The 144,179-nt window shown below is 36.7% G+C and overlaps 1 protein-coding gene and 1 long non-coding RNA gene across 2 annotated transcripts; one reads left to right on the top strand and one right to left on the bottom strand.

The window, feature by feature from the left end:
- Positions 1-45,359: 45,359 nt before the first annotated feature.
- On the bottom strand, positions 45,360-103,462 carry LOC128639039 (uncharacterized). Its single transcript, XR_008399137.1, has 3 exons — positions 103,416-103,462; positions 85,416-85,546; positions 45,360-45,397 (listed from the first exon to the last, which is right to left on the bottom strand). It is a non-coding gene; the product is annotated as an uncharacterized LOC128639039 (long non-coding RNA).
- Positions 103,463-103,484: 22 nt separating this feature from the next.
- LOC128639033 (gastrula zinc finger protein XlCGF8.2DB-like) lies at positions 103,485-114,866 on the top strand. The gene is made up of 2 exons (XM_053691176.1): positions 103,485-103,674; positions 112,326-114,866. The coding sequence occupies exon 2, from the start codon at positions 112,376-112,378 to the stop codon at positions 113,531-113,533; it is 1,158 nt and encodes a 385-aa protein (XP_053547151.1). The 5' UTR covers positions 103,485-103,674; positions 112,326-112,375; the 3' UTR covers positions 113,534-114,866.
- Positions 114,867-144,179: the final 29,313 nt, after the last annotated feature.

Here is a 144,179-nt window from a genome sequence, read left to right as displayed (position 1 = left end):
ACTGTGTTGACTGGTCCTATAAAGCCATTAAATAAGAGATATATATTTAACCCTTTTTGGTTGCAAGCTCATAGTGCTGTGTTTAAAGGGGCATGAAATGTAAAAAAAATTTATTTAATGATTTAGACAATCATAAACAACTTTCCAATGTATTTCTATTATTTAATTTACTTCTTTCTCTTGGTGTTTGTTCAATTCAATTCTCATAATATGTTATTCTGGTAGAATAAATGGGTGGTATGTTAGAATATATTTAGCATTACTGACGCCATTTTGTCTTTAGGCATCCATTTAGTCAAGAATGGTTTATTATAGTTTATTATAACAGCTTATTATGTTGTGCGAAATATGCTGATGTTAGGAATACTTGTATATTAAGAATGGCCTTGTGAATGTCCCTGGCGATGCGCCTGGATGCCCGGTTATCTCTATAAGTTGTCCAACGGCCTTGCTTTATGCTGGGCGATGCACCCAGTTATACTTATATCTAACATTCCCCGCGTATGAGAAATACTCCTAATAAGCTTCTTTTGTTTCTAAGCAATACTGTGTAAGATGATGTAGCTATATGAGTACGTCATTGTTTAACCCAATATGCTGTAACCACTGCCTATAAAAGTATTGTGCACCTTATAATAAACAGAACAGTGATTAGACCTTTCTTGCTACGTGTCTGATTTCTGTTCCCGAGATATCTCGTCAGGTAACCCATTCAGTTCCAGGTTTAGTTGTAGAATACTGTAAGTGCTAACTGACCCCCCCCCCCCCCCCTGAAAATAACACCTAGCAGTGTTCTGTTAAAAAAGCATACCTAGGTAGACTAAGGAGCAAAAATTCCCTACTGGCAGAGAGCTGTTGATTGGTGGCTGCACATATATTCCTCTTGCCATTGGCTCACCCGATGTGTTCAGCTAGCTCCCTGTAGTGCATTGCTACCCTTCAACAAAGGATAACAAGTGAATGAATCAAATTTGATAACAGAATTGGAAAGTTGCTACCAGGTCTTTCAGAGAAGAACTTTCCCAAAATACCAGAGAATTTTTAGCATTTTTGCTATCACTCTATTAATAGAGTAGAGCTTTTTTTTTTTTTTTATTTACTTGTAAAAACTATATATATTTCTTTTTAAGTAGACAACCCAAGGTACTGATCTAGGCCTATTTTGGTATATTTCATGCCACCATTTTACCGCCAAATTCAATCATATTAAAAAAAAAATTTAACTTTTTTACAAATTTGGGGTTTCTAACTGACATTTACATACCGCTTGTGCAATCATGACACAAATTATTGTAAAAGTTTCTCATGGATCCCCTTTATTCAGAAATAGCAGACACACATGGCTGGTTTTGCCATTGCTTTTTGGTAATTAAAATGCTGCTAATTGCAGCTGCGAACTACACTTCTATTATTACCGGCAGAGAAGGAGTTAATCAGGTAGTTTTTAAGGTTAACTCTAGTATAGAGATTAACCCCACATGACACCTCCCACCCCTTCATCCCTACCTGACCCCTCCCAAACCCCTCCCAAACAGTTTTCTTCCCTCCCTCACCCCCACTGGTCACCACCTTCTTTGGGTACTGGCAGACAGTCTGCCTGTATGCAGTTTAGTTTTTATTATTATTCTTTTATATATATATATATATATATATATATATATATATATATATATATATATATATATTTATTTATTTTTATTATTATTTTTTTCTGCAGTGTAGTGATCCTCCTAAGCCCTCTCACCTCCCTGTTTTCCCCAAATAGCTCTCTAACCCTCCCACTAATTGTGGGCATCTATATTACTGGCAGCTCTCTGCCAGTAACTATAAATAATAATATATATATTTTTAAAATGTTCTGTAGTGTAGTTCCCCCCCCCCCCCTCCGGCTCTCCACCACCCCCTTTTATTTTGTAGAGTAGTTCCCCATCCCTCCCTCTCCCTTTATTTCTTCTACAGTGTAGGGCCCATCCCACTCTTTCCCCTTTTCTTCCGCTGCTGGACCACCCACCCGCCTCCCAGTCTCCCTCCCGCGGGCACCAGCAGATGATTGTTACAGACAGTGACAAACACAGTGTCACCGTCTGTAACGATCAGGCATCTACCTTGATATGGAACCGGAGCACCGATCTGCACGCAGATTCATGGAGCTCAGGAAATTCAGCTCTCGGCTGTAACTTTACAGTAGAAACTGCTGGAGCTTCCTGCAGCTCGGACATTTATTTACGTAATGCAGTACAATAGGCAAAGTACCACATTACTTATATATACTTCTTATTTGGTTAAGGGGTTAAAATTGTGCAGTCTAACTGAATCATGAAAAAATGTGGGTTTTGTGGTACTTCTCTTTAATTTGGCTTTTTTTTAGTAAAGTGTGTGAGAAATAAAATGTTAAACCAATTAGTAGCTCTTGATACCTCTCCTGATACTAGTAGTAAAAATTGAGCAAAGGAAGCACACTTTAATAGTTTGTACTCCAGTCCAGAGGGCAACCGAGCACCATATAAATAAGAGGTGATGTAATTTAATGACATTTGGGGGTGCCAGGTTTAACTTGCTGGGCTCTGTACAGTTTGTTATGGGTAATTGTGGCTATTTTGACAGAGGCTCTAGTAGGACCTGAAATGTTGGTAGATATTCTTTATTGTTAAACATTAAAGAAGCATTATGAAAGCTGTGCTGGAGCTTTCCTTGCATATTTACTCACTGACAATCAGCCTACAGCATGATACAAACCAATATCTGGTACTACAGCTCACACAAGCCACTGCTGCCAAATCACTACTGAGTATGTCTTATTTATTTCATCACAGCGGTTTGCTTCTAATGAGCATACTTGCAGTGTTCCAAAATAAGGTGCATTTCAAGAAACCACTGGCGTTTTTTTTGTTTTTTTTTTTACACAAAAAAGCACCTACTTGACTACAAAATCAACCTGAATGCCAAATTGCATTGATTGGTACAGCTTTCTTTTTTCTAGTAGGTTAGGCTAGTCCTTGAACATTTTCTCAACACTCCAAAAATATTCTGTCCGTTTACTCAAATTTTCATATTTTCCAGTCACCAAGGGAACTCTCAAAACTTGCTGATTTCTAAAAAAAATGTTCATCCAATCTAATGTTTCAGGCATCTGTAAAACTAAGTTTAAAGGGATAGTAAACACCAAAATGTTTATTGTTTAAAAAGATAGATAATCCCTTTATTTACCATACCCCAGTTTTGCATAACCAACACAGTTATAGAAATATAATTTTTACCTCTGTAATTACCTTCTTTCTAAGCTTCTGCAGACTGCCTCCTTATCTCAGATCTTTTGACAGACTTGCATTTCAGGCAATTAGTGCAGACTTAAATAACTTCACGTGCATGAGCACAGTGTTATCTATAAGAAACACATGAACTAACGCCCTCTAGATTTGAAAAACTGTGAAATGCAGAGGCGGCCTTCAAGGGCTTAGAAATTAGCATATGAGCCTACCTAGGTTTAGCTTTTAACTAAGAATAACAAAAGAACAAAGCAAATTTGATGATAAAAGTAAATTAGAACCTTGTTTAAAATTACATGCCCTGTCTGAATCATGAAAGTTTAATTTGGACTTTACTATTCCTTTAACATGAATGGTCCAGTAAACTTTAACTAAAGCTGCACTACCATGATTTCAACCATAATGTATCATTTTTGAACAATACGGTTTAGCCTGTTACATAACCAGATCATTTAGTTCTTTGTGTTGTGCCGCTTATCCCATTCTATACCTATCTTAAATATATTGGCTGATTTGTGAAGGCAACTAGAGGCTTTAACAGCGAACGCTTATTTTGCTGTAGAGTGGCCTTATGCTTTCTGCTGGAGTCAGGAGGTAACCTAAACTCACATTTAATAAGTTAGCAGAAAAGGAAATCATTTTGGAATGAAAAAAAACAAAATTAAGATTTTTATGTAACATAATTACTGGGAATAAAAATGGGAAATGCCTCAATACAAGTAATAGAATGTTTTTTTTTGGGGGGGTTGATTGAGAATATAAACAATGTATCTATAGATCGTCCTACTTATATCAAGACAGGGGAGGATTCCCCAGTCTAAAAAAGCTATTTAGTACTAAAAGAGACAGTATAAGTTAAAAAAAGTGGTAGATGTTAAGATGTTGGGTGCAGAGAAAGGCCCCTAGTTATCAATGTCTGTTGGACCTGATCCGACAGTGCGGATCAGGTCCGACAGACATCGCTGAATACGGCGAACAATACGCTCGCCGTATTCAGCATTGCACTAGCAGCTCACAAGAGCTGCTGGTGCAACGCCGCCCCCTGCAGACTCGCAGCCAATGGGCCGCCAACAGGGGGGTGTCAATCAACCCGATCGTACTCGATCGGGTTGATTTCCGGCGATGTCTGTCCGCCTGCTCAGAGCAGGCGGACAGGTTATGGAGCAGCGGTCTTTGTGACCGCTGCTTCACAACTGCTGTTTCTGGCGAGCCTGCAGGCTCGCCAGAAACACGGGGCATCAAGCTCCATTCGGAGCTTGATACATATGCCCCATTGTGTGGACACATTTATTTTTAATTATACCTAAAAGGCTGCAAAGTTAAAGCAACTATTTGCAGCAAGAAAATAGTTTCATAAATGGCTTTTATTTAATCTAGTCCATTGTCTAGAACTAGATAAGGTCTCTCCCCACAGCACTGATAAAAACCAACTTCCTCATTGCTGTTCATTTTTATAATTTTCTTTTATTTAAAAGCATAGGCAAAGAACCCTTACTTTTTGGGTATTCATGCAAAATGTGGAATTATAAAAATTTTGCGTTACTAAAATTAACCTGTAAAAAAAAAAATATCAATAAAAATATTCTTGCTTTTGTTTTTAATGATTCAGATAGAGCATGCAATTTTTAGCGACTTTTGAAAAATTGATAATAGGAGTAAATTAGAAAGTCGCTTAAAATTGCATGCTCTATCTGAATCATGAAAATGTGGGTTTAGATCCCTTTAAATTAAATATATGTAATCCACTTCTTTCTGAAATGACATGTCAGCGTAATGAGATATGATTTTATGTGTGCGTGGGGGGTTTAGAGAAAATCGGGGGGCATCTGAAACACGTCTGTAGGGGCTTTACAGTAACGCAGTTAAATCATTATACTCCCTTAGCAAGCAGATACTGGCACTTATGCAAGCCAAAATAATAAAAAAGGAAAAACATTGACAATGTGAAAAATTCATTGCTAGGAGAAATGATACAATTATGCTATATTAAAATGGGGACATTTTAATCACCACTAATGCCATTAAATGTTAGCATAAGAAATGAGCCACTTCACAACTTCAATAGACATTATGTTTAGAATCTAATAATCAGAGTTCTAGAAAGGTGAATACTAAGTAACCCACTGGTTTTAGTGACTTCATTTTTTAATATTGCACCTAATTACAGTTACGTTTAAATCATTATAGATACATTTTCTCTATGTACCCAATAATGAATATTCTTTTGTGGAAAGGTAGCTTAAAGGGACATTATACACTAGATTTTTCCTAGCATAAATGTTTTGTAGATGATTCATTTATATAGCCCATCTGGGGTGTTTTTGTAAAAATGTATAGTTTTGCTTTATTTTTAAATAACATTGTGCTTATTTTCAGACTCCTAACCAAACCCCAAAGTTTTAGATGTATACTGACTTCAGACTGCTTCTGTTTATATAATGGGTCTTTTCATATGCAGGGGAGGAGGGGGTTCTGCTATCAGCCCCTTTCAGTGGGTGTCCCAGCCTAACCATGCTAAATTGGAAGCTTCTAAGTGAGTTTTTTAAAGGTTTGATACTGGATTTTTATATCAGTACCTGTGCATATTTTTCTTTATAGTAGTGTCTGTTATATTCAGTTATATGAAAATTGGTGTATAGTGTCCCTTTAACGTTTTTTTCCTTGAATTTGATAATAAAATGCATAAAAATGATAAGGTAAACGTTTGTTGTTTTTTTTTTTTAAACAAACCAAAGCAATGACATACAGTACATCTAGTTTATTGTTTAATTAGTTGTCTATCTAAAGTTTTCTTACCATTTTTGAAACACACAAACAAAAAACTATAGAGCCGTAATGACAGGACTGCACATTTTTCTCACCAATTATTTTTCAGGATTTGTATTAAATCTAGAACCAAGTCCTTTTGAAACTTATGATAGAAAAATTTGGAACTCCAAGTCCCTTCAATAGGGATTATATGATCATTTGTTAAAGGGACAGTTTACCCAAAACGTTTTTCTCCTTTAATTTGTTCCTAACGATCCATTTGTTTTGTATTACATTGTTTACAAATAGCTCCTTAGCCTTTATATTGGCATTTGAAATAGCTGATTTAGCCTGTAGTATCCCTACCTATACTGAATGTTTCTATACCTAGGTATAGGCTATTGAATAACTGTGTAAACACAGCCAGCAGAAGAAATTATACTCACAGTGGGAAGTGGAAGAGATAAAGCTTTAAAAGGTTTGTTTTCAATTGTTCTTTCTAACTATTGTACAGAGTTAAGAAAGGTAAGCATTTGTGTGATAAGATAACTAGATCTGATCTGTCTGCAAGCTTAGCCTATTCTGATGGGTTGTGGTTTCAAAGAGCAAATGCAGATATTTATTTTGCAAAAAGAAGCATAGATGAGCAATTCTCATACATTTACACACTACATCTGGTGTAACAAGTCATGGGGAACACATTCAGGGAAAAACAATTTTACAGTAAACTGTCCCTTTAAAACAGTTTTACTCTATCAGTAAGTTTTCCACAGTAGACATAGCAACTTCAACGTGGCAACATATAAAATACAGGTGCGTAATTAATATGAACCATTAATTTGGGATGTTTTTACTATTTACCACTTGATGAGCACAGACATAACGATTGATAATGAACACGTTACTTCATTTTAATTATATAATTACCTCCAACAACTTTTTATTAAAATTATTAAAAGCATATAGTAAATAGGCTTTCTTAAAAGTAATATCCTGTTATGTTTTATGTTTATTGCCAATGAGGAGACTATAATTCCAGAAAAATCTCAAATTCATAATTGTTGGACAGTTTTCTCTGAATGACAGACAGCCCCTTTACATATGCAAAAACTGTATTATTGTGTCATGTTTGGGGGCTGTTCAGGTTGGAGCCAGGTGTGGTGCTTTTAGGTTCAGAAACAAAACAGCCTCTTTTATCTTAGAAGAATTTTGCCTAGGAATAATTATGCAGAAGAACAAAAACCTTTATTGTAGGTAAAGTAAGAACAGACTAATACCAAACAAAGGCAAGGTTCAATGCCACAGGAAACTTCAGATACTTGGAATAGCAATGTAACAGGATACTTTAGGTACTTGTGATAGGAATGCCACAGGATACACCGGTACTTAGGATAGCAATGTAACAGGATATACAGGAACTTGTGATAGGAATGTAACAGGATACACAGGAACTTGTGATAGGAATGTAACAGGATACACAGGAACTTGTGATAGGAATGCCACAGGATACACCGGTTCTTAGGATAGCAATGTAACAGGATACACAGGAACTTGTGATAGGAATGTAACAGGATACACAGGAACTTGTGATAGGAATGTAACAGGATACACAGGAACTTGTGATAGGAATGCCACAGGATACACCGGTTCTTAGGATAGCAATGTAACAGGATACACAGGAACTTGTGATAGGAATGTAACAGGATACACAGGAACTTGTGATAGGAATGTAACAGGATACACAGGAACTTGTGATAGGAATGCCACAGGATACACCGGTTCTTAGGATAGCAATGTAACAGGATACACAGGAACTTGTGATAGGAATGTAACAGGATACACAGGAACTTGTGATAGGAATGTAACAGGATACACAGGAACTTGTGATAGGAATGCCACAGGATACACCGGTTCTTAGGATAGCAATGTAACAGGATACACAGGAACTTGTGATAGGAATGTAACAGGATACACAGGAACTTGTGATAGGAATGTAACAGGATACACAGGAACTTGTGATAGGAATGTAACAGGATACACAGGAACTTGTGATAGGAATGCCACAGGATACACCGGTTCTTAGGATAGCAATGTAACAGGATACACAGGAACTTAGCATAGCAATGTAACAGGATACACAGGAACTTGGGATAGCAATGTAACAGGATATACAGGAACTTGGGATAGCAATGTAACAGGATACACAGGTACTTGTGATAGGAATGCAACAGGATACACAGGTACTTGTGATAGGAATGCCACAGGATACACCGGTACTTAGGATAGCAATGTAACAGGATACACAGGAACTTGGGATAGCAATGTAACAGGATACACAGGAACTTGTGATAGCAATGTAACAGGATACACTGGAACTTGGAATAGTAATGTAACAGTATACACAGGTACTTGGGATAGCAATGCCACAGGATACACAGGAACTTGGGATAGCAAGTTGCAGGTACACAAACTTTGAATAAAAGATAACTGATTGCTTGTAAAACAGGTTGCAGAGTACACAGACTTGAACTAAAAGTTCACAGTACTGACTGGCTTGTATACCAGGTTACAGAGTACACAGACTTGGAAAAGCAGATAACCGTACTGATTGGTTTGTATATCAGGTTGCTGAGTACACAGACTTGAAATGCAGCTTACAAGTCTCACAGATTTCGAGAGGCTCCCAGAACAGACAGACTGGATACAGAGAAATCCATATAATGCCAGAGCACTTGCATGGAAGAACGGACAGCCCAATTAAAGAGAGAAGCCAGACAGGTGCAAGCAACCAGCAATAAAAAAAGGATGAGCCCTCTAGTGGTCATGTAAGAAGCTGCAGCAGAGGAAATGAAAGGGACGGATACCATCAAGGAAAGGATGTGATAATAGAAAACAAGAAATCAGGAGTGCTGAGCATAATGCTGGGAATGGATATTACGTGAACAACACTTAAAAGATGATACGTGGGAAAAGGAGTTTGTGCTTCATTATGATTCCAAACAAAAGAGTACAGAAGAAATAAATTTATACAAAATATACATTATCATTATTCACGCAAGTGAGAGGCCCATTCCCTTATTCCGATTGTCAGAAATACATCGGATCTTGGATGAGATATATCAGTGATATTCTGTTGTTGTGCTTTTTTTAATGGTCATATCAAGCTGACAAGTCTACTGTACTATTTCTGGATCTGAAGACAATTATTTACATACAGCTGCCTAATAGCATCTTATTGGCTACTAGTTATCCTGCTTATTCACTATCAAGGCACATGTGATACGTACTTTTAGAGATTTGCAGATTCAATTTGGCTTACCACATTCCCACATTATGTGGATAATTAAATTCAATCATGCCTATGGCCTAGGTCTAAAAATAATATTTATAAAATGACCTCACTGGCCAAAAGTGGAATGACCTCAATTCCTGCAACATATACACTACTGCTGGAGAGCACTGACAATCTCACAGTACAACATATACACTACTGCTGGAGAGCACTGACAATCTCACAGTACAACATATACACTACTGCTGGAGAGCACTGACAATCTCACAGTACAACATATACACTACTGCTGGAGAGCACTGACAATCTCACAGTACAACATATACACTACTGCTGGAGAGCACTGACAATCTCACAGTACATTATATCTGTGGCGTCATTTTAGAAGGACGGTCACTGTGGTTTTGATTAGTGGTGCTATGATTACTGTTGCAATTATGTTTCAATGAGCTTTTAGTTGGTCATCGACTTCCTGTATCCTTTTCCAGCTTTGAGAATTCTCACAATTAGATTTTTCAATTACTCTGGCAATTCTTTTCCCTGTGCATATAAATAAAGATAGTAAAGATATATATAACAGTGATGTAAAATCAAAACATAAAAAAGGGTTATATAAAAAATGATACCATACAACACCGTGCACTATGTTCTGAAAAAAGTTTTTTCTGAGAAGATCTTCTTAGTACCTTAGAGGGATAGGAAAGTCAAAATTAAACTTGCATGATTCTGATAGAGCATTTAATTTTAAGACACTTTTAAATTCACTTTTATTTTCAATTGTGCTTTGTTCTCTTGGTATCACTTGTTGAAAAAGAACACGCACATATCCTACACTAGTGGGAGCTGCTGCTAATTGGTGCCTGTACACATTTGTCTTTTGTGCTTGGCTGACTAGATGTGTTCATCTTGCTGCCAGTAGTGCAATGCTGTTCCTTTAGTAAAGCATAACAAGAGAACAAAGCAAATTTGATAATAGAATTAAATTGGAAAGTTGTTTAAAATTGTATGTTCTATCCAAAGCAAGAAATACATTTTTGGGGTTTCCTGTCCCTTTAAATAGAGTGGAAAGAAACTTTCATAGTGTTAAAACATTTTTTAAATATCCTTTTAAGAACAGTTGGAGAATTATTCACATGTTTTAGAGCAACTATAGCTCTAAGTGATGCGCTCAATACAAATAGATCCAAATCTGTGATATTTGCAGGGGGTTCCAATATTTATTTAATTAACAATAAATATACAGGTAAGTTAAAAAAGCAAAGTCCTTGCTCAATTAAATCCAAATATAGCAATCATAAACAGTCACTCTGGGGTCCCAGCGGCTTCTTTGAAAAAACACCTTTAGACCACTTTCCCTTAAGAGCTGTGTCAACTAAGCTGTAAAAAGGTCTGATCATGCATATAGGTGTTTCAATGAGCCTGCCCCTCCTCCTTGTGACATGTAGTGCTGTGCCTCTGAAACTCCGACGTACGTTTCACCATTCATATTTTTCAAAGATGATGTTCTGTGTTGTTAAATGTTCTGTTAAACTTTCTCCTTCTTCATTATTGGATCTTCAAGAAAGCTCATCTGTAACTCATAAAACTAAATTGTACATTAGATTTTTCTTTGCATAAATGTTTTGTAGATGATACATTTATATAGCCCATAAAGTTTTTTGTTTTTTTTGTAAAAATGTATAGTTTTGGGGGGCGTGATAAGCCGCCAAATATGAAGCTCTGCAGATTATAGATAGTCTGCCGGTTATCTTTCATCATGCTCATCATCTCTTTATTAAGACATCTTACCTCAAATTAGGAAAATCTTCTGAATCAGATGATACCAAAAAAGTGCAACTTACCGTACTATAAACCTCTTAATCCATAACAGTGGCGGATCTCAAATGGCAGTAAATCTAAATCTAAAACCAAAAACAGCCCCCCCCCGGTCAGCCAGGTTAAGCAGGTCTAACTCGCTCTAGGTCTGTTACTTAATCGGGTGCTATTCAGGTCAATAGGCAACAGCTCACATTACTGCTTGGTGAGTGTGAATCTAATAAGGTGGTAGTGAGAAAGATGAGGCGCTGGAGAATTGACCCTGCTAGACTAATGTATTCCCCTCTAAGAAAACAGTGGTTGATATGTAGTGAATGTAGTCCAGCGCTAGATTAGCACGTGTAGAGTATTTAGTTAAATTCTATAATTCGAATATATTGTATTTTGTGATTGGATAAATGTTTAATGTATGTACTGCAATGTTGTTATTATATATTTATTGTAGGTAATCCTAAATATTTATCAACATTCAGTTAATAAAAAGATATAAACAGGTATATACAACTGCTATATATAAACTTGTTGTCTAATGTGAACTTCTTATCTATATATATAAAAACTAATAAAACATTTGTATAATTAGACAGAAATTTAATAACTTGTTAAAAGCATACATAAAATAAAAAGGGACGTCTCCCTTATAACATCGATTTCATCAGAGAAAACAATTGAATAACTGTAGTATATATTTCCGCTATTTGATAATCAGGTACCTGTTATATAGTGTAACAAATGATAATGTCCAGAAATTAGATTAAAAAAACTTAAAGATCCAAACGAGATGACCTCCCCGCTATTGTGGCGTGTGTGTGTTCCCGGTCCGTTAGTGAGAGACTGGTATTTAAAAAGATGTCATGTGACTTTTCCTACGTCACACTTGTGATCGTAGCTGTTTCAATATAGTTGTAATGTAACCAGTGATCCTTGATATTCTGTCAAGTGCTTATTATGTTGCAATTTTTTTAAACTTTAATCTGTATGTGTATAAGAAGGTGTATTCCCCTATTCCGTGTGTAATTAGGGAGTCTTGGGGGAGATTGCAACTTACGCTGGTCTCTTGGCACACCTGATTTCTCTTTTAGTGTGGTCTTTGCGGTCACATTCAGTGACTTGGATGTTAAACTTTGCGGTCACGTGCAGTGACTATAATGCAATCCTCGCAGTGTGGACTTGGCGGTCACTTGTAGTGGTGGGAATTGAACTCGTGACCTTTAGGGTAAGAGAGGGAGATCTTAACCATTAGGCTATGTGTATCTCACTTTCTGTGTTAGCTTAGTGGACTTGGCGGTCACTTGTAGTGACTGTAATGAGGTCTTTGCGGTCACGGAGGTGACTAGTGGTGGGGTCTTTGCGGTCACAAGTGGTGACTAGGAGTAGAATCTTTAGCGGACATCAGTGATGTTATACAGCAAGGTCTTTGCAGTCACAGATTGTGACTTGCATGTATTAACTTGCGGTTGTATCTTTGCGGTCACAGATTGTGACTTAAAAGTGGTCTTTGCGGTCACTAACAGTGGTGACTTAGAGGAAATCTTTGCGGTCACTAGTAGTGACTAACAGAATGATCTGTATCGTTGGAGATCAAAGTAAAACTTGGCAATCTCTCTGTGCAACTTAGTAGAGCTGATTAGAAACAAATGCAGGTTGTAACAACGTCCAGCTGCAATGTTGCAGGAGGTAATCAGCAAAGGAAGTCTTGTAGTAGTTTTCTTTCCTTTCTTGGCAATTATAACAGCAATCAAAATAAAAACATAAAGTGCAGAGTGACAACAGTGTCAAGGTCAACGCGTTTCGCCCTTAGGCTTTATCAAGACATGTTTGTCTGTGTCACCTGAGTCTATATATAGGGCTTAACTGGTTTGGATTGGCTATTCTATGTAATTTAATTAAAGGTGGAAAGTATAGATATATGGAAATTCAATATAAAGGTGGAATTATATAGTTGTGTGTGTCTACAAGAAGCTTATTGTTCTTCATTTGTTTTTGTTCTTTGTGTTGTAATAAATGAAAGAGAATGAATAGATCCTAGAAAGGTTCTTGTAAGAATGCAATAAACATTATTTAGAGAGTTCTAAATATATCTATATAATGTATAATGTATGTATTTGTATTGATTTTGATGTGCTTATAGTTGCTTGAATATTGAGCATATGTTAATTTTTAAATATATAAAACAAATAGAAATTATAAGTAAAGATTTTTTTAAAATAAAAAAGTTATGACTTAGTGAGTAATTATTAAAAAAAAATAATAATAATAATAATAATAAAAAAAAATTTAAAACTGTTTTCAGTATTCCCTTTTGTGATTGAACTCATGACCTTTTGGTAATTGAGCCAAGGGTATTATCCACTAAACCACATCTACCTCAACATTGTATATAGTAAAATACATGTATTAGTGAAAGTATATGTATATAAACACACATATATGTTTATATACATTTATATTTACAATATGGTTTTGTTTGTATAAATGAAGACCATAGAGAAAGAAGTGATGATATTCATAAGAGACTAAAATCTATATAGATAGTTTTTAGTGGTAGTAAAGGATGTTTAGTAGCATTTACCTGAACCAACAAAGGAATGTGGTGGGAATTGAACTCATGACCTTTAGGGTTAGAGAGAGAGATCTTAACCATTAGGCTATGTGTATCTCACTTTCTGTGTTAGCATAGAATGGAGGTATTTATATATATTAGTATGATGTAAAATTATTATAAGAAAGGGGAAATATCTAGCTCTGAATTTAATCCAGTTGGAAATAGTGTGTCCATATTGTAGATCATTTTTGCTTCTAACTTCAATAATTGATTTTCTAAATTTCCCCCTCTCCAATTAAGTTTTATCTTGGCTAGACCCCAGAATTTAAAATGTTTGAGATTGTTATTGTGAATGTCCCTAAAATGAGAATAGAGATGTGTGTCAAGAGTGCCTCTATCAATGCATGACAGATGTTCCCTAATTCTATCGCGGAGGGTTCTTGTCGTTTCACCTATATAGTACTTTTTACATGAACATTCAATTATGTATATAATTCCTTTGTCTTGACATCTGATTGTTTCATCAATTCTGTATTTAAAGTTATTCACTTCTATTTCTTTTAGTTTGCTGCTGTATTTACAGGATCGGCATCCAAAGCATGGAAAGAAGCCTTTTATTTTATTTCCTTCTAAGCTTATATCTTGATTTCTTGCTTTTAGTGGTTTCAATTCGCTTGGCGCTAGTTTATTTTTTAAATTTTTTGCTCTTCTGTATATGATTTTTGGAAATTGTGTTACTTTATCCCCTATTATGGGATCCGTCTGTACTATGTGCCAGTGTTTTTTAAGTATTTTGTTTATTAATTTGTTATTGCAGTTGTAATCCGTAATAAATGACACATTTACCTCATTCTTTGTATCACCATGGCCCCTACTTTGTTTATTTCTATAAGATAGTAGATCTTTGCGGTCTATTTTATCTACCTCTTCCCTTGCTTGGTGTATTATTTTATCCTCATACCCTCTTTCTTTAAATTTATTTTCTAAGATTGTTATTTGTCTTTCATAGTCTAATTGTTTTGAACAATTCCTTTTAATACGCAGATATTGACCTTTGGGTATGTTATTTTTCCACCTTTCTAGGTGGCAGCTTTTGTAGTGTATGAAATTATTAGCGTCTACTTCTTTGAAATGGGTAGACGTATTTAATTGGTTATCAATAATTTCTATATCTAGATCTAGGAAGACAATTTTTTGTTTACTGAAAGTATATGTAAAGTTAATATTCATATCATTATTGTTCATGTCATTGATTAACATTTCTAATTCTGACAGTTCCCCTTTCCATATAAAAATAACATCGTCTATGTACCTCTTGTAGAGTACAAGATTTGCACCCAGCTCATGCCTAGGGAAGAAAGATTCTTCCCAATATCCCATAAAGAGATTGGCATAGCTGGGTGCAAATCTTGTACCCATAGCTGTCCCAGTCCTTTGTCTATAGAACTTGCCCTCAAAAGAGAAATAATTTTGTTCAAGTATAAATCTGATACCATTTAATATGAACTCTTGTTGTTCTTTCTTTAGAGTGGTATCTTTATCAAGATATTTTCTAACAGATTCTATGCCCAATTCATGATTAATTATCGTATATAAGGAGGTCACATCACATGTTACAAGAGTGTAGTTGTGTTCCCATTTAATATTATTTAAAATTTGAAGTATTTCTGTAGTATCTTTGAGGTATGAAGGTAATTCTTTAACATATGTTTGGAGATATCCGTCTATATATTTTGATAAGTTAGAGGTTAGGGAGTCAATACCTGATATTATTGGTCTACCTGGGGGATTGGTGGAATTTTTATGTACCTTAGGTAGGTAATAGAACACAGGGATTTTAGTTATTTTTGGTAGCAGGAAGCCATATTCTTTATCATTTAGTATATCTTTATCTTTAGCTTCATCGATTAATTTCATGAATTTAAGTGAGTACTTCTTTGTAGGATCAAGTTTTAGTATTTCATATGTGTTGGTATCACCCAATAGTCGATGTGCTTCTTCTGTGTATTGGGATCTGTTCATTATTACCACTCCTCCCCCCTTGTCTGCAGGTTTTATGATTATGTTAGGGTCTGACTGTAAATTTTTTAAAGTTTTTCTTTCTGTGAATGTTAAATTGTTAGATCTATTTTTTGTATTTGCTTTTTTAATGTCTCTTTGTACCAATCTCTCAAACATTTCTAACTTTCTCCCTTTCTCATTCACCGGATAAAAGGTGGACTTAGGTTTTAAGTTAGTGTTTAAATGTGGTTGATGTTGGGGTTGAATTGATAGATTGTGTTTGCCAATTTCTTTCTATTGGATTCTTGAGGAAATACCTCTTAAGTGTAAGTTTTCTAACAAATTGACTCACATTGATGTGAGTATTAAATTTGTTCATTGTAGCTGAGGGGGCAAAGCTTAAACCAAAGTTGAGGACTCTTTTTTCTTCCTCTGTTAAAACTTTATTACTTATATTAAAGATTCCATTAGTAGGTGTTATTTGACTCTCTTTGTGTCCCTTTCTCTTTCGCCCTCCTCTAGACCCTCTCTGTTTCTTTTTCTTTCCCTTTGTGGTGGGCCTATATTGTACTCTGTATCTTTTGAAGTCCCTGGTGTCGGATGGCGTAACTCTAAAAAATCACTCTCATTTGTCTGGTTCTCATTTTTATATGTATCTGTATTTAATGGTTCAAATCGATTTGATGTTCTAATTCTCCATTCGTTATTTTGTTGATCATATGAGTTATAGTGTCTAGGTATTTCCCACTCATCATCTCTTCTATCATAATATTGTCTTTGTCTGTCTGAATGTGATCTTCTATAATTTGTCCTTTCTCTAAGTTTTGTATTTTCTTTTGGTTTTATATTCTCTCTTGTGTTTTGTATTTCAGTGTTAGGGTTCTCATCTATGTGTATTGGCTCTGTGTCTGAATAATCATCCTTATCCCTGTTTAGTTTTCTCCATTTTACCTCTTGTAATTCATTGTTTAGACTAATTAGTTTAGCCATGATTTCCCTTTGTCTATTTTTATATTCTTGGTGTTCTTTTTTATCAATCAATTTATTTTTTAACAGTGCAATATTTTTCTCAATTAATTCTAGTGATTCCTCACGTGATTTTTTAAAAATATTTAAAAAAGTGAGTGATGCTGTTTCAAGTGCCCCCTCCCATTCTTTTCTTAAACTATCCCTTAGTTCAAAAGTGCAATTCTTTTTTTTTAGTCTCAAACTTCTCGGTATTATTTTCATATTTATATATTTTTCTAGGAAACTAAGTTCAGTCTTTTGTTTTAGTTCGCTAGTTAAATTTTTTTCTAGTTCACCCATGATTGTGTTTAGGTCATAATATTCAGTGTGTGTGTTATGACTTTCTTTTTCAGTTATTTCTTTAAGTGTTTTATCCCTCCACATAAAAATATCATCTTCCATTCTGAAGCTGCCTCAAACTCTAGTGTAATGGAACACTTGAGAGGATAGGAGATTAAACTGGTAGTGAGAAAGATGAGGCGCTGGAGAATTGACCCTGCTAGACTAATGTATTCCCCTCTAAGAAAACAGTGGTTGATATGTAGTGAATGTAGTCCAGCGCTAGATTAGCACGGGTAGAGTATTTAGTTAAATTCTATAATTCGAATATATTGTATTTTGTGATTGGATAAATGTTTAATGTATGTACTGCAATGTTGTTATATATTTATTGTAGGTAATCCTAAATATTTATCAACATTCAGTTAATAAAAAGATATAAACAGGTATATACAACTGATATATATAAACTTGTTGTCTAATGTGAACTTCTTATCTATATATATAAAAACTAATAAAACATTTGTATAATTAGACAGAAATTTAATAACTTGTTAAAAGCATACATAAAATAAAAAGGGACGTCTCCCTTATAACATCGATTTCATCAGAGAAAACAATTGAATAACTGTAGTATATATTTCCGCTATTTGATAATCAGGTACCTGTTATATAGTGTAACAAATGATAATGTCCAGAAATTAGATTAAAAAAACTTAAAGATCCAAACGAGATGACCTCCCCGCTATTGTGGCGGGTGTGTGTTCCCGGTCCGTTAGTGAGAGACTGGTATTTAAAAAGATGTCATGTGACTTTTCCTACGTCACACTTGTGATCGTAGCTGTTTCAATATAGTTGTAATGTAACCAGTGATCCTTGATATTCTGTCAAGTGCTTATTATGTTGCAATTTTTTTAAACTTTAATCTGTATGTGTATCAGAAGGTGTATTCCCCTATTCCGTGTGTAATTAGGGAGTCTTGGGGGAGATTGCAACTTACGCTGGTCTCTTGGCACACCTGATTTCTCTTTTAGTGTGGTCTTTGCGGTCACATTCAGTGACATGGATGTTAAACTTTGCGGTCACGTGCAGTGACTATAATGCAATCCTCGCAGTGTGGACTGGGCGGTCACTTGTAGTGGTGGGAATTGAACTCGTGACCTTTAGGGTAAGAGAGGGAGATCTTAACCATTAGGCTATGTGTATCTCACTTTCTGTGTTAGCTTAGTGGACTTGGCGGTCACTTGTAGTGACTGTAATGAGGTCTTTGCGGTCACGGAGGTGACTAGTGGTGGGGTCTTTGCGGTCACAAGTGGTGACTAGGAGTAGAATCTTTAGCGGACATCAGTGATGTTATACAGCAAGGTCTTTGCAGTCACAGATTGTGACTTGCATGTATTAACTTGCGGTTGTATCTTTGCGGTCACAGATTGTGACTTAAAAGTGGTCTTTGCGGTCACTAACAGTGGTGACTTAGAGGAAATCTTTGCGGTCACTAGTAGTGACTAACAGAATGATCTGTATCGTTGGAGATCAAAGTAAAACTTGGCAATCTCTCTGTGCAACTTAGTAGAGCTGATTAGAAACAAATGCAGGTTGTAACAACGTCCAGCTGCAATGTTGCAGGAGGTAATCAGCAAAGGAAGTCTTGTAGTAGTTTTCTTTCCTTTCTTGGCAATTATAACAGCAATCAAAATAAAAACATAAAGTGCAGAGTGACAACAGTGTCAAGGTCAACGCGTTTCGCCCTTAGGCTTTATCAAGACATGTTTGTCTGTGTCACCTGAGTCTATATATAGGGCTTAACTGGTTTGGATTGGCTATTCTATGTAATTTAATTAAAGGTGGAAAGTATAGATATATGGAAATTCAATATAAAGGTGGAATTATATAGTTGTGTGTGTCTACAAGAAGCTTATTGTTCTTCATTTGTTTTTGTTCTTTGTGTTGTAATAAATGAAAGAGAATGAATAGATCCTAGAAAGGTTCTTGTAAGAATGCAATAAACATTATTTAGAGAGTTCTAAATATATCTATATAATGTATAATGTATGTATTTGTATTGATTTTGATGTGCTTATAGTTGCTTGAATATTGAGCATATGTTAATTTTTAAATATATAAAACAAATAGAAATTATAAGTAAAGATTTTTTTAAAATAAAAAAGTTATGACTTAGTGAGTAATTATTCAAAAAAAAAAATAATAATAATAATAAAAAAAATTTTAAAACTGTTTTCAGTATTCCCTTTTGTGATTGAACTCATGACCTTTTGGTAATTGAGCCAAGGGTATTATCCACTAAACCACATCTACCTCAACATTGTATATAGTAAAATACATGTATTAGTGAAAGTATATGTATATAAACACACATATATGTTTATATACATTTATATTTACAATATGGTTTTGTTTGTATAAATGAAGACCATAGAGAAAGAAGTGATGATATTCATAAGAGACTAAAATCTATATAGATAGTTTTTAGTGGTAGTAAAGGATGTTTAGTAGCATTTACCTGAACCAACAAAGGAATGTGGTGGGAATTGAACTCATGACCTTTAGGGTTAGAGAGAGAGATCTTAACCATTAGGCTATGTGTATCTCACTTTCTGTGTTAGCATAGAATGGAGGTATTTATATATATATTAGTATGATGTAAAATTATTATAAGAAAGGGGAAATATCTAGCTCTGAATTTAATCCAGTTGGAAATAGTGTGTCCATATTGTAGATCATTTTTGCTTCTAACTTCAATAATTGATTTTCTAAATTTCCCCCTCTCCAATTAAGTTTTATCTTGGCTAGACCCCAGAATTTAAAATGTTTGAGATTGTTATTGTGAATGTCCCTAAAATGAGAATAGAGATGTGTGTCAAGAGTGCCTCTATCAATGCATGACAGATGTTCCCTAATTCTATCGCGGAGGGTTCTTGTCGTTTCACCTATATAGTACTTTTTACATGAACATTCAATTATGTATATAATTCCTTTGTCTTGACATCTGATTGTTTCATCAATTCTGTATTTAAAGTTATTCACTTCTATTTCTTTTAGTTTGCTGCTGTATTTACAGGATCGGCATCCAAAGCATGGAAAGAAGCCTTTTATTTTATTTCCTTCTAAGCTTATATCTTGATTTCTTGCTTTTAGTGGTTTCAATTCGCTTGGCGCTAGTTTATTTTTTAAATTTTTTGCTCTTCTGTATATGATTTTTGGAAATTGTGTTACTTTATCCCCTATTATGGGATCCGTCTGTACTATGTGCCAGTGTTTTTTAAGTATTTTGTTTATTAATTTGTTATTGCAGTTGTAATCCGTAATAAATGACACATTTACCTCATTCTTTGTATCACCATGGCCCCTACTTTGTTTATTTCTATAAGATAGTAGATCTTTGCGGTCTATTTTATCTACCTCTTCCCTTGCTTGGTGTATTATTTTATCCTCATACCCTCTTTCTTTAAATTTATTTTCTAAGATTGTTATTTGTCTTTCATAGTCTAATTGTTTTGAACAATTCCTTTTAATACGCAGATATTGACCTTTGGGTATGTTATTTTTCCACCTTTCTAGGTGGCAGCTTTTGTAGTGTATGAAATTATTAGCGTCTACTTCTTTGAAATGGGTAGACGTATTTAATTGGTTATCAATAATTTCTATATCTAGATCTAGGAAGACAATTTTTTGTTTACTGAAAGTATATGTAAAGTTAATATTCATATCATTATTGTTCATGTCATTGATTAACATTTCTAATTCTGACAGTTCCCCTTTCCATATAAAAATAACATCGTCTATGTACCTCTTGTAGAGTACAAGATTTGCACCCAGCTCATGCCTAGGGAAGAAAGATTCTTCCCAATATCCCATAAAGAGATTGGCATAGCTGGGTGCAAATCTTGTACCCATAGCTGTCCCAGTCCTTTGTCTATAGAACTTGCCCTCAAAAGAGAAATAATTTTGTTCAAGTATAAATCTGATACCATTTAATATGAACTCTTGTTGTTCTTTCTTTAGAGTGGTATCTTTATCAAGATATTTTCTAACAGATTCTATGCCCAATTCATGATTAATTATCGTATATAAGGAGGTCACATCACATGTTACAAGAGTGTAGTTGTGTTCCCATTTAATATTATTTAAAATTTGAAGTATTTCTGTAGTATCTTTGAGGTATGAAGGTAATTCTTTAACATATGTTTGGAGATATCCGTCTATATATTTTGATAAGTTAGAGGTTAGGGAGTCAATACCTGATATTATTGGTCTACCTGGGGGATTGGTGGAATTTTTATGTACCTTAGGTAGGTAATAGAACACAGGGATTTTAGTTATTTTTGGTAGCAGGAAGCCATATTCTTTATCATTTAGTATATCTTTATCTTTAGCTTCATCGATTAATTTCATGAATTTAAGTGAGTACTTCTTTGTAGGATCAAGTTTTAGTATTTCATATGTGTTGGTATCACCCAATAGTCGATGTGCTTCTTCTGTGTATTGGGATCTGTTCATTATTACCACTCCTCCCCCCTTGTCTGCAGGTTTTATGATTATGTTAGGGTCTGACTGTAAATTTTTTAAAGTTTTTCTTTCTGTGAATGTTAAATTGTTAGATCTATTTTTTGTATTTGCTTTTTTAATGTCTCTTTGTACCAATCTCTCAAACATTTCTAAGTTTCTCCCTTTCTCATTCACCGGATAAAAGGTTGACTTAGGTTTTAAGTTAGTGTTTAAATGTGGTTGATGTTGGGGTTGAATTGATAGATTGTGTTTGCCAATTTCTTTCTATTGGATTCTTGAGGAAATACCTCTTAAGTGTAAGTTTTCTAACAAATTGACTCACATTGATGTGAGTATTAAATTTGTTCATTGTAGCTGAGGGGGCAAAGCTTAAACCAAAGTTGAGGACTCTTTTTTCTTCCTCTGTTAAAACTTTATTACTTATATTAAAGATTCCATTAGTAGGTGTTATTTGACTCTCTTTGTGTCCCTTTCTCTTTCGCCCTCCTCTAGACCCTCTCTGTTTCTTTTTCTTTCCCTTTGTGGTGGGCCTATATTGTACTCTGTATCTTTTGAAGTCCCTGGTGTCGGATGGCGTAACTCTAAAAAATCACTCTCATTTGTCTGGTTCTCATTTTTATATGTATCTGTATTTAATGGTTCAAATCGATTTGATGTTCTAATTCTCCATTCGTTATTTTGTTGATCATATGAGTTATAGTGTCTAGGTCTTTCCCACTCATCATCTCTTCTATCATAATATTGTCTTTGTCTGTCTGAATGTGATCTTCTATAATTTGTCCTTTCTCTAAGTTTTGTATTTTCTTTTGGTTTTATATTCTCTCTTGTGTTTTGTATTTCAGTGTTAGGGTTCTCATCTATGTGTATTGGCTCTGTGTCTGAATAATCATCCTTATCCCTGTTTAGTTTTCTCCATTTTACCTCTTGTAATTCATTGTTTAGACTAATTAGTTTAGCCATGATTTCCCTTTGTCTATTTTTATATTCTTGGTGTTATTTTTTATCAATCAATTTATTTTTTAACAGTGCAATATTTTTCTCAATTAATTCTAGTGATTCCTCACGTGATTTTTTAAAAATATTTAAAAAAGTGAGTGATGCTGTTTCAAGTGCCCCCTCCCATTCTTTTCTTAAACTATCCCTTAGTTCAAAAGTGCAATTCTTTTTTTTTTAGTCTCAAACCTCTCGGTATTATTTTCATATTTATATATTTTTCTAGGAAACTAAGTTCAGTCTTTTGTTTTAGTTCGCTAGTTAAATTTTTTTCTAGTTCACCCATGATTGTGTTTAGGTCATAATATTCAGTGTGTGTGTTATGACTTTCTTTTTCAGTTATTTCTTTAAGTGTTTTATCCCTCCACATAAAAATATCATCTTCCATTCTGAAGCTGCCTCAAACTCTAGTGTAATGGAACACTTGAGAGGATAGGAGATTAAACTGGTAGTGAGAAAGATGAGGCGCTGGAGAATTGACCCTGCTAGACTAATGTATTCCCCTCTAAGAAAACAGTGGTTGATATGTAGTGAATGTAGTCCAGCGCTAGATTAGCACGGGTAGAGTATTTAGTTAAATTCTATAATTCGAATATATTGTATTTTGTGATTGGATAAATGTTTAATGTATGTACTGCAATGTTGTTATATATTTATTGTAGGTAATCCTAAATATTTATCAACATTCAGTTAATAAAAAGATATAAACAGGTATATACAACTGATATATATAAACTTGTTGTCTAATGTGAACTTCTTATCTATATATATAAAAACTAATAAAACATTTGTATAATTAGACAGAAATTTAATAACTTGTTAAAAGCATACATAAAATAAAAAGGGACGTCTCCCTTATAACATCGATTTCATCAGAGAAAACAATTGAATAACTGTAGTATATATTTCCGCTATTTGATAATCAGGTACCTGTTATATAGTGTAACAAATGATAATGTCCAGAAATTAGATTAAAAAAACTTAAAGATCCAAACGAGATGACCTCCCCGCTATTGTGGCGGGTGTGTGTTCCCGGTCCGTTAGTGAGAGACTGGTATTTAAAAAGATGTCATGTGACTTTTCCTACGTCACACTTGTGATCGTAGCTGTTTCAATATAGTTGTAATGTAACCAGTGATCCTTGATATTCTGTCAAGTGCTTATTATGTTGCAATTTTTTTAAACTTTAATCTGTATGTGTATCAGAAGGTGTATTCCCCTATTCCGTGTGTAATTAGGGAGTCTTGGGGGAGATTGCAACTTACGCTGGTCTCTTGGCACACCTGATTTCTCTTTTAGTGGGGTCTTTGCGGTCACATTCAGTGACTTGGATGTTAAACTTTGCGGTCACGTGCAGTGACTATAATGCAATCCTCGCAGTGTGGACTTGGCGGTCACTTGTAGTGGTGGGAATTGAACTCGTGACCTTTAGGGTAAGAGAGGGAGATCTTAACCATTAGGCTATGTGTATCTCACTTTCTGTGTTAGCTTAGTGGACTTGGCGGTCACTTGTAGTGACTGTAATGAGGTCTTTGCGGTCACGGAGGTGACTAGTGGTGGGGTCTTTGCGGTCACAAGTGGTGACTAGGAGTAGAATCTTTAGCGGACATCAGTGATGTTATACAGCAAGGTCTTTGCAGTCACAGATTGTGACTTGCATGTATTAACTTGCAGTTGTATCTTTGCGGTCACAGATTGTGACTTAAAAGTGGTCTTTGCGGTCACTAACAGTGGTGACTTAGAGGAAATCTTTGCGGTCACTAGTAGTGACTAACAGAATGATCTGTATCGTTGGAGATCAAAGTAAAACTTGGCAATCTCTCTGTGCAACTTAGTAGAGCTGATTAGAAACAAATGCAGGTTGTAACAACGTCCAGCTGCAATGTTGCAGGAGGTAATCAGCAAAGGAAGTCTTGTAGTAGTTTTCTTTCCTTTCTTGGCAATTATAACAGCAATCAAAATAAAAACATAAAGTGCAGAGTGACAACAGTGTCAAGGTCAACGCGTTTCACCCTTAGGCTTTATCAAGACATGTTTGTCTGTGTCACCTGAGTCTATATATAGGGCTTAACTGGTTTGGATTGGCTATTCTATGTAATTTAATTAAAGGTGGAAAGTATAGATATATGGAAATTCAATATAAAGGTGGAATTATATAGTTGTGTGTGTCTACAAGAAGCTTATTGTTCTTCATTTGTTTTTGTTCTTTGTGTTGTAATAAATGAAAGAGAATGAATAGATCCTAGAAAGGTTCTTGTAAGAATGCAATAAACATTATTTAGAGAGTTCTAAATATATCTATATAATGTATAATGTATGTATTTGTATTGATTTTGATGTGCTTATAGTTGCTTGAATATTGAGCATATGTTAATTTTTAAATATATAAAACAAATAGAAATTATAAGTAAAGATTTTTTTAAAATAAAAAAGTTATGACTTAGTGAGTAATTTTTCAAAAAAAAATAAAAATAATAATAATAAAAAAAAAATTTAAAACTGTTTTCAGTATTCCCTTTTGTGATTGAACTCATGACCTTTTGGTAATTGAGCCGAGGGTATTATCCACTAAACCACATCTACCTCAACATTGTATATAGTAAAATACATGTATTAGTGAAAGTATATGTATATACACACACATATATGTTTATATACATTTATATTTACAATATGGTTTTGTTTGTATAAATGAAGACCATAGAGAAAGAAGTGATGATATTCATAAGAGACTAAAATCTATATAGATAGTTTTTAGTGGTAGCAAAGGATGTTTAGTAGCATTTACCTGAACCAACAAAGGAATGTGGTGGGAATTGAACTCATGACCTTTAGGGTTAGAGAGAGAGAGATCTTAACCATTAGGCTATGTGTATCTCACTTTCTGTGTTAGCATAGAATGGAGGTATTTATATATATTAGTATGATGTAAAATTATTATAAGAAAGGGGAAATATCTAGCTCTGAATTTAATCCAGTTGGAAATAGTGTGTCCATATTGTAGATCATTTTTGCTTCTAACTTCAATAATTGATTTTCTAAATTTCCCCCTCTCCAATTAAGTTTTATCTTGGCTAGACCCCAGAATTTAAAATGTTTGAGATTGTTATTGTGAATGTCCCTAAAATGAGAATAGAGATGTGTGTCAAGAGTGCCTCTATCAATGCATGACAGATGTTCCCTAATTCTATCGCGGAGGGTTCTTGTCGTTTCACCTATATAGTACTTTTTACATGAACATTCAATTATGTATATAATTCCTTTGTCTTGACATCTGATTGTTTCATCAATTCTGTATTTAAAGTTATTCACTTCTATTTCTTTTAGTTTGCTGCTGTATTTACAGGATCGGCATCCAAAGCATGGAAAGAAGCCTTTTATTTTATTTCCTTCTAAGCTTATATCTTGATTTCTTGTTTTTAGTGGTTTCAATTCGCTTGGCGCTAGTTTATTTTTTAAATTTTTTGCTCTTCTGTATATGATTTTTGGAAATTGTGTTACTTTATCCCCTATTATGGGATCCGTCTATACTATGTGCCAGTGTTTTTTAAGTATTTTGTTTATTAATTTGTTATTGCAGTTGTAATCCGTAATAAATGACACATTTACCTCATTCTTTGTATCACCATGGCCCCTACTTTGTTTATTTCTATAAGATAGTAGATCTTTGCGGTCTATTTTATCTACCTCTTCCCTTGCTTGGTGTATTATTTTATCCTCATACCCTCTTTCTTTAAATTTATTTTCTAAGATTGTTATTTGTCTTTCATAGTCTAATTGTTTTGAACAATTCCTTTTAATACGCAGATATTGACCTTTGGGTATGTTATTTTTCCACCTTTCTAGGTGGCAGCTTTTGTAGTGTATGAAATTATTAGCGTCTACTTCTTTGAAATGGGTAGACGTATTTAATTGGTTATCAATATTTTCTATATCTAGATCTAGGAAGACAATTTTTTGTTTACTGAAAGTATATGTAAAGTTAATATTCATATCATTATTGTTCATGTCATTGATTAACATTTCTAATTCTGACAGTTCCCCTTTCCATATAAAAATAACATCGTCTATGTACCTCTTGTAGAGTACAAGATTTGCACCCAGCTCATGCCTAGGGAAGAAAGATTCTTCCCAATATCCCATAAAGAGATTGGCATAGCTGGGTGCAAATCTTGTACCCATAGCTGTCCCAGTCCTTTGTCTATAGAACTTGCCCTCAAAAGAGAAATAATTTTGTTCAAGTATAAATCTGATACCATTTAATATGAACTCTTGTTGTTCTTTCTTTAGAGTGGTATCTTTATCAAGATATTTTCTAACAGATTCTATGCCCAATTCATGATTAATTATCGTATATAAGGAGGTCACATCACATGTTACAAGAGTGTAGTTGTGTTCCCATTTAATATTATTTAAAATTTGAAGTATTTCTGTAGTATCTTTGAGGTATGAAGGTAATTCTTTAACATATGTTTGGAGATATCCGTCTATATATTTTGATAAGTTAGAGGTTAGGGAGTCAATACCTGATATTATTGGTCTACCTGGGGGATTGGTGGAATTTTTATGTACCTTAGGTAGGTAATAGAACACAGGGATTTTAGTTATTTTTGGTAGCAGGAAGCCATATTCTTTATCATTTAGTATATCTTTATCTTTAGCTTCATCGATTAATTTCATGAATTTAAGTGAGTACTTCTTTGTAGGATCAAGTTTTAGTATTTCATATGTGTTGGTATCACCCAATAGTCGATGTGCTTCTTCTGTGTATTGGGATCTGTTCATTATTACCACTCCTCCCCCCTTGTCTGCAGGTTTTATGATTATGTTAGGGTCTGACTGTAAATTTTTTAAAGTTTTTCTTTCTGTGAATGTTAAATTGTTAGATCTATTTTTTGTATTTGCTTTTTTAATGTCTCTTTGTACCAATCTCTCAAACATTTCTAAGTTTCTCCCTTTCTCATTCACCGGATAAAAGGTTGACTTAGGTTTTAAGTTAGAGTGTTTAAATGTGGTTGATGTTGGGTTTGAATTGATAGATTGTGTTTGCCAATTTCTTTCTATTGGATTCTTGAGGAAATACCTCTTAAGTGTAAGTTTTCTAACAAATTGACTCACATTGATGTGAGTATTAAATTTGTTCATTGTAGCTGAGGGGGCAAAGCTTAAACCTAAGTTGAGGACTCTTTTTTCTTCCTCTGTTAAAACTTTATTACTTATATTAAAGATTCCATTAGTAGGTGTTATTTGACTCTCTTTGTGTCCCTTTCTCTTTCGCCCTCCTCTAGACCCTCTCTGTTTCTTTTTCTTTCCCTTTGTGGTGGGCCTATATTGTACTCTGTATCTTTTGAAGTCCCTGGTGTCGGATGGCGTAACTCTAAAAAATCACTCTCATTTATCTGGTTCTCATTTTTATATGTATCTGTATTTAATGGTTCAAATCGATTTGATGTTCTAATTCTCCATTCGTTATTTTGTTGATCATATGAGTTATAGTGTCTAGGTCTTTCCCACTCATCATCTCTTCTATCATAATATTGTCTTTGTCTGTCTGAATGTGATCTTTCGTTATATCTTCTATCCCATTGTTCCCAAGAGTTGTATCTGTTATAGTTTCTATATTCAGATCTATCTTGGGTTTGTTTGTAATATTGGTCATTTTGTGATATATTTCTATTTTGTCCAAATTGTCTGTCTCTGGTATGGTTGTATTGTGATCTTATTTGATTGGGTCTGTTATATGTTCTCGAATTATAGTGTATATTAGATGAATATTGATCATCATATCTATTTCTGGACCGATGATTAGGTCTATAATTTGTCCTTTCTCTAAGTTTTGTATTTTCTTTTGGTTTTATATTCTCTCTTGTGTTTTGTATTTCAGTGTTAGGGTTCTCATCTATGTGTATTGGCTCTGTGTCTGAATAATCATCCTTATCCCTGTTTAGTTTTCTCCATTTTACCTCTTGTAATTCATTGTTTAGACTAATTAGTTTAGCCATGATTTCCCTTTGTCTATTTTTATATTCTTGGTGTTCTTTTTTATCAATCAATTTATTTTTTAACAGTGCAATGTTTTTCTCAATTAATTCTAGTGATTCCTCACGTGATTTTTTTAAAATATTTAAAAAAGTGAGTGATGCTGTTTCAAGTGCCCCCTCCCATTCTTTTCTTAAACTATCCCTTAGTTCAAAAGTGCAATTCTTTTTTTTTAGTCTCAAACCTCTCGGTATTATTTTCATATTTATATATTTTTCTAGGAAACTAAGTTCAGTCTTTTGTTTTAGTTCGCTAGTTAAATTTTTTTCTAGTTCACCCATGATTGTGTTTAGGTCATAATATTCAGTGTGTGTGTTATGACTTTCTTTTTCAGTTATTTCTTTAAGTGTTTTATCCCTCCACATAAAAATATCATCTTCCATTCTGAAGCTGCCTCAAACTCTAGTATAATGGAACACTTGAGAGGATAGGAGATTAAACTGGTAGTGAGAAAGATGAGGCGCTGGAGAATTGACCCTGCTAGACTAATGTATTCCCCTCTAAGAAAACAGTGGTTGATATGTAGTGAATGTAGTCCAGCGCTAGATTAGCACGGGTAGAGTATTTAGTTAAATTCTATAATTCGAATATATTGTATTTTGTGATTGGATAAATGTTTAATGTATGTACTGCAATGTTGTTATTATATATTTATTGTAGGTAATCCTAAATATTTATCAACATTCAGTTAATAAAAAGATATAAACAGGTATATACAACTGATATATATAAACTTGTTGTCTAATGTGAACTTCTTATCTATATATATAAAAACTAATAAAACATTTGTATAATTAGACAGAAATTTAATAACTTGTTAAAAGCATACATAAAATAAAAAGGGACGTCTCCCTTATAACATCGATTTCATCAGAGAAAACAATTGAATAACTGTAGTATATATTTCCGCTATTTGATAATCAGGTACCTGTTATATAGTGTAACAAATGATAATGTCCAGAAATTAGATTAAAAAAACTTAAAGATCCAAACGAGATGACCTCCCCGCTATTGTGGCGGGTGTGTGTTCCCGGTCCGTTAGTGAGAGACTGGTATTTAAAAATATGTCATGTGACTTTTCCTATGTCACACTTGTGATCGTAGCTGTTTCAATATAGTTGTAATGTAACCAGTGATCCTTGATATTCTGTCAAGTGCTTATTATGTTGCAATTTTTTTAAACTTTAATCTGTATGTGTATCAGAAGGTGTATTCCCCTATTCCGTGTGTAATTAGGGAGTCTTGGGGGAGATTGCAACTTACGCTGGTCTCTTGGCACACCTGATTTCTCTTTTAGTGTGGTCTTTGCGGTCACATTCAGTGACTTGGATGTTAAACTTTGCGGTCACGTGCAGTGACTATAATGCAATCCTCGCAGTGTGGACTTGGCGGTCACTTGTAGTGGTGGGAATTGAACTCGTGACCTTTAGGGTAAGAGAGGGAGATCTTAACCATTAGGCTATGTGTATCTCACTTTCTGTGTTAGCTTAGTGGACTTGGCGGTCACTTGTAGTGACTGTAATGAGGTCTTTGCGGTCACGGAGGTGACTAGTGGTGGGGTCTTTGCGGTCACAAGTGGTGACTAGGAGTAGAATCTTTAGCGGACATCAGTGATGTTAAACAGCAAGGTCTTTGCAGTCACAGATTGTGACATGCATGTATTAACTTGCGGTTGTATCTTTGCGGTCACAGATTGTGACTTAAAAGTGGTCTTTGCGGTCACTAAAAGTGGTGACTTAGCGGAAATCTTTGCGGTCACTAGTAGTGACTAACAGAATGATCTGTATCGTTGGAGATCAAAGTAAAACTTGGCAATCTCTCTGTGCAACTTAGTAGAGCTGATTAGAAACAAATGCAGGTTGTAACAACGTCCAGCTGCAATGTTGCAGGAGGTAATCAGCAAAGGAAGTCTTGTAGTAGTTTTCTTTCCTTTCTTGGCAATTATAACAGCAATCAAAATAAAAACATAAAGTGCAGAGTGACAACAGTGTCAAGGTCAACGCGTTTCGCCCTTAGGCTTTATCAAGACATGTTTGTCTGTGTCACCTGAGTCTATATATAGGGCTTAACTGGTTTGGATTGGCTATTCTATGTAATTTAATTAAAGATGAAACAATCAGATGTCAAGACAAAGGAATTATATACATAATTGAATGTTCATGTAAAAAGTACTATATAGGTGAAACGACAAGAACCCTCCGCGATAGAATTAGGGAACATCTGTCATGCATTGATAGAGGCACTCTTGACACACATCTCTATTCTCATTTTAGGGACATTCACAATAACAATCTCAAACATTTTAAATTCTGGGGTCTAGCCAAGATAAAACTTAATTGGAGAGGGGGAAATTTAGAAAATCAATTATTGAAGTTAGAAGCAAAAATGATCTACAATATGGACACACTATTTCCAACTGGATTAAATTCAGAGCTAGATATTTCCCCTTTCTTATAATAATTTTACATCATACTAATATATATAAATACCTCCATTCTATGCTCACACAGAAAGTGAGATACACATAGCCTAATGGTTAAGATCTCTCTCTCTCTAACCCTAAAGGTCATGAGTTCAATTCCCACCACATTCCTTTGTTGGTTCAGGTAAATGCTACTAAACATCCTTTACTACCACTAAAACTATCTATATAGATTTTAGTCTCTTATGAATATCATCACTTCTTTCTCTATGGTCTTCATTTATACAAACAAAACCATATTGTAAATATAAATGTATATAAACATATATGTGTGTATATACATATACTTTCACTAATACATGTATTTTACTATATACAATGTTGAGGTAGATGTGGTTTAGTTGATAATACCCTCGGCTCAATTACCAAAAGGTCATGAGTTCAATCACAAAAGGGAATACTGAAAACAGTTTTAAATTTTTTTTTATTATTATTATTTTATTTTTTTTTTGTTTTGAAAAATTACTCACTAAGTCATAACTTTTTTATTTTAAAAAAATCTTTACTTATAATTTCTATTTGTTTTATATATTTAAAAATTAACATATGCTCAATATTCAAGCAACTATAAGCACATCAAAATCAATACAAATACATACATTATACATTATATAGATATATTTAGAACTCTCTAAATAATGTTTATTGCATTCTTACAAGAACCTTTCTAGGATCTATTCATTCTCTTTCATTTATTACAACACAAAGAACAAAAACAAATGAAGAACAATAAGCTTCTTGTAGACACACACAACTATATAATTCCACCTTTATATTGAATTTCCATATATCTATACTTTCCACCTTTAATTAAATTACATAGAATAGCCAATCCAAACCAGTTAAGCCCTATATATAGACTCAGGTGACACAGACAAACATGTCTTGATAAAGCCTAAGGGCAAAATGCGTTGACCTTGACACTGTTGTCACTCTGCACTTTATGTTTTTATTTTGATTGCTGTTATAATTGCCAAGAAAGGAAAGAAAACTACTACAAGACTTCCTTTGCTGATTACCTCCTGCAACATTGCAGCTGGACGTTGTTACAACCTGCATTTGTTTCTAATCAGCTCTACTAAGTTGCACAGAGAGATTGCCAAGTTTTACTTTGATCTCCAACGATACAGATCATTCTGTTAGTCACTACTAGTGACCGCAAAGATTTCCTCTAAGTCACCACTGTTAGTGACCGCAAAGACCACTTTTAAGTCACAATCTGTGACCGCAAAGATACAACCGCAAGTTAATACATGCAAGTCACAATCTGTGACTGCAAAGACCTTGCTGTATAACATCACTGATGTCCGCTAAAGATTCTACTTCTAGTCACCACTTGTGACCGCAAAGACCCCACCACTAGTCACCTCCGTGACCGCAAAGACCTCATTACAGTCACTACAAGTGACCGCCAAGTCCACTAAGCTAACACAGAAAGTGAGATACACATAGCCTAATGGTTAAGATCTCCCTCTCTTACCCTAAAGGTCATGAGTTCAATTCCCACCACTACAAGTGACCGCCAAGTCCACACTGCGAGGATTGCATTATAGTCACTGCACGTGACCGCAAAGTTTAACATCCAAGTCACTGAATGTGACCGCAAAGACCACACTAAAAGAGAAATCAGGTGTGCCAAGAGACCAGCGTAAGTTGCAATCTCCCCCAAGACTCCCTAATTACACACGGAATAGGGGAATACACCTTCTGATACACATACAGATTAAAGTTTAAAAAAATTGCAACATAATAAGCACTTGACAGAATATCAAGGATCACTGGTTACATTACAACTATATTGAAACAGCTACGATCACAAGTGTGACGTAGGAAAAGTCACATGACATCTTTTTAAATACCAGTCTCTCACTAACGGACCGGGAACACACACCCGCCACAATAGCGGGGAGGTCATCTCGTTTGGATCTTTAAGTTTTTTTAATCTAATTTCTGGACATTATCATTTGTTACACTATATAACAGGTACCTGATTATCAAATAGCGGAAATATATACTACAGTTATTCAATTGTTTTCTCTGATGAAATCGATGTTATAAGGGAGACGTCCCTTTTTATTTTATGTATGCTTTTAACAAGTTATTAAATTTCTGTCTAATTATACAAATATTTTATTAGTTTTTATATATATAGATAAGAAGTTCACATTAGACAACAAGTTTATATATATCAGTTGTATATACCTGTTTATATCTTTTTATTAACTGAATGTTGATAAATATTTAGGATTACCTACAATAAATATATAATAACAACATTGCAGTACATACATTAAACATTTATCCAATCACAAAATACAATATATTCGAATTATAGAATTTAACTAAATACTCTACCCGTGCTAATCTAGCGCTGGACTACATTCACTACATATCAACCACTGTTTTCTTAGAGGGGAATACATTAGTCTAGCAGGGTCAATTCTCCAGCGCCTCATCTTTCTCACTACCAGTTTAATCTCCTATCCTCTCAAGTGTTCCATTACACTAGAGTTTGAGGCAGCTTCAGAATGGAAGATGATATTTTTATGTGGAGGGATAAAACACTTAAAGAAATAACTGAAAAAGAAAGTCATAACACACACACTGAATATTATGACCTAAACACAATCATGGGTGAACTAGAAAAAAATTTAACTAGCGAACTAAAACAAAAGACTGAACTTAGTTTCCTAGAAAAATATATAAATATGAAAATAATACCGAGAGGTTTGAGACTAAAAAAAAAGAATTGCACTTTTGAACTAAGGGATAGTTTAAGAAAAGAATGGGAGGGGGCACTTGAAACAGCATCACTCACTTTTTTAAATATTTTAAAAAAATCACGTGAGGAATCACTAGAATTAATTGAGAAAAATATTGCACTGTTAAAAAATAAATTGATTGATAAAAAAGAACACCAAGAATATAAAAATAGACAAAGGGAAATCATGGCTAAACTAATTAGTCTAAACAATGAATTACAAGAGGTAAAATGGAGAAAACTAAACAGGGATAAGGATGATTATTCAGACACAGAGCCAATACACATAGATGAGAACCCTAACACTGAAATACAAAACACAAGAGAGAATATAAAACCAAAAGAAAATACAAAACTTAGAGAAAGGACAAATTATAGACCTAATCATCGGTCCAGAAATAGATATGATGATCAATATTCATCTAATATACACTATAATTCGAGAACATATAACAGACCCAATCAAATAAGATCACAATACAACCATACCAGAGACAGACAATTTGGACAAAATAGAAATATATCACAAAATGACCAATATTACAAACAAACCCAAGATAGATCTGAATATAGAAACTATAACAGATACAACTCTTGGGAACAATGGGATAGAAGATATAACGAAAGATCACATTCAGACAGACAAAGACAATATTATGATAGAAGAGATGATGAGTGGGAAAGACCTAGACACTATAACTCATATGATCAACAAAATAACGAATGGAGAATAAGAACATCAAATCGATTTGAACCATTAAATACAGATACATATAAAAATGAGAACCAGACAAATGAGAGTGATTTTTTAGAGTTACGCCATCCGACACCAGGGACTTCAAAAGATACAGAGTACAATATAGGCCCACCACAAAGGGAAAGAAAAAGAAACAGAGAGGGTCTAGAGGAGGGCGAAAGAGAAAGGGACACAAAGAGAGTCAAATAACACCTACTAATGGAATCTTTAATATAAGTAATAAAGTTTTAACAGAGGAAGAAAAAAGAGTCCTCAACTTAGGTTTAAGCTTTGCCCCCTCAGCTACAATGAACAAATTTAATACTCACATCAATGTGAGTCAATTTGTTAGAAAACTTACACTTAAGAGGTATTTCCTCAAGAATCCAATAGAAAGAAATTGGCAAACACAATCTATCAATTCAAACCCAACATCAACCACATTTAAACACTCTAACTTAAAACCTAAGTCAACCTTTTATCCGGTGAATGAGAAAGGGAGAAACTTAGAAATGTTTGAGAGATTGGTACAAAGAGACATTAAAAAAGCAAATACAAAAAATAGATCTAACAATTTAACATTCACAGAAAGAAAAACTTTAAAAAATTTACAGTCAGACCCTAACATAATCATAAAACCTGCAGACAAGGGGGAAGGAGTGGTAATAATGAACAGATCCCAATACACAGAAGAAGCACATCGACTATTGGGTGATACCAACACATATGAAATACTAAAACTTGATCCTACAAAGAAGTACTCACTTAAATTCATGAAATTAATCGATGAAGCTAAAGATAAAGATATACTAAATGATAAAGAATATGGCTTCCTGCTACCAAAAATAACTAAAATCCCTGTGTTCTATTACCTACCTAAGGTACATAAAAATTCCACCAATCCCCCAGGTAGACCAATAATATCAGGTATTGACTCCCTAACCTCTAACTTATCAAAATATATAGACGGATATCTCCAAACATATGTTAAAGAATTACCTTCATACCTCAAAGATACTACAGAAATACTTCAAATTTTAAATAATATTAAATGGGAACACAACTACACTCTTGTAACATGTGATGTGACCTCCTTATATACGATAATTAATCATGAATTGGGCATAGAATCTGTTAGAAAATATCTTGATAAAGATACCACTCTAAAGAAAGAACAACAAGAGTTCATATTAAATGGTATCAGATTTATACTTGAACAAAATTATTTCTCTTTTGAGGGCAAGTTCTATAGACAAAGGACTGGGACAGCTATGGGTACAAGATTTGCACCCAGCTATGCCAATCTCTTTATGGGATATTGGGAAGAATCTTTCTTCCCTAGGCATGAGCTGGGTGCAAATCTTGTACTCTACAAGAGGTACATAGACGATGTTATTTTTATATGGAAAGGGGAACTGTCAGAATTAGAAATGTTAATCAATGACATGAACAATAATGATATGAATATTAACTTTACATATACTTTCAGTAAACAAAAAATTGTCTTCCTAGATCTAGATATAGAAATTATTGATAACCAATTAAATACGTCTACCCATTTCAAAGAAGTAGACGCTAATAATTTCATACACTACAAAAGCTGCCACCTAGAAAGGTGGAAAAATAACATACCCAAAGGTCAATATCTGCGTATTAAAAGGAATTGTTCAAAACAATTAGACTATGAAAGACAAATAACAATCTTAGAAAATAAATTTAAAGAAAGAGGGTATGAGGATAAAATAATACACCAAGCAAGGGAAGAGGTAGATAAAATAGACCGCAAAGATCTACTATCTTATAGAAATAAACAAAGTAGGGGCCATGGTGATACAAAGAATGAGGTAAATGTGTCATTTATTACGGATTACAACTGCAATAACAAATTAATAAACAAAATACTTAAAAAACACTGGCACATAGTACAGACGGATCCCATAATAGGGGATAAAGTAACACAATTTCCAAAAATCATATACAGAAGAGCAAAAAATTTAAAAAATAAACTAGCGCCAAGCGAATTGAAACCACTAAAAACAAGAAATCAAGATATAAGCTTAGAAGGAAATAAAATAAAAGGCTTCTTTCCATGCTTTGGATGCCGATCCTGTAAATACAGCAGCAAACTAAAAGAAATAGAAGTGAATAACTTTAAATACAGAATTGATGAAACAATCAGATGTCAAGACAAAGGAATTATATACATAATTGAATGTTCATGTAAAAAGTACTATATAGGTGAAACGACAAGAACCCTCCGCGATAGAATTAGGGAACATCTGTCATGCATTGATAGAGGCACTCTTGACACACATCTCTATTCTCATTTTAGGGACATTCACAATAACAATCTCAAACATTTTAAATTCTGGGGTCTAGCCAAGATAAAACTTAATTGGAGAGGGGGAAATTTAGAAAATCAATTATTGAAGTTAGAAGCAAAAATGATCTACAATATGGACACACTATTTCCAACTGGATTAAATTCAGAGCTAGATATTTCCCCTTTCTTATAATAATTTTACATCATACTAATATATATAAATACCTCCATTCTATGCTAACACAGAAAGTGAGATACACATAGCCTAATGGTTAAGATCTCTCTCTCTAACCCTAAAGGTCATGAGTTCAATTCCCACCACATTCCTTTGTTGGTTCAGGTAAATGCTACTAAACATCCTTTACTACCACTAAAAACTATCTATATAGATTTTAGTCTCTTATGAATATCATCACTTCTTTCTCTATGGTCTTCATTTATACAAACAAAACCATATTGTAAATATAAATGTATATAAACATATATGTGTGTGTATATACATATACTTTCACTAATACATGTATTTTACTATATACAATGTTGAGGTAGATGTGGTTTAGTGGATAATACCCTCGGCTCAATTACCAAAAGGTCATGAGTTCAATCACAAAAGGGAATACTGAAAACAGTTTAAAAAATTTTTTTTATTATTATTATTTTTTTTTTTTTTTTAAATTACTCACTAAGTCATAACTTTTTTATTTTAAAAAAATCTTTACTTATAATTTCTATTTGTTTTATATATTTAAAAATTAACATATGCTCAATATTCAAGCAACTATAAGCACATCAAAATCAATACAAATACATACATTATACATTATATAGATATATTTAGAACTCTCTAAATAATGTTTATTGCATTCTTACAAGAACCTTTCTAGGATCTATTCATTCTCTTTCATTTATTACAACACAAAGAACAAAAACAAATGAAGAACAATAAGCTTCTTGTAGACACACACAACTATATAATTCCACCTTTATATTGAATTTCCATATATCTATACTTTCCACCTTTAATTAAATTACATAGAATAGCCAATCCAAACCAGTTAAGCCCTATATATAGACTCAGGTGACACAGACAAACATGTCTTGATAAAGACTAAGGGCGAAACGCGTTGACCTTGACACTGTTGTCACTCTGCACTTTATGTTTTTATTTTGATTGCTGTTATAATTGCCAAGAAAGGAAAGAAAACTACTACAAGACTTCCTTTGCTGATTACCTCCTGCAACATTGCAGCTGGACGTTGTTACAACCTGCATTTGTTTCTAATCAGCTCTACTAAGTTGCACAGAGAGATTGCCAAGTTTTACTTTGATCTCCAACGATACAGATCATTCTGTTAGTCACTACTAGTGACCGCAAAGATTTCCTCTAAGTCACCACTGTTAGTGACCGCAAAGACCACTTTTAAGTCACAATCTGTGACCGCAAAGATACAACCGCAAGTTAATACATGCAAGTCACAATCTGTGACTGCAAAGACCTTGCTGTATAACATCACTGATGTCCGCTAAAGATTCTACTCCTAGTCACCACTTGTGACCGCAAAGACCCCACCACTAGTCACCTCCGTGACCGCAAAGACCTCATTACAGTCACTACAAGTGACCGCCAAGTCCACTAAGCTAACACAGAAAGTGAGATACACATAGCCTAATGGTTAAGATCTCCCTCTCTTACCCTAAAGGTCACGAGTTCAATTCCCACCACTACAAGTGACCGCCAAGTCCACACTGCGAGGATTGCATTATAGTCACTGCACGTGACCGCAAAGTTTAACATCCAAGTCACTGAATGTGACAGCAAAGACCCCACTAAAAGAGAAATCAGGTGTGCCAAGAGACCAGCGTAAGTTGCAATCTCCCCCAAGACTCCCTAATTACACATGGAATAGGGGAATACACCTTCTGATACACATACAGATTAAAGTTTAAAAAAATTGCAACATAATAAGCACTTGACAGAATATCAAGGATCACTGGTTACATTACAACTATATTGAAACAGCTACGATCACAAGTGTGACGTAGGAAAAGTCACATGACATATTTTTAAATACCAGTCTCTCACTAACGGACCGGGAACACACACCCGCCACAATAGCGGGGAGGCCATGGAGACGGTGGAAGCTTGGGAGCGCACAATGCAGAACGCAATCTCGCAATTCTACCTGCAGCTGGAAAGGGACCTCAGCTATTTACTCCTCACAACTACGGCTCACTATGCTGCCTTCGCTTAACTCTAACATAATATGGAGGGACCCTACAGTCTGGAGAGATTAGCACTTGGGGTAGTGATCTTGGACTGTTACAGAACAAGAGGCCTTTCTACACGCTGGAGACCAAGAGCTTTACTGTCCCAAGAGACCCATACATCAAGGGATTTTTCCTGAAGCACAATAATCTTGGACCTAGCACAAGCTTTATACAACAGATAGCCACCATAGCAAAATACATCAGATTAGGGATTGGATAAACACAATAAGAGACACAAGTTTTCTACCATCTAGTCTTATGCTAGATAGTCACTCGACGCTAAATTCAAAATGAGACTCTCATAATATCATGCCAAAGGTTTTTCTTTACTCATATATCTTAATCCTACTCTTTATCTACTTTACAGTTTTTTGGTTCTTTATTTTTATATACATGTTTGATTAATCAAGTTGCGACTATTGTCGTTTATCTCTATAATAGGCTCCTATTTTAACATAAAAATACTGCTAAGACAAGACTAAGTTTACTATATTCTTCTAGCTATTCATGCTACAACTAATATTGACTCCTAGGCAAAATATATATACTGCAAGCTAAATATATGAACGTTTTAAAAAAGTTTGTTTTTTATATGCCGAACCCAGAGGTGGGTCCTTCCTATTGTAATAGATGTTAGTGTAGATCTTATTACCCAGAGATTAACTAAATATAACTGGAGGTACAGGACTCTTGGTATTGAGATGGGTGTCAGATAATGTGACTGAAACTTTCTGGAAGCTTAATCGAGCTTAGGTAACTCATACTACCTTACTAAAACTGTATACCATATAGCTTAACTTTACCCTTTACAAATCCCAATTTTTTTTTTCTTTGCAGGCTTGTATACCTAAAATATGCACATTTATCTTTACAATATGATTTCGCATCACCACAAAAATATTGTTAGCACAATATGGGATTTTATATATATATATATATATATATATATATATATAGTCTTTAAGGTTATAACTGATGTTTATTATCTGAAATGGTTTATAGCTAGTCTTAGAAGAAGTCTTCATCCAGGCGGCATCTTCTATCTTCTTCCATCCGGAGCGGAGCGGGTCCATCTTGAAGCAGCCGACGCGGAGCCATCCTTCCTCACCGACGGACTAACGACGAATGAAGGTTCCTTTAAATGACGTCATCCAAGATGGCGTCCCTCGAATTCCGATTGGCTGATAGGATTCTATCAGCCAATCGGAATTAAGGTAGGAAAAATCTGATTGGCTGATTAAATCAGCCAATCAGATTCAAGTTCAATCCGATTGGCTGATTGGATCAGCCAATCAGATTGAGCTTGCATTCTATTGGCTGTTCTGATCAGCCAATAGAATGAAAGCTCAATCTGATTGGCTGATTAAATAATTAATTTATTAACCCCTAAACCGCCACCAACTCAATAAACTTAATGAACATATTAACCCCTAATCTGCTAACCCCCACAACGCATTAAACCTAATTTACCTATTAACTCCTAAACCGCCAACCCCCACAACACAAATAACACATTTAATGACAAAGCCTCCTAACCTAACACCCCCTAAATTAACCCCTTAATTACATAAAATAATAAAATACTAAATTACAATGAAAATAAAAATCCTAACAGTACTTTAAAAAATAAAAAGAAGATTACATTAAATTAAACTAAAATTACACAAAATATATAAGGCTAACTGTCAGGGTGCCAGGAATCAGACTGAGACAAGAAGTGCAAAAATAATCACACCTTTATTAATAGCAAAAAATAATAAAAAGTCCACAAGTCAAATAACAAGCCAGGAATCAAAACCAGAGCTGGTAGTCAGACGAGCCGAGTCAGGAGCCAAAGCGAGTAGTCAGACAAGTCGGAATCAGGAACAAGGAGAACAGCAGAGTCAGGAACAAGCCAGGGATCAGGAACCAGGAGGGACTTCAGACAGCCAGGTAATACACAGGAGCTCTCACAAACAGGTCTGAGACAACGCAAGGGCAAAGCATACTGAACAGAGGCCCTTTAAATAATAAGTGATGACATCACAATTCTGATACTGCATCTTGTCTCACACGGATGATGTACACCAAGGAAGTGAAGGAAATGAGCAGCATCACACAGTATGCACCAGAGTCAGCAAGAGAGGTGAGTAAAATGACTGCCAGCAGCACATGGCAAACAAGGCAGGGAAAAAACCCTGACACTAACATTACAGAAAATAATAAAACACATTATCCAAAATAAAAAAAATAAACCTAATCCTTATGAAAATTAAAAAGCCCCCCAAAATAAAAACACCCCCTAATCTAAGAATAAAATACCAATAGCCGTTAAAAGGGCTTTTTGTACTGTATTGCCCTAAGTTAAACAGCTTTTTTGCATTAAAAAAAAATAAGTCCCCCCCTCTAACAGTAAAACCCCCACCCACAAAACCCCCCAAAATAACAAAAAACTAACACTAAAAAACCTAAACTACCCATTGCCCCTAAAGGGGCATTTGTATGGGCATTGCCCTTAAAAGGGCATTCAGCTCTTTTTCACTGCCCTTAAAAGGGCATTCAGCTCTTTTTCAATTGCCCAAAAAACCCTTATCTAAACCCAACCCCCCCCCCCCCCCAAAAAAAAGCCTAACACTAAGCCCCAAATAGGTACTCACAGTTCCTGAAATCCGGCGGAGAAGGCAGGTCCATCATCTTATATCTTCATCCACAGCCAAGGCGGCGCGAAACGGAGGTGCGGAGCAGTCTTCCCAGATGTGGCTATCCTCGGCGGCGTGGAGGCTCCTCTTCATGCGATCGTCCGCCGCACTCTGAAGATTGAATGCAAGGTACCCCATATTTATTGGGGTATCTTGCATACCTATTGGCTGACATTTTCACATCAGCCAATAGGATGAAAAGCTACTAATATCTTATTGGCTGATTTACAGCCAATAAGATTTCATTGTGCTGATTTTCAGACTCTTAACCAAGCCCCAAAGTTTTAGAAGTAGACTGTTGTCTACCTACTCCAGCTTGCTACCGTTTGTGTAAAGGTTCTTTTCATAAGCAGGGGAGGGGGAGAGTGTCTGCTTTTTTATGCTTTCCAGCCCATTTCAGTGGGTGTCCCAGCCTAACCTTTTCAACAGTGCTAAACTTGGGAGCGTCTAAGTAATTTTTAAAAATGTTTTATACTGTATTTTTAGTTCAGTATCTGTGCATATTTTTTTATAGTAGTGTCTTTTACATGCAGTTATATGAAAATTGGTGTATACTGTCCCTTTAATCAATTGCCATGTTCATTATATATAGATGTTAAACAACCATATTTATCCTCATGTTTCTTATCTTATTTATACATCAATCATATATATTAACAATTATGACATGGAAAAACTATTCTAATAACCTTTATTTGGGTCTTTAAAAAGTGCATAAAAAAGACCACTACGCTAACCATAGCTTACATTAGTAAATGCATTAAAGGGCCATAATACCCAAATGTTGAAACACTTGAAAGTGATGCAGTATAGCTGTAAAAAGCTGACTAGAAAATATCACCTGAACATCTCTATGTAAAAAAGAAAGATATTTTACCTCAAAAGTTCCTCAGTAGCCACATCCCATTGTAAAGGATTTCTAAACAGCATATTCGTATGTCTGTCCTGGGACAGCTAAGGGGATGAGCCTCATGCACTCTCATATTATTTCCCTATTCAGGTTAAAGGAAGCTTACTATGAAATCTCATGAGAGTTAAGTCAAATCTCATGAGATCACAGTTAAAGAGTTCATGACCTCAGCACTGCTGATGCTGATTTGCTGCAGTTCATTTCTTCATTATTTTATTTTACCTGCAGCTGGGAGCAGCTGAGTATAACTTTTTACACAGCACTTACTCTGCTGAGCTGAGGAGATTGTGAGGTAAAATATCTTCCTTTTTTACATAGAGATGCTCAGGTGATATTTTCCTGTCAGCTTTTTACAGTTATACTGCATCAGTTTCAAGTGATTTAGCATATGAGTATTATGTCCCTTTGAATTTATTTATAGCTCTTTGTATAAAGTAAATACAATTACACAGTTTATCTTATATTTGATAACAATTACAAGCAATGTATTATTTTGATGCAGGGAGGATTTGGTTCAAATTAAATTGACTTAAATCATTATGTAAAACACAATTTAAATCACTAGTCATTAAGACTTAATTTAAATCATGGTTTTCTACATAAAAAATTCATTTAAAAAACATAACTTCTCAGATATTTTTTATTATATATCAGAACATTACTGATTTCATTATATACAGTATAATTTTAAATGCATAGACAGATTTATGAAATTATTGGGAGATGAACTATCTCCAGTTTTATAGGTTAATCGTTTATATTTGATGTCTATGGGGGAAAAAAAAGTTACGTTTAAACCTAACACCCTAATATCAACCCCACGTCTAAACAACCCTTATCTGCCGCCCCCGACATCGCCGACACCAAAATAAATTTATTAACCCCTAATCTGCCACTCCCAATATCGCTGCCACTATAATAAAGTTATTAACCCCTATTCCCCCGCACCCCAACATCGCCCACACTATAATAAAGATATTAACCCCTAATCCTCTGGCCTCCCACATCACCGCCACTAAATAAACCTATTAACCCCTAAACAGACAGCCCCCCACATCGCAAAAAACTAAATTAAACTATTAAGCCCTAAAGCTAACAACCCCCTAACTTTAAATTAAAATTGCAAGATCCCTATCTTAAAATAAATAAAAACTTACCTGGGAAATTAAAAAAACCTAAGTTTAAACTATATATTAAACTAACATTACTATTATACTAAAATTAAAATAACTATCAATTAAATAAATTAAATTACACTTTAAAAAAAAACTAACACTACTAAAATTAAATCTACAATTACAAAAAATAAAAAATCCTAAATTACAAAAAATTTAAAAATACTAAATTACGAAAAATAACAAACGAAATTATCCAAAATAAAAACAATTACACCTAATCTAATAACCCTATAAAAATAAAGAAGCCCCCCCAAAATAACAAAAACCCTAGCCTACAATAAACTACCAATAGCCCTTAAAAAGGCCTTTTGTGGGGCATTGCCCTAAACAAATAAGCTCTTTTACCTGAAAAAAAAATACAAACACCCCCCCAACAGTAAAAACCACCACCCAACCAACCCCCCAAAATAAAAAAACCTAACTCTAACAAAAACCTAAGCTAACCATTGCCCTGAAAAGGGAATTTATATGGGCATTGCCCTTAAAAAGGCATTTAGCTCTTTTCTTGCCCTGAAAAGGGCATTTAGCTCTTTTAAGACAAGCCCAAACCCTAATCTGGAAAAAAAAACAATGCAAAACTTGTAATCTAGGTGTACGTTTTTTATTATGTGGTTTTGACAAACTTATATAATCCTTTAACTAAAACAATAACGTTATAGGTTTCACTTTTACATGTGCAGATCTATTCTACTCTTCTTTTTATAGGGCTTATTGAAACTTAGTAAGGGGTTGACATATATCCCAACCTGCAAAAACTCATTTTTTATAACCCCCGGTTATATAATGGACACCTGGACACCCTTAATAAGATAGAGACTTATCATTAAAGTAGCTTCCTAACTCACATTAAAAAAAGTAGCTTTATTGCACAACCACATACAACAAACCTATTTTCGACTGATCGTACGCTTATTGAATGCTCAAATATTTTAGAATACGAAGTTTACTAACACGCAGTACATAATGTAGCATTTGTGTTTTAGTTTATTAAAATTGGTGGGGGCTTTTTGGTTACTGATGCTTTCAGGGTTCCATAGCATCCCAGCTTGTGAAGTATAGTTGTCCCTGTACGACTTTCGGATTTTGTGTCTGGGAGCGTGTGTGATTTTGAGTTTGAGAGGCTATTTGTAATTATGTTTTGTACTCACAGTAGAGTCAGTTTGATAAGGACCTGACAGCAGAGGTGTCTATCTCCTCCCTCACTGGGGCACACTCTCTTTGCCCTCTTTCTCCGTTCTCACTCAACCTATATTGCCTGCTGCTGATTCTCCCCCCCCCCCCCAAGAGCCTTATCGTCACCTCCAAACAACAAGAGGGAGGGTGGCAGACACGCAATACGCTGAAAGTAAAGACAGACTTGCTATGACAACGCCTTCCTGCTCGATGACGTCACTGCATTCCTTAAAGAAACACTGTTTCCGGATTTGGGCAACGTTGGTACTTGTAGTTTCAGAGAGATTGCATTTCATTTGCAGGCGTTAGGTAGCCGATATTACAATGAGGGAGATGCCCTGAACTCCAGGGAGAGTTGGGATGTCTGAGTTAATTCTGTAAACAAAGATTTGCAGATTTAATGGGACAGTAAAGTCAAAATTAAACTTTTATGATTCGGATAGTACATGCAATTTCAAACAACTTTCCAATTTACTTCCTAATTTACTTTCATCATCAATTTTGCTTTGCTCTCTTGGTATTCTTTGTGGAAAGCTAAACCTAGGTAGGCTCATATGCTAATTTCTATGCCGTTGAACTGCCTCTTATCGCCATATAGATAACATTTTGCTCACTCCCATGGAGTTTTTTAAGAGTCAGCACTGATTGGCTAAACTGCAAGTCTGTCAAAAGAACTGAAATAAGGGGGAAGTCTGCAGAGGCTTAGAAACAAGGTAATCACAGAGGTAAAAAGTGTATTAATATAATTATTTTGGTTATGCAAAACTGGGGAATGGGTAATAAAGTGATTATCTATCTTTTTAAACAATAATAATACTGGTGTAGACTTTCCCTTTAAGGTATATACAAACCCACTGAGAATTTATCATCTTATAAAATGCCTAGGTAACCTGGCTTAGGTAAATAAATAAGAACAGCCCACAATAATAACGCTACCACTGTGTTCATTGTATGTCTGTCACTGAAGACAGTTTTGTTTTCTGCCTTGTAAAAACTTACAAACCCAGAGGAATTTATAGCCTATAACTGGAGTTAATTAACAGAGTCTATAAAACACATAATAAAAGTAGTAAAAAATGTTTTATTATTTTTACTTTATTGATACACATATGAATACATGTCTCAAGGTTCTTTTATGTGTGCTCTGTTATGGTTCATTAATGATTTATTATGTCTATTAATGATGAGTGTAGTACAGCTGCATTACTTAACATACAGTACACATACTTATTACTGATTAAACCCCTTAGATTTAATCCTGGACATTAATAGTAAGAAACATAAGGCCCTGGTTTACTGGAAAAGGCCAGATCTATATAAGGCTGGTATCATACACATTACAACCAAATTATTCAAATATTTTAGAAACTGTGATGTAAAATTATCAGATTTAGAACAAGTTGGCCCACTTATGAAATTTAAATTACATAATTTATCTTATTTTATAAAAAAAAGCACAATTTCCTGATTTACACGTCAGAATGCACAAAATGACAGTCTGTGGGTATAGAAGAAACTCTGATGGACTACACCTGAAGCACATTACAGTATAGTATGAACATTGTAAAATAGACCATAAATAATCACGAACTTCTGCTCATATAGATTAGAAGGCAACTGCCCTGGAAACAGCAAATACTTACTGTAGATGTTTTATGTGATGTACGTGAATAATAATTATAGATCCATATCAGTAAGCATGTGAGCATGTAGTGTGTGCGTCATTAGGCAGGGTGTGTGAGCATGTAGTGTGTGCGTCATTAGGCAGGGTGTGTGCATGTAGTGTGTGCGTCATTAGGCAGGGTGTGTGAGCATGTAGTGTGTGCGTCAGGCAGGGTGTGTGAGCATGTAGTGTGTGCGTCATTAGGCAGGGTGTGTGAGCATGTAGTGTGTGCGTCATTAGGCAGGGTATGTGAGCATGTAGTGTGTGCATCATTTAAAGCATTGTTGTTTGTCAGTGTGCAGGGTGTAAGCACTATGTGCTGGCATGTAGTGCATGTATTAGTGAGCAGGGCGTGAACATATATTGTATGCATACACCTTCTGAGTTACTTCTGAGCAGAAAAAAATCCTAATTTTATAAAATGTGATCAAATATCCCATCCATACTTTATGATTTCATAAATTAGTGTTCTCCCCAGTACCTTTTTAATGGGAGCACCACCCACCTGATCTTATTGACCACCTAGCTAAACATTAAGCATCAATTAAGCTAAAATGAGCTAATATTGCATTTTATTTTCAAGGCTTATTGCACAGATTATCATAAAATAAATTTATTTTAAATTATGCAATTAATTTGCGCCTTGGAAGCAAAATTTTATGTGAGTTTCACTCGCCTCTCTTATTAAAAAAAAAATTAATAATAATAAATATATATATATATATATAATATTTGAAATGGGGTGGAGTTCCTGTACCTGGCCCACCACGTTGCACTTGCCCCCCGGGCCCAGAGTTATGAGCATTGTCAAGTTGTCTATTATATATAATCAAGACAGATTAGTATATAAATGCATTGTTTGTGCAGCAGATGTGTAGCATGAGACGAAAAGACTTTAGGCATCAAAGATATCTGGGAGCATACCCATGTATCCATAAGACAAATAATGATTTGTAGTACATATTACTCTTTAACTTCAGTATGTTTGTTAAGGCTCTGAATTTACAACAACAGTATAAGTGAAATCTACATTAAATGATGAACCTTAAAATAATGTTATACAATTTTGAGACAAGTTTAGAAAGATATATGTTCTGAACTCTCCCTTGCATGGGATTTAAGGTGGGCATTCAGGTATGTCTCCTCTGCATATGTTTTTCCACATAAAGTACAATAGCATAAGTACTCCTCTGAATGAGTATTCTGATGTTTGATAAGGGTTGAGCTATCAGTGAAACTTTTCCCACATTTAGCACAAACATAAGGTCTTTCGCCAGTGTGGATTCGACGTTGCTTTACAAGAGTTGAGTTATCTGCAAACTTTTTTCCACAAACTAAACAAGCAAATTGTTTCTCCCCTTTGTGGACCCTCTGATGAACAACTAGTGTGGAGTTGTCCGTGAATCTCTTGCCACACTCTGTGCACACAATGGGTTTTTCTCCTGTGTGGATCCTTTTATGCTTTAGAAGAGAAGAGCTGTCTGCAAAACCTTTTCCACAGTAGGTGCAAGAATATGGTCTCTCTCCTGTGTGAACCTTCTGGTGCTTCACTAGAGATGAACTATCTGAAAATCTTTTCCCACACTCGTTGCACCCAAATGTTTTCTCTCCATGGTGGATGTGCTGGTGTTTAATAAGAGAAGAGCTGTCAATGAACTTCTTGTCGCATTCATTACAGTAAAATGTTTTTTCTCCAGAATGCTTTTGCCTATGGACAATAAGAAAGGTGTGATCTGTGAAGCATTTTTTGCATGACTTGCATACATAAGGTTTATCCCCTGTGTGAATTCGCTGGTGCTTGACTAAGTCAGCACTTTCATTGAAGCTTTTTGGACACTGGCTGCATTTGAAAGGCTTATGACCAGCATGAGCTCTCTCGTGTATCACAAGGGCTGCACGTTCAGTGAAACCCTATTGACAAACCCTACATGCAAATGGCTTCTGCCTCGTGTGCAGTCTTTGGTGTTTCACTAAGTTGGAGCTGTCAGCAACACTCTTCCTACATTCACTGCAAGAAAATGGTGTTTCCCCAGTGTGTGTGCGTTGGTGTTTCGCAAGAGATGAACTGTCCCTACAGCGTCTCCCACATTGAGCACATGTCAGCATTTGGTTTATCACTACACCTTTAACACCAGATCTCCTCCCATTCATTATATCCTATTTAAGTCCACAATTTCCCAGGAATCATTGCTTGATTATTAAAAGTGTTTTAGGTGACTATCACTAGTCTCTCTGAACATCAATCCTTATTGAGCCAAAGAAATCCTGAACTCTCTAACCTAAATTTGGGAATTCAACTTATTATGTGCCTATTTCTTATGGGCATATTACGGCATAACATATATCATTTTTATTAATACTTTTTTGGATGCTTTTTCCTTCCTCCAACAAGCTGACAGTAACTATCGCTGTTTGCCGAATCCAGTCTGTGAACGGACGCTACTCCAATAGCTGACGTCATCTCCGGTCAGTGAATCTCCTGCGCAGCACGCCAGAGTCGGTAACCTCGCCGATCAGACTGAACGCTGTGCTCCTGTCTCCTTGTAAAGTTCATTGAATCTTTGTATTACAAGTAAGACTTTCAACCACTCTCTAACCTAATCCAGAAAGGTATGTGCACCAACGAATATTTGTAGCATGCTGGATCAATATCTAATAGTAATGCATTACTGAACCTATTTTGTTTATACCATCTTGTGTCGCTATTCCTCCATTCAATTATTCATATCCGGTGTCTCTTATATGGAGTAAAAGACTCAAACTAACCATTACCTAAGAATATGAAGTTTTACATGTAACTTTAAGCTCTTTCTCTGTGTTCATCATACAAAGCTCAGATAGTCATATTTCTACTGAACCACCAATTATTATTCTGTATCATATTCCAATCATTTTCATTGCTTATCATACTCATTATCATTTATATTTCATCTGCCATTTAACACTTCTCATATTGAGTATCTCACAACTAAGAAGTTATTTAGTTGTGATAATTAACACAAATCATTTAGCAAATATGTATTCATTTATGACCATATTATCTAAGCCATGGAATTATGGAGAATATGAATACAAACATCTACTAAATTTATAAATAAAAATAACTTAGTGATTTATATTTTGGAAAGAATATTTGAACCTAAATATCACAGAATAATCAAGCCAGAAAAAAAAAAAAAAAAACTAATCTTAGCTACATATTTCCAGGTATAACATGGATCCTGTTGAAATGGCTAACCAAATCTCCTCATTAAACCAGAAAGTGGAAATAATGGCCCAAGGTTTAACTGAAATAAAAAATGAAAACAGCACTCTAAAAAGAATACTTAATGAATTTGTCACCCACAAAGCTACTGAAACTCCAGAACCTCAGGTTAACCCCCCAATACCATTTGCTGGTGATTGCACGAAATTTCGTGAGTTTAAGAATGCTTGTATCCTATTATTTACTTTAAAACCACGTACCTACCGAACTGATAAGATTAAAGTTTTCACTACCATCTCCTACCTCTCTGGGGAGCCCAGAGCATGAATAGAAAAGAAAAATACAGCGCTAAAATCCAAAGGTTTGTCTAAGCCACTCTCCTACCACCTCCCCTAGATGGCAAAAATATAAAACTCAACAAAAAACGTAAATGAGAGGGCGCTAAAAGCTAAGAGAAACCAACACACTTAATCAGCATTAATTAGGCATCCCTAATAAAGAAAACAATACACCAAGTAATTTAAAAAGTTTTACTATCAAAAATAAATTGCACAATATGCGGGACGTCTCCCTGCAGCGGATAAATATTACAAATAAAATAAATCAAAAGAAAAGTACTATATGGAATACCACCCTAAAAAAAAAAATATTGCTGGCTAAGAGAATGTCCAATCTAAGGAAACGTCAAATGTTCCTCTTTGTTGCTGTGGGATCCAGTGTGTATCAGGGTTGGAAAACAAATGTTGCTGATTAGAAAGTGTCAATATAGTAGTTACTCCTTATGTTTGTATCAACTCTTCAAGTGTTAACACATATAGCAATTGTTTCCCATAATTTAATGTGTAGGCCAAAATACTGCTTCAATATATGCAGAATGTGCAGTAGGTGGGACTTTGTTTATGAAGAAAGGTATATTTGAATCACTACCGATAAATGAATATTGACTCTGTGAGCCTTGTTCGATAGTCACTGATTATTAGTATTTGTATACACTTCTCACCTTAACAGCCTGCTGTATGACATATTACTTAGCAAAAATTACTTATACTTTTTACCGGAACTTTTCCTCGCCAAGCGCGATGACACTCTTAAGCGGCTGTGTGCCAGATGATCGCTTGTGACAGGCAGCTTGGGGTAATACCGGAATCTTTTCCTCGCCAAGTTCGATGACAATCTTGAACGGCTGTATATCAGATGACCACACTTGACAGGCAGCTGGGGTAATGCCGGAATCTTTTCTTCTCCGAAACCGTTACCTCTCCAGTCAGCGTCTTTACAGATTTTCACCTCCGTTGGTTGTATGCAGCTGTAGCAAAAGGGTAATCAGCTGAGCTGATATTGTGAAGCAACCTCCGCTCTTAGCGTATTTCACGCGCGGGTAATCTACTAGGTACCTAGTTGTAAGTTCTTGACAGGGTCAGCAACTCTCTTTCTCTACGCGTTTCACCCGTGTAGATGGGCTTTCTCAAGATGACAGTTGCTCCCGGAACTCATGTTTAAAAATCCGCTGCTGTGTTTCAATTGGATGATCATTTTCCTCAATTAGATCTTAAGGTGAGTTGCTTGTTAAGGTGGTATGTAGAGATCCAGAGCAAAACTTTTTTGCTGCAACATTTGAATATTAGTCATTTAAAGGAGTTTCTATAAGTTTTTACTGGCCCCAGGAAATTTCGATTATTTGACATAGGTTATATCCGTACATTAAAGTTTTTCTTCAAAATACTAATTGAAGTATAAAGTGCTAAATGCATTAACAGAAAAAACATTATTAGGGTGGTATATTCCATTAGGTGGTATTCCAAAGTTTAAAAAATTACTCTAAATTTACTCTATAGTTTAAACAATTTACTCTAAATAAAAGGAGTTAGTAATCAGATTGTACTCTGTATTCTTTACTGGCTTCTAAATGTGATATCTTTTATGGACTTTATTTATTAGAATTTGTTCTCCTGAAGGTGCATTATAAGATGTATAGCAGTACTGTTAAATTGTCCATGCCTGGCTTGGTCATAGAATTGTGTTTTTGTTTTTTTCTGTAGTACATATTATTAGAAATCTGGGAGAGTTATTTGTATATAAAAAACAGAAGATGTGAATTGGTCACTTTGGGCTTATACTTTACATATAGTCTATAATTTTGGGGGGTCTCTCTTGCTTTTAGACTCCTAGAAATGGTGATAGGTCCATTTCTGAATTCAGACCTCTTGGATGGAGGGTGTCAAATTGATATATGAGCTCAGATTCCTTCTTTAATAACTTTTTTTCAAAATTGCCCCCTCTCCAGTCTCCTCTCACTATATGTATACCCCAAAATTTGAAGTGTTGCAGACTATTATTGTGGGTTTCCCTAAAATGCTTATAGAGATGGGTGTCCAGATTACCCTTTTCTATGTTGCAGAGATGCTCTCTAATCCTATCTCGTAGCATTCTAGTGGTTTCACCAATATAAAATAAATTACAAGAGCATTTAATAAGGTATATCACCCCTTTTTGTGAGCATCTAATAATGTCTTTAATGTTGTAATCTTCTCCTGTTCTTGTTATATGAACCTTGCTACTTTTATTGCTGTATCTGCAAGCCCTACATAGATGACAGGGGAAGAACCCTTTTAAATTGTGGCCTTGTAAGTCTCGATCAATTAAACTAGTGCCCTCTTTCTTTAGTTCACTTGGTGCCAAAATTTGTTTTAAGTTTTTTGCTTTCCTAAATATAATTTTTGGTTTATAAGCTACCATATCTCCTATTAGAGGATCTTTTTTGACTATGTGCCAATGTCTATTGATTGCTTTCCTTATTGCTTGATGGTTTTCACTATAGTCAGTAATGAATGCTACATTGTATTCATTATTATCAGTTTGGACATTGGACATATTTTTATCTTTATATTGTAGAAGAGTGCTTCTTTCTGTTGTTGCTGCTCTATTAATGGCTCCTTCTAGTTCTTGCTCTGAATAGCCCCTATCATGGAATCTTTGTTGCAAGATGTTAGTCTGTGTCTGGAAATCAATTTGTCTAGAGCAATTTTTCTTAATTCTAAGAAATTGTCCTGTTGGTATATTTTCTTTCCATCTCTTATGATGGCAACTTTTCTTATGCACGTAATTATTGCAATCAACTTTTTAAAAAAATGTTCTTGTTGCAATATTGCCATCATCTATAAATAGTTCTAGATCTAAAAACGAGATAGAGGTCCTACTGTACTCATAGGTAAAGTGTAGACCTCTATCATTAATGTTCATTGCTTGAAAGAAGAGTTTTAAATTATCCTCGGATCCTCGCCATATAATTAGAATGTCATCTATGTACCGTTTGAAGAGCACGAGGTCCGCGCCAAATTCATGTGTGTTGAGAAAACGGTCTTCCCAATCACCCATGAAGATATTAGCATAACTTGGCGCGAACCTCGTGCCCATCGCGGTACCTTCGAGCTGGAGATAGTATTTCCCATTAAATTCGAAGTAGTTATTCTCCAAAATAAATTTTATCCCTTTCAGGATAAATTGACTTAGCTGTGTACTGACATTGGTATCTTTACTGAGAATGTTTTCCACAGCTTGTATGCCTTTATTGTGGTCTATGACTGTATACAATGAGGTAACATCGCTTGTGGCGAGAATAAAGTTATCCTCCCATCTAATATTTTCCACCAATTGGAGCACCTGTGTAGAGTCCCTCAAATAAGTATTTAGGTTTTTAACATATTTCTGAAGATAAACATCAACATATTTGGATAGATTTGAACTAATAGAGCCAATGCCGGAGATGATAGGTCTCCCAGGGGGATTTGTAAGACTTTTGTGTACCTTTGGTAGAAAATAAAAGATGGGAGTTCTTGGAAATTCAGGATATAGGAATTTAAACTCGTTGTCATTAAGAATCCCACCTTCCCTTCCTTCTTTCAAAATATCCAAAAGATTATTAGTAATTCGTTTAATCGGATTAAGATCTAATATCTTATAGGTTTTGGAGTCACTGAGTATCCTATTTGCCTCTGATATATAATTAACTTTATTCATAATTACAACCCCCCCACCCTTATCAGCCGGTTTTATAACTACTTCCTTATTTGATTGTAATTTCTCAATGATATCTCTATCTTTTCTTGTTAAGTTAAAATTTGGTTTCACTTTCTTAGGATTAAAGTCCTTTATGTCTTTAAGGACCATTTTTTCGAAAGTCTCTAAATTGGAGCCTTTAGCATGAGTGGGATAGAATTTTGATAATGGTTTCAATTTGGTGTGTGTAGTGTCTTCCACCTTATCTATAATAGTCTGAGGAAATCTGGAAGGATTGATCTGCCTCTCAATAGGATTCTTCAAGAAAAAACGTTTTAAAGTTAGTTTTCTAACAAATTGTTTTACATGTATATGGGTATTGAACTTATTCATTGTGGCAGTGGGGGCAAAGGACATGCCCAAAGAGAGCACTCTTTTTTCATCTTCATCTAGTTCTTTATCACTTAAGTTAAAGATCCCTGTGTTTTCTGTCTTTACTTCACTCTTTTTGCCTCTCCTTCTACTCTTTCCTCCCCTTTGTCCTCTAGTTGTCTTTTCCTGTGATTTAATGGTGTGTAAAATCTCTCTCTCTTTTCTGCAGCTACCAGATTTTTTGAAGTGCCCTCCCTTAGAGGGCTGTTGTCTAAACCTCTATCTCGTTTTTAGATCTAGAACTATTTATAGATGATGGCAATATTGCAACAAGAACATTTTTTAAAAAAGTTGATTGCAATAATTACGTGCATAAGAAAAGTTGCCATCATAAGAGATGGAAAGAAAATATACCAACAGGACAATTTCTTAGAATTAAGAAAAATTGCTCTAGACAAATTGATTTCCAGACACAGACTAACATCTTGCAACAAAGATTCCATGATAGGGGCTATTCAGAGCAAGAACTAGAAGGAGCCATTAATAGAGCAGCAACAACAGAAAGAAGCACTCTTCTACAATATAAAGATAAAAATATGTCCAATGTCCAAACTGATAATAATGAATACAATGTAGCATTCATTACTGACTATAGTGAAAACCATCAAGCAATAAGGAAAGCAATCAATAGACATTGGCACATAGTCAAAAAAGATCCTCTAATAGGAGATATGGTAGCTTATAAACCAAAAATTATATTTAGGAAAGCAAAAAACTTAAAACAAATTTTGGCACCAAGTGAACTAAAGAAAGAGGGCACTAGTTTAATTGATCGAGACTTACAAGGCCACAATTTAAAAGGGTTCTTCCCCTGTCATCTATGTAGGGCTTGCAGATACAGCAATAAAAGTAGCAAGGTTCATATAACAAGAACAGGAGAAGATTACAACATTAAAGACATTATTAGATGCTCACAAAAAGGGGTGATATACCTTATTAAATGCTCTTGTAATTTATTTTATATTGGTGAAACCACTAGAATGCTACGAGATAGGATTAGAGAGCATCTCTGCAACATAGAAAAGAGTAATCTGGACACCCATCTCTATAAGCATTTTAGGGAAACCCACAATAATAGTCTGCAACACTTCAAATTTTGGGGTATACATATAGTGAGAGGAGACTGGAGAGGGGGCAATTTTGAAAAAAAGTTATTAAAGAAGGAATCTGAGCTCATATATCAATTTGACACCCTCCATCCAAGAGGTCTGAATTCAGAAATGGACCTATCACCATTTCTAGGAGTCTAAAAGCAAGAGAGACCCCCCAAAATTATAGACTATATGTAAAGTATAAGCCCAAAGTGACCAATTCACATCTTCTGTTTTTTATATACAAATAACTCTCCCAGATTTCTAATAATATGTACTACAGAAAAAAACAAAAACACAATTCTATGACAAAGCCAGGCATGGACAATTTAACAGTACTGCTATACATCTTATAATGCACCTTCAGGAGAACAAATTCTAATAAATAAAGTCCATAAAAGATATCACATTTAGAAGCCAGTAAAGAATACAGAGTACAATCTGATTACTAACTCCTTTTATTTAGAGTAAATTGTTTAAACTATAGAGTAAATTTAGAGTAATTTTTTAAACTTTGGAATACCACCTAATGGAATATACCACCCTAATAATGTTTTTTCTGTTAATGCATTTAGCACTTTATACTTCAATTAGTATTTTGAAGAAAAACTTTAATGTACGGATATAACCTATGTCAAATAATCGAAATTTCCTGGGGCCAGTAAAAACTTATAGAAACTCCTTTAAATGACTAATATTCAAATGTTGCAGCAAAAAAGTTTTGCTCTGGATCTCTACATACCACCTTAACAAGCAACTCACCTTAAGATCTAATTGAGGAAAATGATCATCCAATTGAAACACAGCAGCGGATTTTTAAACATGAGTTCCGGGAGCAACTGTCATCTTGAGAAAGCCCATCTACACGGGTGAAACGCGTAGAGAAAGAGAGTTGCTGACCCTGTCAAGAACTTACAACTAGGTACCTAGTAGATTACCCGCGCGTGAAATACGCTAAGAGCGGAGGTTGCTTCACAATATCAGCTCAGCTGATTACCCTTTTGCTACAGCTGCATACAACCAACGGAGGTGAAAATCTGTAAAGACGCTGACTGGAGAGGTAACGGTTTCGGAGAAGAAAAGATTCCGGCATTACCCCAGCTGCCTGTCAAGTGTGGTCATCTGATATACAGCCGTTCAAGATTGTCATCGAACTTGGCGAGGAAAAGATTCCGGTATTACCCCAAGCTGCCTGTCACAAGCGATCATCTGGCACACAGCCGCTTAAGAGTGTCATCGCGCTTGGCGAGGAAAAGTTCCAGTAAAAAGTATAAGTAATTTTTGCTAAGTAATATGTCATACAGCAGGCTGTTAAGGTGAGAAGTGTATACAAATACTAATAATCAGTGACTATCGAACAAGGCTCACAGAGTCAATATTCATTTATCGGTAGTGATTCAAATATACCTTTCTTCATAAACAAAGTCCCACCTACTGCACATTCTGCATATATTGAAGCAGTATTTTGGCCTACACATTAAATTATGGGAAACAATTGCTATATGTGTTAACACTTGAAGAGTTGATACAAACATAAGGAGTAACTACTATATTGACACTTTCTAATCAGCAACATTTGTTTTCCAACCCTGATACACACTGGATCCCACAGCAACAAAGAGGAACATTTGACGTTTCCTTAGATTGGACATTCACTTAGCCAGCAATATTTTTTTTTATTTTTGTTTTTTGATTTTTGATATTTTCTCATTTCTTACATTTTTAATTTTTAGGGTGGTATTCCATATAGTACTTTTCTTTTGATTTATTTTATTTGTAATATTTATCCGCTGCAGGGAGACGTCCCGCATATTGTGCAATTTATTTTTGATAGTAAAACTTTTTAAATTACTTGGTGTATTGTTTTCTTTATTAGGGATGCCTAATTAATGCTGATTAAGTGTGTTGGTTTCTCTTAGCTTTTAGCGCCCTCTCATTTACGTTTTTTGTTGAGCCCAGAGCATGGGCAGACAGATTTCTAGAAACAGAAGATCCAATATTAAATTCCCTGGAAAACTTTTTCCAAACAATGGCTGTACTTTATGATGACATAAATAAACAGCAAACCGCCGAACACAGATTAAGATCACTTAAACAAGGAAAAAGACCAGTGGAAGATTACATAGCGGATTTTCAGCTATGGGCCACGGATTCTGAGTGGAACTCAGTAAGTCTAAAAAACCAGTTCCGTCTAGGTTTATCTGAACATCTAAAAGATGAACTTTCCAGAGTGGATTTCCCGGAAAGCTTGGAATCTCTAATCAAGTTGTCCATAGCCATGGATAGGAGATATCGCGAAAGGAAGATTGAAAAACATCATTTTGAAAGCACACCCAAAAGATCTTTTCCATCTTATCAAGATAAGTCCCACTCATCACCTGTACCAATGGAAATAGGTACCATTCGCGGACCCCTTAGTTTTGAAGAAAAACAAAGAAGAAGATCCGCTAATCTTTGCCTCTATTGTGCAAATAAAGATCATGATGTAACTTCATGTCCTGTCCTCTCTCGTCAAAAGAAGGGTAAGTTGACACTTAACTATACATCTAAAAAATTGAAAAACCCTTCTTACCTATCAATAACATTGTCTTTACAGTGGGACAGTCTACAACTTCAGAACGAAGCCATTATTGACTCCGGAGCTGATGGTATATTCCTTGATGAATCTATTGTAAAACAAAATAAAATACCTATTCTGCAGAAATCTTCTCCTGTCTTTGTAAGGGTAATAGATGGTACTCAGATTTTAAAGGGGCCTATCACTCATCACACAATCCCATTGTTAACCATCACACCAGATGGACACAAAGAATTTTTAACATATGATATCATCCCTAGTTCAATTCATCCCATAATACTTGGGTTACCATGGTTACAAAAACATAACCCATCAATAGATTGGAGCCAAAATTTAGTCACTTTCCAATCACAATATTGCCTAAAGACATGTTACCCATATGTTAATATCGGACACATAGCCTCTAAATTACCTAATGAATACCATGAATTCAATGATGTGTTTAATTTAAAAAATGCTGAATCTCTCCCACCACATAGGCATTTGATTGTCCCATTGACACCAATCCAGGGGTAGAAATACCAACAGGAAAAATATTTCCTCTTTCACAAAAAGAATTGAAACAGCTTAGAGAATACCTGGACGAAAACCTTAAAAAAGGTTTTATTTCACCATCTTCATCTCCTATAGCCTCAGCTATCTTTTTTGTTACCAACAAAGATGGTACTCTTAGGCCAATTATAGATTACCGAGCCCTAAACTCTGTCACCATAAAAAATAGATACCCATTACCACTCATCCCGGAGATAATTGAACGTCTTAGTGGGGCAACCATATTCACTAAGTTAGACCTTAAGGGAGCATACAATTTAATACGTATGAGATCCGGAGATGAGTGGAAAACGGCTTTCAGAACCAGATATGGCTTATTCCAATATAATGTAATGCCTTTTGGTCTGACGAATGCCCCTGCCACATTCCAGTTCTTCATAAATGAGATCTTTAAAGAACTTATGGATGTGTGCGTAATAGTCTATCTAGATGATATTCTTATATATTCCAAAAGTCTAGAGGACCATAGAAAACACGTGAGATGGGTTCTTTCCACTCTTCGAGATCATCATTTATACGCTAAAATGGAAAAATGTCAGTTTCATAAAGACACCATCAAATTTTTGGGATACATAATATCTCCTAAAGGCATTCAAATGGATCAAGAGAAGGTAACAGCTATAATCAATTGGCAAAGACCTACAAGTTTGAAATCTTTACAAAGATTTCTGGGCTTCACAAACTTTTACAGAAAGTTCATTAATCACTTTTCAACCATTGTCCAACCTTTAACCCATTTGACAGGTAAACAAAAATTCATTTGGGATTCCAGCGCTGAGCAAGCTTTCCAAGATTTAAAGGGGAAGTTTACAACAGCACCTGTGTTGAGTATACCTGATCCTGAATTACCTTACACCTTGGAAGTGGATGCTTCCAATGTTGGAATAGGTGCTATACTCTCACAACCTGGAAAACAAGATAATCATCTCCATCCTATCGCCTATTACTCTCGAAGATTATCTCCTGCAGAGAGTAATTATTCAATAGGTGATAAGGAATTACTAGCAATGAAATCAGCTATGGAACATTGGCGACATCTCTTGGAGGGAACTACAATACCTTTCCAGGTTTTCACGGATCATAAGAACCTTCAGTATCTGAAGAAAAATAAAACTCTGTCTTCAAGACAGGTACGTTGGGCTCTATTCTTGGATCGCTTTAATTTCTCACTTACTCATATACCAGGTACAAACAATATAAAAGCTGATGCATTATCTCGATCATTTGAAACATTAGAAGATTCTCATAACAACACATATATTATTCCACCATCTAAAATCATTGCTGCAGTAGTTTTAGAAACATCTGACATAATTCAGGCACAACATTCAGATCCTGAAATTCCACCTATTTGTTCACCAGATTCCGAATCTGGACTATATATGAACAATGGTCTAATTTATGTTCCACATAACCTGAGAAACCAGATCATCCACCAACATCATGATACCCCCTTAGCTGGTCATCCAGGCATTGAAAAAACTACTGAACTTATCAGTAGAGAATACTGGTGGCCTCAGATGAAAACAACCATACATACTTATATTTTGAACTGTGAAACCTGCGCAAAGAAAAAGAAGGACCATCATAGACCTTATGGACTACTGTCACCTTTACCCATTCCCATAAAACCTTGGGATATGATAGCAATTGATTTTATTGTAGAATTACCTATATCTAATGGTCACAACACTATAATGGTTGTAATAGACCATTTAACTAAACTGGCACATTTCATTCCATTAAAAAGACTTCCGACTGCATCTACAACTGCAAAATTTTTCCAAAGTCATGTAGTTAAGCTACATGGCTTACCAACATCCATTGTGACTGATCGAGGAAGTCAGTTCACTTAAAAATTTTGGAAATACTTATGTAAAACATTACAAATCTCACTCAGGTTCACAACTGCGTTTCATCCGCAGTCCAATGGGCAAACGGAACGACTTAACCAGACCCTCGAACAGTATTTGAGATGTTTCATTTCATCTCAACAAGATGACTGGTATGATTGGTTACCAAGTGCAGAATTCGCTTATAATAATTCAATCAATGCTTCAACAAAGCTTTCTCCTTTTTTCGCAACCTATGGATTTCATCCACGTACTTATCCGAATACGCTAACTTGTTCCCATTCACCGTCAGTTTCCAATTATACTGAATCATTGAAAGATGTAATGGACACTTTGCAGAACCATCTTATTACTGCTAAAGAAACACAGAAAAAGTATTATGACAAAAAAAGGGTTCCACCTCCGGTTTATAAACCAAATGATATGGTTTGGTTGTCCACAAAAAATATCAAATTACCTGTACCAAGTAAGAAATTAGCTGACCAATTCATCGGTCCATTCCCGATACTTAAAATAATCAACGAGAATGCTGTCACTTTGAAGTTACCTCATACTATGAGGATTCACCCCTCATTTCATGTGTCTCTCTTAAAACCTTATTTGGGATCCACTATTCCTACTGGAGATCCCTCACCACTAACTTTACCTGATCCTGAGGATTACGAAGTTGATGGGATTCTGGATTCCAGATTTCGTAGGGGGAGACTTGAATACCTAGTCCATTGGAAGGATTATGGTGATGATGAGAACTCATGGGTTCCATTGCGTGACTTGAATGCACCTGATTTATTGGCAGACTTTCATCTCGCTTTTCCTTTTAAACCGGGTTCTCGGTCTGCTGGAGGGGGCTCTTGAATGGGGGGATCTGTCAGCATTTGCTTTATCACTACACCTTTAACACCAGATCTCCTCCCATTCATTATATATATTATATTATATTATATATCCGGTGTCTCTTATATGGAGTAAAAGACTCAAACTAACCATTACCTAAGAATATGAAGTTTTACATGTAACTTTAAGCTCTTTCTCTGTGTTCATCATACAAAGCTCAGATAGTCATATTTCTACTGAACCACCAATTATTATTCTGTATCATATTCCAATCATTTTCATTGCTTATCATACTCATTATCATTTATATTTCATCTGCCATTTAACACTTCTCATATTGAGTATCTCACAACTAAGAAGTTATTTAGTTGTGATAATTAACACAAATCATTTAGCAAATATGTATTCATTTATGACCATATTATCTAAGCCATGGAATTATGGAGAATATGAATACAAACATCTACTAAATTTATAAATAAAAATAACTTAGGCCTAGATTTAGAGTTCGGCGTTATCCGTAAAAACCAGCGTTAGAGGCTCCTAACGCGGGTTTCTTACGCACTCCGGTATTTAGAGTTTATTTACCGCCACTCAAAATACACCTAACGCTCACCTTTCTACCGCCACCTCAGACCCAGTAGTAAACATATACCGCAAAAAAAAACATCCACGAATCACAAAACAAATATTACACAAAGTACACTTACACTCATACAAACACAACACTATCTTTATTTTTCTTATTTTTTATTTTTTCGTTAAAATACAAAGGATTAAAGTTGCGAGATCTCTGGTGTTTGAAAAAAATCCACACAAATCCATTTTCCCATTGACTTACATGGACATACGGGAAAAGACCCTCATATACCTACATCTAACGAATAACATTATCACAAACATACACTCATCGATGCATACAAACAATATACACTACATGACATACACAAAATATTTATTTATTACAAAAAGAACACGATTTATTTACTTTTTCACACAAGATCATGACGTCACTCACTTTACGAGGAAAACCAGTCTTAGAAAAAAAAAATAGAAATCTTTGGAGCCTCCATTGACTTCTATTGGGAAGACGTGCTCGTGCACGCGAAACCCTCATTTCCCTAACGCACGCAAATAGCGTAGACTGAAAAACTCCAAATACCAGCGCTAGAAAATACATGATTTCATGCGTTAGACCCAGCTATGATAAATAGATCAAGAAATGACTATTTCCCTATGGTGGACTTATGTTTTTTAATATTAAATATTCACCACACCATAAATCTTTTTAACACTTTTAGATTACATCAACTACAAATCCCCATCACTAGTAACACATTATTATTTCAATAAAATTACATTTACAATTAAAATAAAATTCAATACACATTTGTGGATTCACAAACACTACACAATGGGAAACATCTCTCATTTACCTTTATTATTGCATTTCAGTTATTCAACTCATATGCTTGCAGCAACAGCATATCTACATAGGCTTAACACATGATCAGTCATGGATGCACATACATTACGTTTAACATTCACTCATACATGTGCATTCAAATGATGGGGGAAAAACACATTACATTCTCTCTAGGAATCACAAAACACAACATATGGATTTTACTGTACTTTTAACATCATGATTCCATCACCAGAAACCATTAGGAATTACGTACAACACGAACATCATTACACCAGATTACAGATGTCACTTTATGGGAAGGAACAACAATGCCAGACCGCTATATAGAAGTCAGCATATGTGGGACACAATCACAATATATACGTACATGTAAATAACACGCATCACCCATCACGCAACCACAAAGCACACATTTAGATTTTATTCAGCACACAATAACAATGTAGTACAATACAACAACACAATGAGGATTTCACAACTACATAGGCAGGTTAATAATATCATGACGTCATTACAAGATTCAACCATACACATCACAGATTCACCACTGTACCGCCCCTTTAGGAACTTTAACACTCAATACTACAATACAACATATACGTAAACCACACTTTTGAACAGCATTATTATGGAGATTTCAATGGGACAATTAAGAAATATTGTCAGATCGCAAATCAATTATATATACAATACTACAGATGGCAGCCGGAAGTTATTCAGTATTCGTGCAATTTTTATGGGACGCATACAATATTGTCAGATATAAAATCACTTATATATACAATACTACAGATGGCAGACGGGAAGTTCTGAATTATTATTGCCATTTGGAAGGGACGCATACAATATTGACAGCTCGGCAATCACTTATATATACAATACTACAGATGACAGCCGGAAGTTATTCAGTATTAGTGCCATTTTAATGGGACGCATACAATATTGACAGCTCGGCAATCACTTATATATATAATACTACAGATGGCGGACGGGAAGTTCGCAATTATTATTGCGATTTTAAAGGGACGCGTACAATATTGACAGCTCGGCAATCACTTATATATACAATACTACAGATGACAGCCGGAAGTTCTTCAGTATTATTGAGATTTGAATGGGACGCATACAATATTGACAGCTCGGCAATCACTTATATATACAATACTACAGATGGCAGACGGGAAGTTATTCAGTATTAGTGCGATTTGAATTGGACGCATACAATATTGACATCTCGGCAATCACTTATATATACAATACTACAAATGACAGCCGGAAGTTCTTCAGTATTAGTGCGATTTGAAAGGGACGCATACAATATTCACATCTCGGCAATCACTTATATACACAATACTACAGATGACAGCCGGAAGTTATTCAGTATTAGTGCCATTTTAATGGGACGCATACAATATTGACATCTCGGCAATCACTTATATATACAATACTACAGATGACAGCCGGAAGTGCTTCAGTATTAGTGCGATTTGAATGGGACGCATACAATATTGACAGCTCGGCAATCACTTATATATACACAATACTACAGATGGCAGACGGGAAGTTCGGAATTATTATTGCGATTTTAAAGGGACGCATACAATATTGACTGCTCGGCAATCACTTATATATACAATACTACAGATGACAGCCGGAAGTTCTTCAGTATTAGTGCCATTTGAAAGGGACGCATACAATATTGACAGCTCGGCAATCACTTATATATACAATACTACAGATGGCAGACGGAAAGTTCGGAATTATTATTGCGATTTTAAAGGGACGCGTACAATATTGACATCTCGGCAATCACTTATATATACAATACTACAGATGGCAGCTGCTACTTTATCGTTTAAAAACAATATTGCAGCAACATTGATCGATCACATTCGATGCACATTATACACAACTATGCACTTTCATTCATGTTAGCCTGGACGTGTGCTTGTTACTATAAGATCGCGTTTAAGAAATATTGATTACGCATATGAACAAACATTACAAACATGCACTGTATGTGTGATATTTGACACTTTCACATTGAGAATCATTGTTTGAAACTAACATTTCAGCAAACAACAAATAAACGCCCACTGTGAAAGCATTCGCGCCGCTCACATACAAACAAGTGAATACAATTAGCAATCATTACAAACTCACTACCATTGGACTAATTGTACTATAAATCCCCCAAACAACATGGCCAATGCATCACTTGTGATCCACATCAGATCAAGTGCTTACCTTGTTACGCTGTTTTGAAAGATGGATGACGATGACATGGTAGACGCTGCTGGTGGTGCTATTGGCGAACTAGCTGTTGGTCGAATCAGGCAGCCTCGGCGGCTCAGACCGAGACGAAGGGGTCGTCTGGTTCGAGGTCCTCGTGTCTACAGGGTGAGACCCACCTTGGAAAACATGAGTGACTTTGAGGTTTTTGATAAGTATCGGCTCGATCGCGAACAGCTCATTGGCCTTTACGAGCTTCTTAAACCTCATTTGGAGCCACGTATACAAATAAGGACTGCTGTTCCCCCCATGAGTAAGATGCTAAGCTGTCTATACGTCCTGGCCTCAGGGAGTTTTCAATCCGGAGAACTGTACATGCATGGCCTGGCTCAAGGTACATTCTCTGGGGTGTTTGATAACTTTCTGAACGCCATGGTACGTATCAGTAAGCAATACATAGGATTCCCACAGAATGATGGTGATTGGAGGCGCCTGAAGCGGGAATTCTTTGATATTGCTCAATTGCCCAATGTCTTGGGAGCCATTGATTGTACCCACATTGCGCTGCGTGCTCCAATTGATGACTTGCCCTTCAGAAATCGCAAACATTTTCATAGCCTCAACGTGCAGTATGTTTGTGACGCACGGATGAGGATTATGCATGTGTATGCGAATTTTGGAGGGGCTTGTCATGATGCCCGCATCCTCTCTCTGTCGTCCCTGTGGAGACAGTTTGAGGAAAGACAAATGCCCCCTGGTTATCTCGTTGGTGAGTATTTGTGCACAACATGGTTAATTATTTTGACAATTGCCCCTGTATTTTTTAACTGTTAGCGTCATGTTCAGCTATAGGATTAAATTTAACCATTTGTTATTTACCGACGCTAATGTCTAGTTTTATTGAAAAGCAGATATGTAGCATGTCTTACCTTAAGTGTTCAGATAGAGAATGCAATGTAACCATGTAGTTAGCATTTTACACAAGGTTTGGTTTAGGAGAAATACGCATATGTAGCATGTCTTAGATGAAATGGCAAGATATTATCTCATGCAATTTAACCCTGTCATTGTCTTTTTCCGCTAATGTCTAGTTTTATAGAAATGCAGATATGTAGCATGTCTTACCTTAAGTGTTCAGATAGAGAATGCAATGTAACCATGTAGTTAGCATTTTACACAAGGTTTGGTTTAGGAGAAATACGCATATGTAGCATGTCTTAGATGAAATGGCAAGATATTATCTCATGCAATTTAACCCTGTCATTGTCTTTTTCTGCTAATGTCTAGTTTTATTGAAATGCAGATATGTAGCATGTCTTACCTTAAGTGTTCAGATAGAGAATGCAATGTAAACATGTAGTTAGCATTTTACACAAGGTTTGGTTTAGGAGAAATACGCATATGTAGCATGTCTTAGATGAAATGGCAAGATATTATCTCATGCAATTTAACCCTGTCATTGTCTTTTTCTGCTAATGTCTAGTTTTATTGAAATGCAGATATGTAGCATGTCTTACCTTAAGTGTTCAGATAGAGAATGCAATGTAAACATGTAGTTAGCATTTTACACAAGGTTTGGTTTAGGAGAAATACGCATATGTAGCATGTCTTAGATGAAAAGGCAAGATATTATCTCATGCAATTTAACCCTGTCATTGTATTTTTCTGCTAATGTCTAGTTTTATTGAAATGCAGATATGTAGCATGTCTTACCTTAAGTGTTCAGATAGAGAATGCAATGTAACCATGTAGTTAGCATTTTACACAAGGTTTGGTTTAGGAGAAATACGCATATGTAGCATGTCTTAGATGAAATGGCAAGATACAGATTTATATATAAATTTATTTATTTTTTTTTATGTTTCTGACAACTTTTAATATGGATTATGGTTGTTAAAAAATATATTTATACAACAATATACTAGTTTAAGTATTCTGTTTGAATTATGTTCTGTTCTAAATTTATAGGTGATTCTGGGTACATGAGCCGGCCTTGGCTCATTACCCCCTTGCGTAGCCCAACTGATGTGTCTGAGGAGCGCTACAATAGGGCTCATAAGAGAACCAGGGCGGTGGTTGAAAGGATGTTCGGGCTCCTGAAGATGAGATTCAGGTGCCTGGACCGTTCTGGAGGAGCACTCCAGTACAACCCAAAGAAGGTGGCTAAGATCGTTGTAGCCTGTAGCGTCCTGCATAATATTGCACAGCGGGCTGGGATGCTGCAGGCCGTCCCGGTGGACAGAGACCTCCTCAGAGATGAGGAGGATGATCCTGTTCTAGAGGGGGAATTCCAGGACGAGGGACTTGATGTCAGAGCAGACGTCATCAACCGCCACTTTAGACGGTAAATAATAGAAGTTACACTGGAGTATTTTCAATAGATGTGAACTCTAGGGAAATGACAAGTAGAGAATTGTGCAAACATGGTTAGTATTGATCAAATGTTAGAATAATCTTTATTTCTCATAATATAGGTGATGCTCTGGGCATTGGGTCCTATAGCGAGTCTTTGCCACCTGGTTTTTAAAGAGGACATCAGATGGTAAGTAGAAATGTATGGACTGTTGCTGGCATGATTTGTACACAAATACATCATATGGCATACATTTTTAAAAATATAACTTTGTTTACACATTACTTAAAATGTACATAATCAGAAAGGGATACTCTAGAATGACTATGGTTCAATGTCACACAGAGGTTTGTTCTGCTCAATATGACTCATCTTCACACTTGATAGAAAATAACACAGGTTCATACACAGGCTTAGTAAGCTAGTGATAGATATTTATTATGAAATGGGGGGTGGGAGAGGGGTACAGAACTGATTCACACACTTGTATGAAATCTTTATATATAATTTCTTACATTAGGGAGATGACTTAATCTAAAGACTGAAAGGGAACAATTTGAAGCCTGACAGTGAAGATTTCCAAGACTGACAGTGGGGAAAAAGCCAAGATTGAAATTGAAGTATACCAATGGGATCATGTCTGGCATTATATTTCAATTCTGCTGACCTTGAAAACCATACAAATACATGTTCACATGGTAAGTGCAAACTATTTGATAGAATAAGGCTGTGGAGACATCCTATTGGAGACACTTAGATGATTTTCTATTTTGTAGATGGTATTTCCCAGTCCTCTATTTAATGAACTGATGAATAATACACCTATTGAAGATCAACTGTTTACCCCTGAATTGACTTTCAAAGACCATGCATTGTCCAGGTTGGTGTACCAATGCATGCTAGTGAAGACTGTAGAATATTAGTAGCTTACATACATTAGTCATATTTAGTTCTTAATTAGATATTTAGGGATCACAATCAGAAAAAGGAATACATATTATAGTTGATATAGAGGTATTTGAATGGACATGAAATATTACATTTATGTTCAGCATACATATATTGTTTACATGTGATATACATTATTATGTATAATTTTAATTTCTGATATTTAAATATAATTTTTAATAAACAATATAATGGTGTATGTATTTCATTAATTTAAAATCAATGTAATGATTATCTTTAAAAAATGTTGATCAAAGTTAGAGCATAGACACCATATGATTTTAAATGTATTTTATGAATATTTTACAACGTGTGTATTAACTTTGTTCCATTTTTATTATTTGTCATTTCAGATTGGCATCTGATGACTTCCTGGAATATTTAATTATTTTCTATTAAATATATGTTTATTTTTAACAGATTCTAATATATATCAATATAATCTGTAAATAAATAAAACTTGGACTCCCATGACTGGTAGTTGGCTATTTGACAAGCACATGCATAAGAGAAAATAATGCATTAATAGTAGAAAATAAAAATCTTCAGAGAATATTAAAATATATCTTTTAACATTAATTGGGGAGTCATATTCTTCAATGCTTTTATATAGAAAAAGTATATATTAAAAATATTTAGGATATGTATTAATATTATGATTGTTTTAACATTTAATAAGGTGAAGTGGTTCAATTACATGAAAGTGACAGTGTTGTTGAATGTAAAAAGAATTGTATAAGATCATGTATCTTCCTTAGGTATCTCAAAACATTATTAGAAAATATTTTACAATTATTACATTTATAAATGGTAGGTCATTTAACTTGATATTTTTAAAACATTAGTTATTGGATGCCAGGTTAATCTATGTAATTTTCTAGTGGAGTCATTTAACTATACTTAGTAATATTATGTATTTATTACAATCTTACCTCTTGGGTTAGACATCAAATATCTATATAGAATGTAATTTCCCCTTTAGTTTATTTTGTCAATGTTAAATCAAAATACAATATGTTTGGGTCCTTAAAGGGGTCATTCAAAATGTATATTTGGTATACATTGTTACAAATATCATACAAGAATTTAAACATATTTAGAATGTACTATAGAATTACATTCAGTCTTTAAATATACTTGTTAAAATAAAAATAAATGCACATATCTTAGTCAATGATATAAGGCATCTATATGCAAACAACAATCAGCATCAAAATAGCCTATGTAGAGATGTATTTAATCCACGAATATATATAATTACAATATAATGATTGAATAACAAAACATATTAAGTTGGTCAAATATAAGATTATGATACAAAATGCATACATAACATATAGCTTAATGTCCCTCTACGCTGAAGGCTAAAAAAGACCTCATTTAATAAATATATTTCAGTCAGTGTGTAAAACAATCTAGAAGTTAATCTAAATTTGCTTTACTCATATGTTAGACTCATTTAGCAAAAGGAAGGTGCCTAGGTTTATGATATATTAAGCATTATTGTGAAATGTTTATTTAAAGGGACATGAACTCAAAATATACTTAAAGGTAGCCATTTAAAAAAACAATGATTTATACATTCTGAATGAGTATTCTATTGGAATCAACTTTAAAACTTGTCTCATATTATGAATGCTCATTGTGATGTTGCTATCATTACTTTAGAAATAAGGCAGTAAATAGCTAATTTATTTGCTTCAGTACTCTGGACAGAACTTGATTGTTTGGAATAATTGATGCAACAATCGTCAAGGACAACCCAGGTTTTTATTAAACAATTGTCCGTAATATAAAATATCATTATTGATTTGCAAAGAAACATAACAAGATAACTTAACATTTGATAATCGTATTAAATAATAAAGTTGATTAACATTTCATGCTCAATCACCAATGGTAAATTTGTTTGGACAGTGTCCCTTTAAGAGATTTAAAGAGTGTATTTACTTATCTTGCTATCTTGACATACTTTGCTTGAAAAGCATATCGAGATAGGCTCAGTAGATGAAGATTGGTGGATGCACAGAGATGCCTTATGTGATTGTCTCAACCATGTGCATTTAAATTTCTTCTGTTGAGGATATATAAATACTAAGAGAAAATGATTTACAGTTTAAAGTCTAAACAATCTTCTATCTCTACAGATCATTTGATACAATTGTTTGTTTGTAATGTCTCTTTAAAACTAAAGACGCCACTGCACAATAACATATATGAGCACTTCAGAGAAATACAAGCTCGAGGTTTATTTGCGAATAACAAAGCTGTAGTTTAACATTTATAAACAGATTATCCAAGTTACTGACATTCTAACCGGAATTTTAACATTAATAAATATTGCGTGGGAAACGCATCTTCAAACACCAGATTAGCATATTTAAACATTAGTGTAATGTCACGCAATAGCACACAATCAATGTGCATTATAAATACATTTAATAGAGCAATGTCAATACTTCACAATCAATTTATTTAAAGAACAATAAAGACATACAATATTAAATGTGTATTTGTATTAAAGAAACAGACCGTTATTAAACCGAGAAATGTCTACAACATTAATAATGTGACAGGATTAGATTTTAAAGAGTATTTAATCATTAATATTTCACGGATCCCGGATATTAAATCTGCGTCACACATATCCGCATGACAGGCCCATGAGTTACAAATAAGTCTACATGAAAAATGAAGTTACAGCACCACCAAGCGGTATGTGTAAGGAAGTTACTAAGATATGAAACATTAAGGAACGGCCAATCAGAGTTCATCACACAAACACAACTTGAGTCAGGATGGTCTCACAGACATTATAACAATATTTCAAACTTTTATCCAATCAGATGTACAGATAAATTGTCCCATGGTGCATCTCATGTTTACTTCACCATATAAAAGTCCATTACACGTTGCCATCTTTGTCAGTTCTCTAATGCCTGCAGGCAGTTTATATTATTATAATATATTTATTGGACAACCCAGCAGGCATGTCAGTTCCCAGGTTCACCAAGGAGGAGAGCGCTGCACTGGTCCACGCCGTCAAGGACTTTTATCCCCAGCTGTTTGGGAACAAGAGGAGCTCGACAGATGCGCCTGTTAAGAAGGCCCTCTGGGAGTCTATCACCAATGCGGTTAGATTGGTGTGTGACGTCCAGAGGACCCAGGATCAGATCATGAGGAGATTCGGAGATATGAGGTTGCGTTTATCGAAAAAAGTCAACCTCATAAGGGACTGGGTACAAGCCCGTAAAAGAGGGGGCCAAAGAAAGGCCCCGCGGAAACTGTACCTACTCCCTTATGAGGTGACTTTATGCGAGCTCCTCAATCTCCGGGTCCCCAAAAGATTTAGATCCTCGCCATCCTCGGCCTCCTCTTCTTCCCTCCCAGCTGCGGGATCTGAAAGTCCTGACGCGGGGGACAGGGCAGATGCTTCTCCGTCCGGTGGCCTGGGAGGAGCCGATAGAGAATCTGAACCAGGTAATTATCCAACTTCATATAATATTTATAATGTTAAAAATCAAAAATGTGTATTTAGTCAGATACTAAACCTATACAGATCTCACAACATACACTACATATGATGTTTAGATATCTGATTTTAGATTATTGACACATGAAATAGGAATGATGTTTCTTGCGCTCTACAGAATATGCGTCACAGAGCGGAAATGTAATTTCGCATCCACGTTAACATGGGTTTGCGGAAAGTGGCATTGCTTTATACATGTTGTTCAAATGACGGATGCGTAATTCCGCTTTGAATCATTGCGCAATGATCGCGAAAATGGCATTTCTCATCCACGTTAACATGGGTTTGCGGAAAGTGGCATTGCTTTATACATGTTGTTCAAATGACGGATGCGTAATTCCGCTTGGAATCATTGCGCAATGATCGCGAAAATGGCATTTCTCATCCACGTTAACATGGGTTTGCGGAAAGTGGCATTGCTTTATACATGTTGTTAAAAATTAAATGGAAATTCTTAGATTAGTGAAGAATACAGTATTCTTATTTTAAATATTATATCTAATAAAAAACGAATAATACTAATAAATTATAACATATGGCCATCAATTGATGATTATGTAATAACAAGCAGATATTCTTAAAGATACAGTAAACAACACAACTGATTGAAAATAAGAGTCCAGGATATATTTATCATTAATTTAATTGCGGAAACTATTAACTCATGGGACTACCAAAGGATTAATATTTTTCTATTGATTTGTTATTAATGTAAATATTTTAAACATGGCATGATTAGTATTAATGATATGCAATCCGCATTTAATATATTACAGATATGGATGTGGCTGCTGGATCCTCAAGCCAGGGCTTGTCACAGTATGGTATGTCTCATTTTAATTGACATTTGTCTTAGAAACATGGAATGAACATTACATACTAAATACACATTGTTCAATATTTATATGTAATGTCTATTTAATAGATGAAAATTATATAATTATTCGGATATCCTTAAATAACATATTTGATTTTAATTGCATGCTCAATACCATTCATTACATCAACATATGGAGTAGATAATTCATTAACAAACAACAACATTGTGGAATCTATTTAATTTTAGATTAAAGGGATACTGAGCTACAATTATTAATATTGTCTTTCACATACAGTATGCAATATTAATAAACATAACATATAATACTATCATCATATGTGACATATTCTATTGCTAAATGTAGTTTAAAATAAAGAAAGTACGTTTATGTGCATCTAAATATTTGTTGACCAACCTGGGTTTATATTGATGATTGGTGGATACCTTCAACAAACAATATTTATTGAATCCAATATTCCTTATCTGCCTTTAAGATTAATATCGAACAACATTCTAATTATAATAGGAGTCAATGTTAAATCATTTTTTACAGTTTGAACATAGAAATCAATTATTTAAATTAATCATGTCAGTGTCCCTTTAAGACAAAATAGATTCATTCATCTTTACATTATTTTTATTAAAAACTATTGATATATAAATCTAATTATCTGTTGGAGTTACTTTATAGATATCTGCATACTCTAACAGCACCATGATTACATATTTGTAATAATCAAGTTTGTTATGTATTGTGATAAATATGTGTTGTGTCCTAAACAAGATTACTGTACATTGAAAAAATGGGTCGATGTGACACATGTTTGTTTAGATTTGTCAACAGATGCTCCTCAATATGTGGTTTGTGTGTATTCTTGTAACTTCTTAAGGACATATGACGGAATTATTCCGTCATAAAACAATTGAGCAAAGTGAAAGCCGTGTCCTTAAAGGGTTAAGAACATTGATCATTGGGTATATTTAGATATGCAATAGCAGCATCTGAGATGAATTTGATGTCTAATGTAGTCTGACATTAAACATATGTTCAATACAGATATGTTTACAGAATCCACTTGATTCAATCAAGCATTTTCTGGTGTAATGACTGCTCTATTGTTCACATTTTAAAGTTGATTAATGTTAAAATTCTAGACAGATGTGATTTAGTGATATCCAAAATGTGTTTAATAATATATATCTATATCATTCATAGAGAGAGTTGGTGTGGGAAGCCCACAGGAATCCAGCAGTGACATAGAGCCGCCTTTGCGGTCTCCTGGTAAGTCCATTGACTCATTTATATGTAATTGAAGGTGTATTGCTAATCAATATTATGATCATGATTCCGATGAAGCATAACATTATAAAAAATCATAGAATTTATCTTCTGATTATATATTTATTTTTTATATTGAGCGATTAATAATTTCTACTTTATTATTCTACACATTTGTTATTCATAAGATGTCTAACATATGTTTTTTTCAATTTGTTTTTTTGACAACAGTCATCAAGTGATACACACATGAGAAATCTTAAATGTTCTATGTACTATGCTTTTATGAATTTAACATTAAGACAAACAATACATTAATATTCTGATTTATTGACAATAACAAATCTATTGTCATTTGTATGCTCCATCAAAATGATGTAAATCATAACTTTGTGTGTGTATATCTTTAATGCAACATTGATGTGCGTATTTGAGCAACAGTAACATATGTTATAATATCTGATCTTAAGGTGTACACAACATGTTATGTTTTACAGAGATTGATGTCACATGTGGGATGGAGGAGGAAGAGGCTGCCTTGGAGTCTGATGGTATGTGAAATATATCTATCATGTTTCCAACATGTTTCTTTTTTTGAAATCATTTTATTGAAGACATTCAAAGTCTACAGCTTTTTCCCTTTAAAAAGGAATATTATTTGTCTGTTCAAATACACTACTGCCCCCTTTCTATATCAGGCAGCATGAAAATCTGCTTGTATATATTTTTTTAACAATATATAATTCATGCCATCATTATGTCACATGCATATTCCATGCCAAAACACAATAATAAGTTTCACATTGTACAGACAGTCATTGAGATTCATCTGAGTGCCTATATAGATACCATATCCTCATTTCAGAATAGTTTACAGATTCAAACACACTTCGAAGTATATTGAAAACATAATCAATTTGAAATGCGTTGATTTGATGTCAGGATGTATGAGATGTTAATATATTTCTTTTACATTTTCAGATGGATCCACCACTTCTGGTCATCTGGATTCCGCCCCTGCCCAGTCACAGACCCCTCCCCGTGCACACACCCCTGACCATGGCCACACCTCTGCACACACCCAGAGCCCTTCCCATCACCAAACTCATGACCATGCCCCGACCACTGCCAGCCCTTCCCATATTTCATATCCTGTCCCTCCCAAAAAACGCCCAGACACCCCCCTTCGCCGCTCTCCCCGTATTCTGGCCCGTACAGCTGCCCAGACCCAAACTCCCCACTCCCCAGCTGTACGGCCTACCCTGGAGCAGCAGCTCACCACTCCCCAAGCCATTCCCATCCCTCCCCAAGCCAATCCCATCCCTCCCCAAGCCAATCCCATCCCTCCCCCCTGTTTAAACCTTCATTGTCCTGGGTGTCAGATTGTCCTTCCCAGGCACAGCTGTAAGTATCATTCTAAATACACTTTATAAGATACTTAAAGGTACAGTGAAGTTAAATTGGTTAAATTGTGATTCAAATCCAGCATGCAATGTTAAGCCAATGTATAATAGAATACTCTTATGAATTATTCGTCATTCTCTTTATATATTTATGGAAAACAACTTATTCCTATAATTAGTTTAAACAATAAAATAAATGTGGCCATCATTTCTTTATTGTTGGATGAATGTATCCATCAACCAGCATGCACAAACAAAGTTCATCAACAAATATTGGCTTACATAAAAACCAACATTCTTGCATTCAAAATATAGCTTGACAATTAAAACATATAATGAATATGTGTAATTTCTAAAGATTTGTCATGTCATGCTCTATCTGAATCAGTCCATTAAATATTTAGGTTCAGTGTCCCTTTAATTGGATATCACTACATATACCAAACACCACTACTTGGATCCAAAATTTTATGTCCAAATGTGGATACATTATCTCTTGTCTAACCCAGTGGGAATGTAATTTCTTCTGGTTGCTATGTTTACACAGCTTGTCCTCAATGCCAAAATGTTTAAGGATAGGTGTGCCTACCACAGTCTAAATTGAATTTTTAAATTGCTGATGTAAGTACAATGTAAATCCTTTAACAAGATTTGATACACTCAAGCTGTATAAGTGGATCATCTAAAACCAATTAAAGGGGACAACATGTTTGAGTAACATGAGCCTTTAATGATTTCTGTCTGTCTGAATAACCTAATTCATGTGTAAAGAATATATGAAAAATAATTGATGTAAATAATTATTTGTCTTTATGATGACAATGTATGTATTAAAATCTTTTATTCTGTTGTGTAATTATCCTTAATATTTAATTTTATTTTATTTTAGGCTGTGACTCAGCATGGCTCATGCTAGAAGGGATAGCAAGAGTAGAGCAGGCCGTGTTGAGGAACGCAGCTGTCCTGAGAGGGATGAACGACACCATGCAGGCCCAGCTCCGGATTCAGGACTTGACTCTGCGTGAAATTATGCAATTACGTTCAAGGCCTGAATCTGGAGCTGGACATGCACAGGACAATGAAGAGGATGACCAGTAAGTGGAGGATCTGGATATGCTCCATGGTGGCAGATAATAATCCTCCGTCCACATGTTGAATTTGTATTTATATTGTTGCCATTTGGCCTTTTTATCAGTTTTTTGTTGTGCCTGTTGCACTCTTTTACCTTGTCATGTGTCTCCAATGAGGCTATGCTGGCCCTTGGCAACTCTCTTCATGGACTGTGATGCACTGTGTTACCTTGCCATGTGTCTCCAATGGGGCTATGCTGGCCCTTGGCAACTCTCTTCATGGACTGTGATGCACTGTGTTACCTTGCCATGTGTCTCCAATGGGGCTATGCTGGCCCTTGGCAACTCTCTTCATGGACTGTGATGCACTGTGTTACCTTGCCATGTGTCTCCAATGGGGCTATGCTGGCCCTTGGCAACTCTCTTCATGGACTGTGATGCACTGTGTTACCTTGCCATGTGTCTCCAATGGGGCTATGCTGGCCCTTGGAAACTCTCTTCATGGACTGTGATGCACTGTGTTACCTTGTCATGTGTCTCCAATGGGGCTATGCTGGCCCTTGGAAACTCTCTTCATGGACTGTGATGCACTGTGTTACCTTGCCATGTGTCTCCAATGGGGCTATGCTGGCCCTTGGCAACTCTCTTCATGGACTGTGATGCACTGTGTTACCTTGTCATGTGTCTCCAATGGGGCTATGCTGGCCCTTGGCAACTCTCTTCATGGACTGTGATGCACTGTGTTACCTTGCCATGTGTCTCCAATGGGGCTATGCTGGCCCTTGGCAACTCTCTTCATGGACTGTGATGCACTGTGTTACCTTGCCATGTGTCTCCAATGGGGCTATGCTGGCCCTTGGCAACTCTCTTCATGGACTGTGATGCACTGTGTTACCTTGCCATGTGTCTCCAATGGGGCTATGCTGGCCCTTGGCAACTCTCTTCATGGACTGTGATGCACTGTGTTACCTTGTCATATGGCTCATATATTCCTTATTTTTACAAGATTATTTATAAACGTTGTGTATGTTTTCTTACATACTAATAAAATACATTTTATTTCACAAATCTTTGTCCTCATTCTTCCTGTTATTTTTTGCAAGCTCTAGTTTATGTTGTTTATCCTTAAAGGGACCTAACAAATATATTTGTTATAATGAAATCATATATGTAAGACAATAGTAAATGACTTTAAGATTAACATCTCCAATGTAATCTTATTATTTGTGTTTATATTATTTTCTCTTAGCTCTATCATTGCCTGATTATGATTAGCAGAGTAATTTCTTTATATATGTATATATATTTTTGTATTTGTGTATATATGTATATTTAAATGTTCAGATCCATGTGTGTATTTATAAACTCTGCATGAATTGATGCACCTTTACCAAATGATCTGAGTATTGATACAATGATATAATCCCTGTAAAGTGTTCATTTTATTTAAATAGTATTGACTATGTGTATGCTCTTTTTAAAAACAAAATAATGTCCCTTTAAGTGATGTTGATCACTATTGTAAATGAATGTATTTCCATTTGTAAAGCGTTTTTGTCCTTTTTACAAGAACAAGGACATATAGTTTTATTAATAAACAATCTTATTGTAATGTTGACAGCACCTGTATTTCATTTTCCAATCTATATTATTGTCAAAGTGTAACCAAATCAATCTCTGTGTGTAATGCAAATAATGTAGATGATGAATATTAGTTAACTAATATGTTAACAAAATACATCTCCTCCCATATATGGCTATAGGTAGGCTGACAATAATTAAACTTGAATAAATGACACGTTTAATCAATCCATGTATAACTATTGTTATTCAACAACAATCCAAACATATCTTAAAACATCAATGGCATATGTATTTCTCATGTGTATCTTTTAAATGTTAAAGATATACACCATAGCTATAGTTCAAGGGACAGTCAAGTCCGAAAAGATGATTCATGATTTGGTGACATTCCTAGATAGCAATCTACACACATACTAGTTCCTAAAATATAAATACGTTTCTTAGTGATATGCCAAGATGTCACTGAGTCCTTGTATTGTCTGCGGTTTTTCAGCGATCTCGGATGCGCCATGTTGCTTAAGACGTCACCTGCCAGGCTGTCCAATGATTCCTTGTATTGACTGACGTTCTTACGTGATCAGGAATATGCCTTTTATTGGATTGCGTTTTGACGCGATCAAGGATGCGCCTTTTTTTTGTGTGCGTTCTTACGTGATCAATAATGTGCCTTTCATTGGATGGCGTTCTTACGTGATCAAGGAAGCGCCATGTTAAGACGGCACATGTAAAGGTAAAAAAACGTGTGATTGGATTGCGTAGTCCCGCAATATTTGTGCACGTTAAAAACGTTTGTGACTGCATGCAATTTTAAAAAGCTTGCGAATATGTATTATTTGCATCATGTTACATTGTTGACCCGTAGCTGATAAAGACCAACACATTCTCTTTTGCTGGATGTCTGGTTGAATCAACGAACGAAAGCAAAATGTTTTCATGCATAGGATATTTATAGGCAAGTGCAAATCTCTACAGTCCATGTTTAATATGTTTGTCAACAATGTTCCTTTTTCTGAAAAATTACTGTTGTGTTTAATGTTGAACATATCTAATTAATAAATATGCGCTATTGTGTTTGAATAAAGTAATCAATATGCATTTATCATATGCTAAATATATGATGCCGACTTCTTCTAAATGTAATTTCGTTGTATATTTTATGAAAGGTTCATTAGACACTCACATTATAAATAAAAATATTTGATTTTGTCTCTAGTTAGATAGTCCATTGTTTAACCAATAGGTTTATTTTGTCTTGTGTTGTAAGAAAATTTAAGTAATTTTCTTACTCCTCGCAAAGCCAATGAGTTTCATGTGAGTACCATCTCCAGCTTTGTCCAGTTTGTGTAAAGGGTCTTTTCATATGTTAATGATGGGGTATTGTGTTGTTTTACGGTTGTAATGGTGGTTCATCTATATTTTCAATATAGCTAACCCTATTTTATTTTCAAGTGTTTGAAGCTTTTTAATATTGATATCAGTATATGTTAATCTTGTTGTTTGTAGTAGTGTCTATTACATACAGTTATGTAAAAAATATAGGATACTGTCCCTTGAATGCAAATGTTGTTTTTTGTATCATGTATGAGATCCACATAGTTTAATCTTCAAATATATTTTTGTTAGCATATTTCCCCCCCCCCCCCACTCCTAAAAGGACTTTAAACCATATTCATTGTTAAAATAAAAATATTTACAATAAAATATTAACACAATAATGTCTCTTAAAGAAAATAGACTTTATTTAACACGTCAATATAAATGTGATTTTAAAAATTATTTTTTGACAAAGTACATGTAGATATACCAACAAGCTTAAAATATGTGTTAGCATATGTAATGTTGTTAAAGGGACAGTTTAGAAAATTTTTTTTTTTTACATTATTCGAAAAGTCAATTCTGTAATAACAAGGATATCAAATGTTTCTCAACAATTGAACATTTGTCTGGGTTTATTTAAATTTGCTATCTAAACCTATGAGGTTGGTGTGCTCATTTCTTAAATCTTGAAGAGTGCTTGTAATCATTATACAATTTGAGCACTAGAGGGCATTTGGATAGCATTTGTATATGTAAAACCTTGTGCTCATACAGCATATTATTGACCATGTATTGATCATTGATATCTAAAATGTTGTTATGTCAGAACAACAAATAAGTGGTCATTTTTCATAGTCATAGATACAAGGGTAAGCACATAAGTCACACATGTATTTCTCCATGTTTTGTTGTTTCAAACTTTATAATGCGTAATACAGTGTTTTCTTTGTAATCAATAATTTTCAGACTGTCCCTTTAAGCTGTGTTATTGGCATTCAAACAGTAATATGCCATCATGGATAATTGTTATGGTAATTTAGTTAGCGATTCGGGAAACAGTTTGGACATCACATCACAGAAACCAATCAATATCATGAACAAGGATAGGTATGTGATGATGTGGTTTTCACACACTTATAACCCACACTCTGCAAAGAATCTTCCTCCATGGACCCGGTCCCATAGAAGTCGATTATATACAGAGTGTGGTCCACAAGTGTATGAAAACCACATCATCACATACCTATCCATTACACAAAAAAAAAATTTGAAGATGGAAAAAAATACTTACTTCCTCTTCCTTCCCCTCTTCCCACGGGGCTGAGGCTCTGGGAGAGGCAACTGCCGACTCCGAAGAGTCCTCCTTGGAGCTGTTGTGGGAGGAGTGGAAGGAAGAGTACTGGGACGACCAAGGTGAGGAGTAGATGGCTGAGGAGGAGGAGAAGATGGATGAGGAGGAGAAGATGGCTGAGGAGGAGGAGGAGTAGATGGCTGAGGAGGAGGAGGAGTAGATGGCTGAGGAGGAGGATGAGATGGGCCGGCAGGAGGAGATGGCCCAGCAGCAAGAGGCCCAGCAACAAGAGGCCCAGCAACAGGAGGTAGACCAGCATGCGCCTCCCGGAAAAATGTGAACATTTCCTGATGAAGATTAAACATTCTTGTTTGTCCTTCTTGTATTCTATTCAGTATACTGATTATTTCATTTTGGCCTTGAATTATTTGATTCTGCCCATCAAGTATTCTGCGTCGTCCTTCTATGTTTTCTATCCGGGAGGTACGCATCTGGTCTATGTACTCCAGTAGAACCCGCACCTCCGCTATTTCTTCTTGTTGTGCCTGTTGAACCCGTGCACGGCGGGGTGCCCGTGCACGGCGGAGTGCGGGTCTTTGAGGGACCTCGGGTTCCGCGGGTTCAGCGGGATCCTCCTGTGCTTCCGGGGCCTCTTCATCATCTCCCGTGCGCTGTTCGTCACGGGGGGCCTCTTCCCTCCGAAGTGGGAATTCCTCACCACCACTCTCATCCCGGGGAGATGCAGGAGGCTGTGCTGCCTCGTCCCCAGACTCTGTATATAAATAAAGAAAAAAATATATATATATATATATTAGCATATTTGCAAATCAAGGTTTAAATGACTTAGCTTACGATACAATTACAAATGCAGAATCATTAATCCACTTTGAAATCTAACAAACAATCAATACGATTTCCGCTTTTTCTAAACCGTGTTTGTGATATCTGGTCAATGTGAATGTTTTTGCGTTTGTTTTCAGTCTGTTTAAATGCACACCTAACCTATAGCCTAGATACTGATGTAACCGCAAAGTAATAGAATGCGTGTAAACAGCGTAATAGCATTAATCTGATCCTTAACACATGAAACCCAATGTTTTATCTTTCATGATTTAGAAGCATACATTTAGTATCAACTTTCGAATGTACTTTTCTTATCTAATTAGCTTCATTCTCTGGATATTCTTTGCTGAAAAGCATATCTAAATATGCTTATAAGATGCTGATTGTTAGCTGAATATAGCTGCCTCCTGTGATTGTTTCACCGTGTGCATGGCTATTTCTTCATTAAAATATATCTCAAGAATGAATCAAATTAGGTAATATAAGTACATTTGAATGTTTTGTCAAATTGTATTCGCTACCTCAATCATGAAAGTAAATGTTTGCGTATAGTGTCCATTGAAATACATTCGTATGTGAAATTATTGTTCAATGAGCTTACCGTCAGATGAGAGTGGCAGGTTCCCGGTATCGATTCCTCCGATACCGACTACTTCCACCTCGGAGATGCTGGGCCGCAACATTTCCTCCCATCTGCAGTACTCCATTTCAAGGGCAGGGCCGCCACCGGTCCCTGCGGCATGTCGGGCCTCCAGGCTTAACTTTTTTTTAAGTTCAAGTTTACAGTCCCGGTACCGATGTTTGATAGAATCCATATCCCGGTTCCGGCCACCCACTGCATTGACTGCATTCCTAATCTCGTTCCAGAGCCTCCTCCTGTCAGTCGGGGTGGTCTTCTGGTGCTGCAGCATCCTATGCCTGGCCATATAGGCCTCTACGAGGGCCTCCTTCTCCTCCATCGTAAACCTCGCCTCCCTAGTCGCCTTGGCCTTCCCCTGTGACGATGCCCTCTGTTTCCCGGACTGTGAAGCCCTACTCTGACCGCCACTGGGCCCAGCCACTTGGTCATCTTGAACCAAGTGGCTGGGTCCACCCACCGCTTCCACCCCCGCTTCCTGCCCCCCTTCCTGCCCCCCTTCCTGCCCTGTTCCTCTCCCCCTCCCTCTACTCCCCCCTCTACCTGTCCCCTGCCTGGCCTCCATCTCCTCCCTAAACTAAACCCCAAATAATCAAACAAAAAGTGAGTGTGATGAAATGAAAGGGGGTCAAAATAAAGAACTAAAAAGACAAAAAAGGTGCTTAAAGTGTGAGGGATGTAAAAAAAACAAAGAGGGTAAGGAGTATTTAAATAAACGAAAAGAATAAGACTAAAAGGAGGATATGTAAACTAAATGTAACTAGGGGATGGGTATGGGATGGGTATGGGGTATGGGATAAGAGTAAATGGGATGAAAGGGAATGGGACTACAAGGAATGGGGTATGGAGTGTAGTATGAGGGGGTAGGGGGTATGGAGTGTATGTAGTGTTATTGATAAGTGTATGTATGTATTGAATGTGTTTGCGTGTAAATGTGTTAAGTGTACAGATAAATCACTCGCTCGCTAACTAACACTACTTCTAATTCTCAATAACAAACACTCCCACTAACGCTCACTAACTACCACTAACTGACGCTCACACTAACAACTATCACTAATAACTCCCACTAACTCACTCACGCTCCCACTAACAGACTCTCTCCCACTCCCACTAACTCCCACTAACTCACTCACTCTCTCACGCTAACACTACCAACTGACTATCTCACGCTAACACTACCAACTGACTCTCTCACGCTAACACTACCAACTGACTCTCTCACGCTAACACTAACTCACTCTCAAAAATTCGCAAACTCTCTATTCTTAAATCTCCAAAGACCCACCAGCAACACAGTCAAAGAAGCCATGCTTGTGTGGTGCTTATATACCCTGTGTAAATGTTTAATGATGTCCCAATTTCCATTGTAATTAGTGTTCAGGTGTGCTTTATTAGCAATTAATATTATTGCAATGTGTATTAGGTGTGTTAATTTGCGCATGCTCATTTAGAGTTGGTATTTGTGGAATGTGTAGAATGCGATGATGTCATAGTGTTCGTTTTCGCTTTCATTGTCCAAAAGTATTCTTTTTAAATGTGAATTTGCGATGGTGTGTTCTTCGTGAAGTGTTGTATATGTATGTTTTTCATAATATATAATGATATTGAATGCGATTTTGTTTCTAGTGTATGTATATATTTTTTAATCCTTGTTGTTATTGTGCGATTTTCCGCATCTTAAAGTATATGCGTATTCCCCGTATAAATAGTATTAAAACTTCCCCCGCTTGTGAATGTGTAATGCTTGTGTGCTTTGTTGATTGATTGTTGTTGTGACATTTGCGGCGTGTTATTGTTGTGCATGATGTGGTATGCGTCATATGACCGAGCTGTGCGTATTCTCGCGAGATCGAGTGTTAGGTTAAAAGAGGCAATTTATTTGCTTTCCCATTGATCTCTATTGGAGACTGTCTAACGCGGGCAGGATTACGCGTGTGACATACACGCGTTAGGAGCATCGTTAGATGGTCTTATATTAACTCTAAATACCGGAGTCAAACAATGACGTGCGTTAGACATAAACACGCGTGGCGTTAACAGCCCATCTACCGCCGAACTCTAAATCTAGCCGTTAGTGATTTATATTTTGGAAAGAATATTTGAACCTAAATATCACAGAATAATCAAGCCAGAAAAAAAAAAAAAAAAAACTAATCTTAGCTACATATTTCCAGGTATAACATGGATCCTGTTGAAATGGCTAACCAAATCTCCTCATTAAACCAGAAAGTGGAAATAATGGCCCAAGGTTTAACTGAAATAAAAAATGAAAACAGCACTCTAAAAAGAATACTTAATGAATTTGTCACCCACAAAGCTACTGAAACTCCAGAACCTCAGGTTAACCCCCCAATACCATTTGCTGGTGATCGCACAAAATTTCGTGAGTTTAAGAATGCTTGTATCCTATTATTTACTTTAAAACCACGTACCTACCGAACTGATAAGATTAAAGTTTTCACTACCATCTCCTACCTCTCTGGGGAGCCCAGAGCATGGGCAGACAGATTTCTAGAAACAGAAGATCCAATATTAAATTCCCTGGAAAACTTTTTCCAAACAATGGCTGTACTTTATGATGACATAAATAAACAGCAAACCGCCGAACACAGATTAAGATCACTTAAACAAGGAAAAAGACCAGTGGAAGATTACATAGCGGATTTTCAGCTATGGGCCACGGATTCTGAGTGGAACTCAGTAAGTCTAAAAAACCAGTTCCGTCTAGGTTTATCTGAACATCTAAAAGATGAACTTTCCAGAGTGGATTTCCCGGAAAGCTTGGAATCTCTAATCAAGTTGTCCATAGCCATGGATAGGAGATATCGCGAAAGGAAGATTGAAAAACATAATTTTGAAAGCACACCCAAAAGATCTTTTCCATCTTATCAAGATAAGTCCCACTCATCACCTGTACCAATTATCTAAGCCATGGAATTATGGAGAATATGAATACAAACATCTACTAAATTTATAAATAAAAATAACTTAGTGATTTATATTTTGGAAAGAATATTTGAACCTAAATATCACAGCACATTAGTATGGCTTCTCCCCTGTGTGGAGCTATGAGTAAAACATTTATCACAATGTGTACATCTGTATGTTTGTTTTTTTCCCCTGTGTGAATTCGCTGGTGCTTAACAAGAGAGGAGCTCTCAGAAAATAATTTCCCGCAGTGAGGACAAGGGAAAGATTTTTTCTTTTTTTTTGTCCTGGTCTATGGTTTGCAACTGATGCAACATCAAATACCTCTATGCTGTTCTTTACATACTACAGTTCTTCTGACTGGTTAGCAAGATGCAAGATAATAACTTGGACATCCTTTTGCATTGGTACTTCTAGGCTCTTACTAGATTCCCTATTGACTGTAGTTGTTAAATGTTTTTTTCTGTACAACACTAGGCAGATTCTCAGAATTGAATGAATAGTCAGGTGTTGACTGGACCTTTTGTCTAAGTGGATTCTTTTTCTCTCCCATCTTATTTTCAGATTGATTTCCCTTTTTGTCACTCTTTTTATTTTCCATTATGCCATCTGTATAGTCTGTTTGCCTTTTCAACCTGTTGATAAAGCCACCTAAAAAAATTATTATTTTGGCTCTTTTCATATATTCAATACCACAATAATAACAAAATTTGCAGTCTGATTATTTTGATAGTTATATATATATATATAATGTATATACTGTGTGTGTGTATATATATATATATATATATATATATATATATATAAATGGGTGTCTAACATGCACCCATACAAGGGTAAGCTTGTGAAACAAAAGGCACACTGGATGTGGGAGAAGGGCAGTACTCAAATTGCACAATAGAGTCACATTGCCAATAAAAAGGGTCTCCTCTGAAGGAGAAAGATATATATTTAATGCATGGATGATAAAGGTGATGTTACTGTTTATCTCTCAGTCCAGCAACCAATGATAAAATAGAGTTACCTGCTTGCTTTGCATTCTGCTTGTTTAAAATCAATTTTTCATCAACTAAGATACGCATGATAGCTATTTTTTCTGTCTTGTATGAATAAGATTAAAGTCTATGGCACAAAGGAAAACTAAAATTAAATATGGATATCATGGCCTCCAAATACACAAAATAAATACACCAAAAATGGAACTATGAATTTAGCCAACATAGTGCTAGATTACAAGTGGTCCATTAACTGTTGCATTATCGGAGCTATTGCGGGTGTTTGTGCTGGTCAGAAGTAGCATGTGTATTACAAATTGAAAGTAAACGCGTTTGCTCAAGTGCTATTAAATTTAATATATGTATTTACAAACATATGTACACATATAAACACATAAATAGATATGTATACATACATAGACACATATATAAGTGTATTGGAGTCCTTTGCAATCAAGTAGCTGAAAACATGAAAAATCATATTTATGCAATAATAATATTTAATAGTGTTTAACTGTGTTTTTAGCATACATATTTTACATTCCAATGTTCTTCAAATAGGAGAATATTTTCTAAGTATTTATAAATAGATATTCCTGTATATATCTGGCTATATCTATACCTATATAAAATTATATATATATATATATATATATATATAAAACCAAAACAAATCCCATCAGATATATAGAGAAATATGTAATTATGAATAAATAGAACATATTCTTCTATGTGAAGAACATTGGAATGCAAGTAAGGGTCTTAGTCCCCCCCACACTTTTCATGCTCCATTGAAGTCTATGGCAGAATACAATAACGCACGTGAACAGAAACTTATTACTTTCAACTTGTAATACACACAGTACCCAACACATGCAAAAAGCCAAAGTCGAGAGCATTTAGCGTGGGAGCGGGAGCGATAAATAGCACTCCACTCGTAATCTAGCCCAAAAAGTATAAAATATAACCCCTTAAATAGGGCAATAAGGCACCTTTTAAAAATACAAATGCAAACAGAATTAAAGGGACAGTAAAACAACTGTGAGATTTGTATATAAAATGTTGAGTTATGCATAATGAAACAACTTTGTAATCTACTTTCATTATTTATTTTGCTCCTTTTCATGTAATTCAGCTCTAATTGCCAGAATTTTATCTACACCCTGATCACTGCTCAAGGCTAACCCTTCAACATATTTATCTCTTATTGGGTTTATCAGATAACAACTGCAAAACAATGCACTCTATATTAACATTATAACCAGGGATTGCCTTGTTTTCTGTCTCACACACACACATGCTGTCTCACACATATGCTCTCTCTCACACACATGCTGTCTCACACACACACACACACTGTCACACATATGCTCTCTCTCAAACATACACACATGCTGTCTCAAACGCATGCTCTCACACACACATTGTCGCACACATATGCTCTCACACACACATGCTGTCTCACACATATGTTCTCTCACACACACACACTGTCACACATATGCTCTCTCTCACACATACACACACATGCTGTCTCACACATATGCTCTCTCTCACACACACACATACTGTCTTACACATATGCTCTCTCTCTCACACACACACACATGCTGTCTCAAACACATGCTCTCACACACACACTGTCTCACACATATGCTCTCTCTCACACACACACATGCTGTCTCACACATATGCTGTCTCACACACACACACACACATGCTGTCTCACACATATGCTGTCTCACACACACATGCTGTCTCACACATATGCTGTCTCACACACACACACATGCTGTCTCACACATATGCTGTCACACACACACACATGCTGTCTCACACATATGCTGTCTCACACACACACATGCTGTCTCACACATATGCTCTCTCACACACACATGCTGTCTCACACACACACACACTGTCACACATATGCTCTCTCTCAAACATACACACATGCTGTCTCAAACGCATGCTCTCACACACACATTGTCTCACACATATGCTCTCACACACACATGCTGTCTCACACATATGCTGTCTCACACACACATGCTGTCTCACACATATGCTGTCTCACACACACACACATGCTGTCTCACACATATGCTGTCACACACACACACATGCTGTCTCACACATATGCTGTCTCACACACACACATGCTGTCTCACACATATGCTCTCTCACACATATGCTCTCTCACACACACATGCTGTCTCACACACACACACACTGTCACACATATGCTCTCTCTCAAACATACACACATGCTGTCTCAAACGCATGCTCTCACACACACATTGTCTCACACATATGCTCTCACACACACATGCTGTCTCACACATATGTTCTCTCACACACACACACTGTCACACATATGCTCTCTCTCACACATACACACATGCTGTCTCAAACGCATGCTCTCACACACACATTGTCTCACACATATGCTCTCACACACACACACACACACACTGTCTCACACATATGCTCTCTCTCACACACACACACACACATGCTGTCTCAAACACATGCTCTCACACACACACTGTCTCACACATATGCTCTCTCTCACACACACACACACACACATGCTGTCTCAAACACATGCTCTCACACACACACTGTCTCACACATATGCTCTCTCTCACACAAACACATGCTGTCTCACACATATGCTGTCTCACACACAAGTATGCTCTCTCTTACACACACTCTGAGGCCCATTTATCAAGCTCCGTACGGAGCTTGAGGGCCCATGTTTCTGGCGAGTCTTCAGACTCAGGAAAAGTAACTAGTTACTGGCACTACATATAGTTTAAGGTAGGAAAAAATACCTCTTACAATGAAAGTAGGTATTGGTGCTGTCCCTTTAAGTATACATTCAGAGTTGTTCAAAAAGAGAGATAAAAATCAAGGGCTTATGTAGCACTCATTCCTATCCTAATAGTATAATACTTAAAAAATAATTTTAATAGTAAATTTTAAAATTCACAGATAACCTCTGTGTACCACTTTAAATAATCAATCTTATCCAAATCCTAAAACAGTGTGTATCACCTCCCTGTTTCCTGGCCGATAGCAGGAAACGTCGGCTTCAGGTGACAGAGGTAATAGCACGCTATAGCTAAAATAAACAGTTAAATTTGTAAGTGTAGCTCGTATAACAAACGCGTTTCACACGATGTAACGTTCTTTCTCAATGTTGAATCATTCACAATTAGTTCAACATTGAGAAAGGACGTTACAACTCTGAGAGTCTTCAGACTCGCCAGAAACACAAGTTATGGAGCAGCGGTCTAAAGACCGCTGCTCCATAACCCTGACCGGCTGATCTGATGAGGCAGACAGGAATCGCCACAATTCAACCTGATCGAGTACGATCGGGTTGATTGACACCTCCCTGCTGGCGGCCGATTGGCTGCGAATATGCAGGGGGCGGCGTTGCACCAGCAGCTCTTGTGAGCTGCTGGTGCAATGCTTAATACGGAGAGCGTATTGCTCTCCGCATTCAGCGATGTCTGTCGGACCTGATCCGCACTGTCGGATCAGGTCCGACAGACACTTGATGATTCGGCCTCTCTGTCTCTCACACACACACATGCTGTCTCACACATATGCTCTCTCACACACACACACATATATTGTCTCAAACGCATGCTCACACACACACTGTGTCACACATATGCTCTCACACACACACACACACACACATATATTGTCTCAAACGCATGCTCACACACACACTGTGTCACACATATGCTCTCTCACACACACATATATTGTCTCAAACGCATGCTCACACACACACTGTGTCACACATATGCTCTCTCTCACACACACATGCTGTCTCACAAGCAGGCTTTCACACACACACACACACACACACACATGCCCAGATTGGCTGCTCTAAATAAGTCAAAACGTGGGTGGAGTTTGGCTATTGATAAATAATTGTAGTAAAAAGTATGTTAATTTGTTTTAAAAACATTAAGGCTTGGCTGATATGTTATTCTATTTCAACACAACAGAAATGCCTTGTAATTAAAATGAGTTTACTGTTCCTTTTAATTCCACAACTCAAACATCTAGATATGAATTGTAAAATGAATAACTAAGCACCAGATCGATATGAAACAAAAATAAAAATAATAATAAAAAATACAGGTATAACAAGCACTAATAGATACAATGCATACACAAAAATACACACCCTAGAAGCCTATAAAAATATATATTTATCAACTGTTTACTAAAAACTTGCATAACAAATGCAAATTATAAATAATAGACTAGAACAAAATATTCCCAAGGCAAAGATTGCAGACAAACAAAAGTTGATACATAAAATACATTAAGGCCTAATGGAGCTAAACAGCATACATTTAAAAATAGTTAAAAAAAATTAGGGAACAAATGCTTAAAGGGACACTGTACCCAAATTTTTTTCTTTCGTGATTCAGATAGAGCATGACATTTTAAGCAACTTTCTAATTTACTCCTATTATCAAATTTTCTTCATTCTCTTGGAATCTTTATTTGAAATGCAAGAATGTAAGTTTAGATGCCGGCCCATTTTTGGTGAACAACCTAGGTTGTCCTTGCTGATTGGTGGATAAATTCATCCACCAATTAAAAACTGCTGTCCAGAGTACTGAACCAAGAAAAAAGCTTAGATGCCTTTTTTATATAAAGATAGCAAGAGAATGAAGAAAAATTGATAATAGGAGTAAATTAGAAAGTTGATTAAAATTGCATGCTCTATCTGAATCACAAAAGAAATTTTTTGGTTCAGTGTCCCTTTAAAGGACTGTGAAATACAGAAGAATTATGTAAGTACATAAGTACATAATAAAAAGACAATGTGATACCACTTTCTCTGCATTTTAATTGAGCAGTAGAATTTTTCCTGATAGATTTCTAATTTACGTAAATTTGACAATCCCCTGTAACATGACAGCCATCAACCAATCACAGACTCATATACGTATACACTGTGAACTCTTGCACATGCTCAGTAGAAGCTGGGTATTTGAAAGAAGAAAGGAATCCAGTAAAATCTCCAATGTGTTCATTTTAAGACCAAATGTGAGTGTTACATCCAAGACGTAAAATCAAAGTGAAATAAGCTATGCATGAGACCTACAGGAGGGCAGTCTGGTAGGAGTTGGGGCCTCAAAAGGTGGATATATAAAAAGACTGAACACAATTTGATAATGAAAATGGAAAGTTGTTTAAAATTACAAGATCTACTTTTCCTGGCCCTGCTAGTTCCGGTGGAGCTACACAGCTGCAGCTTAGCTCGTCTCTCCAGTCTCCTGGACATTGGCGGTGCTCTTTTCGCGCCAGCCCCTGGTCTGGGGCTTCCCTCTGGATAGTCACAAAGAACCACTCTGGAACCCTTAACAGTGGCACACCATCCACTGTTTGACCCTAATCACCAGTTACCTGGCCTTTAGGTAACATACCTACAACTTACTGATGTTAAACAAAGCTAAAGGTGTTTCTCATTACATGTAGCTTGACTACGCTGGTTTGCCTTCCACTACAAACAGTCTAACTTCGTTGGTTGCTTTTTTTCTTTGGAGCTGAGACGTTCTCTTCGGACCCTGGTCCTCCCCCCTCCCTGCACTCGCCATCTTTGACAGCCTAGCGTGAAAGTTTGTACTACAAATTACCTCTCTGCTGCTGCTGACTTCTCTGCCGGTCCTGTCGGCTGGGGCTCGTCCCTCTCCCTCCCCCAACGGTGCTGCGCGGGAGGGAGCTGGGCCCGGTCTGGGAGCGTGGACCCGGTGTACAGCTTGTTCCTGTGCTGTTCGGCCGCCCGGCGCGGCGCCGCCCACTCCCCCCCCACCGGTGCTGCGCGGGGGGAGCTGAGCATGGTCTTCGGCTGGAGAGCCGACTCAGGAGTGTTTGATGCGGCTTCTGGGCCGGAACCGCCTGACAACGATCCGGTGACTAACACGGAGGCTGGCCGATGGCAGGATATCATAGGAGGGGGTGAGTTTGCCAGTCATGCTGGCGATAAATTATATGTGGAAGCAGATGCCGATTGCAGCAAGGGGCTAAATAATAGCCCTAGGAAGTACTCTAATCTATTCTAATTCATTTATTGGGACTAACAAGGGCCTGAGTGTGAAGGTGAGGGTTACTCTCTAAACTTTCTAAGCTTATACGGTCACAAACTTTTGTTCCCTCCTTGCCCTTTAACTACTGACGACATTGTACAAGCTCTCCATCCACGGTTTTGTAGCAAATCTCTTGTGAAATACTCCAGTCTGAGCAATGCTTTATTTAAAAATATGACTTTATAAGAATATGACTCTGGGACACTATAAAATACATTGAAGAGGCTGTTTTTTTTTCATCTACCTGTTTTTCTAACAGGCTTGCCATATTGTCATACTTTTTTCCCTGCTGCAAAAGGAAACTCTTCATACTGTTATCACTGCTCATTGCAATATTTACTGTATTCGAGGTTTGGATAATCTAGCCCTAGTACATCACAACTTAACTGATGATTTAAATCATGCTAGTTAAAAGGGTTTATACCTAAACTAACTCTCTGCGTGTGCAGTATTTACATTGACCTATAAGATCTTGATTGCCTTTGTCAATTGTGAGACTAATGAGGGAAGCCTAATAGTGATCTATGCTAGGTTCTCCTTGGCAAATTTAAGCCAGTATTCATATCCTGCATATTTCTTGTTATAAGCACTGTTGAGGCCCCCATTAGTCTCTTTTTTATTAACCAGAATTAAGTTTACTGTATTCACTCTTGGATATCTTAAACTAGATCCAACAGTTTACTAACCTTTACTTAATTCCAGGCTTGTCAGGCCTACTCTTTTATTATAGTTAGCCCACTGCTGTTAAGAAATTCTCTAATAATATCATTACTGCTTATCATGGTAATTATTCTATATTGAGTACAGGCTGACTTAATTCTTACATAGTATCTATCTATCGATGCAAACTATTCTTTTTATAGGGGATTGTATTTCAAGGAAACACTGTATGCTTTGTATGTCTATTATGTATACCGATTGACAGGTAAATTCCTGACTTTTCCTACTAATGGTTAAAGAAAGTCAAACTCTCAGGCGTTCGTACAGCAGATAAGATTAATTAAACTGGAAGTATATGGTACTTACCTTCCTTATAAAAATATTAAAGACCCTGAAAGGTAACCTGTAAGTCCTATAACTAAGTATAGTTTGAAATCAATCTATCCTAGGCTCTGCCTGATAAACATCAGGCAAAGTAAAAATTATACGCATCCCTAGCTATAAGTACTGCTTGCGGCCCTATCGGTCTTTTGTGCAACAGGGAGGAAATAAGGATATAAATTTGAGGTCAAACTCCCTTTCTCTTTAAATCTATCCTACAGGAAGCTTCTGCTTGCCAAATCTTTACTATAAATTTCTCTGGGTCCCATCCATGTCTAGTTCCTACATTGAAGTCAAGGGCAGTTCTGATCATATCCCCTTCCCTGCTGCCATCACCGCTTCGGCGGGGCGAGCGAGCCCCATCCACTTCACGTGGCCAAGGCCCCTAATCCCCTTCCCCCCCCCTCTCACTTCACTACTAAATATCGACGCACCTCTCACCTGCACCATTCCCTCACCTCCTCACTCCCTATCCTCGCTATTCCTTCGTTAATCTAGTTGGCTAGTCACTGGGAGGATTCTCCCCTTAGGAAGTATTTTTTCTTTATTTTTTCGTCACTGGTGCACATGGACAAATTTTTTCACACTCACTCAAAGACTCCCTCGCCAACGATGGCGGCAAGGCAAAGAGATAGAAGAGCTAAAAACATCACAGACGCCCTGCTTGAGCCTCAAATCCCGGCCATACTACCTCCACCATCTGATACTTTTAACATGCAAATTTTGGTCACTAAAATCTCAGAGGCCTTGACACCTAATTTTGACACACTTAAGACTGAGATCAAGCAAGATCTCACATTACTGTCACAAGAAGTTAGGCAATTTGCTAATAGAATCAACAAAGTTGAACAGAGGGTTTCAGATCTGGAAGATCTGACCACACTACATAGTGCCAACTTAGAAGCAGCCTACTTATCTATCACTACAATGCAGGCCAAATTAGAAGACCTTGAGAATCGTGCCCGTAGGAACAATATACGGATAATTGGAATTCCTGAGGATGGGACCTACGAGAACTTAAATGTGTTTGTCTCAGAAACACTGCCGCAACTTCTTAAAATGCCACCTAACTATCCTAAAATCATAGTTGAAAGAGCGCACAGGTTAGGCAAACCCTGGACAGATAACAAAGGGAACCACAGGCCTAGACCTGTGATTGCGAAGCTTTTGAATTTCCAAGACAAAGTCACACTGTTGCAATTTTTCCGCAAGAATCAACCCATACTGATAGGGGAACTTAAAATCCTCCTCTTCCAGGATTTCTCTTTTGAGACAACCTCCAAGAGAAGATTACTAGCCCCAATCTGCTCCAAATTAATTCAACAAGGCCACCAAGCCACCATTATCTATCCAGCAAAATTGAAAATTATAGATGGTGTAAACACCCGTGTTTTTAATTCCATCTTAGAGGTTGAACAATATTTAAAAGAATCTAATCTGTTAGACAATCGCCAGGTCAAAAATAGGCCATTAGTATCTCTTTATCTTTTCTTTCTTATCTTTTGCAATTTCTCTTTTTTCTTTTTTTACATGGAATATGTTAGCCAGGATGCTGTGATTGGGGGGGGGGACTTGGAAAATTCCTATTCTTCTTCCTTGCCTTTTTTTTTCTTTTTTTTCTCCCTTCCCCCTCTTCCTCCCCTCTCCCACCCTGTGGGACACCACTCTCTTCCGCTTAGATGGCAAACCTTAAAGTAGTGTCTTGGAATGTGGGCGGGATCTCCACCCCATCAAAAGAAAATCTATCCTCACGCACCTGAGAAAACTAAGTACTAACATAGCATTTATACAAGAGACTCACCTGACCCCAGAAGAGTCTCTAAAACGTAAGGCTACATGGGTGAAAGAATTTTTTTTCTCCTCAGGTGTGGGAAGAAAAAGAGGGGTGGCCATTTTGATAGAGAAAAAAATAAATTCAGAGGTTATTTACAGTGAAGCAGATACGCAGGGCAGATTTGTGCTAATAAAGATAAAAACTGGCAAAGAGATGTATACCTTATGTAATGTCTACGCCCCCAATAAGCTTGATCCAGCTTTCTGGTCCAAAATACAGGCTAAGATTCTTTCTGTTCAAGAGGGTCATCTGGTTCTTGGTGGAGATTTTAATATGGCTCCTAACTGCCCATTGGACAGATTTAGACTTATGACAAAATCAACTAAGCAAAAAAGAGATAACTTAGAAGCCAAACTATTGAAATCAATTATGCAGAATTTGGCAATTAAGGATATATGGATACTTCAGAATCCCGATGCTAGGGACTTCACCTGTTTATCTAGGGCTCACAAGACAATGTCCAGGATCAATCTACTCCTCATTAATGATAACGTGTCTAGGTCAGAAGTGAAGACAGGTATCCTTCCCATCTTCCTCTCAGATCATGGTCCAATCTACGTAGAGTTCCAATTGAACCAGCTCAAAAACAGAGCAATACGCTTTATCTTTCCCTCATTTCTCGCATCAGACTTGAAATTCAAGAATTGGCTTAAACTCAAGTTTGCTGAATATGTCCATCATAATCAATATCATATAGAATCACCTCTGGTTTTCTGGGAGGCCGCAAAGGCTGTTCTTAGGGGTGAAATAATAGCCTATAGTGCTATGAGACTGAGGAAAATAAGATTAAGAGAAAAGGAAATCACTAATTCAGTAATTAACTCTTACAACTCCTACCTTTTGGAAAACTCTCCAAGAAACTGGGCGAAATACATCAGAGCTAAGAATGCTAGGGACACCTTTGCAGTCTTCCAGGAAACACAGAGAGACTTAATACTTCAAGCTATACTATACAGATTCGGGAATAAATCTGGCAAACTTCTTGCCAATCTGGTTAAAAAAGAGAAAAAATCATCTTTTATTGAGCATATACAACAGGATGGCGCTTCTCTAGAAAAACCTGAAGAGATTGCACAAGCATTTGTCAGTTATTATCAGGATCTTTATTCCTATAGAAGCTTGAATCTTCTACAGGAAAGGCAATTTTGGAATGAAATTTCCTACCCTAAAATCTCAGCTGACCTGTTTGAAACGCTTAATGTCCCAATACTAGAGACTGAGATCACAAAGGTCATTTCAGATCTCCCTCCCAACTAATCACCAGGCCCAGACTGCATGCCGAATGAATTCTTTAAAATTATGAACACTGAGATAGCGCCTTACCTCAACAACTTATATAATAGCATGTACTCTAAGGGAGAGCCAGTAGCTACTTCCTTCTCTGCCTCTAATACAATTTTAATCTTGAAAGGTGGGAAGGATCCCTCACTAAAGGAATCTTATAGACCGATAGCCCTCTTAAATGTGGACTACAAAATTCTCTGTTCCATTCTCACCAGGCGCTTACAGCTATCATTGGCCAATATTATCCATCCAGATCAGGCTGGATTTTTATTTAGTAGAAATTCCTCTGCAAAAATCAGAGAGGCCCTGGTCACAACAGAATATTTTAAGGTGATGTCGGGGAGCCGGGGGGAGGAGGGCGCACCTGACCTAGCTATTGTTTCAATAGATGCAGAAAAAGCCTTCGATTCAATCCACTTTGATCATCTTCTCACTTCATTAAATAAGTTTGGGTTTAAGGGAGAGTTCCCGAGATTTATTACCAATTTATACAAAGAACCATATACAAGATTGATTGTGAACAATATTATCTCCCTACAGATAACTCTTGGAAGAGGGACTCGACAGGGCTGCCCTCTCTCCCCCCTGCTCTTCGACGTCTCAATAGAGCCCCTGGCGATCATGGTCAGACATCATCTCCCAGGAATCAAAATAGGTAATCAGATTATAAAAATAGCTCTCTATGCGGACGATGTTTTATTATATCTATCTGACATTCAAACCAGTATACCAAAATTTTTGGACATCGCCGCTAGGTTTGGATCCTTTTCAGGCTACAAGATTAATCAAGCAAAATCAGAATTACTATGGCTCATAAAAAATAATAACTCTCCCGTTAATATTCCTTTTAGCCTAGCAACAAACTCTTTTAAATATTTAGGAATTTTTATTTCCTCTAACCCTGCAGAGTTGTATGATCTCAACATCACTCCAATCTTAAAAAGCATAAGGGAGAAACTGAAGAATTGGCAGGGCCTTCCAATATCCATCTCTGGTCGGATAGCTCTATTTAAAATGGTATTATTACCAAAACTTCTTTATGTACTTCAGAACACCCCATTAATTATATTGGAAAGGGATATTCGCTTACTTAACAGTGCACTCAGTAAATTTATTTGGCAAGAGAAGAGACCAAGGATATCTTTAAAGAAACTATCTCTCTCGAAAGAGTATGGAGGTCTTGCCTTGCCCAACATTCGCTTCTATAATTATGCCTTCCTTGTGCGAATAGTCGCCGACTGGATTTTTCGTAGCAATTATGTAACAAATAGTCTACTAGAGGAAACTATATCCTATCCGTACATTCCTTCAGCATTAATCCACTGCCCGCCTAAAGAATTACCAAGAGAAATTAAATTGTTTAAAACTTTTATGAGTCCACTGAAGGCCTGGTGGAAAGTGGGGGAACTCTTATCTTTAAAATGCAAAGTCTCGCAATTTTTGCCACTCCTGGGCAACTCGAAATTCCCAATAGGGCTAAGCTCGCCACTTTTTAAGACCTGGCATAATCAGGGTCTGGACAGGGTGATACATCTGATTGATAAAGAGAAAAAATGTGTCAAGTCTTTTGAAGCAAACATTTCGTCATAGGGCTTATGAAAGAAACAGGTTGGACTTGGTCCTTGGGCAAACTGGAAAGTTGGTTAAAACTCTTCGAAAATGGTCAGAGGTCAATCTCCTTATGTTATCAACTGACTAATTCCAGTAAAGGGAACTCGGAGCTAGAGAAAATTACTCTACTATGGAACCAGATGATCCCTCACTCCAATATTGACACTGAATTTGTCCAATTATCAATTCAGAAAGTGGCTCAGGCCACCTTGTCAGCTACCTGGCGAGAGTCGCATATCAGATTAATACATAACTCTTATTTTACCCCCCAAAAAGGTAGTAAAATCCGCAACCATGGCTTCAATCACTGCCCAAAATGTTCATTGCCGGCAGCAGATTTAATGCACATGGTCTGGGAATGCCCTAAAATAAGACATTTTTGGTGGAAGCTAGAGTTTTGGCTCACTAAAACACTTAAAATCTCTTTATCAGCTATAACACAGTCACAAATTATATTTGGGCTACCGAATCATAATGCACATCAAATAAATGATAAGTTAATTCTTCTGTCCATATTGGCATCTAGATACCTTAGTTTTAAAAACTGGAAGCTAAAGACACCACCATCTATCCCAGAGATTAAAAACTGTTTAAAGAAACAATGTTTGTTAGAACAAAGAGACACTAATTTAGACAACGAAGAGGATATCAGACAATTTTTTAACAAATGGTCAGTATTTATCAAATCTCTGCCGGACATGGAGATAAATGATCTAATTTTCCCGTTTAGAAACTCTGAATTGATACTCCTAGGAGCCTGGTAATAACTTTACTAGAGAGTACTGACCCATTAGGCTGCCCCAGGCGTACACTCTGCGAGGTCCTGTTAAATATAGTCCCCCGGGTGGATGAGGGGAGTGAACTGGGTGGGAAGGGGAATTCTCCTTGCCTTTCTCCCTTTTTTTTTTTTTTTCTTTTCTCTCCTTTCTTTTCTTCCTTGTCGGGTTGTTTTGTGGGGGTTGGGTGGGGTTTATAGATAGAATTAAAATTCAGCTAAAGAACTTGAAAGTAATGAGCTAGAAGAGCTAGGGCTTAATCTAAGCTAATATTATTTTCCTTTTTTTAAGACATGTTGAATCTAATTTATATCATTAAAGGGACACTGTACCCAAATTTTATCTTTTGTAATTCAGAAAAAGCATGCAATTTTAAGCAACTTTCTAATTTACTCCTATTATCAATTTTTCTTCGTTCTCTTGCTATCATTATTTGAAAAAGAAGGCATCTAAGCTTTTTTTTTGTTTCAGTACTCTGGACAGCACTTTTTTATTGGTGGATGAATGTATCCACCAATCAGCAAGGACAACCCAGGTTGTTCACCAAAAATGGGCCGGCATCTAAACTTACATTCTTGCATTTCAAATAAAGATACCAAGAGAATGAAGAAAATTTGATCATAGGAGTAAATTAGAAAGTTGCTTAAAATTTCATGCTCAATCTGAATCACGAAAGAAAAAATTTGGGTACAGTGTCCCTTTAAGACAGTCAAGATTGATTGTAGATTATTTCCTGTTAAATGTTTAAATCGCGTCTTGCATGGCGTAAACAAAATGTTGGAAGTTATTATGCTGAATAAATAAAAAAAAATAAAAAAAAAAAAATTACAAGATCTATCTGAATCATACATGTTTAAGTTTGCCTTTTTCACTGTAGCAAATGTGTTTCACATCTTGCATAGACTACTAATAGTAATCAGTGTAATGAAAGGGACATAGTAGTCAACTTTTTCTGTTGCTTAAAGGGACATGATACCTAAATGTTGAAACACTTGAAAGTAATGCAGCATAGCTGTAAAAAGTGAAGCATCTCTATGTAAAAAAGAAAGATATTTTACCTTAAAATGTCCTAAGTATTCACACCCCATTGTAAAGAACTTTAAGCAGCAAATCAGTATGCCTGTCCCGGGACTTGCGAGGGAGCGTGCACACTCATTTTATTTCCCTATTCAGTTTACTATGAAATCTCATGAGAGGTAAGTGAAATCTCATGAGATCACATATATAGAGTTCATGACCTCAGCACTGCTGATGCTGATTGGCTGCTGATCATTTCTTCCGGGGTTTTTTAACCTGCAGCTGGGCAGTAATTGAAAGATTACTTTTTACACAGCACTTACTCTGGTGAGCTGAGGAAATTGTGAGGTAAAATATCTTGCTTTTTTATATAGCTATAGAAACGAAAATACGAGACATATCAACTAGATATTTACCAGATATGTTCCATAGGTACAGTAGCATATTCTGAAAGTGAGATTACGTCAGATTATAGCTGTTTTCTATGGAATGACAAGGGTGAATGACAAAATGGAATGCACATAGACTGTAATAGTATTACATTTAAAAGTGCTATAGCAACAAAAATATGAGACATATCAAATAGATATTTACCAGATATGTTCCCCAGGTACAGTAGCATATTCTGAAAGTGAACAGTTTACAGACGGCAGCACCTTCCAAGAGATAAAATGTGTTTATTTCATCATACCAGGATTACAAAAAATGTGACATTTCGGGTGTATAACCCTTAATCATACATAGCTACAAACTAACAAGTGCACTCTTATATAGGCCCACCTACACTCAGGTGTCCAATAAACACCAAAGTACAACACCACCTAGTGTTTAATCTTGCTACAAAGATATAAATCCCAAAAATTTGTAACATTTAAAGTACATAGTGCAGATCAAACGTTAAAAACAATATACAAATATCATAGCAAATGTATATATAGATATGTTAATATACACTGTAATAGTACTGTAAATTATTTGCCAGCATACTGAACAAATGCTCCTATGACCTGATGGTACTTACCGTAGAATGAGATCTCTAAGCAGAAAACGGAGGTTGCCAGGTTGAGAGAGGAGCTGCACAAATCTATGACCGCTGATACATACAGTATCCTGGTGAAAAATGTTGAGGAGGGGGAAGCTGAATACCGCAAAGTCTTGGAAAGTTGGAAAAGAGTTAAATTCCAGAAAGATGCCAAGGATTATGAGACCAGATTGGTTTATAGATGGTCATGTGACCAGGAGTTGGGTCACAGCCCCAAAACTGGAGAGGCACGTAACAGATGGCGTCCAAGATACAAGCAGCAGGGTGAGAACGCAGCGGGAGTGAAACAGATTCCTCTGTTGGCTTTTTAACCAAAGACTCGGAAGGAGAGGCCATCGGGGGGGCCACAAACACAAGAGTCACAAGGAATGCGGTGCCCAGGTTTCAATCGACCCGGAGAGCCTCAAGGAGACCAGGCCGGGGCCAAAGATACTAAAGGGAGGTAAAGAGAACTTTATTGACTGTGTTCCAACTGAAGGGGTTAACCCGGATGATGGACTGCTAACTAATGATTAACATATCGGACTGCATACTTCCTGAGGATCACAAATCAGCCCTTAACAGGGGTTTGTCATATAGCCCCATACAAAATCTTGATTTTGTTTAGGTTGGAGCAAGATCTCTTCAGATTTTTTAGGTCTATAAAATTGAAAAGCTTCTTTTCCATTAAAAGCGCTCAAAGTGAGAGTGGTAGAGATGACACTAAACTAAAAATCTCGGTTTAAGAAATAAAAGTAAGTTTACACCAGGCAATGTTAATCATAGTGTGAACATGTATATAGGAGTTGGTCAGAAGGGATTTAGATAAAATCCATAAAAAACTCACAAGAGAACATCATGCCTGTAACATTTCAAAGACAGAGAGGTAGGCATTGCAGTCCTTGAAGGACAATAAGGATTTGATAATTGAAACTGCTGATAAGGGCGGGGCCATAACAATTATGAATAAATGTATGTATATTGCTGAAATTAAGAACCAACTGTCCCAAAGGGAGGTATACAAGGAGCTAACGTGTAATCCCACATTCCTGATACAAAAAGAGATTGCCTCTGTGATTAATATGGCTCTGCATATGGGCTTAATATCTAAAGATGTTTCTGATTTTCTGATCGTGGAACACCCACGTATCCCAGTTTTTACACTCTGCCGAAGGTGCATAAGCAACTTGACAATCCACCAGGTAGGCCAATTGTGGCCGGTATAGATTCAGTATTTTCAAAAATAGAGGGGTTTTTTTTATAAAGTGTTGCAACTGCTTGTGCACCTTGGCAATTAATATATTAAAAACACTGGGGACTTTTTGGAAAAAATCAGAAATTTAAATCTTAGTGATAAATGTATACTCTTTAATTTGGACGTTAGCAGCCTGTATACTGCAATAAAACATGAGATTGGGATTGCAGAAGTTATGAAGATACTCTGGGCTAATGATGAATACTCTAAGGCACAAAATATGTTTTTTGAAAAGTTATTAAGGCACAGCATAACAGAGGATACAGCTAATCCTTTGTTATGCTGTGCCTTTTTTCGTTTTTAATCTGATGAAATAAATGGAACTTTTTACATTTTAAAACCTTCTCCCCTTGCTTATTCCGGTGAGATCGCAACTGCTTTTGGTGCATTTTGTCGTTCCATAGAAAGCAGCTATAATCTGACGTAATCTCACTTTCAGAATATGCTACTGTACCTATGGAACATATCTGGTAAATATCTATTTGATATGTCTGATATTTTAGTTTCTATAGCACTTTTAAATGTAATCCCATTATAGTCTATGGGCATTCCATCTTGTCATTCCCCCTTGTCATTCCATAGAAAGCAGCTATAATCTGATGTAATCTCACTTTCAGAATATGCTACAGTACCTGGGGAACATATCTGGTAAATATCTACTTGATATGTCTGGTATTTATTTTTGCTGTAGCACTTTTAAATGTAATCCCATTATAGTTTATGGGCATTCCATCTTGTCATTCCCCCTTGTCATTCCATAGAAAGCAGCTATAATCTGATGTAATCTCACTTTCAGAATATGCTACAGTACCTGGGGAACATATCTGGTAAATATCTACTTGATATGTCTGGTATTTATTTTTGCTGTAGCACTTTTAAATGTAATCCCATTATAGTCTATGGGCATTCAATTTTGTTATTCACCCTTGTCTCATTCCATAGAAGGCAACTATAATCTGACATAATATCACTTTCATAATATGATACTGTACCTGGGGAACATATCTGTTTAATATCTATTTTATATGTCTCGTATTTTTGTTGCTCTAACACATTTAAATGTAATCCCATTATAGTCTATGGGCATTCCATTTTGTCATTCACCCTTGTCATTCCATAGAAAGCAGCTATAATCTGACATAATCTGACTTTCAGAATATGCTACTGTACCTGGGGAACATATCTGGTAAATATCTATCTGATATGTCTCATAGTTTTGTTGTTCCAACACTTTTAATTTTACATCCCATTATAGTCTATGGGCATTTCATTTTGTCATTCACCCTTGTCATTCCTTTTAGTACATCCCAACATACATTTTAACAAAGCACAAACTATACACACAAATACGCAGTGTCCACATTCAACATACAATGCAGACACACGAAACCTACAATGTTCAAATGTGCATACCCAGAGCACATATTAAAGCAGTAAATACACTTATACTGTCTAAAGTGCATATGTATATGCACCAAAACATACAAATATATTAGATTTGCCAGTACACACACTCCGCGTTATACTCATACATAACATGCTCAAACAAATACTGTACTTGCTAAGCAGTGCTCCTCTGTTCTATATACAATAGAGATATATCAGCTGCACGGAGGGTTAACCAGGTTTTGCTAGTCCGACCTCTGATTTCTTAAGACACGAGCATGTTGGGAAATGTAGTTTTGTAGAGCCCTGCAGAACTGAATATGGGGTATAACCAGACTTCTAGTTCCAGCATGCCACAGCAGATGTCTGTCACTGGCTGTCTACATTCTCCAGTTAGATTCCTGCTCACACAAAGGGCCCTTGTGTTGCAGGTAGGAGGTGAACTGGGATTGGAATATGTATATGTATGTATATGTGTGTACTATAACACTACACTATATGTTGGTGACTGGATGCATGTATTGTACAGGCATTTTGTATGGGTGTATATTGCATTGTTTGTAAATGTGTCATGTTAACATGTATGCTTATGCATATAAGAACAGTGCATATTTTCACTGTATGTTTGTATAATTTATACATTATAAAAGAGCATAGGATAATGAGATATTTTGTTTGAGTACCTATGTATTTGCAATTGTTTGCACAGTATGCAGTAAATTTATATATAAACAATGTTTACATTTTATGTTTGTAAGAAAAAGTGTGTGTGTGTAAAATATTTGCATTGCCAGAATTGTATTGTTTTATTTGTACATTTGTATATTTCATTGATTACATTAAAGTTGCAGACATAAAGTGTAACATTCATAGGATGTGTGTATACAAGATAAAAGTGTGCATATACAGTAGCTCAATATATTGTAGGCATACAGTGGGGAAGTTAAAGATAAACTAGAGTGTGTTAGGAGAAAACATAAGAAAATAGGGAGATTATAGGAGATATGAATGTAGAAAGTAGAAGGAGGGGCTGAAGAAGAAAAAAAGTGAAAGAATGAGAAGAGGGAAAACTAAAAAATGTATTCAATAGCAAGAAATGTGAAGAAACATTTAACTAAAAATTTAATTTCCCATAAAATGTTTAATCCCCTGCAGAATAAAAATGTAATGTACCTTTGTTATTTATTTTGCCTGTTTTTCATGTAATTTAACTCTGAAATAGTTTTTCTCTCTGTTTTTTTTCCTGCTAATCTCCCCAATAAGTTGGAATTTAATATGGAGGATCCAGAACTCTGACCATATAATATTCTACATAGTGATTGCTTTATTAATACAACTCATGTATCTTTTTTACTAATTAGTCACAGCAAAGGAGATTACATAAATATACTCAAAAGCAGCTAAAAACAGTGTATATTTTGATAAGAAACTAGTTTTAAATGTTTTAATAATTTATGCTCAGGAGTATTCATGTGACTTGAGCACTATATGGCATTGGCAAATAATATTGTAGTACTCAATAATGTATACAACTGTTAAAAACATTGCAAACCACAACTTTTATGTTTCTCTAAAAGTCAGATGTATTATATATGCATAGCATATATCAACTGATAACTGTATTGCGAATAATTGTGTCTATAAAATCAAGTATTTAACACTTATTTTATCAGTATGATTCATAATGTTTGAAAATTAAGAGCAGTCCTGGCATTCGTGCCTTGACAGCCTTAAAGCCTGGGGGAATTATTGCTCATAACAATATGTATACTCAAACTATGCCATATGTTGAACTTAAAGGGACAGTATACACCGTTTTCCTTTAACTGCATGTAATAGATACTACTATAAAGAATAATATGCCCAGATACTGATCTAAAAATCCAGTATAAAACTGTTTAAGAACTTACTTAGAAGCTTTCAGTTTAGCTCTGTTAAAAAGATTAGCTGGAACGCCCACTGAAAAACAGACACTTCCCGCTCCCCCTTCCTCCGCATATGAAAAGACTCTTTACACAAATAGGAGCAAGCTGGAGCACGTATACAGTACATCAGTATTCTCCTAAACCTTGTCTTGGCTTGGTTAGGAGTCTGAAAATCAGTGCAGCAATGTTATTTAAAAATAAGCAAAACTATATATATATAAAAGCTGTATAGGCTATATAAATGGATCATCTACAAAACATTTATGCAAAGAAAAATCTAGTGTATAATGTCCCTTTAAGGAACCTTCTACTTCACATATGAAGCCACTCACTGACCTCTTAATGAATATATTATATAAACAGTATCAGAGGGTATATCAGAGAAAAAAATAAATGGACCCTTGTGGGTCCTAAACAGAAATAAAACCTTTATATAAAACATTAACAAGGAAAGCTTTTCTAGAAGAACAAAGGTTGAAGATTCTGCAGCAAAGCAATCTATAATTCTGACACAAAAATCATTCAAAGTGGCTGACTAAAAAAACTAAAGTTTGCAGAATTAAGACACATGTACTCAAGCAGCACTAGCTATAGCTGCTCAATAGATAGAGCCAATCCGGCTAAAAAGCTTTATTCAAAGCAGACTCCGCTCACCTTTCTCTATTAAGCACACTCGGCAGGAATTAAAAAAACAACAATATTGGTGTTGTCTGGAATTTACATCATTTTGCTCCCACTTTTATAAGCAGAAAGAGGAAAAAATAATTTGGTTCTGGTTTTGACCATTTCACAGTGAGATCAGTGAAGGAAAAAGCTACTTCTATTAGAAGAATATCACCAGGTAAGAAATAAGTGCATAGTAAATAGTACAGGGATGAATGAAGCTGAACATGAGACAGGAGGACATAGACTGTAGAGCAAAGTAAAGAAGACATTAAAGTGAATGTAAATTTTAATGAATGAGTGCCCGGGTTTTAAAAATACTATTAAAAACAGGGGCACTTTCATTCATTAAACTTTACATTGCAGCATTTTATTTTTTTAATAATGACCTTTTTCTTTAGGAAACCCAGACCGGCGATCCTCCACCCGCTTCTCATGCTGTACTTAGCATATCGATGACGAAACTGGCTTCCTCCAATCCTTGCGTGGTCTCACAAACTGGACACCTCGGGGGGGCTTGCAACAATTGGAGGAAGCCGGTTTCGTCATTGCTGTGCTCAATACAGAGGAGCTGCAGGCGGAGCAGCGCCGTTCTGGGTTTCCTAAAGATAAAGGTAAGTATTTAAAAACAAATGCTGCAATGTAGAGTTTAATGAATGAAAGGGCCCCTGTTTTTAATAGTATATTTTAAAACCGGGCACTCATTCATTTAACTTTACATTCACTTTAAGTGACTGGGAATAAGGAGAAAATGAGACTAGAACAGTGTTACTTTTTGTAGCAAGTGCCCCTACAGGGATACATTTATGCAGTAAGTACCCCAACTGCAACACATACATATTATTAGGTTAAAAAATACGAGTCAATGGATGCTGCATACCCCATACAAACTGGTATCACATATATTTTTCTATTTTCAGGAATTTATTTTAAAATTTTGTTTTACTGAAATTAATCTTTGGGAATATGTAAATACTAAAGCAATAAATAATAAGAACACAACTTATACAGAAAGCACACACACAACACACTTATAGAGGTTGCTCACAATACTATAGAACATGTTAATCTGTTTTTCTAAAGGACTGTGTTCAATCCCATAGTTATTTCATACAATGTCACTTAAATCAGAGAAAACAACAAAAAGTCTGGTGTTGACTACCCCTTTAATTTTAGCTTACATTTTAGCCAGGTAGTCAGAAAATCAGCCAGGTGGTGTGGCCATTAAAGGTACATGAACACCCAAATTTTTCTTTCATGATTCTGATAGAGCAAATAATTTAAAAAAAATCTCCTATTGACTTTTATTATCTAGTTTGCTTCTTTCTCTTAGTATTCTTTGATGAAGCAGCAGCAATGCATTACTGGGAGCTAGGTGAACACATTGTGTAAGCCAATGACAGTAGTATATATGTTCAACCACCAATCAGCAGCTACCTCCCAGTAGTGCACTGTTGCTCCTGAGCCTACCTATGTATGATTTAAAAAAAAAAAAAGGATACCAAGAAAACATAGCACATTTGATAGCAATAGTAAATTTAAAACATTTCAGCATGACTTGTTTTCCTTATCATATTTCACTGTGGCCCTGGGGGTCTCTGGACTGCTGGGTGAGAAAGATATATATGGACACAAACATCACTGCACTAGCAATACCATAAGCGCTGTTTTGTTTCAATGAACTCTGAGACATAAGTTTAAGCGTATTGCTGCCTTGGCCTCTTGGGATTATGGTGTATAAGCTATATTGAATGTTAACTATTAAGATGTGTTGGTCCATATATGCACAACAGGACAGGACATATTGATCCAAGTGGATTTACATACACAGTAAATAAGAGTTGTGCTAGATAAATGAGAGCTCTTTATAATTGATGGGAACTTTGTACAAGGCATTGGTCCGGATAAAATTAAATTATAGCAGTTACTCTAAGTGTTTCATTTGGACACTCTTTTTTCCCTACATCTAGGATGCCTAGCACTTTTTCACAGTACTATACCAATACTTTGCCTGGCACTTACAGTGTGACACACTTTATATATGTCTTTCAGTCCAGTCCTCAAATGCCACTTACCGGCCACACTCTAAGGATTTCCCTACCTGATATCTGGTAAGCCAGTCACAGTGAGTCAGAAGCTGAACAATGAGAAAAATAAAGAATTGAAGCTCACCAATATGCCAAAAAGTGATTCACTTTATTGTAGAGACAGCAGGGTCCAAATACCACGACGTTTCGGGGCAGTATGCCCCTTAATCATGTGATAACAACCTATACAGGTACACCTGTTTAAATAGCTTACCTGGGTTTAACCCTTACAATCTTTCTAACAATACAATGATAGAGGAACAGCGCCATCTAGCGGCCCCCTAAGTGTACAATCTCCTAAAAAATAAAAACAAACAGCTATGAAGCCCTGATTACAGATTCAACTAATGTCAAAAAAAAATTTTAAATTAAAAATTTAACCTATCAAATTTTATCCACAATATAGTTATATATAACAGTTGAAAATGACAAAATGGATTTTTCTTTATGAACAAACACAATAGAAAAACAGATCAATAAAAAACTGACCAATCTATTTCTCTATTGAGCCCCTTCGGTTCCAAGGTGTCAAGGTGAAAAATCCAGAAGGACTCTCGTTGCTTGAGTAAAACTTCCCTGTTTCCACCCCTTCTAGGGACTCTCACCTGTTCAATCACCTGAAACCGAAGTTGGCTTATTTGATGGCCTGCTGCCAAAAAATGATATGCCACTGGGGCTGACACTTTACCACACCTGATGTTGCTCTTGTGCTCAGTTATTCTGTCACGCACCCTCCTAGTGGACTTGTCAATATAGGCCTTCCCACATGGACACTTGATCATATATATGACATAACTACTGTTGCAAGTGAAAAAATCCCTATAATAAAATTTGTGCCCACTATGTGGATGTGCAAAATAGGGACTTTTCACTATGCAACTGCAGTTACTGCACCTGAGACAAGGGAAACAACCAAGATTCTTTTTGGTAATGAACTGTTGGGATACAGATTTGACAGAACCAATGTCAGCACGTATTAGTGAATCCCTAAGGCTTTTACTTCGCTTGTAGGCTGGCATAGGGAACTTGTCAAACTCCTCAACATCCACATTACATCTTCTCAAGATGCCCCAATGTCTCTATGATTTTCAACACCTGATCACTCTGTCTAGAAAACTCAGATACAAATACCATCCTTTTTTGATTTTTATCTGATATTTTCTTAGATTTTAAAAGGGCATCACGATCCAACTTGGACACCATATCCATGGTGTCCATAATCAGATCATGCGGATAGCCACGTTCCAAAAATTTGCCACCCATCTCGGCCAACCTTATTGGAACCTTGGATTCTTCTGTGACAATCCGTTTGACCCTGAGTAATTGACTTTTGGGTAGTGACCTGATCAAGGAGGGATGATGAGCACTGTCATAAATCTGTAAATTATTCCTATCAGTTTCTTTCCTGAAAATATCAGTTTTAAAACTGAATCCATCCTTGATCACGGTCACATCCAAAAAATCAATAGAACTTTCACTGAAAGTCAGTGTAAATTTGATATTGTTGGTTGAATGGTTTAATTTAGGTACAAAGAGCTCAAGGGCCCCAACGTCGCCCAGCCAAACCCCAAAAATATCATCAATATCATTACCTATATTGGCGAGTCCACTAGGAGGGTGCGCGCCACACTGACGAAATAGGGCACTTTCAAAAACAAACTTCTCCTCAAAGAGATTCATAAAAATGTTGGCATAATTAAGAAAATGACAAGTGAAGAGGATTTAGCAGGGTCCCAAACATTTACCTATACAGAGTTTGAAGCCTCTAGAATTACAACTCTGGTTAAGGGCTGACGCAATTTTTTACATACAGCCCCTAAACAAGTTGCAAGTAACCAATATGAGAAATTCACTAAAAAACAACTGGCCTATGACCTGCATGCAACCACCCTAGCTGAATATCATCGGGTGCAGTTGCATAGTGAAAAGTCTCTATTTTGCACATCCACATAGTGGGCACAAATTTTATTATAGGGATTTTTTCACTTGCAACAGTAGTTATGTCATATATATGATCAAGTGTCCATGTGGGAAGGCCTATATTGGCGAGTCCAAATAAAGATAGCAAGAAAACAAAGAAAAATGGATAAAAGGAATAAATTAGAAAGTTGCTTAAAATTGCATGCTCTATCTGAATTATGAAAGAAAAAATTTGGGTTCAGTATCCCTTTAATCAAGACACGCATTCCATTATGTAGTTAATCCTGGCTGTACAAATGCAGCCGTTTCTACGTGTCTATAATAAGCTAAGAATCAGTAAATGCTGGGAAAGCAACACTAATGTTAACAGAGTATTGACCCAAACGAGGATTGCAACAGTGTAGCAGTATAGCGATATTGGTAACCGCTAACTTCTATGTGTCCAAACAGACTCCCAATGGCCACGCCTAACGATGCATTTCGTCACTAGTACGTGACTTTGTCAGGGCATAGGGCCGGCCCAGCAGTTATCTCCACTAGATATATTCTCAAGTTGCCATAGTAACTGCATTTGTTTATGGAAGTGTATACCGTATGGGGATTAAGGCATTTAATATGATCCGCACGGCGTATGTAGTGTCTTAACCACGGTCACGTTTGTAGCTTGGCCTATCTTTATAGCTTATCATATTTGTCCACAATACATTACGGGGATACTCAGTTTGGTAACAACTTTAATTGAGGAATATATTCCAAAATTGCAAACCTTATTTATTATAATAGTCTAAGGTCTAGTATAATGTGTATCATCTAGACTGTACCCCATATTAGGCAAGGCATATTTGTTTCGTCAAGCCATAATTACTTTAACAAGATATATTCAGAGTATCTAAACGGATACTAATATATAAGGATTTCAGTCGACCCCTATACCCTGGGGTACCTGTACCATAGGTTGAGAAGCAAGATACTAGAAGGAAGGGAAGGAATCACATCACATATAATAAATTATATGAATATTTGGTATAATTTTGAAAAACTGTCTTATTATTCACTGGATAATGTGACTGCACACTAATTGCAGAAAATTGATAAGAGATTTCATCCTTTTTATTTACGTTAAAATTTTTCTTCTTTATTAAAATCATTTTAATAAAGTTTTAGAATCGTATGCTTTATCATTCAGAGTATTCAGGAATAGCAAGACTTTCTCTTTTTTCCCATGTTGTACAAAACACTGAGCAACTAATGAGACCTTTTATCATTCATTTGTAGGAAGAGTGATTTTCCCCCCATATATGAATCTTCAAGTTGGCCTGTGCATACCTGCTGCAGGCAGAAACTTGTGTTAACAAAAATGAGAATTAAAGGGGAATGGTGCGTATTCTTGATAAACCTGAGACACGCACAAAATATTCTGTTTATGTTTAATTCACAATAGTAATGTGAGGGTTCAGTCTTCCTGTTCAAATCTTGCCAATCCGATGTGGAATCACATTAAGGATAAGGTCCAACCTTCTTAGTTGTTAGGTCAGTCATCCCTATATCGTGTTCAATATAATTGTTGATTGTCTTAGCAATTGGCTCCAGAACATGTCCATATGAATATGAATTTTATGTACCTGCCTTTTATGTACTTTCCTGGGCAGCTCAGTTATTTGGCATTTTCCAAATATATTACCTCAGCTGACTCCTTTTCAAAAGACATAAAATACACAGTACCTATTTAATGGGAACCCCACCCCACTGATTTTACTTACCACCTGGCTAATATTTACACCAATATTAAGCAAAATTCATCTAATTTTAAATGTTCATTTTTTTGCCCAAATTATCATTAGATGAATGTATCTTAAATTATGCAATTAATTTGTGCTTTATTACACTCCCCCACCTGGCTACTTCATGCCACCCAGTTTCCAAAATGTTATGTGGGGAACACTGTAAAATAAATGTTTGAAAAATAAAAATATTATGTTGGTTTTATGATAGTGACAACAATTGCATAGGTTTTTGCTGTAACAAAAGTCTTCTAGTGATTGTGAAACACATATGGCAAAGTTTATTAATTGAAATTCCATGTTTATATGAATCTATTAAATGTGTTATTAAATATTTTCTGCTCATTTTTATGTGATTGTTTCAGATGCCAAAATAACAATGGACTAACTATACATTTAAAAAAGACAAGTTTTTGAGTTTCCTCTCTTCCTCAGGTCTTGATACTGGGCAATATGATGGAATGTACAGATTATATCAAATAGATGGTTGAAAGGATACAAAGGGTTTACTGAGGTCTGAGTACAGGGAGAGGAGGGGATAACCCTTTCTTAACTACTACTTAATGCAATACTCTTGTTATTTTGGCATCTGAATCACTTGATTAACAGGGCCACTCCAATCAATTTGATTGTTTCAAAATGTGTTCATTTTTTCCCTAAAAAATCTGATATATATTCTAACTAGTATACCTGTATCTTTTTTTAGGTTGTGTAATGAAGGAGCACTAATTTGATAATCTGCTGTCACCCTGGATTATGGAAGATAATAATTCAGAAAGCCCTGAAGAAGGATATTTGGGGAATACAGATTTACATAGCAATGAATGGGGGGATACAGCAATTGATACATCTGAACAATCTGTGCAATATGAACAGGATAGTGCCACAATATTCCCTATGTATGATCCAGGAGAAAGTCTATGTAATACCAGCAGCACTGATTTGGACATTGAAACATTTCAAATAGAAGAGGGTGTGCCAACTTCAAGATATAAATGCAGTGATACCTTAACTAGTTGTGGAAAATCAGGGAGAAGAATGAAATACAAAACATGGTCAGGGCACAGGCAGTATTTATGTCTAGACTGTGGCAAATGTTTCACTCACAGTTCAACGCTAGCAACACATCAGAGAACTCACACAGGGGAGAAACCCTACATATGCTCTGACTGTGGAAAAAGCTTCACCAGGAGCTCTACTCTGGCTACTCACCAAAGGATCCACACTGGAGAGAGACCATATGGTTGCATTGAGTGTGGGAAGTGTTTTATTCAAAGCTCGCACCTTGTTTTACACCAGCGAATTCACACAGGACACAAACCGTATACATGTAAGGATTGTGGCAAGTCATTTAGTGATCGGTCACACTTTGTGATACACCAGAGAACTCACACAGGAGAAAAGCCCTATACTTGCACACAATGTGGAAAAAGCTTTAGCAGCAACTCAAATCTTGTAGCCCACCATAAACTTCACACTGAAAACACTGTATATATCTGTAACCAATGTGGGAAAAGTCTCAGTAACCGGCTAACGTATGCAAGCCATCAGAAAACACACTTGGCAGACAAACCTTTTGTTTGTGTAGAATGTGGTAAAGGCTTCACTCGTAAGTTACAACTGGTGCTACACAAGAGGATCCACACAGGAGAGAGGCCTTTTGCATGTAATGAATGTGGCAAAAGGTACACACGCAAATCCTATCTAATTATACACCAGAAAATTCACTCTGGAGATATTCTGTATGTCTGTAGTTCCTGTGGAGAGAGCTTTCCTGAACATTCCCACCTTAAAGCACATCAGAAGACTCACAGAGAAGAGGAGGAGATATCTAAATCCACTGTCACAGAAAAGGTTTCAGTGACAGGGCAATTATTCTTAGCTGATAAAAAGGCTAAAATAAAGCAAATCTGAAATTAATCTAATTTTATAGCAGACGTATAAAAAGAGTTGCTTGTGCAGTTTTACCTACTTTGCTGTAAATGTTTATCTGAAATAATGGTATATGAAGAAGAACAAGAACTATAATTAATATACAATAATAATGCAAGTTTACCTGCAAAGCTGATATCAGAGATGAACTAAATGGCTTTGTTAGAATCATTATGGTTCAGCTGTTTTGTCCGCAGGATGATAAACAGATGTCACTTTGCATAAATGCTGTGTAAACAGGAATGTTCATCAGGCCTAATACACTGTTTGATTGACACGTGCCCCACCCACTCAGAGGATGTACATTTTTTTTCTTTTCTCTTTGGTTATATTAATTTAAAGATTTTATTTGTTTTATCCAAGGGATTTTACAAATAACTGATCAACGTGAAATTTCCTTTACACAAAGTTTTTCTGTAAGTAGAATTGTTATGGATAAAAATAATTTAGTTCATTTTATTAAGATTAGTCTTCTCTATAGTAGAAAGCCTTTTTGGAGTTCAAGATAAAGAAGACTTGTTAAAAAAAAAAATCCACTCCTTATCTAAGTGGCTCTGGGGCTGTTAAAGTGCCAATGCATAAATGTATACAGCATGTCATCAAGCATTTACATGATTGCTTAGTGACTCCTGAGCATGGAGAGGTTAGTCCTTCCTCTTTCATTGATATGGTAGTCTAAACTCTCTAATGAAGTTGGAGAAAGGAGCAATCTAGTCATTTTAGCACTTAAAGGGACAGGTCACTTTTTATATATATTTTGTGATTAATGTGCACATATATGATATTAAATCAGTTTTAAACCATGGTACTGACACTTAAATACATTTCATGTTATTAGTTCCTCTTTATCACACTGTTGCTTTATGCAGTTAAATGTATTATTCATATATTATTATATACATAGATGGATATAGAATGCCACTTTTAGTATATATTGTTCATCTTATTCAGTATGTGTTTTTTTTGTTTGATGTTTACATTGATCAACCAAAAAATATAGTGACAAAAATAACATTTTTTTTCTTGGATTGGTAAAGTAAGAATCTGTATTTCCTTCTATATTAGATTGGCCAAAAACCCTGTTAACCAGTTTATAGTATAATTGCCGCTACATACTGCTACATACTGCTTTATGCGCACTTCATGCAAGATACTTGAGCTGGTCATACTGCAAATGATATACAACCGCATGCAAATATTAATATTTGATAAAGGGATCATATGAATTCAGTGTCTCTAATCTTACTGATTTCTTTGGTGTCAAAGTGCAGAACAAAATACAATAAATGAGGCACATGTCTAGATAAAAAGCTTATTCTTTGTCCTTCGTTAGAATGTCCACATTACGGAATGGGTATATGGCAAATCACAGTGGTGCCTATAAGTCAATCTCCTGTTATATGTCCGCAATATCAGGGTATATGTTGGTGTAAACAGCAAGAACCAATATCTCCCAAATGAGATCCACAAGATAGTAAGTGATACTCACAGGCTCCTCTTGCTTCAGGTTTCAGCTGTATTTGAAATTTACTGAACGTAGCTAGCTCGTCCACTTCAGATTTTACCTCAGAGTTCTCTAAGCGTCCACAGAGCCGATCATGTGATATGTGTTCTTGTGGTCTGATTGGTTACCAGCCGGCTGGAGGAATCTTTAAAAAACAAATTCTTCAGGTTATTTGTAATCCTTATGACGGTACACAGCTCACATACGATCAGCCACATAGGCTTTATCAAGATCTGATGCTGTGTTAATTGTGCTGTCTTTTATAAGGAAACGTCCAATTTTTATTGGTTATTCGTTCCGTGATGTCACAATTAGGATAATATCTGTCTTTTAAGATGGTATCGTTTTCTAAGGTGGATTCCCTTTCTTCTGTGATTTATGCCATTTTTGGTCTATAAAGTCACCTATTTGTTTATTAATCTTATTCATACCTTACAATAAAAAAAAATACCACTTCATATAAAAGGCAATGCCACTTCTAATTGTTAATCCTTGTGATAGATGTTTAGTCGATGCAACTATTATAAATATAAGAGAATAGTAATACAATCATTGAAAATATGATACAGTCATCGAAGGATACAGTGACATAGAAAATATTTTTTAGGAAATACAAAAGCCTCTGTAATTTGTCTAAAATAAGAGAATACATATAATAATAATAAATACAATGTGCAGAAGTGTATCTATAGCCATCAGGCTTTATAAGAGCCTACCTTATGAATGCTTGCATCGTAGCCATACTTTGCATTTTAGGCTCTAGTTTGGCCCCACTTAGCATTTCTCACATCTCATTTGCATTATTTACATATATACAGTATCATACTACATTTCAACATATGTAATTAAGCTTTATATCTTCTTTTTTATGACGGAATGTGGCTATTACTAAAGTCAAAAATCTGAGATTCTTCTTTTATAAAAAAATAGACTTAAATCAATCTCTGAATTAAGGCCCCCTGGTTGGATAGTTTTAAATTTGTATATTAGTTCAGCTTCTTTATATAATAGTTTTTCTTCAAAATGACCTCCTCTCCAATCCTGTCTCACTTTACAAACTGCCCAAACTTTAAAAGTCTGTCATATTATTTTTATGTACCTCACGAAAATGTTTATAAATATAGGTATCAAAGTTTCCATTCCTAATACAGTACTGGTGTTCTCTTATTCTCTCTCTGATGGTCCTGGTGGTCTCACCTAAATATTGCTTCTTACATGAACACTGTATCATATATATTAACCCTCTATCCTTGCACCTTATAGACGTTATGGATACGGCAACATACCTAACAGAAGCATATAGACTACTAGGAGATGAAATCGCATACACGATTCTTAAAAAGAACCCCACAGATAACTTCATGAAAGCACTTAAGATACTGTTAGAGGGGGCTAAGAATGCGGGAATACTCAACAATAAAGATTTAGACTACCTATCCCCTAAATATCCTGGAATCCCCATTTACCTTCCAAAAATCCACAAAGACATTAGGAACCCTCCAAGCAGACCCATAATTTCTGGAATAGAATCTATCACAGCGAATCTATCAGAATATGTAGACTAACTCTTACAAAAATATGGTAAAAATATGTTAAAGAACTTCCCTCTTGCCTTAAATATTCTACAAGTGTTATTAGGACATTACAAGAAATAAAATGGGATAAAGAGTGGCTACTGGTGTCATGTGACATAACCGCATTATATACTAATGTCTCGCATCTTTTAGGTATAAAAGCAATTAAACACTATCTGGATAAAGACGAGATAATGAGCCTAGAACAAAGAGACTTTATCATTAAAAGTGTAGATTTTATCTTGAACCACAATTACTTCTCCTTTGACAATAAATATTATATTCAGAAAAAAGGAACAGCAAAGGGGACTAGATTCTCTCATAGTTACGTAAAACTCCTTATGGGACTATGGGAAGGAGTATTCATTGCGAACTATGGGGGGGCTCTAGTCCTATACAAATGTTATATAGATGATATATTAATGATATGGAAAGGGGGACAGGACTCTTTAGAAGGATTTATAGAGACTATGAACAATTATGAGGTTGGTCTGAGTTTCACATGTAAATATGTTTTTTCTAGATTTAAAAATAATATTCGAAAATGAAGCAATATATACTAGGACATACTTTAACAATATAGATGCTAACAACTATATTCATGAAGACAGCTGCCATCTAAGAAGATGGAAGAATAATATACCAACAGGCCAAACATTAAAAATAAGAAAAAACTGCACCAGAATTACAGACTATGAAGATCAGGTAAAAATTATAGAGCAGAGATTTTCTGAAAGAGGATATGAAAATACCTTAATTGAAGAAGCAATGAACAGGGCAAGAAAGACTAATAGAGAGGACCTTATTAGACTTAAAAGTAAGAATATACAAAGACCAGAAGAGGACATTAATACCCCATTCTTTACCTCCTACAATAAGGATCATAAGATTGTTAATAAAATATTAAGGAAACATTGGCATTTAATTAAAGGAGACCCAATAATTGTCAATAAGATCAACCCATACCCCAGAGTGGTTTACAGAAAAGCATCCAATCTGAAAAAACATACTGGCCCGAGGGAATTTAAATACAAAAATACAAGGGACAAAAAAAACTGATAGATCAAGACCTGCATGGTAATAAGCTATGTGTTTTTTCCCCATGCTACTCTTGTAGGGCTTGCCAATATGGAACTTAATTGAAAGAGTTTAAAGTAACACAAACAGGTTAAAAAGTAGCAATTAAGGAAACTATAAGGTGCAAGGATAGAGGGTTAATAAAATATATATGATACAGTGTTCATGTAAGAAGCAACATTTAGGTAAGACTACCAAAGACCCTCAGAGAGAGAAAAAGAGAACACCAGTACTAAATTAGGAAAGGAAACTTTGATACCTATATTTATAAACATTTTCCTGAGGTACACAAAAAATATTATGACAGACTTAAAATTTTGGGCAGTTTGTAAAGTGAGACAGGATTGAAGAGGAGGTAATTTTGAAGAAAAACTATTATATAAAGAAGCTGAACTAATATACAAATTTAAAACTATCCAACCAGGGGGCCTTAATTCGGGAGATTGATGTAAGTCCATTTTTATAAAAGAAGAATCTCAGATTTTTTACTTTAGTAATAGCCACAGAAGATATAAAGCTTAATTACATATGTTGAAACGTAGTATGATATATATGTAAATAATCAAATGAGATGTGAGAAATGCTAAGTGGGGCCAAACTAGAGCCTAAAATGAAAATTATGGCTATGATGCATGCATTCATAAGATAGGCTCTTATAAAGACACACTTCAATATATTGACACACTTCTACACATTGTATTTATTAATATTATATGTATCTCTTAGTTTTTAGATATAATAGAGGCTTTTGTATTTCCTAAAAAAATCTTTTCTATGTCCCGGTATCCTTCGGTAACTATCCTATTTTAATTATTGTATTACTATTCTCTTATATTTATAATTGTTGCATCGACTAGACATCTATCACAAGGATTATCAATTAGAAGTGACAGTGGTATTTTTTGTATTGTAAGGTATGAATAAGATTAATAAACAAATAGGTGACTATACAACAAAAATGGCATAAATCACAGAAGAAAGGGAATCCACCTTAAAAAAACAATATAATCTTAAAAGACAGATATCATCCTAATTGTGACACGACAAAACAAATAACCAATAAAAATTGGAGTTTTCCTTATAAAAGACAGCACAATTAACACAGCATCAGATCTTTATAAAGTCTATATGGTGAAATGCGTTGATCTTATGTGAGCTGTGTACTGTCATAAGGATTACAAAGAACCTAAATAATTTGGTTTTTAAATATTCCTCCAGCCGGCTGGTGACCAATCAGACTTTAAGAACACACATAACGTGATCGACTCCGTGGAGGCTGGGAGAATGTAGAGGTAAAATCAGAAGTGGACGAGCTAGCTGTGATAACGGCTTGCTACATTCAGTAATTTCCAAATACAGCTGAAACCTGTAGCCAAAGGAGCCTGTGAGTATCACTTACTATCTTGTGGATCTCATTTGGGAGATATTGGTTCTTGCTGTTTACACCAACATATATTTGCCGAAAAGCACATAGATATGTGCCAAAAGAGATTGCTGTACCTTTTCTTTTTAATATTGAAAGTGCAAATACATGAATAGAAAAACATTTACATACTGTGACCTCATTCATCTTTATTATAACTACAGGCACAACACACACATACCTGATTGAAAATACTATTAACAGAAAGACTGATTCAATGAGGATACAGCAAAAGAAGTGTAAAACAGGCTAAATTCAAAGCCACTCATACAGAAAGAAATTAATTATTCCAAAAAGTGAGAACAAGAACAGAAGAACAGGCCCAAAGACTAATAACCCAATACAACCCAAAAATAAACCAAATAACAAAAATACTCAATGATAATTGGTATATACTAAAAATGACCAAATATTGTCAGAAATTGTAAGAGATAGAGTCAACATAGGCTACAAGAGACCACAGAATTTAAAACATTACCTTGTAACCAGTCATTACATACACACTCCAAGGAAAAATGACACACATCCAGGAATGCACCAATGTGGCACTTGTTAAATTTGTTTACAAGTTAAGAAAATAAAAAGTATCACAGAAAAAACAGGAAAACCACATTTACTTCATCAACATTACAACTGTAGATTATCAGGAGTGATAAATGTACTGTACTGTCCTTTTGACAAAATGTATGTTGGCATGACAAAAAGAGAAATAAGAACCCGAGTACTGGAGCACATGAGTAATATTAAAAATGTCACAATGTCATAATGTTGCAACTCAAATTCATTCACAGGTAGTATTACCCTTATTACAAAACAGATGATCTTCTCTCACACTCCCGACACATTAAATATTTTCACTCACTATTTTCACATAATTATTATTGTTTGTATTAATTATTTCACCATCACTTGAACATTCACCATCCCTTAACTTGTAATTTTTTCCTCTACTATACATTACCTCAACACTCAATGATGGGTTTAGAAAATCTTATAATGATTATTATGACAAGTTAAATATACACAGTTGATTGTAGACCTGACATATTAATTTATACAAACAATACAAAGGTTATATACAACATATTGTTTCATAGAGAATATAATCCTAAAAAATGGACAATAATAAAATAGCAAAAACATATATGTTAACAGTAAAAATAATTCCACTCTTGATTATGTTAAATATCAGAACAGAATAAGGTCATAAACAGACATGTATAGACAATCTGCAAAGAAAACTTAAAATATATTTTTACATATTCCATGCCAATGAGTCAATATGATGATATACACAACACCAATCAAAGGAAAAAAAGCAGGAGATATTCCTACATCCCGATTGGTTAATCCAATAGATGACATTATCTGTTAAAAACAGCGAGCCAGAACACTGACTGATATATAATGATCGTACTAATAAACACAATAAGAGACTGATACTGAACAATTAATAAGCTAAACGCTTATTTTATTATGATTCATTTTAATCTTGGGAGAACTATCAAAATATTAGATAAAACATATTTGGAAAGAAAATGCATAACTATATATTATATATTAATAATGGGCCAAATACATATTAGGAAAGGGAGAGAGGCAAGTGAATACTATACAATAACTATACTGCTGAACACAATAAGTTGCAGCAGTTAAGGTAGTAAAAATTACCTCCCTGGTTTACCATAAAAAGAGAGTAATTATCCCATGAATAGGTCCCTTGTTGTAGAAGCAAGGATTAGAATCCTGTAGTAAAAGTTACGCCCAAGTAAGTTATACTAGGTAATAAGTATGTTAAATAAGTACACTATGTCTCTAGACTTAACAGAGGTACAAATATAGAGTACTCTGGGACCTTTCTAACCATAAAATTAGAATAGACTGGAGTAATTATACCAATATTGACTGATATACTTATAATGTATGTAGTAGTTTACAAATAGAGACATATCTGGCAAGAGTTGGAGGCTTACTTATCACATGACGGAGATGACAATAATTAGGCTATGAGTCTAACATTCAGCTATAAATAGGCTTCAAAATAGAACATAACATGCAGCAGCTATAACTTACAGAGCCTCTAAACATATATATATATATATATATATATATATATATATATATATATATATATATATATATTTATATAAATTTATAAAAAAATCAAATAAACCAGTCTGATTTTAACACTATTGGAAGTAAAAGGACCCAACAGCATAAATAAATATCTTTGCAGCTATGAGGTGTAATAGAGCCTATGGGGCCGATTTATCAACACTAGTGTATCATGTCCGACATGTATCATGTCCTGCTGCTAGCAGGAGGTAACAACCGGATCGTATAGGATCGGGCGGACTGATGTCCGCAGCCTCAGTGGCAGCGGACCGGTTAAGGAGCAGTGGTCTTAAGATCACTGCTTCATAAGTGCTGTTTCCAGCGAGCCTGAAGGCTCACGCGGAAACAGGGGCATCAGGGGCCATTCGGCCCTTGATAAATCAGCCCCTTTGTTGACTCCAAGCAAAAATGTGATTGTGATTTTTATATGCTTAGAACTTGCTGTCATGGATACCAGGATGCAAGGGCTACCCCCACCCCCCTACTAACCAGCACACTCCTTTTTACCTTGGATTTGGCTTTTTTATGGCATTCGCAATCTCCCAGACTCTTGGTTTTGCTTGTTTTGTGATCTGTACACCCTCATGGAAGAGCTGATCTCTGACTGCCTAAACCCTCTCCTGCTGGCCAGGCTCCTAGAACTGCCGGTCGGCCGCATCACCCCAGACACCCGCAAACCTATACCCCAGGTCGCTCCAGCGGCCCTTTGCCCCAGAGCTCCGCTTTTTTGGGTATTGGTACCCCCTAGGTAGGGGAAGAGGTGGGGTGAAGAGAGCTCCCTTGGGAACATGGGGTTTCAGACCCCCCCACAACCCCTACTTCCCCTGGCTTTCCCAGTGTAAGTTTGATCACCTGCAGCTCCGCTCCCAGCAACGGATCATGCCGCTTTTTGGACTGTGGCATCTGGGGACAAGGGCTTTCCAACGACACCCTGGAAGTGCCGCCACTCCCCCGGGATCACTCCCAGAATAAACACCTCTATACCACTGGGACTCTATAGGACTATGAACGCTATGGGGGGTGCCAGCATATCTGGAGGGGTGGGAATGGCGGTAGATCTTGGGATCAGATAAGGCTCTGAATGTGTATAAGCAGTGTGTGTTTCACAATAAAGTATGTTCTTGTTCCACCTGAATACTGGTTTTGTCTGGTTATTTGGATGGGCTCTGCTATAATCACTTCTCCCCGCTCCATAGTGGCAGGTTCCAGGTATAGGAAGGACCCTCTTGGCAGAGGGTAGCCGGAGTCTGGGTAGCCGGAGACCATCACAACTGGCAGCAGTGGGATGCTTCTGTCTAACTGGAACATCCAAACCACCAACTAAATCCCTCTTCGGATGGAGCAGTATTATGCTGAGCTCAGGAAGAGTACGCTCAAATATTTGTTGAAAGCTCTAGGAAAAGTCGCCGGCAACAAGTCCAAGGCAACAATCATCGCCGAACTGATGGAAGGCGACAGGGCTAACGAGCCAGCTGGTGGGTTTGATAGTGACCAGAGCAGTCAGCGGCCCAGGCATCAACGGGGAAGACAGTAATGTCCGAGGTCCAGAGGGAGATCCAGTGGCGACTGGCTCTCTATGAGAACACCCCCACCGAAGAGATAATTATTTGGCTAATATTCTACACCCCCCGACTCAAAATGCCGGCTCCCCTGGTTCCACCTTCCCAGCTGAAGAAGTTACCCCATGAGACTTTTCGAGCCTTCAAAGACAACGAAGAGGAGATCGACAGCTACCTCCAAGTGTTTGAGACCCAGTGCGAGTTGCAGGGCGTTACCAATGTCGACCTTCTGCTTGGAATGCTGTCTGGACGAGCCCTAGAATCCTTTCACACTGTTGCTGCGGGTGACAGAAAGAATTATGACCGGGTAAAGGAGCGCATCCTTGCCTGATATGGTCTTACCCCTGAGGCACACCGGGTGAAGTTCCAGGAACTAAAGAGACAAGAGGGGCAGCCTTTCACGGAGTGGATGGTTCACTCGTTCCTTGCACTTTTGGCACACAGGCTGTTAAGTAACCACCCTGGCCGAAGCCACCCAGCTTATCCTGTTGAAACTTTTATACTCACTCTCCGCTGGAGATACAAGAATGGGTCCAAGATTGGCGGCCCGAGACAGCCGACCAAGCTGCCATCCTGGCTGATCAGTATCTGGATGCCCGGTGTCAGGCCTGCCCTGAGCCGTGACCAGTGACCCGTTCCTCTACAACCTTTGCTTGCCCCCTGGCACCTCCCCAGTACCCCTAGACCCAACCAGCACCTGCTCTCCCCTCCGGGCCCAGCTCACTGCAGAGGTGCTACGGATGCAACCGAGCAGGCCACCTCAAAGCCCACTGTCCAGCGGCGGAGAGGACCAGGAAATTACCCCCCCAGCTCAATGGACCTGAGCCTCTGCGGGTGCTCCAGTGCCGCTGCCCACTGTTTTGAATCAGAGAGCCCGGCTGACTATGCCGAGTGGGCCAAAGAGAAGGTCAGGGTCCTGCATGAAGTGGACCCTGTGCAAGCAGCAACTGGCGACAACCGCCTGCATCACCGCCAGGTTGTCTGGGTCAACGGCCGGCAGGCACAAGGACTACGGGAGAGAGGGCAACAGTTACCATTGTCCAGCTACACCAGGTCACCAGCTCCGACCGGACCCGAAGGTTCCTTGCAGTACATGTGGCTGGGGGTAAGGTGCTCCAGATCCCGACCGCACAGGTGCACCTGGACTGGGGTGCCGGATCCCGTGCCATGGAAGTAGGGGTAATGGGCCATCTACCCACAGAAGTGCTACTAGGGAACTATTTGGGATACCTTGCATCCTACTTTTTAATAAATGGACCACCAGATGCTTACCTAGTGACCACTCATCAACAATCCGGACACCAGGCCACCACGCATGATCTGGGGACCCAGGTAAGACACCAACCCCTGACCTCTTCCCGACAACGGACCCGACTCCCTGGGCGGCCCCCACTGACTTCGCCCAAGAGACCTTGAGGGACCCCACACTAGCTTCCTACTGGGCTAGGGCAGGTACTGACCCAGGGGGGTTAGGAGGGGAATATTTTGAGTGGGACAGGGGACTCTTATACAGGGTTACCAAGAGGAGGGCAGGCAGGCAGACCCCTTAATAGCGGTATGACCTGCTACGCATAGGGAATTACATTTTCCTGGTCAGACATCTAGGGATTACTAGGACCCGGTACCGGTTAACCCAAACTTTCTTCTGGCCAGTGGTCACCGGGGATGTTATGCAGTACTGTAGGACCTGTGACGTTTGCCAGAGAGTAGGCAAGACCACTCAAAGGCCTTCCTATACCCCCTCCCTGTCATTGATGAACCCTTCAGCAGGGTCGCAGTAGATATTGTTGGCCCCTTGCCCCGTCCCAGTCCCTCTGGGAAGAAGTACATCCTGGCTGTGGTAGACTATGCTACCCGATAACCGGAGGCAATTGCTCTGTCCAATGTCCAGGCAGAGACAGTGGCCGATGCACTGCTCTAGATATTTGCCAGGGTGGGCTTTCCCCGGGAAGTGATCTCCAACCAAGGGACCCAGTTCACTACTGAGCTCACTCAGCAGCTATGGCAGCTGTGTGGGATAAGACCCCTGCCGAGCTCTCCAAACCACCCCCCAAACTAATGGGCTGTGTGAAAGGTTCAACGGGACCTTGAAGCAACTGCTTAAGACTTTCACGGCCTCTCACAAAGACTGGGAGAGATACCTGCCACACCTCCTGTTTGCATACCGAGAGGTGCCTCAGGAATCCACTGGGTTCTCCCCCTTTGAAATAGTGTATGGCCAGAGGGTGAGGGGGCCCCTAGACTTGTTTAGAGCCCACTGGGAAGGATCATTTGGGGAGAAAGGACACTCCATAGTGGGGTATATCTTAGAGTTCCAGGATCGACTGAAGGACCTCACTACTAGGGTGCAAGAGAACCTTCAGGTCGCCCAACGTAAGCAGTAGCATTGTTATGACCAAAATGCCCAGAACTGCTCTTTAGATATAGGGCAAAAGGTCCAGTCTCTGAAGCCTGTCAAAACAAACAAGCTACAGGCTTCCTGGCAGGGACCCTACCGAGTGGTAGAAAAGCTATGCGACACAACCTTTTAAGGGCTATTGGTAGTTTATTGTAGGCTAGGGTTTGTTTTTATTTGGGGGGGCTTTTTATTTTTATAGGACTATTAGATTAGGTGTAATTGATTTTATTTTTGATAATTTTGCTTATTTTTTTTGGAAGCTTAGTCGGCTAGATTACAAGTTTAGTCGGTAAAAACTTGCGGTGCTAACGCTCCTTTTTTTTCCAGCGCTCACTTTAAACAACGCTGGTATTACAAGTTTTCTGAATGGCTGCGTAAGCCTCAGAAAATTGAGCGTTGAGCAAATTTAGCGCCACTTCTACCTGTAATACCAGCGTTGTTTACGGTAGCGGTAAGCTGACAAAACGTGCTTGTGCACGATCTCGGGGCTGAGACGGCTGAAAAACTCTTAACGCAGCCACATTGTTTCCTATGGGAAAATACTTTTAATGTCTACACTTAACACCCTAACATGAACCCCGAGTCTAAACACCCCTAATCTTACACTTATTAACCTCTAATCTGCCACCCCCAACATTGTCGCCACCTGCATTATACTATTAACCCCTAATCTGCCGCTCCGGACATCGCCGCCACCTACATTATCCCTATGAACCCCCTTATCTGCTGCCCCTAACCTCGCCGACACCTATATTATATTTATTAACCCCTAATCTGCCACCCCCAACGTCGCCGCCACCTACCTACAATTATTAACCCCTAATCTGCCGCCCCCAACGTCGCCGCTACTATATTATATGTATTAACTCCTAAACCTAAGTCTAACCCTAACCCTAACACCCCCTAACTTAAATCTATTTTTAATAAATCTAAATAAATTATTCCTATTTAAAACTAAATACTTACCTATAAAATAAACCCTAATATAGCTACAATATAACTAATAGTTACATTGTAGCTATTTTAGGATTTATATTTATTTTACAGACAGCTTTGTATTTATTTTAACTACGTACAATAGCTATTAAATAGCTAATAACTATTAAATAGCTACCTAGTTAAAATAATTACAAAATTACCTGTAAAATAAATCCTAACCTAAGTTACAAATACACCTAACACTACACTATCAATAAATTGATTAAATAAATTAACTACAATTATCTAAAATAAAATTCAATTAAATAAACTAAACTATATTACAAAAACAAACACACACTAAATTACAAAAAATAAAAAATATTACAAGAAGTTTAATCTAATTACACCTAATCTAATCCCCCTAATAAAATAAAAAAGCCCCCCAAAATAATAAAATTCCCTATCCTAAAATAAATTACAAAAGTAATCAGCTCTTTTACCAGCCCTTAAAAGAGCCTTTTGCGGGGCATTGCCCCAAAGTAATCAGCTCTTTTACCTGTAAAAAAAAGAAATACAATACCCCCCCAACATTACAACCCACCACCCACACACCCCTACTCTAAAACCCACCCGATCCCCCTTAAAAAAAACCTAACACTACCCCATTGAAGGTCACCCTACCTTGAGCCGTGTTCACCCAGCCTGGCACCGATGGGGCAGAAGAGGACATCCGGACCGGCAGACATCTTCATCCAGACGGCATCTTCTATCTTCATCCTTCCGGAGCGGAGCCATCTTCAAACGAGCCGACGCGGAGCCATCCTCTTGAATCGAAGTCCTAACGAAGAATGAAGGTTCCTTTAAATGACGTCATCCAAGATGGTGTCCCTCGAATTCCGATTCGCTGATAGGATTCTATCAGCCAATCGGAATTAAGGTAGGAAAAATCCGATTGGTTGATTTAATCAGCCAATCGGATTGAAGTTCAATCCGATTGGCTAATTGGATCAGCCAATAGAATGTGAGGTCAATTCTATTGGCTGATTAAATCAACCAATCAGATTTTTCCTACCTTAATTCCGATTGGCTGATAGAATCCTATCAGCCAATCGGAATTCGAGGGACGCCATCTTGGATGACGTCATTTAAAGGAACCTTCATTCTTCGTTAGGACTTCGATTGAAGAGGATGGCTCCGCGTCGGCTGGATAGAAGATGGCTCCGCTCCGCTCCAGAAGGATGAAGATAGAAGATGCCGCCTGGATGAAGATGTCTGCCGGTCCGGATGTCCTCTTCTGCCCCATCGGTGCCCGGCTGGGTGAACACGGCTCAAGGTAGGGTGATTTTCAATGGGGTAGTGTTAGGTTTTTTAAGGATGGATCGGGTGGGTTTTAGAGTAGGGGTGTGTGGGTGGTGGGTTGTAATGTTGGGGGGGGTATTGTATTTCTTTTTTTTACAGGTAAAAGAGCTGATTACTTTGGGGCAATGCCCTGCAAAAAGCCCTTTAAAGGGCTGGTAAAAGAGCTGATTACTTTGTAATTTAGTTTAGGATAGGGAATTTTATTATTTTGGGGGGCTTTTTTATTTTATTAGGGGGATTAGATTAGGTGTAATTAGTTTAAATAAATTGTAATTTATTTTTATTTTCTGTAATTTAGTGTTTGTTTTTTGTCGTAATTTATTTTATTTTATTTAATTGTAATTAGTTTAATTTAATTTAGGTAATTAATTTATTTATAGAGTAGTGTTAGGTGTAATTGTAACTTAGGTTAGGGTTTATTTTACAGGTATATTTGTATTTATTTTAGCTATGTAGTTATTAAATAGTTAATAACTATTTAATAACTATTGTACCTAGTTAAAATAAATACAAAGTTGCCTGTAAAATAAAAATAAATCCTAAAATAGCTACAATGTAACTAATAGTTATATTGTAGCTATATTAGGGTTTATTTTATAGGTAAGTATTTAGTTTTAAATAGGATTAATTTATTTAATTATAGTAATTTTATTTAGATTTTTTTAAATTATATTTAACTTAGGGGGGTGTTAGGGTTAGACTTAGGTTTAGGGGTTAATAACTTTATTATAGTAGTGGCGACGTTGGGGGCGGGAGATTAGGGGTTAATAATTGTAGGTAAGTAGCGGCAATCTTAGGGACGGCAGATTAGGGGTTAATAAAATCTATTATAGTGTTTGCGAGGCGGGAGTGCAGCGGTTTAGGGGTTAATACATTTATTATAGTGGCGGCGATGTCTGGTCGGCAGATTAGGGGTTAAACATTTTATTTTAGTGTTTGCGATGTGGGGGGCCTCAGTTTAGGGGTTAATAGGTAGTTTATGGGTGTTAGTGTACTTTGTAGCACTTTAGTTAAGAGTTTTATGTTCCGGCGTTAGCCCATAAAACTCTTAACTACTGACTTTTATATGCGGTAGGAGTCTTGGAGGTAGAGGCTGTACCGTTCACTTCTTCCAAGACTTGTAATACCAGCGTTAGGAAAATTCCATTAAAAAGATAGGATACGCGGTGGGCGGAGCCGGCTGCAGCTAAGATGGCTGCTTAAGCCCTGAGCTCTGTACAGGGGACCGGAGATGAAGAGATCCGACTGGGTCTAAAACAGGCATATGGAGACACAAATCACCGGAACGTACACTGAATACCGCAAGGACTCCTTCTATGGCCTCCGGTTTCTAAACCGCTGCGCACAGCCTGCACAAACAGATCTAAAAAAAAATGCAGCAGCGGCCATGCAGTGAGGCTGTAGGGGTAGGAGCTGCGTCACACCAGATTCGGCAAAAGGGGAAGGAGGAACATAGGACCTAAGCGGAGTGGAGGATTGATCCTCACCGGGTGAGCACAGTGACATTAAAGGGTAATCCCTGATGTGGGGGAACGGTTAGAGGGCTCAAAACTCACAATCCAGGATTGGGCCTAACTAAGAGACAGCACTGATTGCGTAGTAAACGCATAGAATAAAAAGCCATAAAACGGACATAGACTTGACAAGAGTGGGGGTAAAAGATACCGGTAAAAAGGTGAAGGAACAAAACTTTTAAATAGAGACCCACATCTGCCTTTTAATAAAGGCTTAATGATACAGTTCTGATATCGCAACCAGAGTGATTGATTCACTTGTTTATTAGGATTGGACGTTTTTCTAAGACCACCTGCTGTTTAGGCCTATGTACAATACAGCTGTACAATCAAAGATGGCTACGAAAAAGAGTATTAAATCAACTAAAAACTCTTGCACCCCTTTAAATAAAAGCCAGTCTGTTAGTGCATTTTTTAACACTTCTGAACAGAAGTTACAAAAGCTCCAGACAACCCTTAGCACACCATCCTCGCCAAATGATTCTCCTCATCACGCTACAGACACAATGGACACCAGCCAGACCTCAATACCATCACATATTTTATCCTCTCTTGCATCAACGCAGGATATTGCTAAAGTGGTCAGAACCTGCATAAGGGAGGAATTGCAGGAACTTAAACAGGACATGCATACCCTAGATTTCAGGGTGGAAGCATTGGAGGATCAGGGAGATATTATAAGAGAGGATCTTACAACGATGCAGGACACACTGGGACAACAGGCAGAACTGATAACATCTTTACAAGACAAACTAGAGGATCTTGAGAACAGGGGGAGGAGGGAAAATATAAGGCTACGGGGAGTCCCTGAATCAGTGCTTCCAAAGGATCTCCCGGTATATCTGCCTGCCCTCTTTACACACCTGCTAAATGATCCCAATGCTGCTAACATACAGTGGGTTCAGGCCCACAGAGCACTCAGACCAAAACCTCCAGACACCGCTCCCCCCAGAGACATGATAATAAAGTTCAAAATCTTTTTAGAGAAGGAGAACATTATGGCTACCTCCAGAAAGAAGCAACCGGTGCGGTTCTGAGGGGTTGTAATACAGTTCTATGCTGACTTGGCAGTGAGGACATTACAGAGACGAAAGGAATTATCACCCCTAACCACACTCTTGAGGAACAAAAAAATCCCTTATAGGTGGGAATTCCCTTTCCAACTACTGGTTATTCACAACAATAAAAGGTTCTTCTGCTCTTACCCATCAGATGTGGAACATTTTGCAGATTGCTGGACTTGGAGCCTCCTGTCATGACTATGCTACAAGCAAATCCAGACAAAGAAGGGACAAAATCCCAAAGAAAACCACAAGGACAGCCATGGGACATTGTCTCGTCACAAAAGAAAAAAGGGAAAGCACTACCCAACTCTTTTGGGGTATTGGGAGAACAGAGACTAATTAAACCCACAAATCAAGCTTCCTCGAACGAAGAAGACTCTGCATCGGAGCCTGAGGACTCGTAAATATATGTTATTTTATGATTTATGTCTGTTTGCAACTTTAGCATTAAGATAATACCTATATCTTGCCTTTAGAGTTAAAAATAATGTCAGCAGGTATCCGGTTTTTATCTTTAAAAGAATGCTACACTGTTTTACTTATGTTCCCCTTACAGGATACATGATTATACTAAAAAAAAAATTAAAAAAAAAAAAAAAAAAATTGCTATATGCCTTTGAGATAAGCAATACTTTTATTTAAACGTCACCCTATAAATGACCTCTAAACACTGTGACCTAGATTTGGAGTTTGGCGTTAGCCGTGAAAACCAGCGTTAGAGGCTCCTAACGCTGGTTTTAGGCTACCGCCGGTATTTGGAGTCACTCAAAATAGGGTCTAACGCTCACTCAATCAGATTGAGCGCGCATTCTATTGGCTGATCGGAACAGCCAATAGAATGCGAGCTCAATCTGATTGGCTGATTGGATCAGCCAATCGGATTGAACTTGATTCTGATTGGCTGATTCCATCAGCCAATCAGAATATTCCTACCTTAATTCCGATTGGCTGATAGAATCCTATCAGCCAATCGGAATTCGAGGGACGCCATCTTGGATGACGTCCCTTAAAGGAACCGTCATTCGGCTAGTAGGCGTCGGGAGAAGAGGATGTTCCGCGTCGGAGGTCTGCAAGATGGATCCGGAAGAAAGAAGATTGAAGATGCCATTGATAGAAGACTTCATCCGGATCATGGACCTCTTCAGCTCCCGCTTGGATGAAGACTTCAGCCGGATCATGGACCTCTTCAGCTCCCGCTTGGATGAAGACTTCAGCCGGATCATGGACCTCTTCAGCCCCCCGCTTGGGCTTAGATCAGGACATCGGAGGAGCTCTTCAGGACGGATCGGTGAACCTGGCAGGGTGAAGATAAGGTAGGAAGATCTTCAGGGGCTTAGTGTTAGGTTTATTTAAGGGGGGTTTGGGTTAGATTAGGGGTATGTGGGTGGTGGGTTGTAATGTTGGGGGGGGTATTGTATGTTTTTTTTTACAGGCAAAAGAGCTGAATTCTTTGGGGCATGCCCCGCAAAGGGCCCTGTTCAGGGCTGGTAAGGTAAAAGAGCTTTGAACTTTTGTAATTTAGAATAGGGTAGGGCATTTTTTTATTTTGGGGGGCTTTGTTATTTTATTAGGGGGCTTAGAGTAGGTCTAATTAGTTTAAAATTGTTGTAATATTTTTCATATGTTTGTAAATATTTTTTTATTTTTTGTAACTTAGTTCTTTTTAATTTTTTGTACTTTAGCTAGTTTATTTAATTGTATTTATTTGTAGGAATTGTATTTAATTAATTTATTGATAGTGTAGTGTTAGGTTAATTGTAGGTAATTGTAGGTAGTTTATTTAATTAATTTATTGATAGTGTAGTGTTAGGTTTAATTGTAACTTAGGTTAGGATTTATTTTACAGGTAAATTTGTAATTATTTTAACTATTTTAGCTATTAAATAGTTCTTAACTATTTAATAGCTATTGTACCTGGTTAAAATAAATACAAAGTTACCTGTAAAATAAATATAAATCCTAAAATAGCTATAATATAATTATAATTTATATTGTAGCTATATTAGGATTTATTTTACAGGTAAGTATTTATCTTTAAATAGGAATAATTTATTTAATAAGAGTTAATTAATTTCGTTAGATGTAAATTATATTTAACTTAGGGGGGTGTTAGTGTTAGGGTTAGACTTAGCTTTAGGGGTTAATACATTTATTAGAATAGCGGTGAGCTCCAGTCGGCAGATTAGGGGTTAATAATGGAAGTTAGGTGTCGGCGATGTTAGGGAGGGCAGATTAGGGGTTAATACTATTTATTATAGGGTTAGTGAGGCGGATTAGGGGTTAATAACTTTATTATAGTAACGCTCAGGTCTGCTCGGCAGATTAGGGGTTAATAAGTGTAGGCAGGTGGAGGCGACGTTGTGGGGGGCATATTAGGGGTTAATAAATATAATATAGGGGTCGGCGATGTTAGGGAAGCAGATTAGGGGTACATAGGGATAATGTAAGTAGCGGCGGTTTACGGAGCGGCAGATTAGGGGTTAATAATAATATGCAGGGGTCAGCGTTAGCGGGGGCGGCAGATTAGAGGTTAATAAGTGTAAGGTTAGGGGTGTTTAGACTCGGGGTACATGTTAGAGTGTTAAGTGCAGACGTAGGAAGGGTTACCGCATAGCAAACAATGGGGCTGCGTTAGGAGCTGAACGCGGCTTTTTTGCAGGTGTTTGGTTTTTTTTTCAGCTCAAACAGCTCCATTGTTTCCTATGGGGGAATCGTGCACAAGCACGTTTTTGAGGCTGGCCGCTTGCGTAAGCAACTCTGGTATCGAGAGTTGAAGCTGCGTTAAAAATGCTCTACGCTCCTTTTTTGGAGCCTAACGCAGCCATTCTGTGGACTCTCAATACCAGAGTTATTTTTATGGTGCGGCCAGAAAAAAGCCGGCGTTAGTTTTTCGGTTGTTACCGACAAAACTCCAAATCTAGCCGTGTGTTAGTTAATATACTAACTCTGAAACTCAGAAAATGTTTATACGAAATGTATTTGTTGTTATTTCATATGTTATACTAATTGTTTGTTTTGTTAACATTGAGGTTAAATATTGTGTTATTATACCCCAAGTTTTAGAGGGTATACTTTTACATTATGGTTATGAGTCAGGTTTCTACATACCATTTATAATGTCGTTGAGACCGGAAGATTGTTGTTGCAAGACGCAACAGGACTGCTCAATTCTCTCACGCAGATTTAGACGACTAAATATTTGATATAATCTCACATTCTCTCATCCCATACATGACAAGTATTATGGCACATAATGTGAATATTATATCCCAGAATGTAAAAGGTTTTAACTCACCCCAAAAATGAGCAGCAGCACTAGCAGATCTGCATAAGCGCAAAGCAAATATCCTTTTCTTGCAGGAAACACATTATAAAAAACATAGGGAACCCAAATACCATGGTCAACATTTCACACAGCAATACCATAATTCGTTAACACAAAAAAAGAGAGGGGTTAGCATCCTTATAGACAAGAATACAGCTTTTCAGCACATCCAAATATCTAAAGACAGAGAAGGTAGGTTCTTGGGGGTCTTTAGTCTCCTATATGGAAGTCCGGTGACATTTATAAATATATATGCACCAAATAATAAACAAATCGCCTTTTTCAAAATGATGTTTCAAAAGATACTATATTTCTCTAGAGGAGTCCTCATATTAGGAGGTGACTTTAATTTTCCAATCCAACCACTAATAGATAGTTCAAACCCTAAATCAGGGGTGTCCCTAAAAACAGCTCGTTTTTTATGGAAAGCGTTCAGAGAGCATAATCTTTTTGATACCTGGCGGTATTTCAATGGGTAGAAGCAGGATTACACCTTTTTCTCTGCCCCTTTTAAGACCTACACTTGTTTAGATTACCTTTTCATTAATCAACTAGGCCTAACATACTCTAAAAACTCCACAATAAAACCAACTGCATGGTCTGACCACTCTGCAATGCTTGTACAATTAAATTGGCCTAATACTAGGAACTCTGAGTTTCAATGGAAGCTAGATGATTCCTTGATAGACTCTTAAGACAGAAAGGAGAGATTAATCAAATCACTTAAGGACTTCTTTGAAATAAACAACACTGTAGAAGTGGACAATATAATTTTGTGGGAAACACACAAATGTTATATGAGAGGAGAATTTATAAAATATAAAGCTCAAAAACAAAAGATAGAAAGGCAACGCTATTCTGACCTTACCACACAACTCTCAAATTTAGAATTACAACACAAGAGGACACCTTCAGACCCTAACACCCTTAGCAGACTACAAAATTGTAGATACCAACTCAAAGAATTACTTGCTCAGGAACAGCAGACTATTGCTCAAAAATATAGGCAAATATTTTTTTATGAAGGTAATAGGGCAGGGAAAATGTTAGCTAGATACTTGAAAGCCAAAAAACTTAAATCTTATATACATAAACTGCACATTTCCAAGACACAAAAAATACATTCTACTCCGGCAATTACTGAGCGTTTTAGGGAATATTACAATAAACTATACAATCTAAATAACTCAGATTCCCAAGCAGGTTTGGGAGACAACATATCCACATTTTTAGACGGCACTAATCTCCCTACATTAAACGACAAACAGAAAACTGAGCTAGATGCCCCTATTTCTAAAACGGAATTACTCCAAGCTATTAAAAATCTGAAAGGAGGTAAAAGCCCCGGCCCAGACGGATTTTCAGCTCGTTATTACCAAACCTTCCAGGACATTTTAATCCCATACCTCTTGACCCTCTTTAACAAAATAAATAAAGATACCCCGTTCCCTCAAAATATGGTAGAAGCGCATATAACAGTTCTTCCCAAGCCTGGGAAACCTCCCAGTACCCCAGCTAATTTTAGACCGATATCACTACTTAATGTAGATACAAAACTTTTTGCAAAAATAATTGCTGCACGTATTAATAAAGTACTTTCCCTAATAATTAACACAAACCAAGCAGGCTTCACGCCAAACCGAGAAGCTAGAGATAACACTACTAAAATAATTAATCTTGTAGATTATGTTTCCAAGAGGGATATACCAACAATATTTTTATCTGTAGATGCTGAAAAAGCCTTTGGCAGGCTAAACTGGGATTTTTTAAAGGCTACCTTGCATAAATTCGGTTTTGGTCCACTTATAATCGAGAAAATATTTGCCCTGTACCGATACCCCACAGCTAAAATACGCTTGAATGACTCACTATCTTCGTCAATTAAAATTACGAATGGTACACGTCAGGGATGCCCGCTATCACCCACTTTATTCGTAATGGCTATGGAAGCTTTAGCGACAAACATAAGGCAGAACATTTCGGGTATCACTATACACAATAGAGAATATAAAATGTCATTATATGCTGACGATGTCATGCTGACACTTACAAACCCATTACGATCCTTGACGGCCCTATCAACTGAATTTTCCAGATATAGTAAGGTATCGCACTTCAAAATTAATGAATCTAAATCAGAATTCCTCAGCTTCAACAATACTCAATCTACTATACAGCAAATACAGCAAACATTTTCCTACAGACACAAAACTACCTCTATTAGATACCTTGGGATACAAATACCTAGCGATATAGATAAATTATTTACCTTGAATTTTCTACCACTACATCAGAGAGTTAAACAGGAACTTCATGATTGGACATATAAATCTATGTCATGGCTGGGCCGCATAAGTGCTATAAAGATGACGATTCTTCCAAAGATATTGTATTTACTATAGGCTCTGCCTATTCCCATACCTAACCACTATATGCAATCTTTACAGAATTCTATCAACACCTTTATTTGGTCCAAACATATGACTAGAGTGTCAATGAAGACAATGTATATGCCCAAAGAGAAAGGAGGACTGGGAGTCCCAAATTTAACGGTATACAAATTAGCAGTCCACTTAGTGCGGATTATTAACTGGTGTAGGGATGAAACCGATAAGGAATGGGTAGCCTTAGAAAGAGAAATGGCCAATTCCACTAACCTTGGTAGCATATGGTGGTTATCAGGACCACAACGGAAGGAATTCCATACACCTTTTTGGCTCATTTCTGAAGCACTCAAACAATGGGATAGGGCACTTAAAAAAGATCCCACACTGGGGGGCGGAGCCTGGCCAGGCAGAGGAATGGCTGCTGGTGACTAAAGCTCCGGGCACAATTACCATTCCCGAGTTAAAAGATACGGTGAAACAGAGCATAACAACCCTGCTTTGTGCTGTTTAACACTCGTCAACAGGCTGGGCACGCCTGGGTGAAAGCATTACCGCAGATTTACAGATACAGAGGCACCCGAGGCTTTTATAATATGCAGACCTGGGCCCACGAGCGCATGTAACTTACGGCGCGAGACCGGGCTCGACTGGCGGTGATCATCGGAGCTCCTCTGCACCTATGTGACCACGGGTGGAAACAACAGACGCAAGGAGGTGAATTTCGGATCGACTATCAGAGCGGGAGGCGGCAAGCTCTCTAAATCACTTTACCCGCTGTAGCTCAACGCCATTACAACCCACGTGGCCGGCAGTACACAACATCCTCAGGCACGGAGCACAAATATGAGGTACCAGGGCTTATTAAAGTAAACCGGGTCTGTCAAACACGTTACTCAGAACAGGCACTCCTATATAATAAGAGATGAAACGCAACTTTTTAAGAGGAGAGGTCATCGCAACAGGCCCTGATACACGATAACTATAGTAATGGAGGTTGGGGGCATACCTGAGTGATACAAATGCTACGCTCTGCAATTAAGATCAGAGTTTTTGGAAACAGAATTAATTTGTCGTGCTGGGCCACTTAAATCCCTTTTTTTGGGCCTTTACTCCCTCACCTAACCTTACAAGTGTCACAGACACTACTACAGCATAAAAATGACTACCAAATCAAGGGCGAAAGGGGACAAAGTTACTAAAAACCAGACCTTATTGCCAACTTCGGTCAGCAGCTTTTTCCAGAGTTCATCTAACAATAGCAATGATACAGACACTTGCTCACAGCAATCTAACAACATTGCTTCATCACCCTCTAACTTGAATGATCTTCCCACAGACTATGCAGCTCAGATTAAAGCAGATATTGCCAATCTTCCCACAAAGGCAGATTTTGACGCCCTCAAGGACATTATTACCTCAGATCTGGCAAATATGAAGAGGGACATAAATGAAATAGGGCAGAGGATTGAGTGTGTGGAGGAAACGCAAGACACTGTAAACTCCATAATTGATAATATTTCCACTCAAGCCAATGTTCAGTACGCCCAAATAGAAACACTACAGGACAAAGTCGAAGAGTTAGACAACAGGGGGCGCCGTAACAATTTGCGGATCAGAGGGGTCCCAGAGTCAGTGTTACAACAGGATATGATTGACTATCTACAGGGCCTTTTCAAGTTTTTACTAAAGGATCCACAGGCTCCAGATATGGAACTTGATAGGGCACATAGGGCTTTAAGACCACCTCCTCCTCCCAACGCTCCCCCCAGGGACATTATATTAAGATACCTACGCTACACTGATAAGGAGAAGGTGTGGCAGGCGGCCCGCTCGACACCTACTATTCAATACCTGGACCATAGCTTACAGATTTACATGGACTTAAGTCCTGCTACAGTCCAGAGGAGAAAAGAAGTTCGATACATCACTAAAGTCTTGCAAGACAAACACATTAGATACAGATGGGGATTCCCGTTCAGCCTGAATGTGACCCATGAAGGACGCTCTATTACTTACAGAAACGAACAGGACTTACCACTCCTCTCTGAGACTTTGGGCCTTTCTTTCCAACAACCCCATCCATCGGATGTCCGACTGGAGGGCTCAGAATCACATAAACAGCACCAACTAGCCAAAGGTTCATCTCAGAGCTGGACAAAAGTTCCCCCACAGAGAAAACAACAAAAAACCCCAGCAGTCTCGATCTGAATTGGAGATAAAGTCAACATATGACATTAATTTCTAGCCTTGGGACAGGCTGGGGATGCCACAACAATGATACCGCAGGGGATATTTCCGGTGATGCACCGTCCTCCCTGGTGGTAATGCATTAGGGACAAAATGAATATGATGTCCTTTAAGTTGAGTCCCATAAAACTTACTTCTTCAGGACTTGTTTAGTTTAAGTTGAAGCTTTTCTTGACTATAGGAAGAGGTTGGAGAGAGGGGAAGTTGTTAGTTTGAAGTATAGATTTAAGTTTAAATTTAGCCATGTTCTTATGAGCTGCTACAACAGCTTTAGGTTAATATTCGTTATACTCACTGTTTCACAACAAAGAAAATGTTATTATAATAAGGGAATAGGTATTGAGCAAACTCCTCAGTACGATGCTTACCTCACTTGGTGGATATGACCAAGAGGTTCTATGTTTTGTTATGTTTTTGTATGTTCTTTGTTTTCTTTGTTCTTTGTTTTATTTTCTCACTAGCTTATGTGTATTGTCAGAATATGAGCAAATTCATGCCTCCATATCAACGCAGGTGCGGCCTTCTCTGCAAGGGCGTCATCATGACCCGCTGGGCCCTCTCTACACAAAAGATGGTTATAGGGTTTGTTACTCACTCCGCTTTTCAGGTAATAATATTCCTTTTCACATATTATGTACGTTTTACAGTAATGTAGAATGCAGGCACAACATACAGGTAATCTGAATTTTATTACAGCCAATACAAAGGGACTCAATAACCAATATAAACGAAATTTAGCATTGAGGGACTTTAAACAAAAGAAAGGTGATGTGATTTTTATACAGGAGACTCACTTCATGAGGGGAAGGGAACCCAAAACTTTTGAATACAAATTTGGCCCCACATATTATGCATCCAATATTACTAAGACGAACGGGGTGGGCATCCTCATTAACAGAAGGTTACCATTCACTTTAATTAAGAAGATCACTGACAAAGATGGGCGATACCTCATCTTGATAGGAAAGCTTTACAACTCCATGGTTACACTAATAAATATATATGCCCCAAACACAAAACAAGATAAATTCTTTAAACATTTATCCAACTTGGTCTTAGAGATGTCAAAAGGGGCAGTAATAATGGGAGGGGACTTTAATTTAACACTAAATCCTGCACTGGACAATTCCACACAAACTTCCTCTGTACCGCATAGGATTATCAACTCTGTTAAGACACACATGAGGGATATGACCTTGCATGACGCTTGGAGAATACTTTACCCTGACAGTAGGGAGTTTACTTTTTATTCCAATCCACATAATCGACTCTCCCGCATTGATTATTTCATGGTGGACGTCACAAGCTTAGCTTGGGTCACACACATGAAGATCCTTCCTAATTCTTGGTCTGACCACTCTGTGGTTAGATGCGAATTTAAATGGCCATATATCCCTAACCGACAATATGTATGGAGACTGGAGGACAGTATTTTAGAAGATCCTATACACTTCCAAAGGATTGAAAAATCCATTAAAGAATACTTTTCTATTAATGCCTCCCCCCAGCCTGCTATAGATAGTAGAACTCTCTGGGATGCCCACAAAACAGTTATTAGAGGTGAATTTATCAGTATTCACTCCTATCAAATCAAGCAGGCTAACAAATTACTAAATGATACTCTTAACTCACTAGCACTATTAGAAGGCCAACTTAAGGAACACCCCACATCAGTAGATATCTTGCAAAAAATCACAGAGGGTAGAACACGGGTTAATCTGTTATTAGGCAAAGAATGTAAACAACGGGCTTTAAAGTTAAATCAAAAATACTACGAGGGAGATAATAAAAGTGGCCCCATACTAGCTAGGAAACTGAAAAGGAGGATTAATAAAAATTATATCCTGACACTTTATAATAAACAAAACAAAGCAGTACATACGTCTGAGCAAATAGCAGAATCCTTTCGGACATACTATGAACAACTTTATAACCTACACAGGGAAGAAATACATCCAGCAAACAAAGATAAAAGTATTCGAGATTATCTAAAAAATATAATCCTTCCACAGCTATCCACAGAACAAAACCAAACACTTCTTGAACCATTTACATTCAACGAAATCAAAAATGTCATAACCCAACTCCCATCCAACAAAGCCCCGGGACCTGACGGATTCACTGCCCAATATTTTAAAAAATTTAAAGACCTTTTGATTCCCTATATGTTATCCCTCTTTAATAACATAACAGAAGATTCACCTTTCACACCGCTGGGATTAGAAGCCCACATAACAGTTCTCCCTAAACAAGGAAAACCCCCCGATAGACCTGAAAATTTCCGCCCTATCTCTCTGCTGAATGTAGACATAAAGATCTATGCGAAAATGCTTGCAAACAGACTTAAATTAATACTTCCCCACATAATATCCAATGACCAAGTTGGCTTCATACACTCAAGAGAGGCGAAAGACAACACGGTCCGGGCTTTTCACCTAATTAACTATATACAAACACACAATATGCCAACAGTGGTGGTCTCAACCGACGCGGAGAAAGCTTTCGACCGCGTCGGTTGGGCTTTCCTACGTCAGACTCTCCAAAAATTTGGGATAGATGATGTCTTCATATCCAGGATTTTTGCCCTATACTCTGCCCCTTCGGCAAGGGTGAGAGTGAATGGTGTCCTATCAAACATATTCCACATCTCCAATGGGACCAGACAGGGGTGCCCCCTGTCACCCCTGCTGTTTGCCTGTGCGGTGGAGGTCCTAGCCTCAAAAATAAGAACTAACACAGACATCTCAGGGATCTACATAAAAGATACAGTACACAAGACATTGCTATATGCAGATGACATCCTATTTTTCCTCACAAACCCACTAGTGTCAATCCCCTATTTATTGCAAGAATTAGATCACTATCACCTAGCCTCCAATTTTTTAGTGAACAAAAACAAATCTGAAATGTTAATACTGCAAGGCGACGAAGATCTTAAAACACATATACAGGAGATATGCTCCTTCAGGATACAGAAGTCTAGTCTAAAATACTTGGGAATTATGTTGGCCCCTTCCATACGGGAAATGTTTCTACTTAACTATCAATCCTTACAAAAGATCATTGTTAATGATTTGTCCTCATGGCGCTCCCAGCACATCACCTGGCTGGGTAGAGTTCACGCAATAAAGATGAACATTCTGCCGCGGTTGTTATACCTATTACAATCATTACCCATCCCATTGCCAATTAACTACTTGACGACCCTCCAAAACAACATATTTGAATACATCTGGGACAGACGCAAGGCCAGAATTAACAAAAAACTCATGTTCTTACATATTAAAAATGGAGGGCTGGGGGTTCCTAACCTCAAAAAATACAGACAAGCAGTCTTTATGCAAAGGGTGGTAGACTGGTTCACAAATTACGATAACAAGGCCTGGGTAAAATTAGAACATGATATCTCTGAGCAGAGACATCTGGGGACATTGTGCTGGCAACGGCGAGTGGGTTTGCCAGCGCACATTTCCCACAACGCAATTATCTCAGAAACCATTAAAATATGGGACAAACTCATCATAGAATACCCACATGTAACGTCTAGATTTTCTCCACTGACACCACTTACTGACAATACAGACTTCATACCAGGGGCAAAAATTCTAAGAGATCCCCAAGCCGTGAATAACCAGAGAGCTATAATGATGTTACACCTAGGAAATGAACAGAGCTTGAAACCCCCGAGTGATCTGATAGAGGAGGGATACACGGTCTTTGGTGATTGGTTCTTATTGGGACAATGTCATTCCTACATATACAAACACAAAGATAAAAGAAATCTGCTACGTACACTCACTCCATTTGAGACATTGTGTGCAACAGCTTCTCCAACCAGGAGAACTCTCTCACTCACATATTCCATTCTACAAGCGACCTCTAATACACCACATTACATTGATAGCTGGGAGAGAGAGCTTAACATTGAGCTTTCACACAAAGACAAGACATACATGTTCGCATCCATAAATAAAACCTCAGCATCCAGCAAGCTGGTGGAATTAAATCTCAAAATTATTCAGAGATGGTATCTCACACCCTCAAAAATACATAAGATTTTTCCAGCCAGCAATGATAGATGTTGGAGATGTGGGGCCACTCCAGGGAACATGACACATATATGGTGGACATGCCCGCCCTTACAAGAAATGTGGGGGAGAATAGCTAGGGAAACTTCAACTCTGTTGGAAATGGAGGTATTGGCAGAGCCAACTATATGGTTATTTAACATTGTGTATGGGAGATTTCAGGGTTATAAGAGGAACCTATTATATATTGCAAGTAATAGCTTCAAATCTTTAGTGGCTAGGAACTGGAAGAGTAGGGAAATCCCCACATTAGCTCAATGGCATCATAAGATGCATCATGTACTAGAACTAGAAGAATATGCTTACATGAAACACAAAAGAGCAGATAAATACATTCAGATGAAGATATTATGGGAGTCATACACTAACAACATAACACAAACTTAAACACCAACTCTCTCATCCCAGTAGGATTCTGCGAGCTATATGGGTCATGTGACACCTTTGACGTTTTTTCCACTCTGCGCGTAACAATAGGGAGAGGCAGCTACCTGTTGATTTGTAAAATTGTAAAATTGTTCAAAATTCTGACTTAATGTTATATGAAACTATGTTTATAAATGTGAAACCCAACAGCATCAGGAGATACAATCACTTGGACTTTGCTATGTACGTGAATTTGTTTGTAATCTTCTTTACCCATTTCTATTTTCTGTGCATGGTAATACTCAAGTTGTAATTTGACCTTTTTTTTTTGTTCAATAAAGCTGTTTTGAAAACAAAAAAAAAAAAAAAAAAAAAAAAAAAAGATCCCACACTCTCTTCTAATCCTTCCCCACTGACACCAATCCTAGCAAATCACATTTTTGAAAGTGGAAAAAATGTTACCCCAAAATTGATACATTCTATACATACATTACTCCTCTTTCACGTGGTACTTGACAATGGCAAACTGCGCCCTCAGGCAGATCTGCTTGATCTAGGTATAACACATTTTGACCAATGGTTTAAGTATCATCAGCTAGCCCATACAATTGCCTCACATTCTGAAAAAACTAAAATCAGTAGGTCACTAACTCCATTTGAATCTCTTTGCTACACGACAATGGTATCTAAAGGACATCTATCCATCACATATAAATTAATAATACAGGTAACCTCCCGCACGCTCCCCACATATACACAGAAGTGGGACGCAGAATTGAATTACAAGCCTTCTGAAAAAGAATGAATAGCTATAATCTCTAAGATGAATTCCTCGATAACTTCTATGGGATTCCGTGAAACAAATATAAAAATTGCTTAGTAGATGGTACTACATGCCCCAGAGACTAGCACAGATCTACCCAACAACAACTGCCAATTGTTGGAGAGGTTGCGGTCAAGTAGGCTCACTCCTGCACATTTGGTGGGGTTGCCCCAAGATGGGAGAATATTGGCAAGACATAATTAGAGGGATAAGTAAAGCAATTCATATTAGAATAACCTTAGACCCCTTAATATGTCTATTTCACAAGTCAGTTAAAATGAATTGTAAACTGAGATCCGCACTTTTGTATATCATGTTAAACTGTGCAAATCAGTTGATCCCCCGATTATGGAAAAAAGACTCAATTCCCTCAATAAGGGAATGGCGTGAAGGTGTGAACTTGGTGTTATCTCTGGAAAAGTACCATTACTACAGACTTCATAGACTGGAGGATTATTATGCTATTAAATTTATTTGGGAAGAATATGTGTATGCAATAGAATAGCTGACAAGGGTTTGTTAAGAGAGGAATTTAGATCAACCAATAACTGTGATTATGACCATAATTGTATTCACAAAAATGATAATATTATTTTGTACCATTTCTGACTGTTAACTATTGTTACCTCAATATGTTGTAAGTTTCATTATGATAAATAAAAAAAAAAAAATTGAAAACCAAAAAAAAAAAAAAGATAGGATACGCAATTGACGTAAGGGGATTTACGGTATGGAAAAGTCGCGGAAAAAAAGTGAGCGGTACACCTGTACCTGCCAGACTTGTAATACCAGCGGGCGTTAAAAAGCAGCAGCGGGCGTTAAAAAGCAGCGTTAGGACCCCTTAACGCTGCTTTTTAAAGCTAACGCCGAACTCGTAATCTAGC

Source organism: Bombina bombina, chromosome 1, assembly GCF_027579735.1.
Source record: "Bombina bombina isolate aBomBom1 chromosome 1, aBomBom1.pri, whole genome shotgun sequence".
Taxonomy (NCBI): domain Eukaryota; kingdom Metazoa; phylum Chordata; class Amphibia; order Anura; family Bombinatoridae; genus Bombina; species Bombina bombina.
This window is presented reverse-complemented; position numbering and strand designations above follow the sequence as displayed.

What these genes read in the sequence shown, in the direction of transcription:
- LOC128639033 (XM_053691176.1), top strand. Translation starts at nt 112,376, where the DNA reads ATGGAAGATAATAATTCAGAAAGCCCTGAAGAAGGATATTTGGGGAAT.